General features: G+C 42.3%; 2 protein-coding genes across 3 annotated transcripts; one reads left to right on the top strand and one right to left on the bottom strand.

Moving 5' to 3' along the window:
- The first annotated feature begins 12,354 nt into the window (after positions 1 to 12,354).
- Positions 12,355 to 71,752, top strand: SLK (STE20 like kinase). Of its 2 annotated transcripts, XM_040254317.1 has the most exons (19): positions 12,355 to 13,036; positions 35,041 to 35,205; positions 36,800 to 36,848; positions 38,746 to 38,895; positions 42,698 to 42,770; positions 42,929 to 43,123; positions 43,646 to 43,727; positions 44,937 to 45,065; positions 45,668 to 47,035; positions 49,040 to 49,170; positions 49,394 to 49,517; positions 50,954 to 51,133; positions 53,578 to 53,670; positions 61,066 to 61,195; positions 62,029 to 62,153; positions 62,676 to 62,864; positions 63,401 to 63,526; positions 64,781 to 64,894; positions 68,058 to 71,752. In XM_040254317.1, exons 1-19 carry the CDS (start codon positions 12,887 to 12,889, stop codon positions 68,202 to 68,204), a joined length of 3,720 nt encoding a protein of 1,239 aa, XP_040110251.1. In that variant the 5' UTR covers positions 12,355 to 12,886; the 3' UTR covers positions 68,205 to 71,752. The 2 variants fall into 2 exon arrangements, with proteins under 2 accessions (XP_040110251.1, XP_040110253.1); XM_040254319.1 differs by lacking the exon at positions 53,578 to 53,670.
- An 840-nt stretch (positions 71,753 to 72,592) lies between these two features.
- Positions 72,593 to 119,923, bottom strand: COL17A1 (collagen type XVII alpha 1 chain). The gene is made up of 56 exons (XM_040254316.1): positions 119,609 to 119,923; positions 114,801 to 114,860; positions 112,860 to 112,904; positions 111,833 to 111,937; positions 110,229 to 110,360; positions 109,134 to 109,181; positions 108,272 to 108,307; positions 107,057 to 107,104; positions 105,610 to 105,753; positions 104,221 to 104,379; positions 103,581 to 103,652; positions 102,239 to 102,310; positions 101,208 to 101,276; positions 99,755 to 99,916; positions 99,303 to 99,380; positions 98,084 to 98,128; positions 96,832 to 97,050; positions 95,890 to 96,108; positions 95,526 to 95,555; positions 95,124 to 95,150; positions 93,856 to 93,882; positions 93,691 to 93,753; positions 92,881 to 92,985; positions 92,526 to 92,588; positions 91,861 to 91,896; positions 91,198 to 91,251; positions 90,921 to 90,956; positions 90,381 to 90,416; positions 89,708 to 89,770; positions 88,461 to 88,496; positions 88,127 to 88,198; positions 87,348 to 87,374; positions 86,379 to 86,414; positions 84,574 to 84,609; positions 84,255 to 84,335; positions 82,993 to 83,028; positions 82,397 to 82,474; positions 81,452 to 81,505; positions 81,082 to 81,135; positions 80,393 to 80,452; positions 80,026 to 80,052; positions 79,691 to 79,723; positions 79,540 to 79,614; positions 79,182 to 79,232; positions 78,595 to 78,720; positions 77,924 to 78,061; positions 77,527 to 77,595; positions 77,121 to 77,240; positions 76,514 to 76,603; positions 76,304 to 76,414; positions 75,805 to 75,951; positions 75,206 to 75,544; positions 74,575 to 74,712; positions 74,300 to 74,362; positions 74,067 to 74,147; positions 72,593 to 73,702 (listed from the first exon to the last, which is right to left on the bottom strand). The coding sequence occupies exons 2-56, from the start codon at positions 114,847 to 114,849 to the stop codon at positions 73,650 to 73,652; spliced, it is 4,473 nt and encodes a 1,490-aa protein (XP_040110250.1). The 5' UTR covers positions 114,850 to 114,860; positions 119,609 to 119,923; the 3' UTR covers positions 72,593 to 73,649.
- Between the last annotated feature and the right edge of the window lie 24,256 nt (positions 119,924 to 144,179).

A 144,179-nucleotide genomic window follows, 5' to 3' on the forward strand; every position in this document is an offset into this window, starting at 1 on the left:
AACACAAATAGTTTTATTGAAGCTGAAGAAGCATATCACCGTACAGTGCTTTTATATTAATAATCAAGCTAGCTTGTTTTGCCTGTTCAATAAAGGGGTGAGTAATTTGAAAGTAATTAAGTTGGCCTGGTTTACAGGAGTGTACCACCTTGTAAATGAGTTTATCTGGAGAATCTGGATGCAATCAAAACATAATGGAACACAACCTCCCTTTGGGAAAGTAAATCATGTGGCTTGAGAGGAAGACAAAGGAAAGCTCTCTTGAAGGGAGCTTGTGCTTCTGAGTTTGTGGGTTTAGCAAGATCGGTTCTGGGGTTGGATGGCAATAATACTGGCTTCAAAGCCGTCTTTATCCTTTAGTAATTCCTTAATCCTTGTTGTTATGTGAACCAGCAAACATCTGAAAGGCAAAGCTGTAGAATGGAATTAAGATGGTTTCCTGAGGCGGAGAGGTTCAGTGAGGGCAAAGAGCTTGCTGGGTTCTGCTGGAAGCCTACATTTTGAGAAATTTAGTGAATGTCAATTAGAAACAAAATGTTCAATGAATCTCAGGATAATTATTGGTGCTAATCACAGGTATGCAAACCACCGAAGTGGCTTCCACATTATAGAAAGAGTCACTAAAAGGGGGAGATCTCTCCCAGGGGTGACATAGAATTTTATGTGTTGGGAGCTTACTGGTTTGGAACTGGAGGCTGGAGGATTTACCTCCAACCATTTACAGAACACTGAGAAAAACCACGTCTAAAATATTGGTCCATTTCAAAGAATGGAACGTGTCATTGCCAATGGAGATGACGGGTGCATCGAAGCCCGCTCAGGTCACCCCTGAATGCTACCATTTTTCTTTTCTATGAAAATAAATATTCAATGAACAAAGTTATCAAAAGACCATCTCTTAATGTTTTGCTTAGGGACTCTGATTGTGAACTTAGTTGTATAGCCGTATATAAACCTGGGTTTATTATTACTACTGCTAAGGAGAAACCGAGGAGTTGCCTTTAAATAAGATACAAAGTCACAATAATTGACTAAAATTATTGATTGATTGGATAACATCATTAAAATGTAATTTTCAGTTTCACTGAGGTGTAAAAAGCACAACAAATAGCATATATTTAAAGTGTACAATCTGGTAAGTTTTGACATATATATTCACCTATGAATCCATCACCATAATCAAAATAATGAACACATTTATCACCCTCCACCCCCCCACCGCAAGCTTCCACGTGTCCCTGAGTAGTTCCTCTCTCTCCTCATTCTCAACAGCCATTGGCATGATTTTTATCACTATAGTTTAGTTTGCATTTTAGTTTCCATGTACTCTTTTTTTTTCCCTCGGTCTGGCTTCTTTCACACTGTTCAGTTTTTGAGATTCATTCATGTCATTGTGTGGATCTAATAGTTCATTCCTTTTTGTTGCTAATTAGTATTCCATTGTATGACACAATGGTTAATTTTAGTGTCAACTTGACTGGACTAAGGGACGCCCAGACAGCTGGTAAATCATCATTTCTGGGTATGTCTGTAGAGGTGTTTTGGAAGAGATTAGCATTTGAATTGGTAGATTGAGTAAAAAAGATCCACCCTCACCAGTGCAGGTGGGTATCATCCATCTTTAGAGGGTCTGAAAAGTGAAAATGAAAATCCCTCAGTTGTGTCCGACTCTTTGTGACCCCATGGACTATGCAGTCCGTGGGGGTGGGTAGCCTTTCCCTTCTCCAGGGGATCTTCCCAACCCAGGGATCGAACCCAGGTCTCCTGCGTTGTCTGGATAGAACTATAAGGCAGACCAAGGATGAACTTGCTCTCTGAGCAAGAACATGCAACATGTTAAAATTATTTTAAGTTTTCTCTTAAAAAAATTAACTAAAAAGTAATCATAGCTTTCCACTTTTTTAAAAGTTGTAATAGAAGTCATTAGGATTTATCTTTACAATTTAATTGAGTGTTTGCACATTATATGTGAGGCTGTTAGAAAAGGGGATAAGTTGGGGTGGGTTGGGAAGAACTGAAACTTCTGCTGCAGCGGGGAGTAGAGGACAGTAGAGAGTAGACTTCTCAGGTGGAGGGACAGGGCATTAAGTCCATAGAAGAGGGGAGACAGGAGAAATGGAATATAGAATCATAGAACTTGAGGCACAAAATTCTTTAGAGGTCACCCAGTCGAATGTCTCATATTTGAAAGACCTGTCTGAAATGCCATGGGATAGCACAGAGCCTAAGACAATAGAAAAGATGGACAGGGAATATTCTTGATGTTTCAATGATGACACCTGAGGTCTATTTTAGAGGCCAGTGATACCATTACTTTCTAAATCATCTTTGTTAAAACCAGAAATGCCTTTGGGCTGATAGACTCATAGGCACTCAGCCTGGTTAAAAAAATGTGTGCTGGATTTCAGCCTTCTCCTACCCCTTGGGCAGTGTGCTTTCATGAGGTACGCAAAAGCCACACAAGTGTCCTTCCCCAAGCCAAAGAGAAATCTAGGAAATCTAGAAATCCAGCATTTCTAACTTATCTGGTTTGAGAGGGAGTTGATTAGAGTCAGTGCGGTTTGAACTTGAAGGTTCAAACAAAAAATAACTTTTCCAGCAATCAGGCATAGATCGGAGTGGCTAAAACTTGAGAGTAAGGCCAGCGAATGGAAATCAAGGCACTGAGGATCTAGGGTAATAGTGGATTAAAGGCAGACTGGAGAACTCTTATTTGCAGAGGTCAGGTTCCAGCAGAGCATCTGAAAGGCTAAAGAAGGATGATCACAAGGGTACCTGGGAAACTGGTTAGTTCAGTTGTGTCTGAATATTTGTGACCCCATGGACAGCAGCACGCTAGGGCTTCCCTGTCCTTCACCATCTCCCAGAGCTTGCTCACACTCATGTCCATTGAATCAGTGATGCCATCCAACCTATTCATCCCCTGTCATTCCCTTCTCCTCCTGCCTTCAATCTTTCCCAGCATCAGGGTCTTTTCCAATAAATTGGCTCTTCACATTAGGTGGCCAAAGTATTGGGATTTCAGCTTCAGCGCCAGTCCTTCCAATGAATATTCAGGACTGATTTCCCTAAGGATTGATTAACCAATCAATCCTTGTAAGGAGATCAAGGAGATCTCTTGATCTCCTTGCAGTCCAAGGGACTCTCAAGGGTCTTCTCCAACACCATAGTTCAAAAACATCAATTCTTGGGCACTCAGCTTTCTTTATGGTCTAACTCTCACATCCATACTGCTACTGCTAAGTCACTTCAGTCGGGTCCGACTCTGTGTGACCCCATAGACGTCAGCCTACCAGGCTCTCCTGCCCCTGGGATTCTCCAGGCAAGAACACTGGAGTGGGTTGCCATTTCCTTCTCCAATGCATGAAAGTACAAAGTGAAAGTGAAGTCGCTCAGGCATGTCCGACTCTTAGCGTACCCATGGACTGCAGCCTACCAGGCTCCTCCATCCACGGGATTTTCCAGGCAAGAGTACTGGAGTGGGGTGTCATTGCCTTCTCTGCATATCCATACAGGACTACTGAAAAAAAAAAAAACATAGCTTTGACTATACAGATCTCTGTCAGCAAAGTTATGTCTCTGCTTTTTAATATGCCATAACTTTCCTTCCAAGGAGTAAATGTCTTTTAATTTCATGGCTGCAGTTATCATCCAGTGATTTTGGAGCCCAAGAAAATAGTCTGTCACTGTTTTCATGGTTTCCCCAACTATTTGCCATGAAGTGATGGGACTGAATGCCATGATCTTCGTTTTTTGAATGTTGAATTTTAAGCCAACTGACACTTTTAAGCCAACTCCCCCTCTTTCATCCTCAGCAAGAAGTTCTTTAGTTCCTCTTTGCTTTCTGTCATAAGGGTGGTGTCATCTGCATATCTGAGGTTATTGATATTTCTCCTGGAATCTTGATTCGATCTTGTGCTTTATCTAGCCCAGCATTTTGCATGACGTACTCTGCATATAAGTTAAATAAGCAAGGTGACAATGTACGGCCTTGATGTACTCCTTTCCCAATTTTGAACCAGTCCTTTGTTCCATGTCTGGTTCTAACTGTTGCTTCTTGACCTACATACAGGTTTCTGAGGAGGCAGGTAAGGTGATCTGGTATTCCTATGTCTTTAAGAATTTTCAGTTTGTTGTGATCCTCATAGTAAGCAGATGTTTTTCTGAAATTCCCTTGCTTTTTCTATGATCCAATGCAATTTGATCTCTGGTTCCTCTGCCTTTTCTAAATCCAGCTTGAACATCTGGAAATTCTCAGTTCATGTACTGTTAAAGACTAGCTTTGAGGATTTTGAGCATGACCTTGCTAGCGTGTGAAATGAGTGCAATTGTGTGGTAGTTTGAACATTCTTTGTCATTGGGATTGGAATGAAAACTGACCTTTTGCAGTCCTGTGGCCACTGCTGAATTTCCCAAATTTGCTGGCATATTGAGTGCAGCACTTTTAACAGCATCATCTTTTAGGATTTGAAATAGCTCAGCTGGAATTCCATCACCTCCACTAGCTTTGTTTACAGTGATGCTTCCTAAGCCCCACTTGACTTTGCACTCCAGGATGTCTGGCTCTAGGTGAGTGATCACACCATCGTGCTTATCTTGATCGTGAAGATCTTTCTTTGTATAGTTCTGTGCATTCTTGCCACCTCTTCCTAATATCTTCTGCTTCTGTCAGGTCTATAATGTTTCTGTCCTTTATTAGGCCCATCTTTGCATGAAAGGTTCCTTTGGAATCTCTCATTTTCTTGAAGAGATCTCTAGTCTTTCCCATCCTATTGTTTTCCTCTATTTTCTTTGCACTGATCACTGAGGAAGCCTTTCTTATCTCCCCTTGCTATTCTTTGGAACTCTGCATTCAGTTGGGTATATCTTTCCTTCTCTCTTTTGCCTTTTGCTTCTCTTCCTTTCTCAGCTATTTATAAGGCCTCCTCAGACAACTATTTTGCCTTTTTGCATTTCTTTTCCTTGGGGATGGTTTTGATCACCGCCTCCTGTACAATGTTATGAACCTCTGTCCATAGTTCTTCAGGCACTCTTTCTATCAGATCTAATCCCTTGAATCTATTTGTCACTTTCACTGTTTAATTGTAAAGGATTTGACTTAGGTCATACTTGAATGGCCTAGTGGTTTTCCCCCACTTTCTTCAATTTAATTCTGATCTGGAGTTCATAATTTGAGCCACAGTCAGCTCCCAGTTTTGTTTTTGCTGACTGTATAGAGCTTCTCCATCTTTGGCTATGGTACTCTTTATAGGGTTGTAGTACTCTTTTTTTTAAAGTAAAATTCTGAATTATTTAACATTGATTCAGTTATAGATTGCTGCTTAAGAAACTGTTCTGAAATGTAGTCACTTAAAGGAGTTGTTTATTTAGTTCATGAGTCTGCGATTTGGGCAGGGCTCAGTGGGGAAGGCTTGGTTCTTCTCCATTGGATGTCAGCTGGGGTAGTTTGAATAGCGGCAGGAGGATCTACTTTAAGATGCTTCACTAGCACGGCTGGCATGTTGATGCTGGCTGTCAGGTGGAGCTCAACAAGGACTGACAGCCTCTCTTTCCTTCTGTATAGTTCCCTCCACATGGGCGTCTCCATGGGTTGTTTTGGGCTTCCTCAGAGTATGGTGGCTGTGTTCCAAGAGTGAGCGTTCCAAATGGCAAGAAGTAGAAATTGCCAATTTCTTAAAGTCTGGGTCTGGAAATTTGCATAGTGTCACTTCTGCTGTATTATATTAGTTAAGCAGTCATAGATCTAAGATTCAAGGGGATGAAACGTTGATTCTTCACCTCTTGGTGGGAGGAGTTTCAAAAAATGTAGTGGGTGTATGTTAAAATTATACAGGTAGAAAAATGCACCAACCATAAGAGCAGAGTTAAGAGAAATTTTGCATAATAAGTGTATCCATGTAATCAGCAACCAGAAATCACCCTTTACTCACCCCCATACACTGACCTCTTCCACTCACTACTCTCTCAAAGGCAATCAATATCCAGGACTCTAATACTGAAGATTAGTTCAGTGTTTCTCAACCTTGGCTGGATAATTCCCTGTTAGGGGTGAGATGGGGAACTGTCCAGTTCATTGCAGAATGTTTAGCAACATCTTTGGCCTCTACCCACTAGATGCTAGGAACACCCCATCCCCTTATTGTGACAACTAAAATGTCTGTAAAAATTGCCAAATATCTGGGTGGGGGGCAAGCGAGATCACCCCTAGACCCTAGTTGAGAATCATTGGGTTAGAGGATATTATCTCTTCTTTATTATTTGTCTAAAGCCCACTTAATCATCGAGAACATAAGTTCCAAGAGGCTTCATATTTTTATTTTTTTATTATTATTATTTTTTAACTCTGTTTTGATTTCAACTGATTCCTCAGTCCCTAGGATACTGCTTGGAGTATAACAGAAAATTGAGACTATGTATTGGATGAAGGAGTGAATGAAAAATAGCAATTCTGAATAGGAATTTAAAGACTCAACTCTACATATGTTTATGCAGCTAAACCTTCAGTCACACATAATTTGTTCATTTTTGTTAGAGATGCCATTTTATGAAGTTTCCATGGATAAAAAGTCGAGAATATATATGCTTGTAATAAAAATCTATATTGGTTAATTTCTTCCTGTAGCAACAAAAAATATGGGTCATAAGAATAGAAAAAAATTATAATCACCCAGACAAACAGGCAGCATCTCATGAGAGTGTTAATGATTTACTGTAATGGGCCACAAAACGTGGTTTGTAATTGCTGTGATGGCTTTGTGAAACAGGAATTTGCAGTAACAAGGTATTCATTAGAACCTTGGGTGAGGCACTAGGTTCTAAAAGATAGAAGAGGAAGAGGAAGAAATATGAGATGGTAACAAGGGGTTGGTAAGTTATTTCTTTACAAGAAAAACCTAAAAATTTCTTTTGGAAGACAGCCACTGACATTATTCTGAAAACATACCTCCTTCCCTCCAGCATGTGACAGTGTGACGTCTTACTAGGTAAATTTCTTAAAGGTTATCCCAAGAAGAGTTTTCAGAGAAATTCTCAATGACTTTTGGCAGACATGCCCTTCTTTTTAAAATTCCTAACTGCATTGATTTACTCTTCAGTCAAAATTGTGTCAGAAAAATGGACACAGTTACTAGTATACAAGGCAACTGAAGTTAGGGGTTTCATGTAAACAGAATTTTATAGTTGAGAAGGCTCTTAAAGACCATATAATCATTCTGAAGAGGCAAACTATAATACTGCAAAATTTTGAATGCCTTGGGTGTTATCCTGCTTTCTGGGTCATTCTGAATTATTTTATCTCCTTGAAGCCACCTCTGTTAAAAGTGAAACTTGTATAATCCTCAGGGTGTAGAGTAGTGACTTGCCCAAAGAACTGGTTAATCACAGGAGAAGTATTTTTTTAAAATATATTTTATTTTTATTTATTTATTATTTATTTGGCTACACCGGGTCTTAGCTGGGACATGCAAAATCTTTAGTTGCGGCATGTGTGAACTGCCACTGAACCACCAGGGAATATTCCAGGACGAGTAATTTTGAGCCAGTCCTCAAAATAATCCCACCCAACATATTTCTTATGTAGCAAAGATAGAAGAAATGTAATACATAAAAGCACAAAGCAATAGATTAGCACAAATGCTTCTATAAACCTTACAGGCTTGATTGACTTCACAGGCTTTGTTGCCTGAATGATGTGGCTAGTTAACGTCTGAATGAAATAAATTTAATGTGGATCATTCAAATCCTTAAAGTTCAAAAGATATTACGGTGTCTTGATTTTTACATTGGAATTTGAATACCACTTGTAAAAGAAGTATGTCTGTATAGTGTTTTTTTTTTTTTAATTTCCTAAAGATCTGAATATGTTAGGACTTGTTACGCTGTGAAATGCTTATGATTCATTTCAGCAGAAGTGGCTAGGGATGAGGAAAGGGTGGGAGTGTAAGTGTAACAGTTCTGTATGACGCAGAAAGGGAGATGAAGGAGAAAGGAGGATATTTTTGGATTCCCTTTTTGAATAAAAAAATAGCTTAAATCAGGTAATTTGTTTACTTTTAAAACAGGAAAAAATGACCAAAAATCTGGTTTGGATTTTTGTGAATGACACACAAACTCTATTTCAGGAGAATAATTGTCATAACTGCAGTTTGCTTTCTTAAAATATCTGAAAAAATTCCTTCCTAAACTGTAACTCCACAAGGATAGAAAAACGTATTTATACCACAGGGTATTTGTACATGAAAGGTATTTGCTCCTTCCATGTAAATTCTACAGCAATATTTAAAGAACTTGGCAAATTTACCGTTAAATTAGAAAAAAGGAAGGGAAAAGGAATTGGCATGTAGTTTGCTTTCACTAGGTATAAAGTTCTTTTATTTTCATTCATTATTCAGCAAAAATATATAGAATATGACAGACACATTGGGCTAGATGCGGGGGTGTAAGGATGAGCAAGACACAGTCCCTGCCCTCCAAGTCTACTGGGAGAAACATACCCATCGCTTTAGAGATACATGCTCACACACACAAACACACATATCCCTACACACATATACACTCATACTCAAACATACCCAGCACCCATACACTTTCACACACTAATACACATTTATATGTAAAAATATTTATACACACACACACACACACACAGAGTTTGGGAGCTCACAAAGTGGAGACCATGAATAGAGGACGTTTTCAAGTTACAAAGGGAAGGAGAAAGAAATAGCAGAGACAACAATCCTGTGCGACAGCTGTTACAGAAGCTCAGTAAGGACGAGGACAGTCACAGTGGAGTTGTTAAACGCTAAGGAAGTGGTTTACTGAGATCTGCATTCAAGTTCGAGTCTTCCATTACTCCCTTTGAGGCCATGACCTTGCTATTTATATTTAATGCTGTCTCAGTTTTCCTCACTTTTACATGGGAGCTATCAGAGAACCTACCTCACAGGGTTGATACGAGGTTTAAATGAGATGATGCGCGTAAACCACACAGCACCGTGCCCAGCACGCAGTGAGCACTCCATTTATATTCAGTTTCTAATTTTCAGTGGTATCACTGCTGTTATCAGTGAAGATTAGTGATCTGGTAAATTGTGAAGATAGTTCTCCTCTTACCAATCTCTTACCAAGTGAGTGTTAGTGACAAAACATTGGGTATTAAATGAATATTATATATATATTTTTTTCCACGTGGTCACTGTTTAAGTTTAATTTTAAAAGGATTAAAAATTCAAGGGAGCCAAATTATTTTTCACAGATAACACAAACATCTAGATATTACGGGAATCCTAGTCATTACTGGGAAAATTGGAATCTGTCTAAATATCGTCTCACTTGGCATTATTAAATAATTTCTGTGGGTGTAGCTCCATGGAAAAGCTATAAAAGCTATTATTAACTCTCCATGATCATTTCACCAAAGTACGTTAGTGAGATTCTTGATCATCTCATTTATACCATAATGACAATGTCATTTGATATTATTCATTGATATGATAAAACAATTTATAAAATATGAGGTAAAAGTGGCCAGTATACATTTGCAAAGGTTACATCACCAAGAATCAGAGAAATGTCAATAAGAGATAATTTTGGACTACCTTGGCAAAGCTTAAAAAGATGGATTGGTGCTATTGAGAGTCTGGTGGAACTGACATTCTCATACATAGATTGTTAGTAGGAACAGAGAGCAGCACTCTACAATCTTTCTGGAGGCCAATTTGGCAACAGGTAAAAGCAATTTAAATTATGTTCTTTGAGTCAGCAGTTCCACTTCTTGAACTTTATCTTAAAGGAATATAATCAGACAAATACACAAAGATGCTTGTATATGCATGCTCACTGCAGTGCTGTTTATAATGACAAAAAACTGGAAACCACCTAAATGCCTGCCAGTGGAGAAATGCTTCAGTAAATGATGGTAGAGCTATATATACTGGGACTCTATGTCCCTATTAAAAAGGATTAGATATATCTATTTGTGCTGGCATAGAAAGATGTCCATGATCCATATCAGATGTCATTTTATATTAAAAATCATATGCACAGAAAAAAATTTGGTCATTTTTTTGGGTCATATATCTATAACTTTTTAAAAGTGGTTTTGTTTTGGTATAATTCCTTTCTCCAGGGGACCTTCCCAACCCAGGGATCAAACTTAGTTCTCCTGGATTGTAGGCAGATTCTTTACCATCTGAACCACCAGGGAACCCCCAAATTCATCCACTGTAAGTCTACAGTCCAATCATTCTTGGTAAATGCCTATAGTTTTGCAATCATTACCACAATCCAGTTTTAGAACCTTTTTATTACCACTCAAAGTTCCCTCCTGCTCATAAGGTTTTAACTCTTAACATGGTTAGGTTGGGGGTGAAGTTGGGTAGGGTGAAGGCAAGAGGGGAGAATTATAGACAGCTTCTTAGTTTATCATTTTTGCATCATTTGAATTATTTTACAAGAATATGCTATCTTTTAATTGAGAAAATGGTAAAGGTTTTTCTATTTTGAAAAGAACAAATAAAGGAAAGATATACCCTTGGACCCAAATCTACTTCTTATAATTTATCCTAAGGAAATAATCAACTATGTGGAAAAGAATCTGTGAACAAAGATATTTATCAATGTTTTATCTGAAACAGAGAAAAGTTGTTATGTAATCTATTAAATATCTCATGATGGAAGAAAACACTAATCACTGAAATATGAAGAGCACAAGTTTCAAATCTTTATAGGCAGTATAATTTTATCCATGTAAAAAAATTTAATGTGTGGCCAGAAAGTTCTGTTTGGAAATATGATGAAGTCTTGCCAATGGTTATCTCTAAATGGTAGAAGTATAACATTTTTTATTTTTTTGTGTATTTCTTCAATTCCCACAATGAGCACATACTATCTTTTCATGTAAGCCACCTACATAAATGATAGCAATTGAAAATAGATTAATTACGGCATTGTTTTCACAAGTGTTAATGCTTGTCAAAACACAAAAGTATATAGTTTAATTTTATTTATTCCTTATTACGACTTATTTTTTAGTTTTAATTTTTATTAAAATATAGTTGATTTACAATGTTATTTTCAGGTGTACAGTGAAGTGATTCAGGTATACGTATATATATTATGTATACATGTTCATTTTTATTCTTTTCCATTATAGGTGGTAAGACTATCAAAAAATACAGAGTCTTGAGAGACAAAATCACCATATCGCTCTTACTAGAAGCCGGGTTTTGTTATGTCACTTTGGGATTGGAAGGCAAAATGACTTGGTAGGGTTGCATAGCAATATGTCTTCTGCTCCAGAGAACGTTCGTTCATTCATTCATTCAAGAGATCGGCTTACCTATCATATGCCAGGAATGTTGGTACAGTACCTGGATATCGTGATGACTCATCAGCGACCGTCTTGAAAGCGCTCTCTTTCGAGGACGGGAAGGCACCATCTGACAGATCCTAGTCAGCGCCCACAGTAGGTGGCCTTCCACTAGTGCTGTAGAAGGGGGCAGGAGGCAGGTCAGGAAGTGCAGGCCTTAGCTAGCGGTTCAGATGGAGCCATGAAGGGTGACACCAGGATGACGGCTATGGAAGTGGCCAGAAGAAGACAGATGACCCTCAAAAGAAAGCCCTAGGCGTCACTTAAGAAGTGGGCTTAACTTTTACATATTTATGTCTATTTTACGTGCACATTTTTAACAACAGCAGGAATTGAAACTGAGCATTTACCAGCGCAGGCACAGTGCATAGGGATTTTTTCCATTGCCTTTAGTCCTCGCCACAATCCCCAGATCAGGACTTCAAGGACCTTGACTTCATCATGAAGAAACAGGCTCGGAGAGGTTACCCGCTCAACGTCAGACAGCTGATAAATTCTGGATCCAAAGCAAACAGTCATCGCATATTCTTCCCTCCCACTCTATTCTGGGGCTCGTTTGAGAGAGAAAAAGTCCAGATCGGGGCAGCCCAGCTTTCACTCTTTACACATTTTCCCAGATCCAGAATGGAGGCAATATCCACTAGCACAACCAAGAGGGTCGTGCGCAAAGGGCAACTCCGTCAAAGCCGTGGACTGACAAGGATTTGGGGCTTGGAGGGCAAACGCCGAGGAACCATCAACCCGCTAGCCGCTCTATAATCCACATCGCACCGGGAGCAGGGCGCCCGCAAGCCTCTTTGGGCAGCCAGCTTGCGGGACTCAACGCGCGTGCGCGGGGCCAGAGGTGCCGCCCCCGCGCGAGCGCGCGGAGAGCCGAGCGCGCGGCCGGGGGAGCTGGCGGGCGCGCTGCGGCGTCGGCGTCGGCGCGCGCTCCAAGCAGAGGCTGCGTGGGCTCGGGAGGGAGCGAGGCGGCGGCGGCTGCGCCCCAGAGCCCAGGGGACGCGCGGGCCTCGAGCCGCGGGAGCGGACTGCTGCAGAGGAGACCCGGGGTTTCCGGCCCGGGGCGGGAGAGCTCCGCCAGCCGACTGCTCGCCTCAGAGCCGCCAGCTGCGTCCCTAGCCCGGAGTAGCCGCCGCCCCTGGAGACTCGCTTTGACAAGGGCCTAACCGCCGCGGCTGCTGGCGTCCGGACCGCTCGGACCCGTCGGGCCGGGCCGGGTGGGGACGAGCGTCGGGGCAGGTGCCGCCCCACGAGGGCCGGCCAGGGGCCAGGCGTTTAGCCGTGCAGCTCGCGGGCCGGGCTCGGCGGCGGGGCCGCCCGCGCAGCGCCCCCACCCCGTGGGCCGGAGGGGGAGTCGCGCCCCGCCTTCCCCCGGGACCGCCTGGCCGGAGCGGCGGGAGCCCGAACTGCCGGCACCCGCCGCCGCCCGCCGGGCTCGCGCGGGAGAAGAGGGAGGAGAAACTTTGCCACTTATTGTTTTTGATCCTTAAGTGTGAGGAACTCTGTTGGGGAGGAAAAATGTCCTTCTTCAATTTCCGTAAGATCTTCAAGTTGGGGAGCGATAAGAAGAAGAAGCAGTACGAACATGTGAAGAGGGACCTGAACCCGGAGGAGTTTTGGGAAATTATAGGAGAACTGGGCGACGGAGCTTTTGGCAAAGTGTACAAGGTAAGAGGGAGAAAAGGGAAGTTACACTTGAGAGATCAAACAGCCAGTGGCCGGGAGTGGCACGAGGATTTCTTGCTCTCGCGTCCCGTTCCTGTCTTTGGGACCTTCTTTTGACTTCGTAAACGTACGTTGAAACTTTATTTAGGTTACCATCCGAGGAGTAGCTAAGACGTAGGGTTTAAGGTTGAACAAAATAGGGCCTGGATGTAGTTTAAAGAATGGTTGCCAAAGGGAGACAAGGGATACAGTCTACTCTGTTAAACGTTCAAGGAAATGAGGGTGTTCTTTCATTAAAAGGAGGGGTCTGGTTTGGCCCTGAAATGTTTTCATATTAGAAACTCATATTTTAAAGTGGATTTCTATTCTGTTAAGCTGTTTGCATTCATATATATGCTTATACTAAAATAGTTCCCTTTTGGGGTCCAGGGTATGTATGTGGTTGTATCTATAGCTTATACATAACCAGTCTCTTGGGATGAGAGCAAAGCAAATGCTACTTGCAGACTATTCTTGAGTTGGTTGCTTGACAGCATACTGTAAAATGGAATGTAATTTCTGATAGAATATTTCCAGAAGGAAACCTGCATTTGATACTAGTTTCTAAATATAATAAGCATTGACTAGAAATCCATTCCAGGGCCTAAGAAATTAAAAAACACACACCCCCCGATATATCTACACAAATATTTTTTATACCCAGATATTTGTTTCAGTAGAAGGAAGTTTGCTGTCTGAGGGCATTTGTGTTAAATGTTTACTATCCTGTAAGGAGTATATGAATGATGTCATTGGAATATTTTCATCTGAAGAGTGAGGTTTTTATGAGACAGTTTTTAAGGGGAAGGACCCACAGGGTTGCCTAGATGTGAAATATAAATAACTTATGTTTAACTTATTCGTAATTGGCCCCCGCAAAAGTCCTGGGAGACATGCAGGTCACCAGTATCTCCATTTCATAGATGAGGATGCTGAGACACAGAAAGTGTTCACATTCACACCAGTCACAGCCTAGATTTGAACTCAACCCTTCTGACCCTGTGTTTATGATTATTGCCTTTTTTTTTTTTTTTTTAACTTAAACCTCTGGTGGTAGAAGTGATAGCATTTTTCCTTCTTTCTAAGCACCATCCCACCCTGCCTTTGCGCTGGCTCCGACACATCTCAAAGTCCCGCCTGCTTAGTCTGAAATATCTACTCTTTTCTGTGTGCTTTCAAAACACATTGTTCACATTGCCCCTATGGCACTTGTCACATGTTAATGTGTTTATGTTATTATGATAAGACCAGGGGCCCAATTATGATATACATTTGGGTTAATTCTATTGCCTTAGCACATAGTGCATTTCTCTTTATATTTGTTGAAATGAAAGAATGTGTGTTACCTGCTTGTGAGTGCTGTTGATGCTCTTGTGTGCTGTGAAAGTTGACAGAGTAAACTTCAGTACCTAATGTGGAGGGTATGGATTTCAACAAGAGCTTACAGTATAGATGTGTGGTAGACAGGGCTTTTAGTGCAATGGGAAGATGCTTCTGGGAGTTAAGAATTGTGTTTTATTGCTGGTTGTCACAAATGAGCTTTGAGGTCTTAGACAGGACACTTAATGTCTCTGGACCTCCTTTTTCTTAGCTGGAAAATCATAGATTTCCCTAAATGTTTAGATTCCTTTACCCATTAATGTTGTGTCAGTGTACAGTTATCTAGGAAAGGCGTAATAAATCCTCAAGGCATCTGGGATCTGGAAGTTAGAAGGCAGTAGGTGATTATGGGCAGTTTTCATGGTATAAATGTTTTATTGAATAGAAACAGTGTAGCATTAAGATACTGGCTCTGGAGTTGGATTGTATCTTGGCTCCCTCCCTCAATAGCAACCTCTGACATTGGGTAAGTTACTTAATCATCCCATGTCTCGTTTTTCTCATCAGTAAAACCTACTCCTCAGTATGTGAGAATTAAAGGAAATAATAAATGTAAGACACGAAAAAGGGCTCAGGAAATGGCAGAAAATTACTGTTGTTATATTTAGAGCTTGAAAACGAAATATGGGATGGGACAGGAAAAGGGACCTAGGAAAATAGTAAAACCATTTTCTGGCACAGGCAGATTGTGTTGACATGCTAATACTCTGTGATTTAATTCTTTCATGACATTGCAAAGTGGATATGTCTTCCTATTGTGAGATACCTATTGAAAATTTTCTGAAAAATAAGAGCCTTACTCCATGTGGTTTAACACTGTAAGACTGTGTCAAGGATAATTTTTGTGGGCTTGGTATGTATTTTAGTGTGATATTTGAAGAATGGGAATTCTTTGCATCTTCTCTTTTTGTCTCACTATTTTATGCTTCCAAGGAGTAAGCTGTGAACTTTTTAAAACAGAAAATTTAAAATTTAAACTTATCTCACCTATTATGTCTTTTTCCTAACCTCTTTTCCTGTCCAAGATTCCCTAGAAAATTTAAATTTATAAACTTCCTTCCGTGTAGGAGGAAAAGCAATCAAACCTTAGAATAGTATGTATAGTGTGCAATAGAAAGCTGTTCCTGAAGTTGATTCCAACTATCATATGCTTATAACTGTTTACAAAGATTAATTTCTAAATAGGCAATTGTCTTGTATATTTAGTTTGTTTGAAACATTTTTTCATCATATAGTTGTATTCTTTCCACTTAGTCCTGCACCACATAGCTCTGTAACAGTTACTTTCTTGCTTGAAAGAGCTTCCTGATTTTAAATTTATTTTCTCTTTTTTTAATAGTATTATTTGACATATAAATGAAGATATGTAATATCCCTCACTTTTTTTTTTATGTTTGGATTTCTGTTGCTTTTAACAGAAAAAAAGGAATGCCTTAAAATGATCTGTTGAATTGAAGCGGGGTTACTGACTTGGGCTGGATGAAAAGTGATTCATTTTATGACCCTGATGGGCATGGGCCTTTTTAAAAAATAGTGAAACATATAATCAGTATATTGAAAAGTGCAACACATAGATGTACATTTAGCAAAGAATAATGAAGTGAACTCAATATTAACAACCATCAGAGTAAAGGAATTCTGCCAGTATTCTAGAATCCTTTTCACCTCCTTTCTGAATTGATTCTGCTCTCGCACTAAAGGAAGCCACTATCCTGTCTGTAAGTTATTCATTTCTTTGCTCTCCATAAGGAGTTTACTGTCTAGCAGTGTATAACTAAGCATCATAACTTTAGTTTTGTGTGTACTGAGTGCATTTTGTGTCTTACCTCTTTCAGCTTTAGGTTTGTGAGATTTGCCTTTGTTATCACTAGAGTTGTAGTTAATTTTAATTGTTCCATAGAAATCCAATATATGATTATATCACCAGTTATTTACCGTTGTCCTGTTGGATATATCAGTTGTTTTCAGTTTTGGGCTTTTAAACTGGTGCATGTATGCATGAATTTCCCTAAGACTTAACTTAGAAGTAGAATTGCTAGGTTATAGGGTAGTGTATCTTTAATTTTACTAGACTATACCAGTTTACACTCCCACCAGCATCCTATGAGAATTGTCCTTACTCTGCATTCTCTCCACCATTTGATATTGTTGGAATTTTTAAGTTTTGACAATCTGATGTTTTATTTTTCATTGTGGTTTTAATTCATCTTTTCTCTGACTGCTAATAAGTGTTTCTTTTCGTAGGATTGTTAGTAACTTGGATTTCTTTTGTGTTCAGTGTCTTGTTCATGTTCCTCTTGGATGTCTTTTTCTTGTTTATTTGTTGTGTGTTCTGGATTTTAGCCATTTGCTGGTTATGGCTATTGCAAATACATTCTTCTTCTGTGCCCATCTTTTCATTTTCTTTATGGTGTCTTTTTATGAACAAGAAATTCTTGATTTTAACATACTTCATTTTGTCTGTTTTTTTTCTTTTTCAGTTAATGCTTTCTGTATTGTATTTGAGAAATTCTTTCCTGGGGCACCCTTGCAGTTGTTGGATGAGATGCTGCCTGATTCATGAATCACTTAATAAAGCCAGTTTGATTTTTGATTTAAAAAAAAAGGCGAGAAAAGTTTTCCTAACCTTAGATCACGGAGATAAACCGCTATCTTATCTTCTAAGAGCTTTTATGATTTTGCCTTTAACATTTATGTCTACAACCCACTTGGTGAAGATTTTTGCAAATAGTATGAGGTCGGGGGTCCAATTTCCTGGTCTTCTATAGTGGGCACACAGTTGTCCCAACATGGCTCATCACTGGGGGAACTGTTCCTCACTGCTCTGCAGCTTGTGTCTGTTTCTGGGGTTTCTAGTCTCTTCATTGATCAGTGTGTCTATTCCTTTATCAGTTTTCCACTGTCTTAATTAGGAAAGCATCAAAACAGATCTCTGCTAGAGAAAGACTTCCTTTTCTTCTTCTTCAGCAACGTCTAGTGTATTCTTGGACGTTAGGGCTTTCATGTACATTTTAGAATTAGCCCCACTGAGTTACACAAAGGGCTTCCCATGTGGCTCAGTGGTAAAGAATCCTCCTGCCAGTGCAGGAGACACAGGAGATGTGAGTTTGATCCCTGGGTCGGGAAGACCCCCTGGAGAAGGAAATGGCAACCCACTCCAGCATTCTTGCCTGGGAAATCCTGTGGACAGATGAGCCTGATGAGCTACAGTCCGTGGGGTCGCAAAGAGTCAGACACGACTAAGTGACAGAGCCTGCACACACACATGCACGAGTTACACAGAAAACCTGTTGTGCTTTTTTGAAGGAGTTTTATTGAATTTATAGATTAACTTTGTAAAAAATAACATCTCCATAATACTTGGTCTTTCCATCTATGCATCTGTTTTATTTCTAGATCTTTTTAAAAAATGTCTGTCAATAATAAATCATAATTTTTCGCCTCTAGAATCTTAGGAGCTCAGACTACTTCGGGAGTGTCTTAAATGCTTTGTTTTTGCCATTGGAATTTCCTCCTTGTTTTGGTTATGTACATCCTTCAGTAGTCTTCTGAGAAAGGATACATGGAAGGTTTTTTTTTTTTTTAAGACTACGCCTATCTGAATATGTCTTTATTGTAACGTCACATTTGATGTATAGTTTGGTTGTAAGATTCTAGTTCAAAAGTACATTTTTGTTAGGATTTTAGACTTTTCCATTCATTGCTTTTTGTCTTCAAGTGTTGCTCTTGAAAGTCCGTTGCCATTTTGTTTTCTGGTCCCTTGTGATCTTTTTCTCTTGATAGCTATTAGAATTTACATTTTATCCTCTGTGCATGGTAATGTACTTTGATATAGGTTTTTTTTTTTTCTTCCTTTCATTTTGCTGGGCTCTTGGTTAGTCTTTTCAGTTCAGAGACTCATGTTCTTCAGCTCTGTGACATTTTCTTGTTCTTTTTATTTGACATCTCCCTGCTTACCTAGTTAAATGGCTCTTGTTGTGGTCTTAGGATTCAAGTAAAAGAGTTAAATGGACACTTAATTCTTTTACTTGACCTCTCTCTGGAGCATTTGAGACCCTTGACCATCATTTCCTTTAAAAAGCTGGCTTTTAGGTCACCATAGTCCTGATTTTTCTTGTACCTCTGTGTCTACTCTTCAGATGTTTTTGCTGGCTCTTCTTGCTCTTCCTGACTTTCAGTGTTGGGGTTCCACAGGGCTGGATATAGGCCCTCATCTTTTCTTTTGAGAGCCCATCTTCTCCCGTGGCTTCAGTTACCATCTACATGCAATTTTCGTCTCTATCCCGAGATCTCCTTTCTGAACTCTGGATCCACCCATCCAGCTATCTATTAGAGCTTTCCACTTGAATGTCTCACTGCTGCTGCTGCTGCTGAGTTGTGTCAGTCGTGTCCGACTCTGTGAGACCCCATAGACAGTAGCCCACCAGGCTCCCCTGTCCCTGGGATTCTCCAGGCAAGGACACTGGAGTGGGTTGCCATTTCCTTCTCCAATGCATTAAAGTGAAAAGTGAAAGCGAAGTCTCTCAGTTGTGTCCGACTCCTAGCGACCCCATGGACTGCAGCCTCCCAGGCTCCTCCGTCCATGGGATTCTCCAGGCAAGAGTACTGGAGTGGGTTGCCATTGCCTTCTCCGTGAATGTCTCACAGATTCCTTAAACAGCAAGTAAAAAACATGAATTAATCGAATTCCTGATGTCAGTCCCAAATTTGCTTCTCCTGTGTTCCTCATTCAGTAATTGATATCTCCATCTACCAGTTGCATAGACCAGGGACCTGGAAGTCATTCTTAACATCTTCTACTTCTTACCCACCAGACCCGATCAATCACCAAGCCTGTTAATTTTACCTATAAATATTTCTTGAATCTGTCTCCTCCTTTCTTTCTATATTGTTGAAATACTAGTCATAATTGCCATTAGCTCTTACCTAGACTACTGCAGCATTTTGGTGTATTTTGGGGCTTCATATAAATGTAATCATACGTGTGTTTTGTGTCTGGAATGTTTTATTCAACATTATGAGTAAGAATTTGTCTCTAGTTGTATGTAGTAGTCCTCTCATCTTTTTTGTTCATTTGTTCTCTAGTATTGCAATATATGAAATATTAAAATTTATCCATTCTACTTTTGGTGGACTTTTGGATTATTTCCACTTTTTGTATATTAAGAATAAGACTTGTGAATATTGTTATACATGTTGATGTACATTTACATTCATTTCTACTGTATATGTACCTGGGAATGGATTTTCTAGGTTATCGGCTACGTGTGTTTTAAGATTCAGAAGATACTGCCAGTCTTCTAAAGTGGTTGTACCAATTTACACCTCCCATCAGTAGGGGATGGCAGTTTTCTGAATTGTTCTATATCCTCAGCAACACTTGCTATTATTATTAATACTGTTATTAATATTGTTTGTTAGCCATTGTGGTGAGTGAGAAGTGGTTTTATTTACATTTTCCCGATGACTGAAAAAATTGAGTACCTTTTTATGCCTGTTGAGTATTTGAGTATTTTTTCCAGTGAATTTTCCTATTTGTTGCTGATTAAAAAAAAAACTTTATCAATGTATATAAAACACAGAATTCACCCATTCTATGTATATAATTTGGTGAGTTTTAATAAATTAGTACAGTTGTGCAACCATGACTGTAATCTAGCTTTAGAATCCTCTTATGACCACCTGAAGCTCTCTTGTGCCCATTTACAGGTAATTCCTGTTCCCACTGGGGTTTTGTTTCTATGATTACTAATGGGATTGAGTTTCTTTTATATACTTATTGGCCGTTTGGGTTTCTTCTTCTCTGAAGTGCTTATGTTAAAGTCTTTTGGGTTCCTTTTCTCGTTGGTTTATGGGAGCCTGTGTTTTCCTGATACTAATCCTCTCAAGGTATATGTGGTGCACCTTCTTTTCTCTTGCTTTATAGTGTGTCTTTTGTTTCTCCTTATGATGTCCTTCTTTATATAGATGTTTCAGATTTTAGCGTAGTTCAGTATATTAGCTTTTTATACATAGTTGGTGCTTTTGTCTTTAAAAATTTCCTTACCCAAAGTGATGAAGTTGTCCTTCTGTGTTACATTCTTAAAGTTTTATGGTGTTGTCTTCTGTATTAGGTCTATAATTAAACTGATGTTGGTTCTTATCTGTAGTATGAAATAGGGACTCCAGTTTCATTTTTTCTATGTAGATACCTAGTTGTCTCAACAACATTTACTGAAAAGATCACCCTTTCCATACTGCTTTTCAGTGCCTCCAGCATATGACAAATGTCCATATACTCATGATATATCTCTCTGACATTCCTTATTTCTTTAGGATAAATTCTTAGAATTGTTAGGGCAAAATACATGATCATTTATTAATGTTTACTGTGAAATTAACTCTAGAAATGTATAAACTTACCTTGAAATTAATTTTTATTTATGCAAAGAATTTCTATTGATAAGGAATATTAACTTATTAGGGATAAAGTTAGTCTCTTTGGCCATCACTCTGTTGTTTCTTCTCTTCTCTCTGTAAATGTAACTATTTGGTTTCTGTATCAACTATCATGGTTCTTTCTTTCTTTCTTTCTTTTTTCCTTCTGGCCCTGCTGCACAACTTGCAGGATCTGTTTCCTGACCAGGGACTGAATCCAGGCCATGGCAGTGAAAGTCACCACCAGGGAACTCCCCATCATCAGTTTCACGTATATGTTCCTTGATATTTTTCTGTATATTTAACATACATGTACATGGGTTATGCCTGTTTAAACAACCTAACAACGGTCTATTTCTGTGCCTTTTTGTTCCTTGACCTTTTTCAAGGTTAGTTTTTATCCTTTTAAAAAATATTGCTTTTTCGATAGACAAAAAGAGTATCTGTTTATTTCATTTTCCATATCTTTGATTTCTAAAGATAGCGCCATTTTAAAAATAATTGAATTATCCATATTCTGATGAGCTGTTTGTTTTCTTGTTGATCTGAAAGTACTTTTTATGTACTGTGAAAATGAGCACTTTATCGTAATGGTGTATTTATTTTAGTTAAATTAGTTTATGTTGCTTTTTTGATATAAAGACATAGTGTTCTTTATTTTACAAAATCTGTCAGTGTGTTTCTTTGCCTTTTTTCTTCTTCACTTTCATGCTTAGAAAAACTTTCCCTACCCAGGAATTAGATATGTATTTATCTATATTTTCTTCTTGACTTTTAATAATATATTAAGAATTTTAATTTTAATTCTTCTGGAATATAATTTTTTTCTGTGGATTGACATGAAGCTCTATTCTTGACAACAAGCTCAACCCTTGTTGTTTAGTCACTAAGTTGTGTATGATTCTTTTGCAACCCCGTGGATTGTAGCCCACCAGGTTCCTCTGTCCATTGCATTTTCCAGGCAAGAATATTGGAGTGGATGGCCATTCCCTTCTCCAGGTTGTCTTCCCAACCCAGGGTTCGAACTTGCGTCTCCTGCATTGGCAGGCGGATTCTTTACCACTGAACCACCAGGGAAGGCCCTGTTCGACCCAAAAGAAAAACCCCTAAAATATGTTTTATCTGTTTCTAAAAATTTAAATACTATTCTGAAAATATTGCAGAGTATAAAGAAGACTATATAAAAATAATACCTTTTAGGTTATATCTGTTAGTTAACCTGTTAACAAAAATTCAAGGGGATACTAATGTGGTTAGAAGCTTGAACAGTACAAAAATGATAAAATTGAAAAAACGTTTCCGACCAGTCCTTTTCCCCAAAGTCAGTCACTGTAACAATATCTGTGTGTCTTTTCGGATAAAATTTTATGCCTGTTTGAGCATATGGATGAATGCTTGTTTGTAAAACTGAAAATATATTTACACACACACACACACATGTATATACAGGTGAACTTAACTGCATATCAAACTGATAACATAGTCATACTGGAAAAGTGCTTGAAATAATTTTTGAGTAGAGTACTCTGACTAGTGGGATATATTTACTTATTTATTTTAAAATTTATTTTATTTGGAGGCTAATTACTTTACAGTATTGTGGTGGTTTTGTCATACATTGACATGAATCAGCTATGGGTGTACATGTTTTCCCCATCCTGAACCCCCCTCCCACCTCCCTCCCCATCCCGGCCCTCTGGGTCAAGACTAGTGGGATATATTTAAAGGATAAAAAGAATAGTAAAGAATGCTTGAACTTGATTAAATAGGTTTATTACTAGTAGTGATATTGATGCTATAATTCTGAAAATACTTTATGTATACTATAGGATAGAACAAATTAGTTAATATAGTTAATATAGTTTTGTTTTAAAAACTAGGGTTATAACTGAGAGAAAGGGGTTAAAAGCTTGAAATGTAAGGAAGAACCCTGTGATGATTTTTGAACTAGAGGTTTTAGTTTGAACTTATAACACATTCACTTGTATGCACATGTACACACACACAATCAGTTCAGTTCAGTTGCTCAGTCGTGTCCGACTCTTTGCAACCCCACGAACCGCAGCTCCCCAGGCCTTCCTTGTCCATCACCAGCTCCCGGAGTCCACCCAAACCCATGAACACCAGGACCCAGAACATCTTTTAGGATGGACTGGTTGGACTTCCTTGCAGTCCAAGGGACTCTCAAGAGTCTTCTCCAACACCACAGTTCAAAAGCATCAATTCTTCTGCACTCAGCTTTCTTTATAGTCCAACTCTCACATCCATACCTGACTACTGGAAAAACCATAGCCTTGACTAGGTGGACCTTTGTTGGCAAAATAATGTCTCTGCTTTATAATATGCTGTCTAGGTTGGTCATAACTTTCCTTCCAAGGAGCAAACGTCTTTTAATTTCATGGCTGCAGTACATATATACATATTCCTATTTTCTACCGACAAAGGCCTAGAAATGATGATAATTAATACTCCTACCTCTTGGTTTCTAAATACCATTCCCCATTAAAACTAACCAGGACTCATTGAAATGTCTGATCCAGGTCTAAACTAGAGAAGTACAGAAGTGATAAATTGAAAAGTAAAATCCTCTCCACTCCTTGTTTTTTCCCAGAGGAGCCTGGGATATATTGTACGAGAAAGCTCAAGGATATAAGCTTTATGCTCATATGCTCAAAAATCAAAGAATATGGTCAAAAATTAATGGGGACATGCCAAGGAATACAGGTTAGTTTGAACTACAAAAATATCAACCACAAAATAGTAACCTGCTAGAGGAATGCTAACTAGTTGATACATAAAGATTGACATAATTCAGAAAAACTCGTGCAACCATACAATAGTAATTCAGGCAAAAATTATTGATGGATATTAAAATCATTGTGTGAAAGAGTGTGGAGGAACAGGGTTTCACCCCATAAGTATCATAATACCACCCCATATAACGCACCTTTACAGCAGAGAGAGGTGATGGATACCATCTTAAGTGATCAAACCTAGGGTTAATCAACAGTAGTAAGATAAGCTGTGTTTTCTGGTGCTACTCATTGGGAACTGTATGATCACCTAATGTTGTGGTTTTTTTTTATCAAAGATATTTAACCTGAATCTAATAATGAAGAAACAGACAAATCCAAATAGTGGGACAGTCTACAAAAGAGTGACTTGAAAGCAAGGATGACAAAATGGTTAACAGTTGGTAACCCTGGGTGAGGGGTATACAGTTGGTCACTGTCTGTTCACTCAATTTCTTTGTAGGTTTGGATTTTTCAAATTAAAAAAGGAAAGGATCATATTTTAAAATACTGTTCTGCACATTGCTTTATTTCACTTAACAGTTCTTCTTTTCACATTTTTTTCTCCCTTTATATAGTCATCATTTTTCTCTTTCTATGAAAGGAAAAAGAAAGTCTCTTTTCAGAATGGGTAACTACTTCTGTATTATGCTACTGAAGTTACCTGGTGTTTATTAAATACTGCATTGTATTTTGAACTCAATACCACATGAAGTCCAAATTCCTAGCATATATACATTTATGTTTTAAAAAAGGTAACTGAAACTTTGAATTGTAAAAATGGCTTTAATGTGCTGGCTTATCTTTTTTCCTTATAAAAATCTTTTGTGTTTGAATTTCTTATCTTGACAGCAACTTGTTTTGGCCCTTTACTTTTATAATTTAACATTGAGAATGTTTTTGTGGTAATGATCTTCCTTACCATTTAAAAGCCTTTATTTTTCTTGAATTAATTTCCAGAAGTAGTATGTCTTTGTCCTATTTCTAAATATTTAAAAAAAATTCTTTTTGTGTTCTCATTTTTTCAGCCTTTCAACTATGTAACCCGTGCAAATTCCTAAAGCTTATCTATCACACAATTATCAAAAATGTTGCAGTTTATCAGAGTCAGCAAGTCCATGAAATAAATGGGAAAACTGTGTTATCTGAGAACTGGTAAAACATTTTAGAAACTGCTGATTTAACTAACATTAACTTATTATTGACACTTTGTTGTTGGTATCTTGACTGACCAATAACTAAATTTTCTGTAGATAACGAGAGCAATATAAATAAAGTAGTGTTTGGGAATATAAAGAGAATATAAAGTATATTCTTTTCTTTTTTGCAGAATTCAGGAAATGGCATGAAAATGTGTTCTTTTAAAAGCATTTAAGTTAATTAATTTGGCCATACCACGTGGTATGCAGGATCTTAGTTCCCTGACTAGGGATCAAACCCGTGCCCTCTGCGGTGGAGAATTCCCTTAAAAAAGGATATCTGTAATATTTTCCACCTGTTAATGGGAGAGTATATTGTATAGCTGATCCTCATTATTTGCAGATTCTTTATTTGCAAATTTATCTTCTTACTAAAATCTATTTGTAGCCCCCAAACCTGTGCCTGCAGTGCTTGCACAGTTATTTGTGTACACATGCAAAGCTGTGTAAGATGTGAGTGCCTAGATGCACTTGTTACGTGCTGAGATCGAACCTGGTAGTGCTCTGTCTTGCCTCACCTCATACAGAGAGGCCCAGAGGATGGAAGGAGAGGGGGCTGCGTGCTGTAGTGCAACTCTGGCACTTATTTTTGGAGCAGCCTCGAACAAATCACCTAACATTTCTGAACTTCATTTTCTCTTTTGTGAAAGAAATAGAATCTACCAGGATGAGTTGTTTGAGATCTAAGGTTATAGTCTGTGTGGGGGGAATGTGTGTGTGTATTTCTTCTAGGAGCAGTGGCTCAGTATTCACTAATTCAGAGTTTGTAGTGACTCTGTAGAACACATAAGAATAAATAGTTGAAATTAACTGTGTATCTTTGCTAAGTTATGTTGAGTAATTTTGTTCTTATCTGATATTCACTCTTATTCCTACCAAAATCTTATCTGGGTTCTGAGAAGATCACCAGGATTAGCATGTAATATAAAACAGTTAATAGTATCTAAACAGTCTAAAACTATCTTCTTTCTCTAGTGCTGTTTTTTTTCCCAGACTGCTCTTTGGAAATTTGAATATTTATTAACCAAATATTTAATATACTGTGTCTTAGTTCTCCCATCTGTCATCCTCAGCTCCACACACCCCTTTCTGTGGTTCTGCTTTGTGACATTGTTCTGAGATTTTTGCAGATCACCGTCTCTGTCTTGCCAGGTGCTCGCTTTTAGGTTTCCGAAGTGTTGAACACTGCAGGAAGGCTGCACGGAGGAGGCGAGAGGGCGCCTGCATCTTTCTGCTTCCTGTGGCTCCCTGTCTGCTTCGCTGTTACTTTGACCATCGTCCTAGGGGAACTTCTCACCCCAGCAATAGCGGTCCCAGATTCAGTCTGTAGTTTTTCTAACACTCACAGAGCTAGTCTTATCATAACCCTTACAAACACCAGCTCTGATTGGCTAGTCCTCTCTTCCTCAAAAGGTACCCTGGTCTCACAAGATCCCTCTTCCAAGTTGAGAGACTCCGCAGCAGCTGAGCGCCGCTCTCTCCTCAGGGACCTGAGTTTCAGCTCTGCAGGATCTTTTCCTCCAAGTTGCTGAGTTTGTGTCATTACCGTCTCTTTCCTTGGCTCCTGTGATTCGTGAAGATAAAACCATAGTGATTTTTAAGTGATGATGACTGATTTTTGAAAACTTTACCCACTGAAATTATAGCTCCTTTAAATTAACATCTGAGTGTTTGTTATTTCATTCTTGTTTTTATTAACATTTGTTTAGTTAAAATTTTGTCTAGAATTTTCATGCTTTTAGGTAGTAGATGCGATTGTTTCTTTTTAATGCCCTATTTGCATTATGTCTGTTTAAAGTATGGTTTTGCACACATCAATTTATTTCAGTTTTGAATTTCAGAGTCCTCTCAAACCATATCGTGATGAATATCTTCAAGCAGTATGTAAGAGGCACTATATTTTCTAATGTAAATTTTATTTATTTATATTAAACCAAATGGTACTATCGCTGACTTAACCAGTATATCCAGGGCAATAGAATAATGAAATTTGTTGCTACAAAGAACTTTAGAGATTATCTAGTATTAATTATTTTTGCTTTCATGCCATTCTATTAACAAGTAAAAGATACATCTTTAAAATCTCTCCTGCCATGAGTAGAGGCATGCAAAAGAAGGATGACTTTTTAACTCTACTCACAGTATCCTTGGTCTCTTTCCACTGCTTGTGTTTTATAGTGTTCCTTTTCAAGGACAGTTGCTCTGCTCTCTTTTCCCAAGTGTTACATTAAAATGGTGAGAGAAGGACATTTCTCACTGACTTATTTCCTGACTTGGGGGAGGGTGAGTTCTATGTATTGTTTTTTCAACTGAAGTGTCTTTCTTGGATAAACTTAATGCCATGTTTCACCCAGTTAAAACAGACCTTCAACTCTTTAACGTTTCTGAAACTGGGATAAGTCCCGATTCATTGTTTGATGCCTTAACATTGTTCGCCAGGTGGCAGCTGTGATATATATATCATTGTGCATTGTGAATGTAGCTGTATCTCAGGTATCATACAGTTGCAACCCGTTGATGTTTCAATCAGTAAACCATTTAAGAATGTTGTGAAGAAAGAATGTGAGGCCTGGTTGTCATCTAAAAGCTTCTTTTAGCAGCTGTTACAAGATCAAGAGAATATCAGCATTATGATTTCAAAATAGGAGGTAGTGGCTTCAAAGAAAATTTTCTAGACAGTAGTAGAGGAATACTTTTTAAAGAAATGCTGTATCACCAAAGCTTTTCATGACCAGAGGATAATATTGTGTGAAAACACAGACATTAGATAATTCTGAGTGAAAAAGTGACTCAGAAGAGTTAACTGTGAAGTGTTTTATTTTTCCTGTATTTACAAAGATAATATACAATAGCAATTTTTCTCTAGATCTATCCAAAAGAGCTCTTAAAAAGGAATAATGTGAAAATTCTAAATAACAAACTTCTGTCATAGTTTATTAGCAGTTTTTCTTTCTTTGCAGAACATAAGATAATGGGCTTCCCTGGTAGCTCAATCAGTAAAGAATCCGCGTGCAATGTGGGAGACCAGCTTTCGATCCCTGGGTGGGGAAGATCTCCTGGAGAAGGAAATGGCTGCTGCTGCTGCTAAGTCGCTTCAGTCGTATCTGACTCTGTGCGACCCTATAGACGGCAGCCCACCAGGCTCCCCTGTCCCTGGGATTCTCCAGGCAAGAACACTGGAGTGGGTTGCCATTTCCTTCTCCAATCCGTATTCTTGCTTGGAAAATCCATGGACAGAGGAGCCTGGTGGGCCACAGTCCCTGGGGTCACAGAGAATCTGACATGACTTAGTGACTATACCACCACTCTCTGAACCCTAAACATTAGGGTTACTTTATTAGTAATTAGCATTAATTTCTACCTCTGTTTTTACCTAAGGAGGTAAAATGAAGCAAAGTATACTAGGAGAATTCCCACATAGAGGCTTATGCCTAGTTTAATTGTTCTTCCATCATCATCTCCAAGATTAGGTAATAGATCCCTAAGAAATACCCTGTAGACTGATGCTTTAGTACCTTACTGCCGCTATAAAAGTAATACATGTCCATTAAAAAATGTAAACAGTGTGAAAACTAAAGAGAAAGTCAAAGGCACATGAAACGGCCATCCCCCGAGGATGTCTTTCCAAGTATTTCTTAAATAGCTATCCCTATGTAAGAGTGGATGTGTAGTTTTTATAAAATTGCCTACCTTTCCTGTTTAGTAAGTTGCTTTTCTTCCATTCAGACAAATATTGTGGTTTTTGTTCTATCTTAAGAAATATTAATTGATTAGTCAGTTAATTTTAATGGTTGCATAATTCTCCATTATAGAAGCATACTGAATGATTTAAGTAGGTTTTTGTTAATGGACATTTAGGCTGATTAAGTTTTCTTTATTATAAACAGTGCTTTGATGAATGTTTTCTGCATATATATATATTTATTTTATAAAATTTTCTCCTTATAAATTATTAAAATGGAATTGGGCATTTATTTATTAAGACACTTATTACTAGGTTTTGAAAGTTTGCTGTTTTTTCTTATAAAATGATAGATTTGCTGAAGTGATGGTAACATGCATAATGTTGAAAATCTCCTTTAAAGACCTTTGTATGTGTGCTCAGTCGTCTTGTCCAGCTCTGCAACTCCATGAACCGTGGCCCACCAGACTCCTCTGTCCATGTAATTTTTTAAAAAACCTAGTTAGTATTTTTGACTTCCCTGGTGGCTCAGACGGTAAAGCGTCTGCCTACAATGCGGGAGACCTGGGTTCAATCCCTGGGTAGGGAAGATCTCCTGGAGAAGGAAATGGCAAACCACTCCAGTATTCTTGCCTGGAGAATCCCATAGATGGAGAAGCCTGGTAGTCTACAGTCCATGGGGTTGCAGAGTCGGACACGACTGAGCGACTTCACTTCAGTTAGTATTTTATGATTTGATTCCTAACTTTAAAATAATGATCTTGACTTCTACTACACATTTGGAAACCTTCCCTTTGTAATAAATGGAAATGAGAAGTTATTAGTTAAAGAAAATGGAAAAGTTAAAGTACTAAAAACAATGAAAAATGATTAAACTGATGGAAATATAGGGAAACTAGGAAGGGTAATGATTAAGATAAAGAGTTTTGGAAACAGCCTGGATTTGAATCTCGATTCTGCCTCTTACTTCTTCCTGGCCTTGGGGAAGCATTTTAATCTCTCTAAGTTTATCCTTCTTTAAAGCAGGAATGCTAATATATCATGGTATCGTTTTGAGGCTTAACTAATAATAGTAATAATTCCAGGTAACATTTTCGAATTCTTTTTACTATGAATGGCAGGCAGTGTATTAAATGTTTATATGTATTTTTTCCCTTGGCAAATGTTATATTAATTCTCACAAACTTGTGAGTTGTAAGTACATTTTATTGATGAGGAAGCTAAGTCTAAGAGAGGGATTTTGTAAGTTGCCCAACGTAGTTATTAAGTGGCAGAATCATAATTTGAACCCTAACAGTCTGATCCAATAGAACCTGCAACTTGAAATTCTATCTGTATTAAGCACTTGGCATGTATCTGTTAATATTTATGTTTAGACTACCTTTAAAAAATAAGTATAACAGAGAATGAGAAGATAAGCCACTGACTGGGAGAAAATGTTTGCAAATGACATATCTGATAAAGCACTGTAATTCAAAATATATTAAGAATTCTTAAAACTCAACAGTTTGAAAACCTATGGTCTGATTAAAAAATAACCGAAAGATTTGGGCATCTCACCAAAGAAGAAATTCAGATGGCCAATATATTAGAATGACAGAAACCTCCACCAGCACAACCAAATGCTGGCAAGGGTGGGGAGCAGCAGTTCAGTGCATTCACTCAAGTCATGACCGACTCTCTGTGACCCCATGGACTGCAGCATGCCAGGCCTCCCTGTCCATCACCAGCTCCTGGAGCTTGCTGTAACTCATGTCCAGTGAGTTGGTGATGCCATCCAACCGCCTCATCCTCTGTCATCCCCTTCTCCTCCCACCTCCAATCTTTCCCAGCATCAGGGTCTTTTCCAGTGAGTCAGTTCTTTGCATCAGGTGGCCAAAGTATTGGAGTTTCAACTTCAGCATCAGTCCTTCCAATGAATATTCAGGACTGATTCACTTTAGGATGGACTGGTTGGATCTCCTTGCCATCCAAGGGACTCTCAAGAGTCTTCTCCAACACCACAGTTCAAAAGCATCAATTCTTCAGCACTCAGCTTTCTTAATAGTCCAACTCTCACATCCATACATGACTACTAGACTCTTGGAGCAACAGGAACTCTCAGTCATTGCTGTTTGGAATACAAAATAGTATAGCCACTTTGAGTTCAGTTCAGTTGCTCAGTCGTGTCTGACTCTTGAGACCCCATTGACTTCAGCACACCAGGCCTCCCTGTTCATCACCAACTACTGGAGTTTACTCAAACCCACGTCCATCCAGTCGATGATGCCATCCAACCATCTCATCCTCTGTCATCCCCTTCTCCTCCTGCCCTCAATCTTTCCCAGCATCAGGGGCTTTTCCATTGAGTCAGCTGTTCACATCAGGTGGCCAAAGTATTGGAGTTTCAGCCTCAACATCAGTCCTTCCAGTGAATACTCAGGACTGATTTCCTTTAGGATGGACTGGTTGTTGGATCTCCTTGCTGTCCAAGGGACTCTCAAGAGTCTTCTCCAACAGTATAGTTCAAAAGCATCAATTTTTTGGCATTCAAAAAAAAGTTGGACTTTATAGTCCAACTCTCATATCCATACATGACTACTGGAAAAACCATAGCTTTGACTAGATGGACCTTTGTTGGTAAAGTAATGTCTTTGTTTTTTAATATGCTGTCTAGGTTGGTCATAACTTTTCTTCCAAGGAGCAACCATCTTTTAATTTCATGGCTGTAGTCACCATCTGCAGTTATTTTGGAGCCCAAAAAATAAAGTCTCACTGTTTCCACTGTTTCCCATTTTAGAAGACACTTTGTCAGTATCTTGCAAAACTACACATACTTTTGAAGTAAAGTGAAGTAAAGTGAAGTTGCTCAGTTGTGTCCGACTCTTTGCGACCCCATGGACTGTAGCCTACCAGGCTCCTCAGTCCATGGGATTTTCCAGGCAAGAGTACTGGAGTGGGTTGCCATTTCCTTCTCCAGGGGTTCTTTCTGACCCAGGGATCGAACCTGGGTCTCCCGCATTGTAGGCAGACGCTTTACTGTCTGAGCTACCAGGGAAGGTGGTGTACTATACACATACTTTTACCATATGATCCTGTAATTCTGCTCCTTTGTACTTACTCAGAGAAGTTGAAAGCTTAAACCCACACAAAAAGTTGCATGCAGATGTTTATAGCAGCTTTATTCATCATTGCTAAAACTTGGAAACAACCAAGATGCCTTCAGTTGGTGAATGAATAAACATGCATACTACATCTGTGTATCCAAGTATTACTTAGCACTAAAAAGAAATTAGGTATCAAACCATGAAAAGATGTGGAGGAATCTTAAATGCATGTTACTCAGTGGAAGAAGCCAATCTGAAAAGGCTACATACTGTATGAAAAACAGAAAACTGTGGAGACAGTAAAAAGATCAGGGGAGGGGTTAGGAGAAAGAGTGGGGTGAATAGGCCGAGCATAGAGATCTTTAGGGCAGTGAAACTATTCTGTATGATATTAACATGGTGGATACATATCATGTATTTTGTCCAGACCCATAGAAGGCACACCAGGAGTTCATCCTGATGTAAACAGTGCCCTTCAGGTAATGATGATGTGTCAATATAGATTCCTCAGCTTTAGCAAATGTACCACTCTGGTGCAGAATGTTGGTAGTGAGGAAGGCTGTGCATGAATAGGGAAGGGATGTATATGGAAGCTCTTTGTACTTTCTGCTACATTATATCTACTTTCTGTACATTATATCTACTACTGTGGGCAAGAATCTGTTAGAAGAAATGTTGTAGCCGTCTTGGTCAACACAAGAGTCACAATGCAGTACTTGGATGCAGTCTCAAAAATGACAGAATGATCTCTGTTCATTTCCAAGGCAAACCATTCAATATCACAGCAATCCAAGTCTGTGCCCCAACCAGCAATGCTGAAGAAGCTGAGCGGTTCTGTGAAGACCTTCAAGACCTAGGACTAACACCCCCAAAAGATGTCCTTTTCATTAATAGGGGACTGGAATGCAAAGTAGGAAGTCAAGAAATACCTGGAGTAACAGGCAAATTTGGCCTTGGAGTACAGAATGAGGCAGGGCAAAGGCTAAAAGAGTTTTGCCAAGAGAATGCACTGGTCATAGCAAACACCCTTTTCCAACAACACAAGAGAAGACTGCACATGGACATCACAAGATGGTTGATACTGAAATTAGATTGATTATATTCTTTGCAGCCAAAGATGGAGAAGCTCTATACAGTCAGCAAAAACAAGACCGGGAGCTGACTGTGGCACAGACCATGAACTCTTTATTGTCAAATTCAGACTTAAATTGAAGAAAGTAGGGAAAACCACTAGGCCATTCAGGTATGACCTAAATGGAATCCCTTATGATTATACAGTGGAAGTGAGAAGTAGATTCAAGGGACTAGATCTGATAGAGTGCCTGAAGAACTGTGGACCAGAGGTTCGTGACATTGTACAGGAGGCAGGGATCAAGACCATCCCTAAGGAAAAGAAATGCAAAAAGGCAAAATGGTTGTCTGAGGAGGCCATAAATAGCTGTGAATAGAAGAGAAGCGAAAGGCAAAGGAGAAAGGAAAGATATACCCATGTGAACGCAGAGTTCCAAAGAATAGCAAGGAAAGATAAGAAAGCCTTCCTCAGCAATCAGTGCAAAGAAATAGAGGAAGACAATAGAATGGGATAGAGATCTCTACAGGAAAATCAGAGCTACCACGGGAACATTTCATGGAAAGATGGGCTCAATAAAGGGCAGAAATGGTATGGACCTAACAGAAGCAGAAGATATTAAGAAGAGGTGGCAAGAATACACAGAAGAACTGTACAAAACAGATCTTCATGACCCAGATAATCACGATGGTGTGATCACTCACCTAGAGCCAGACATCCTGGAATGCAAAGTCAAGTGGGCCTTAGGAAGCATCACTACGAGCAAAGCTTGTGGAGGTGATAGAATTTCAGTTGAGCTATTTCAAATCCTGAAAGATGATGCTGGGAAAGTGCTGCACTTAATATGCCAGCAAATTTGGAAAACTCAGCAGTGGCCACAGGACTGGAAAAGGTCAATTTTCATTCCAGTCCCAAAGAAAGGCAATGCCAAAGAATGCTCAAATTGCTGCACTCATCTCACATGCTAGTAAAGTAAGGTTCAAAATTCTCCAAGCCAGGCTTTAACACTATGAACCATGAACTTCCAGATATTCAGGCTGGATTTAGAAAAGGCAGAAGAACCAGAGATCAAATTGCCAACATCCGTTGGATCATCAGAAAAGCAAGAGAGTTCCAGGAAAACATATATTTCTGCTTTATTGACTACACCAAAGCCTTTGACTGTGTGGATCACAATAAACTGTGGAAAATTCTGAAAGAAATGGGAATACCAGACCACCTCACCTGCCTCTTGAGAAATCTGTATGCAGGTCAGGAAGCAACAGTTAGAGGTCGACATGGAACAACAGACTTGTTCCAAATAGGGCAAGTAGTACATCAAGGCTGTATATTGTCACCCTGCTTATTTAACTTGTATGCAGAGTACCTCACGAGAATCGCTGGGCTGGATGAAGTACAGGCTGGAATCAAGATTTCCAGGAGAAATAACAATAACCTCAGATATGCAGATAACACCACCCTTATGGCAGAAAGTGAAGAAGAACTAAGGAGCCTCTTGATAAAAGTGAAAGAGGAGAGTGGAAAAGTTGGCTTTAAAACTCAACATTCAAAAAACGAAGATCATGGCATCTGGTCCCATCACTTCATGGCAGTAGATGGGGGAACAGTGGAAACAGTGAGAGACTTTATTTTCTTGGGCTCCAAAATCACTGCAGGTGTGACTTCAGCCAGGAAATTAAAAGATTCTTGCTCCTTGGAAGGAAAGTTATGACCAACCTAGACAGCAGATTAAAAAGCAGAGGCATTACTTTACCAACAAAGGTCCGTCTAGTCAAGGCTATGGTTTTTCCAGTGGTCATGTATGGATGTGAGAGTTGGACTGTGAAGAATACTGAGCACCAAAGAATTGATGCTTTTGAATTGTGGTGTTGGAGAAGACTGTTGAGAGTCCCTTGGACAGCAAGAAGATCCAACCAGTCCATCCTAAAGAAAATCAGTCCTGAATATTCATTGGAAGGACTGATGCCGAAACTGAAGCTCCAATACTTTGGCCACCTGCTGTGAAAGAACTGAGTCATTTGAAAAGACCTTGATGTTGGGAGAGATTGAGGGCAGGAGAAGGGGATGACAGAGGATGATATGGTTGGATGGCATCACTGACTCAATGGACATGAGTTCAAGTGAACGCCAGGAGTTGGTAATGGACAGGGAGGGTTGCCATGCTGTAGTCCATGGGGTCACAAAGAGTCGGACATGAATGAGCGACTGAACTGAACTGCACTATACTTCCTGCTTAGATTTGCAGTGAACTGAAAACAAAAAATAAAGTTTATTAAAAAATAATAATATTTATAAAGCAAGTATGCATTGTAATCATGGACATAATGATACTTTTGTTTTTAGGCTCAGAATAAAGAGACCAATGTTTTAGCTGCTGCAAAGGTGATTGACACCAAATCTGAAGAAGAACTTGAAGACTACATGGTTGAAATTGACATATTAGCATCTTGTGATCACCCTAATATAGTGAAGCTCCTAGATGCCTTCTATTATGAGAATAATCTTTGGGTAAGTATTTTTGGTTAATCTGTAGGAATAGCCAAAATAAGTAATTGTCCTGAAGAGATTTATAAGTTGCATAGACCTTTTTTTGGACTACCTCTTCTGTTTAGTTACTTATGCTACTTGAACGAGAATTGATGAGAGGGTGATTAACAACACAGCAGCATATTCTTAGCTTCAGCGGATATTTAGATGTGTATTTCAGAATACTATATTTCATGATTGTTTGACATTGGACTGAAATGTAGAAACTTGGTGAAGAATCTTAAATTTTCTAAATAATGAAATTAGATTCCTTTTTTGTTTTGAATTAATATTTTTTCCCAGTTGGAACTTCTTTCTTTCTTTCAAGTCTTTTTTTTTTTCTCCCCAGTTCATTTATTTATTTATTTGTTTTTTAATGTTAGTTTGAAGTATCTTATATTAGTTTCTTAATTTAAATTTAAGTATTAAATTTTTTTTTAACGTTTCTTTTGTTGTGGCCAGGTCTGTATATAAAAATTTTATTCATTTTTAGAAAATGTTAGGCATAAATAAATATATAAATAAAATGTTAATATTTATAATAAGCAGTCAGTCACTTGCTCTGCACCAATACTAATTTAATCAAGAGGACTTTTTTCAATGGAGTTTTAATTTGTCTTCCTGAAGAAATAAGCAAAGTATTACAAAAGAAGAGTAGATAGTATAAGCTATACCTGGTTGCAAATCAAAAGAGCTTTCCTTTTTTATTTTGGTGATGCTAGGCAGGAGCTTGGATAAATCAGTTAATCTTTATCAGTCTGTTTACTCCACTATAGGATAATAATGATCTGTCTCCCAAATTATTTTTCATATCATATAATGAATTTGAAAAACAGCTTATTATAAAAAAATAAGCTCCTGTAAAAAATAAAGTGGTGTTCCATAGAGGAGAAAAAACTATGAATCTATACAATTTGTTAAGCTCTGTAATTAACAGAAACAGCTAGACAACTGTGAGGGACAATGGGAGGGAGAGATAGACATGAATTAATTGAAGAAACATAAAAATACAAAATGAAAACGGTGATGAGGATTAAGAAGGAAAAATGCATGGTGGTGTGTACCAGGGAGGTTTGGGAAGGCATCCGATGGGAAGTGATAAGTGAGCTAGTATCTGAAGCTCTTGTGTATGTTTTCCTCAAGTTTTCAGAAAAACTAAAAGCAACCTTTCAGGATGTATTCCTGTTAGTAAAGTTAAAAAATATGCTTGTTCATTTAACTCACAATAGTTACCTTAAAAAAGGAGATTGTAAAGTCTTTGAGTGGTGAGGAAATGGATGTATAATATGGCCCTTAATAAAAGTTCTGTATCTGGTATTTTTAGAGAACCTGGGGCACTACAGGCGGCGGTGAACAGAGATGCACATGCTTCCACAGTGTGCTCCCTTCGTGCTTTCTCACATGTATAGCAAGACTTGTAACTCTTTTTACAAAGAGAGTCTTTATGGTTGTTAGCATAATATTGTTTATGAAACTTAGGTTATTTGATAGCTATTTATTTATCTTTTGCTAGCTCGAAGGAAAAATACTCAGAATCAGTGTTGTGTTAGACGTGTGCTTTTTTATTTGCCTGCAGATCCTCATTGAATTTTGTGCTGGTGGAGCAGTGGATGCTGTGATGCTTGGTAAATGCCTTTTTGTTCCTTACATTTATATCTTAAATGATACTTTAAAAAAAGCCAGTGGATTTCAAACATTTTTACAGGTATATTTATCTTATTGTTGAGTAACATTCAGTAAGTTAAATTAGCCTAATTATTTTTGTATTCTTAGATAACCATAATAAAATTTTAAAATTAAATGTTGCTTCCTGACCTGCATATAGGTTTCTCAAGTGGCAGGTCAGGTGGTCTGGTATTTCCTTCTGTTTCAGAATTTTCCACAGTTTATTGTGATCCACACAGTCAAAGGCTTTGGCATAGTCAATAAAGCAGAAATAGATGTTTTCCTGAAACTCTCTTGCTTTTTCGATGATCCAGCGGATGTTGGCAATTTGATCTCTGGTTCTTCTGTCTTTTCTAAAACCAGCTTGAACATCTGGAAGTTCATGGTTCATATAGTGTTAAAGCCTGGCTTGGAGAATTTTGAGCATTACTTTACTAGCATGTGAGATGAGTGCAATTGTGCGGTGGTTTGAGCATTCTTTGGCATTGCCTTTCTTTGGGATTGTAATGAAAATTGACCTTTTCCAGTCCTGTGGCCACTGTTGAGTTTTCCAAATTTGCTGGCATATTGAGTGCAGCACTTTCACAGCATCATCTTTCAGGATTTAAAATAGCTCAACTGGAATTCCATCACCTCCACTAGCTTTGTTCATAGTGATGCTTTCTAAGGCCCCCTTGACTTCACATTCCAGGATGACCTGCCTCTTGAGAAACCTATATGCAGGTCAGGAAGCAACAGTTAGAACTGGACATGGAACAACAGACTGGTTCCAAATAGGAAAAGGAATATGTCAGGGCTGTATATTGTCACCCTGCTTATTTAAGTTATATGCAGAGTACATCACGAGAAACGCTGGGCTGGAAGAAGCACAAGCTGGAATCAAGATTGCTGGGAGAAATATCAATAACCTCAGATATGCAGATAACACCACCCTTATGGCAGAAAGTGAAGAGGAACTAAAGAGCCTCTTGATGAAAGTGAAAGAGGAGAGTGAAAAAGTTGGCTTAAAGCTCAACATTCAGAAAACGAAGATCATGGCATCTGGTCCCATCACTTCAAGGCAAAGAGATGGAGAAACAATGGAAACAGTGTCAGACTTTATTTTCTGGGGCTCCAAAATCACTGCAGATGGTGACTGCAGCCATGAAATTAAAAGAATCTTGCTCCTTGGAAGGAAAGTTATGACCAACCTAGACAGCATATTAAAAAGCAGAGACATTACTTTGCCAACAAAGGTCTGTCTAGTCAAGGCTATGATTTTTCCAGTAGTCATGTATGGATGTGAGAGTTGGACTGTGAAGAAAGCTGAGTGCTGAAGAATCAATGACTTTCAACTGTGGTGTTGGAGAAGACTCTTGAGAGTCTCTTGGACTGCAAGGAGATCCAACCAGTCCATCCTAAAGGAGATCAGTCCTGAGTGTTCATTGGAAGGACTGATGCTGAAGCTGAAACTCCAATACTTTGGCTACCTCATACGAAGAGTTGACTCATTGGAAAAGTCCCTGATGCTGGGAGGGATTGGGGGCAGGAGGAGAAGGGGATGACAGAGGATGAGATGGCTGGATGGCATCATCGACTTGATGGACATGAGTTTGGGTAAACTCTGGGAGTTGTTGATGGACAGGGAGGCCTGGCATGCTGTGATTCATGGGGTCGTAAAGAGTCCGACATGGCTGAGTAACTGAACTGAATTGAACTGATAATATGTGAAGACAGTAATATTTGTGTTACACTTTTTAAAAAGTCATTTCATTGTATATAATCTTCAATAGTGACAGTAAAGGTATTAAAGGTATATAGCCTGCTGATACACTTTCACTGTACAAAAATGCTTATTTGTTTACTTTTTCGTTGCAGAGCTTGAGAGACCATTAACTGAGTCCCAAATACAAGTAGTTTGTAAGCAGACTTTAGAGGCTTTGAACTACTTACATGATAATAAAATCATCCACAGAGATCTAAAGGCTGGCAACATTCTTTTTACCTTAGATGGAGATATTAAGTTGGGTAAGTTTATTCTTTTAGATAAAACATTTGACTTTATACTTTGAGATTTCTCCCTGTATGTCTGTTACTTAATATTGTTCTGTTCTGACTCAAATATTAATATGTGAAACAGAGAATTACGTTAAAATATGTAAAGCATGGAGAATTACTTCATGTTAATTTTTTAAATTGAGGCTTCCCAGGTGGTGCAGTGGAAAAGAATCTGCCTGCCAAACAGGAGATGTGGATTTGATCCCCGAGTTGGGAAGATCCCCTGGAGAAGCAAATGGCAACCCACTCCAATATTCTTGCCTGGGAAGTCCCATGGACAGAAGGGCCTGGTGGGCTGCAGTCCATGGGGTTGCAAAGAATCAGATACGACTTAGTGACTAAACAGCAGCAGCAATTTTTAAAATACTTCCTTGGCGGGAATTCCCTTGCAGTCCAGTGGGTAAGACTTGGTGCTTTCGCCAGTGGCCTGGGACTAAGATCCTGCAAGACCTCCTGGCCTGAACTAAGATCTTCCTGGCCTCATGACGTAAGGCCAAAAAAAAAACTTGGGTAAATAATTATTCATTAACTCCCAGAATTTCTAAGTATAGGCACCTAATATAAAGACTCTTTAAACAATGAGAAAGGGTGGATTGTTATTTTTAAAAAGACACACTTTTAAAAGACTGCCTAATAATTTTTCCCTTAAATTTTTATATGTAGAATTAATATTTATAAACACAATACATTTAGAAAATGACACATTATGTAAAACCACTTAGTTTTGTCTTCATTTCCAGAACTCATATCTAGTTGTTTTCTTTTTCCATCTTTAGTTTTATATTCTATTTTGTAGATACGGTATCTTGGCTAAACTCACAAAGTAACTAAGTGTAAAAAAGATGCTAAATATATAAAGTTGAAAATAGTTTTTTTTTTTTTGCACTGAGGGAATAAATGATAATTTCATAAGGAGGAATAGATATAGACTTTAGATAGGAAATTAATGAATTTCATATATACACATACAGATAGAAGATATAGTCCTTTTTAAGTATCCCCAAGATATGAATTATAAAAAATCTCTGGTGATGAAGCCTAAATTTGAGTATTTTGGACAGATATTAAAAGGACAAAATATATCCAAAGGCCATGCTGATACCAGTGATCATAGTTCACTTTACTTTGTCATGACCTCTAAGCAGGTATACTTTGATATACTACTAAATTTTAAATATTTTTTTGAGAAATAAATACAGGTAACCATGTTAAGAGGTGTGTAGCTTATTGACTTGTAGCTCTGTACACAATAGCTTTGTAATCACCACTTAGATAAAGAAATAGAAGTATATCAGGCACCGGCCACCCACTCCAGTACTCTTGCCTGGAAAATCCCATGGACGGAGGAGCCTGGTGGGCTGCAGTCCATGGGGTCGCGAACAGTTGGACACGACTGAGCGACTTCACTTTCACTTTCATGAATTGGAGAAGGACATGGCAACCCACTCCAGTGTTCTTGCCCGGAGAACCCCGGGGACAGGGGAGCCTGGCGGGCTGCCATCTACGGGGTCGCAGAGAGTCAGCCACGACTGACGCGACTTAGCAGCAGCAGCACGGGCACCTTAGGAGCTGCTTCACGTGCCTCATCTGAAGTCACTGTCCTCCTCTTCTCCACAGGTGACCTGTATGCTAGCCACTTCCCTGTGTTTCTTTAAGGCTCTGCACCCCGTGCTCCTCTCCTGACTTGAGACTTTAGGCTTGTCCATGTTTAAAACCTGCTTTTTCTCTTAAGTCTCTTTCAACGCATGGCTCTTACCCCCCACCCCCCTCCTCACCATTCCTTTCTTCTCTTCATGTTTTATCTGTGGCATGCATTTTCATGGCATGCATTCTCAAAGAAAGAGAATTTCAGTATTAGCATGGTTGTGACCCTCCAAAGGCCCACTGATAGTACATGAACAGATATGCAGTAGATCTGTGACATTAAAATTTCATGAGAGAGAGGATTGGGGAAAAATGTCTAAAAAGGCTCTTTAGGAGAGGTTAAAAAAGAAGTCGAGAAACACTTATCTATGGGACCTGAGCTGTTGGACCTGTAGTTTTTCTTATCTTGCATTTTGCTGGCTGCATACTCCTGATGACTTCAGTAAGTTCCTCTCTGTATTTCCCTCAATTTGCAGATAAATCCAAAGACTTTTTGGCAAGGGTCTGCATGGTTTTGTATTCTTTCATTTATTAGGACATGGTATTTTAAGACCACAGTCTGAGTGTTAGGTATGCTTATAGTTTCTGGACTGGCCTTCCTTCTAGGCCTTTCCAAAGGACAGAGCAAGGCTCTCCTGAATTTCTACATATGTCCTATTCAAATTCATGTGTTAATTTTCTGCCTTTTTAAGGCTGAATAGTATTCTGTTATCAGCATATGTATACACCATGTATACATATGCTGATTCATCCATTGATGGACACTTTGGTTGCTTCCACCTTTGGGCTTCTATGAATAATGCTATTATGAACATGGGTGTACAATATCTGTCTTGAGTTCCTGCCTTCATTTCTTCTGGGCAGATACCCAGATTGCATGGTAATTCTATGTTTAATTTTTTGAAGAACCATTGTACCATTTTCCACAGTAGTTGCACAAATTTACATTTCCATAGCAATGCACAGGGGTTCTAATTTTTCTGCCTCCTTACCTGCATTTGTTATTTTCTGTATTTTTGATGATAACCATCCTAATGGGTGTGAAGTGATAGTGGGTGTGAATTCATTGTGTTTATTTGCTCTTGCATTCCTCCTAGTTTAGTCTTTGTTTATAAAGTGATTTTTTATTTCTGATTTCTCTTGTGTTCTGTCACCTCATTCATGAGTTTTAAAATGCTGATATATGTTACTTTTTATGTCTTATATCATATTTTAAAGTCTTGTAGCTTGTTTGGAAATAGTATAATTTTGATCTATTTTTGGTACATGTTTTCTGTAAGTGTTCTAAAATCTTATTTGAATATAAGAATATACTTTTGTGTAAAATAATACATGCCATTAAAAATTACTATATTTTTGAAGATTTAGGATGCTGAAATAGTTTTGCATTGGTTGACATTTAAAATAATTGCACTTTATTTCATTAATTCATGCATACAGATGTCTTCCATTTCTGTGACACTGTATTAAGTATACACAGATATTATTGAACCGTAGTATCCTCAGGAGCCGTATATATATTACAATAACCAAATTTTTATTATCAGATCACATTCTTGCAAATGGAAATAAATATATAAATGCTATTTTAACAGACCAACATGTATCTGCCACATTATTGTAAGTGGAACTGTAAAGTACTTAATAATGACCTTAATTTTCCCCTTGCGCAAGAATGAGGGTGGCTTCTTGTCCCTTCTTAGTTTATCGCCTGCTCATAAGAGTACTTAGGGAGGTATGACTGTTGGCAGTGGACATTTGTGGTTTAGGTCTGGTTTTGGGCCTTTCCCAGTCATGTTCTGAGGGGAAAAAAAAAGTTAAAAAGACTGTTAATGGGTTCTCAAAAAACACTGAAATGGAGTAAATACTGAGTTGATTGTGTGCTTAGTCGCTCAGCTGTGTGCAACTCTTTGTGACCCCATGGACTGTAGCCTGCTCCTCTGTCCATGGGGATTCTCCAGGCAAGAGTACTGGAGTGGGTTGCCACTCCAGTTCTATTTTGCTTACCCTTTAATATTATTAAATTAAAGACTTATTAAAGACTTGATATGCTTTTCCCTTAAGTTGAATATAGCAAACTTTGCTTAAAAACTATCAGTAATACTTTTGTATGGTTATTTGTTTCAAGCGGATTTTGGAGTATCAGCTAAAAACACAAGGACAATTCAAAGGAGAGATTCCTTTATTGGCACACCCTATTGGTATGTATCCAGTTTTATGGATTTGCTGCATTAGTTATGTCAGCAGTTATTATGTGTTAATTTTGTCCACATGTTTGATTATACCGTCTGTCTTTTATGTGGTTTGTGATCACCATTTTAAGTTAAACATCTTCATTTTCAATTCTCTGTCTTCATAGGATGGCTCCTGAGGTAGTCATGTGTGAAACATCAAAGGACAGACCCTATGACTACAAAGCTGACGTTTGGTCCCTGGGTATCACTTTAATAGAAATGGCTGAGATAGAACCACCTCATCATGAATTAAATCCAATGAGAGTGCTGCTAAAAATAGCAAAATCTGAGCCCCCTACATTAGCACAGCCATCAAAATGGTAAAATATTCCTAAACAAAACTTTTTAAGAAGCAAAACTTGAAGATTTATTCTTCCAGCTTTCCAAGGGTATTTAAACTTAGGTACATGGTACAAAGGTTGTATGAAATAGAAAACTGATACTGGTATATTTCCAAGACTTAAGGATCATATAAACTCTTATAATTAACTTTCCCCATCAGTTTGAAAATAGCAGTGATTGGAGTTCTACATGAAAAAGTATTTTCTGTGAGAAGCTGAGGCATGTATGTGATCTGTATTTGTGGAGTTTAATAGAAGAATTTTTGTGATTTTTAGCTTTCTTATGAACATTTGACTGTATCTCAGTGACTTAAAACTATAAGCCTACATACATGTGACTTGTATTTATAAATGAATAACTTATGAATATTAATACTCTCATGAACTAGTTTTATGTTGAGTTAATACTATTACATACATGATAGAACTTAACCATGGTTTCTGTTTTGATTTTAATAACAAAATAAAATAGAATGTCATTATTAAAATTTTATCTTGAAGGTCTTCAAATTTTAAGGACTTTCTCAAGAAATGCTTGGAAAAGAATGTGGATTCCAGGTGGACTACATCTCAGCTACTACAGGTAAAATAAGAGTAGGATGACAGTGGCAAACTAGATAAGTGTTGGAACGTCTCTTTAGGATGAATACAGAGTCAGATTCTTCAGTTTTCCTGTGGAAACACAGGCTACATTGTAGTAGTTAACATTTACTTTACAAACATGTGCTCCCCTTACTAAGGCATTTATTTAGCTTTTAAGTAATTTCTCCTATGCTTTTCTGATTCAGTTTGTGTTCTTTTCATTTTGTTTAGTTATTTCCACTTTGTCAATCACTTCCATTCCGTTTCTCCATTACTAGAAAACAAGTACCTTGCTGGCAGGGGCCGTGAGCTAATTAATTTTTTTTTAGTGTCTCTTACAGTGAGGGTAAATGTTCAGTAAATATTGCTAACTTTAAGAAAAAATGGTGTTGAAGTGATTGAATAATTTTGTTTTATAGCAGGACTTGTTTGTAATATTTGAAATAACATTTTGTCAAACAATAGTAGAGGTAGACAAGTAGAATGACAAGTCTAGAAGCAGTTACTGTTAGGTTGAGTTATTGTACAGCTCCTCCATTATAGTTTTTTAGGTTGCTATTTATCTGGAGAGAGAAACAAGAAAAATTGCCTTTCTGTCTGTACAATAAGTATAACCTTGAAATGCATTTTCTCTTGTTTCACTTCCTCCACACTGGAAGGCCTTAGTCTGTGCCAAACACTAAGTGCACAGTACAGAGATGAATAAAATATCTTCTTACTCTTAAAAACATTAGAACTATGTAAAAAAAAACAAACAGGTATTTATAGACACTTTTAACAGAACTCTAAAGCTTTTTGTAATTATTTTATTGAGGTGTTATATGAGATGTAAGCATACTATTATTTTTAAAGAACTAGTAATGTATTTGAAACTTGGTTTAATTTTAATTTAGATTTTAGATTATGAAATTTTCAGACATACAGCAGAGTACATGAAGCTATTACCCAGAAGTAATGTGCTATCATTTTTGACATATTTCTTTAAGATTCTTAAAGACCATGTGGAGATAGAGTTGCAGGCAGCCCCTGTTCCTGTTCAGTTCCCTTCCCTGCCGTCTTATCCCAGATGTAGTATCATCTGAAGTTGTTTGTATTTTTCCTATTTACATGTCAGTGTTTTTACCACGTAATAATGTGTTTTATATATATGAAACTCACTCCACAGACATTTCAGTTGTTACTGAGTGTGCTCTTTTTAATGATCAAACAGCATCCTTTTGTGACTGTTGATTCCAACAAACCAATTCGGGAGTTGATCGCAGAGGCAAAGGCTGAAGTTACAGAAGAAGTTGAAGATGGCAAAGAGGAGGATGATGATGAGGAAACAGAAAATTCTCTGGTCAGTATTTAAAAAGGAAATTGTGTTTTGGTAATTTTTAGAGTTGAGTTTTGAGTTACAATTCCACGTATGTCTAAGAATTAATTGATTGGGTTGTTGTTGTTTAGTTGTTAAGTCGTGTCCAACTCTTTGGCAGCCCCGTGGACTGTAACCCAGGAGGCCTCTCTTTCTGGGATTTCCCAGGCAAGAATCCTGGAGTGGTTGCCATCTCCTCCTCCAAGGGTCTTCCCAACCCACGGATCAAACCTGTGTCTCCTGCATTGGCAGGTGGATTCTTTACTATGGAACTACCAAGGAAGCCCGATGTATTGGGTAGCAATACAAAAACCTTTAATTTAGAGGTGAAGATTTATTAAGTTTGCTCCTTGCTTTCAAGTTTGCCCCTTGCTGTCCATTTTTGTCATATTTATTATGTGAAGATTTGTCAGTTCTTTAAATTATTTTTATAATTTTATCAAATTTTACTGAATAAAAATATTAAATCACTATATATATGAATTCATCCTATATATATACACACACACATATATATGAAATATTGTTTTGGTCACCATCTTGAAATTAACATTTTTAACACTAAAACTGTATAAAATCTTTTTTAGCCAATACCTGCCAGTAAGCGTGCCTCCTCTGACCTGAGTATTGCCAGCTCTGAAGAAGATAAGCTTTCACAAAATGCTTGTATTTTGGAATCTGTCTCAGAAAAAACAGAACGTAATACTTCTGAAGATAAATTTAACAGTAAAATTCTTACTGAAAAACCCACCAGTGATGAACCTGAAAAGGTTGTGTTGGGTACTGATGAACATGTTAATGATACTCATTTAGAAGCTATGGCTGAATTTCATAGTAAAGCACCAGTAATTGAGGAAAATGGAAGAGAAGAGAAGAGCCCCAAGCTTGAAAATCTTCCTGATACAGAAGACCAGGAGGCAGTGGACATTAATTCAGTCAGTGAAGGAAAGGAAAATAACGTAATGATAACTTCAGAAACAAATACTGAACAGAATCTGAAACCTGAAGAAGAAACAGATCAGGAAAAGCAGCAGATATTTGAAAATAAGTTTATAAAATCTGAAGAAATTGAAGATACTACTGTCCAAGCAATGGATTTAGTTTCTGAAGAGACTGGAGAAAGAGAGGCAGATATTCAGGCAACTGAAAATGAAGTTGAGTTTACAAAGGAAGACACCCAAGAGAAATTGGGAAAAGATGACAAAACTGAAAAAGACATGATCAGTGATACAAGCAAAGTGATAGGAACAAATGAGGCAGAAGACGTTGCTCACAGGGCAACTGAGAGCAGTGCTGAGGGTGCTCAGCATAATGATGGGAAAGAAGTGGGTGACGTAGGCCAGACATTAGCGATCAGGTCCACAGAGGGTCCTGAGGCTGGTGGTACGGGGGAAGTTTCTGTTGAAGAAGGAGTTGAAACTAATGAGACAGACAAAAAATCTGTAGACGGTAAAGGTGAGGAACAACTAATCAGCAGTTCAGAGACCCGACTGGAGACCAGTGAGGAAGTTGGGACCAATGGAGTTGAGATGACTGAATCAAGTGGCACTGAAGGAACAGAGGTCAGCAGTGTAGTGACTGATACTGACCAGAAAGCTTCAGAAAGTGAGACTCCGGATGTTCATAAAGCCACTGCTCAGATGGACACAGAGCAAAAAGAAATTCCATGTGAAGTGCCAGTTAAAGCAGGACCTCAAGTTATTGCTGCTTCACAGCCCAGTGAACCTCAGCCTGTTCCAATACCCAGTATTAATATCAATCCTGAGGATGCAGAAAATAAAGAAGTAGGTGCTTTATCAAAAACTGAAACCATGTTACCAGAATCTGAGAATCAAAAGGAAAATGATACTGATTCAGGCACTGGTTCCACCGCTGATAATAGCAGCATTGACTTGAATCTATCCATCTCTAGCTTCCTAAGCAAAACTAAAGACAGTGGATCAATATCTTTACAAGTAAGTGTATATGGGTCCATGTTTGGATTTTTCTTTGTCGTTTTGGCAGTTGAGAGTTTATGTAAAACTGATGACTTTCAAACTAACCAACACTAAATCAGTGTAGTATTAACCCTATAAAATTCTTCAGGGCTATGAGAGCAATCAATTAAAAATAAAACTAGAGAGATTCTGGATGTAATCGTTAAATTTTTTGGTAGTACCTACCTATTTTTGCCAACTCAATATAAATAGTATAATGAATTGCTTACTGGTATTTGGATTTTCCTACTGCACATCTCTTGGTATAAATTTAGCAAGAATCAGAAAATTTGAAAGAATAGAGGGCTTATAAGAATGATCTCTTTTAAAGAATGTTTAGGATTTAAACATCCCTTGATTTACTACTGGCCATGCAGATGACCACTCTTAACTCCTCAGTCATAGCCATTTCTACTGCTGTGTAAATCATTATGGGAAAACCAAACACTAAAACCCAGAATGCCTGGAGCTGTTAGAGCATGATTCTCCAATCTGAGTGTGCTTAAAAAGGTAATCATTAGGGAGAGCTATGTAGAAGTATGGAGTGAGGCCAGAGAATCAGTATTTGTAACAAAAGATCCCATGGAATTCTGACACAAGTGAGCCACAGACTGCTTAGAGACTCTGGATTGACAGGTGGCAGAAAAGCAGGAACTTAGAACTGACCTTAGGGATAGGACTCTAGGGCATGACTGATCCGCCTGCCTATGTGCCCCAGATTATTTCTACATGTATTGCTTAGATTTCAGTTTTCAGTTTATTTTGTTTCAGTGCCTGAAATTCCATTTTTCTGAAGTTCATTTACAGACTTAATAGTTATAGTTAGCCTTTCCAAAAAAAAAAAAAAAAAGGCAAATATTTCTGTGAGAATTAAGGTGACATTAATTGTGGATGCTTTAGTAGGAACTGAAGAAATGGAAAATTTGGAGGTTACAGGGAGGTAGGTTAATTTTGGAGCATGCCCACTTTAGGTTTTAGAAGATGTCTGGATAGGGTGGCCATAGTCCAGGGCTTAGGGGAGAGCAGCTTGAGGATACTGGAAACCTAGAGAGTAGAACAGTAAGAGGGTGAAGACTGCAAAGTGCCAAAGACCAACTTAAAAATTCTAATGCCTTTTAAATGTAGTATTTTCACATTCTCCTTTTGATCCCTCTGCTTTCTAACCATTTCCACCTGTCACAATTAAATGATTATCTGTTCTCAGTATTTACATGTTTACCAAGATGTGTTTATAGCAGTGTTACATACTTCTGTTATTTCTGTTTGCCTTTAAAAAACATTTGGATACCAGTTGAGGAATGAAGAGTTTGGTCTTGATAAAGAATTTCAGGCAGTAGCTAGCTGGCAGATCTGGTATGTTGGATGGTGTGGTGGAGGTGCTGTCTTTCTAGTAACTCTAAAATCACTCCTCCATCTCTGACCCTGAAATGAAGGAGGGCTGGTGATATTGTTGATTAAATGAATTTTGAATCTCAGTTGTGGCAGTGTTTTAAAGTTATCTGAGAGCCTTTTCAAAGTAAAAGCCTCAGCCTTTTCAGACTTGCTGATTTAAATTCTTTTGCGGGATGTGCCCAGGAATTCATTTTTAATGGCGTTGTGTTTCTGAAACAGAAAAACAGGTGTCTGAGAACCTACAAGGTAAAAAGAGGAAGAAAGGATGGTTAACATGTAAAGATTGTACTAATTACTCATTTTGTGAATTGATCATTACCACTTGTGCCTAATTGTGATGTAGTATCATAAAAATTATACATGCATACCATCGAAATGCATAATTTCACTTGAAAAGCTTGGTTTCATCTGTAAAGTCGTGTGACAATCAAATGAGGTGGATTTGGTATAATTGGTTTCTGTTCAGCTTTGTGTGTGTAGTCTTCATAGCAGTTAGTTCCGTTTCTTGTTTTTGTTTTTTTTTTTTAAGAATATGTTTTCCTTCTCTAGTATTCCCCATATAACACCTAACTAAAATAAAATCTTCCTCAGGAAACAAGAAGACAAAAGAAAACATTGAAGAAAACACGCAAATTTGTTGTTGATGGTGTAGAAGTAAGTGTAACAACGTCAAAGATAGTTACTGATAGTGACTCCAAAACTGAAGAGTTGAGGTTTCTTAGGTGAGTAGAGAAACAACGTGATTTCAGCTGGTTTTGTGACTTCTCAGGTCTCTGCAGAGTCTGAAGAATAGAAAAATGAGTAGTCTTGGCTAGTTTTGAGTTATGTTTTATTACTTTTCCATTGGAAGAAAATGTTAGTTTTCAAGTGTTTTCTTGTAAAGCATTACTTCAGTGGTGTAATTTTTGCTCCTCTTTTTCTGTTGTCACCGTTAAATTTTATCAGACGTCAGGAACTTCGGGAATTAAGATTTCTTCAAAAAGAAGAACAAAGAGCCCAACAGCAGCTCAATGGCAAACTGCAGCAACAGCGAGAGCAAATTTTCCGACGTTTTGAACAGGAGATGATGGTAAAGTCTTGGAATTTTGTACCATTTTGTTCATAAAGAAATTTACTGCTTAAAAAAATCACTGCTGGAAGGTTTTAGAACTTTTTCTCTGTTTATTAGATTTCTCTGGCTTTGTGATATGTGTTTGGCCTTTTCTCTTGGGTGGTCTGGATGTTTTCTTTTTCTTTTCTTCCTGTTTTTGGCCATTTGCCTGACTTACAGTGTGTTGGGTGTCTTCATTTTTCTTTGATTAAAATCTGTCATGAAAACCTGGAATCATGAAGCTAATAGGTGGTTTGCAAATTTCTATTGCTGGACAACTTTTTATTGCTAAAACTTTACCTCTCAGAATCCAAGATTTTAAGGTACTCTAGAGCAGTTGTTTTCAAAATTGGTTGAGTATTAGAACTTCTTGGGGGATTTTTCAGAATATGCTTACTTCTCTGGCTACTGGTTAAGCTTCCACATCCATTTTCACAGCTGCTAGAGTAGTTAGTGCTAACTTGTCAAGGGTAATTGTCACTGAGTCTTTAAATTTTTACTTTGTGTCCAAAGTTGGAAAAGGAATTGTTAACGTGATATAAAATTTCAATAACCTATGTTGAACATCTAGCTTAATGTACGTTAGAAAAAAGGATCATTTGAAATGTTATAGGATTCATGGTTGATTATAGTTCTTATGTTTTATAATTTTAAGTGGTAGGATTTTTTTGTGTGAAGTTTGGCATTGCTGATTTCATTTGTTGGGTCCTAACTGAGAATTCCTAAGGAAATAATGAGCTTTTGTTTTCATTGAGTATTTTTGCAGTATATTCTGTTTTTTCAGAACCTTACAAAAACTGTGTTTCTCCTCTCCCCATATTTTCCAAATATTTTGCTTTTTAATTTTTTAAAAGAAAACACTCTTTACAAATAAGTACCTATGTCTAAAATTGCAGTGTTATTCAAGTATTATATAAACAGGAATCTTTTGTTGAGAGAATAGCTTTATAATTCTAAAAGGTTTGTTTCAATGAAATAGGATGTTTATTTTAAGCATCTTGATGAGGAAGAGTAATTCTGAAAATGACAAGTAATGGTATGTTTTTAAAATAGACTTCAAATATGACCTTTGATTTATCAAAAATCGTATAGGAAAAATATTGAAATTTTTCTTACTTTAGTATTTCATAGCAATTGGATATTCTTCTGGATTGTCTATAATTTCTGAATATTCTATACTTATATAATAGAAAAAAGTATTTTCCTTATTAGAAAAAAGTGAAAATGCTCATCTTTTTGAAAAATTTTAAAAACATATTTTAGTGAATTTGACTTGTTCAGTATTGCAGAGGGTACGGATTTTATCACTAAGTTTAAATGCCAGCTATCAGTATGTGCTTTTAGTAAACATTTTCAGTATAATAAGTTGATATGAGCATTCATGTTAAATGATCTTGAGCTACATCATTTTACAGAGCAAGAAACGACAATATGATCAGGAGATTGAAAATCTAGAAAAACAGCAGAAACAGACTATTGAACGTCTAGAACAGGAACACACAAATCGCTTGCGAGATGAAGCCAAACGCATTAAAGGTGAACAAGAAAAAGAGTTGTCCAAATTTCAGAATATGTTAAAGAACCGAAAGAAGGAGGTAAGTGTAACTACCCTTTTCAGTGTACACGTGTTTAAGGAATAAAGAATAATACTTGTTAGTTAAGTGGCACTCATTCTTTTTTTTTTTTTTTTTTCAGTCTTCCCAGCAGTCATGTAGGGTAGCAGTAAGGCCAGATGTTACCTAGTTTTACTGCCAAGAAAACTGGAGTAGAAAAGGTTTTAATGACCTTTTCAAGTTCACAAACACACATTAAATATCCAGCTAACCTTTGAAACAAGACTTCCAATTGAGTCTAATCCGTTTTCCTTTTAACCTATCATTCCTCCTTTATTAATGCAACGTTTAAGTCCTGACATAGTGATGTTTTTTCCAAGAAAACATGCTATGATCTATTAGCACGTGGCAACAATATTTTAATTTAGTATTTATTTGCAAATTTAATTCATGCTTAAAAATTATTTTTTCTTGATTATCTTGAGTACCTTTCTCAGATACTGTGTCCAAACAAAAGCTGAATAACCTGAAATTTGAAATAATATCTCCAAGTTTATCAAAGTGTGAGATACTTTGAAGAATCACAGGTGGAAAATATCTGTAAAGTCATTTGACAAGAATAAATTTTTTCATTTTTCCTGAAACTGTTCCATATTGTCATAGAATCTGTTGTGTGGTATTATTTACTATGAAAGATTGTCATTGTTTCAGAAAGTAGATTTACATATTGTATTAATGTGTCTTTTTCTTCCCCAATTAAAATAAAATTAAGAGAAATTTTATATATTAGCAGTTTTGAGAGATAATTTTATAATTTATTCTGTTCCTTTAGTGTAGGAGGAGAATTTATCTTTTAATGATATAAAAGACCCCTTGGACAATATTATGATCAGATTTATTAGTTTTGGAGCAAACTAACATCAACCAAACTAGTGAATACATTTTCACTTTTGTTGCATGTCCCCAATACTCAGATTCATTGATTTTAACAGTGAAATGCAGAAAATGGAATATCATATTGCTGAACTTCAGGATCTGGGTTTAAAAGGATAGAAACAAATATTAATCGTACATTCTTTAATTTCTCTAGGTAAAGATGAGTAAAATGGTATATAGCCATTTGATGTGGCTTCCATTTCTAAAAATTACTGTTTTGTTACTGTTTATTTTATTTCATATAGAATTGCTTTATATACCATGATGTATGACTTTATTGAGACCAAATGTTAATTTTTCTTAAAACCATGGATAGATGGATAGTTTTTATTAAAAGGTTGTTTTCTAATATCAGATTAAATTTTTAAAATTTTGTAGGTAAATAGATGATTTAATTTTAGAGATAAAAATGTTTCTAGTTATTGTTACTGTTTTGGAGTAGGAGAGATTTAGCCATCGAACGAGTTTGAGATTGTGATATGCGTATTTTAAATAATTATGTATTTTTTTCCTTATTGCTAAACTTCTTGCATTTGGGGAGTCTCTTCTTTTTAATGGTGATTTGGTTTCATGAGAGATTACTGATGGGAAATTTTAAATACACTGGTTAAATCAAAATCAGTCTCTTTCACAGACCATAAATGGCATGTGGTGATTTGGAATCTGGTTGCTTTTGGTGCTTCTACTTATAAACACATGATCGTCTTTCATAGTTGGGTTACAGATTTGTTCTTAGGTGGAATACACATCTCGGATTTTGAAGTGATTAAAAGAAGGAGCTCTAAAATATACTTTATTTTATAATGTACTTTATCTGGTGTAATAAATCATAGCATACTAAACTTATTTTTTGAGGGATTTATATTACAGGTTTTAAAGTTGACAATTGATTTTGGCTTAATTTATCAGCAAAGGAGAATGTTATTCTAATTTAACCCCAAAGTTTTCAAATATGTTCATTTTTATCACACCATGTATAAAATGGTGTTTTATAAAAAAAGAAAGTGTGCATTTATTTCTCCTTTGTGTTATTCTAAGGCTTACTATTGTTTTTCTTTTGATCTCATTAAGTGGATTTCATTTAGAATTATTTCATTGGTTTTATCAAGCCAATCATGAAATGTTGCAGTTTTATAAATGAATGGCGTTAGTTTTCCTTATATCCAGGATACCAAACAGTGTCAATAGACAACGTCAATAGATACATTTATAATTTTATGATCTTTCAAGGTCACTTAGGTTTATCACCTTTAGTTCAGCATCAGTGCTGCAAGTAATTGTTTACCGATCACCTTCAAATTTAAGAGAGAATGATATGTAGGGATAATTAAGCAGCTAATTAACCTTTATATGGTGTAATGTCCCTTTCTGCACTATGATTAAGCATGTTCTATCCTTTCATTCTTTTTCTTCTAACTAACACCTGTGCTAATGCATGCTGAAAGGAACTTTTTAACAGCTTTATCTGACTTTGTAGCTTGTCTGCTCACATAAATGCTTGCTGTGGAGAAAGTATTTTTCCCCACCTCCTGCATGCTTATACACTGTAGGTTATAAATGAAGTGGAGAGAGCACCCAAAGAGCTGAGAAAAGAGCTCATGAAACGCAGGAAAGAGGAGCTTGCACAAAGCCAGCATGCTCAGGTAACAGCAGCAGCTTAATGCTACTAAAAACAGAAAGCGGCATTATTCTCACAGCTCAATAAACCATGGTTAAAAGGGTAAATTCTGTACTTATTATATGATGTTGACATCTCCTCAGAGAAAGGGTCCCAGGGCATCCTTTATGTAGTACTAAATTCGCACTAATGGTGACATTTAAGTTGCTAATATGAAATTAAGTGAAATGTTTGGAAAGCTGACTGCAGATGAAATAAATGTGTATGTTAATGTGTAATCCACTGTACTCTTATTTTAATCTTGATGGAAGCTTACATTTTTAAGTGGTAATGTCAATGTTTGATAGAAGACTTTTAGGACAGAAAAATATAGAGGGTGAGTATATAAGCTTTGTGCGTACAAAAAGAATGCATATTAAAAGGCCATTAATTTGGGAAATCCCTTGTTTGCCTAGTGGTTAGGATTCTGGGCTTTCACTACTGTGGCCTGGGTTCAATCCCTGGTTAGGGAAATAAGACTCCACAAGCTGGTAAATGATAATGTTAAATGGTAGATCATACATTTATTACTGTTAAACTCAACAATATAAGCTACTTAAAACCATATTTTAAATATTAAGTATGTTCTTTTTGATTCAGAATCTAGCAGTTACAAAAATAGACAGTTGTTACCTAAGTAAACTTGATTTTAGGTTATGATAAGGCTGAACCTGTTAATGGGTAAATTCTTTACAAAACTAGATAAATTGGTATTTTCAACAGAATTTTCTAGCGAGGTCTTTTATACTTGGGATCATCTTTCTTTTAATTAAGTTTGTACTCAGCCTGGAGGCAAAGAGAGAAATGAGCTCAGTTTGTAGTTACAAATGTTAATGAAAGGGAGAAGAGACATGGAATATTTATTATTTGTTGCTTTAAATTGCCTTTTTAATGTGGGTTTTTATATAATTTTAAAAGTTGGTTCCCAGCCTTTTGAATTTTATAGATTCATGAAAAGGAATATAGAAACCAACAGAAAGCTTTGGGGACCATGACCAGTGCATTGTCATTAAAATTTTTTTTGTTGTTTTTTGTCAAGGCAGGATATTTGAAACTGTCATTTACTTGTCACCATCATTTCAAACTAGGAATTATTTTAACATCATGAAAAATAAGAAAAATATCTTGGAATTTTAAAATTTTAATAAAACTAGGCTATTTAAATAAATTTAGTTTTTTTTTTTTTCTTCCTGTGAGTCAAAATTTTGTCTTGGCCTAGTATGGGAATTCCTACAGGCACACCTCTTTTTATTGTTCTTCGCTTCTTTGTGTTTTTGCAGTACTGTGGGTTTCCCCCCCACCAAATTGAAGGTTAATGCAACCCTGCATCAGGCAAGTGTGTCAGCACCATTTTTCCAACACTATTTGCTCCCTTCGTGTCTCTCTGTTACCTCACAGTATTGCTCACAGTATTTCAAACTTTTTTATTATTATTATATTTGTTATGGTGATCTCTGATCTAAAATCTTTGATGTTACTACTACAACTTACTGAAGGGTCAGGTAATGGTCAGCATTTCCAGCAATAAACTACTTTTTAATTAAGGTATGTATGTTGTTTTTTTCAGACAGTGCTATTGCATTCTTTATTTAATAGAATACATATAGCATAAACATAACTTATGTACTTGGGAAACCGAATAATTCACGTTTTGCTTTATTGCGTGGACTAGAGCTGAACCTACAATATCTCCAAGGCATGCCTGTCATCAGGTGGTAATAGCAGACACAGTGTTTACTGTGTGTCATACTGATTGCACCCGTATGACCTTGTGTAACCTCACAACATAGGAGGTAGTTGCTCGTATGACCCACATTCTACAGGTGAGGGAATGAAAGCGCAGGAGGTTGAATGACTCACCAAGTTCACACATTTGGTTAATGGTGGAGCTGGAATTCTCATCTAGGCACATTTGCCTCCCTGTCTCACACACTGAGCCATGTCATCCTGCCTCGTATGTAAGCTGCCTGTTCTGTGCCTAGTCTGAACTCTTACTGGCTGGGCCAGTGGTCGTTAGCCATGTCTTACTGACAGCTGAAGAGGAGGTCCTTGTTGGCCCCACATCTGTTGTTGGATAATTCGGATTTCACTCCAGATAACGACAATTTGGTTTTGCCTTGTGAAGGGATATGGAGTTTAATTCCAAAAGGCAGTGTGTCAGACTCTATTATAGTGTCGAAAGTAAGAATTTAGTGTTGACTGAATCAGGTAATCCAGTGCTTTAATAGTGCTTTCAATAAAACTTTGTAGGTGATTTTTCATATAGTTCACGATGCCAGCCTGTATTTTCCAACTAAAGCTAAAATCAATAGTAAGTTTCTTTCTGTAAATTTAATGACAAATTTAGTAATTAACTGATTTCAAAAGTATTTATATTTAGCTACTGCTTTTGATGAAGTTGCTGGATAACTTTACAGAGTCTAATATTGTAAACTTTTAAAAGACTATGAATAATAACCATACAGACATGAAACAAGAATTTATTTGATAATCTAGTCCAGTGGTCTTCAGACTGTACTCCTAGGAGCTGTTGAGTTTGGAAGAAGCACATTGAGAATTCTTCAGAAATGAGAACAATAGAGCTCTGTACCCCTACGTCCAGAGCAGTACCACTTTTCATCTGTTTTATAAACTGAGATTTTTTTTTTGGCAAATTTTTAAAAAAGAGAGTTCAGCTGGCTTAAAAAACAACAGCCGCAAACTAGAGGTTGGAAACCACTGATCTAGTTAAAATCCTTCATTGTACAGGCCCTTTTGTTAACTGACTTGTTCCAGGCCTCAGGAAACTCAGCGTTTGTATAATTACTCTTTCCATTTACAAAAAGTCACTCCGCTCTGTTCTCACCTGGGAGGCGCGTTGTATTCCGATCCACAGGGCGTTGCTCAGGCCATGATTCACTCTTTTCAACTGTCGTCCTGTGCAGTCTTCAACGCCCAAATGCAGGACGTAAGTCCCCCGTGCCTTCCAGGAGGATGCCATCTGTTCTACCTGCTTTTCTTTGGCTCACATGTGCCTTTTCACTGTTAGTTTCACTTGTTATAAATCTAGAAGATTGATAAATGACAATGTCAGTAGTAATAATCCGACATGAACTTTATAGTACAGTATTCTTTGAAGAGTGTTCACATTTAATTCTCACTGCCAACCCCCTACTATGGAGGTGGAGTGTACCCATTTTACAGATGAATAAATCGAAGCACAGAAGACTAAGTGATTTGCCTAAAGTTACAAAAGAGATTAGTGGTAGAGCTGGAACTAGAACACTTCTACTATAGTGTTCTTTTTTCTGTCTACTCCACCACAGATTTTAATCTGAGATTTTCATCTTTTTTCAAGAAGTGTCTTCCCAATAGTTTTTTCTGTGTTTTTGCACATGTGAGAAATTGAATGAATGCTGTGATTAGATTTTTATCTTCGTGTGAAGTGACGTTTTGATTGCATATATGTTTCTGTAGATATTTTAATTATGGTTATGGTCAGAAAAGCCATGCTAAAAGTGGTGATTTCAGTTCCATTTAGTTTTCACTATTCAGATTGTCCCATTATGCATAGTGGGTTGCTATTCTCCATGTTGTAGTTTTAAATTAAGTGTGGAATTCCAGGCTGTATTCTTTCTCACAGTTTCTATAGGGAAACGAGTAGCTTATTTAACACTATAATTTTGTTTGTGATGTTTGATATACACAACTGGAGTAGATAGAATACAGCTTGATTTCAACCCCTTCTTCCCCCTCTCTTGAAATTGCTTATTTATCTTTATTATTGACAGCCATTGGACTCTCTCGTTTTCTAAAAGAGTAAGCAAAATGTTATTTTATGATGAGAGGGAGGAATTAATGAATTACAAACACTTTTCTGATCATTACCATTTTACACTTTTCTTTTAAGTTAAAATGATCAAATTCTGTATTCAAATAGCCCCACATATCATAATTCTTCCTTATAGTTTCCTAGAACCCAAAGCTGTATTTTTAATGTTTACCGTTATTGGACTAATAAAATTCCATTATCAGAATTAAAACTTGTACATTTAAAGGGCACTCATTTTACAGTTTATATGTCCATTTTGAAATTGTTACTCCTAGTGACAGAATTGATCTGTTGTTATTTTATTAAAGTGAATGTAAAAAAAAAAAATAAAGTGAATGTAGTTTGTGCAGTTTTTTTGGAATGTAAGATCACTTTTCTTTTAGATCCTAAATAATTTCTAATTACAGATTCCCCTGTGAATGTATTATACTCGGCTTTTGAAGTTAGGAACTTTAATGAAAGCTCGGTGATACTAAATCTTCATTTCTTTTATGATAATAAAATATATTAATTAGCATGTAAGGAACCCTTTGATCTTCCCTGTAACTCAGATGGCAAAGAATCTGCCTGCAATGCAGGAGACCTGGGTTCGATCCCTGGGTCAGGAAGATCCTCTGGAGAAGGGAATGGCAGTCCACTCCAGAATTCTTGCCTGGAGAATCCCATGGACAGAGGAGCCAGGCGGGCTACAGTTTGTGGGGTCGCAAAGAGTCGGACACAGTGGAATGACTAACACTGCCGCTACTGCTAAGGGCTCAGTAAATAGGAGTTAACTATGTTGGTGTTGAGAAAGAGGACAGATAACTGTGATGGAAGTCAAATCTTAACCATATTTAAAATCAATATAAAGAATACCTAATGAATAAGGGACCCTTTTAGGTACTTTTAAGGTTTAATATAAAAAATCAGTTGCAAATATTTTGGCCGTGTAATCATCCACACTCTGCTTAATTATTCAAGCTCATAGCTCAGTAAGGCAGTTGGTGTCTTTGCAAACTCGGAAGATGAGGAAACATTTCCGTAGTTTATGTGCCTTGATTCTTACCTGTTGATCTTTGTTTTGTCTTCTGGAGGAGCATAGTGCTAGTTCTGCCAGCTTCTGGGTAACAGTCTTCACTCTTTTTTCCGGGCTTGCTTCTGCAGTTCTTTGTCATTCACTTTGAATCTTCATTTCGGGATCCTTTTATTCCTTGCGTTGCATTCTCTGTGGTTTACTTTGGAACTTTTGAAAGTATGTTACTGAGGGAAGGGGCCCACTGTGCTTTATAGGGACTGACAGATAAAACCAATTTGGGACCAATAGAGTGGAAGCTCCTTGAAGGGAATGCTGTCTTTTATTGATTTTAGTAACCATGTAAGTAGTACAGATCCCAGCATTTATTAAGTGCTTGAAAAAGGTTTTTGAACGAACTCTTACTTAATTTCGACAAATACAATAAAAATTGCATTGACAAGAAATCACGTTCACTTTTTTAATGGCACTGGTTTATACAGTTGACCCTTCAACAATTTGGGTTTTGGGGTGCTGACCCTCTATGCAATTGAACATTCACCTAAAACTTTACAGTCGGTCCTCCACATCACAGTTCCACATCTGCACAGTCAGCCAACCACATGACGTTTAGGACATACTTAGTGAAAAAATCCACCTTTATTTGGACCCATGCAACTCAAACCTGTGTTGTTGAAGGGTTCATTGTGTTCACCGTTTTATTTTCACATAGGTACTTATTCATCCAATCTTTTATACTTGATTTCTTTGTCTAAATGTAATATTTATATTTATGATAATTTGGAACAATTATTTTTGTCCACACATATCTTTTTAAGTTATATATGCAAACTAATGATAAAAATACTGAACAAAATAAAATTTTTGATGTATCTGCAGGTTATATTGTTTATTAAACAAGTTTACGTATAGAAATTTTACAGTGAAATTAGAGAATCAGTTTAATTTTTATTATAAACGATATTTACTTTAAGAAAAGAGAAGCTTGAACAACTTACTTTGTTATAACTGCTTATAAGATAGGATGGAGATTTTGCAATCTTATTAAATCTAATTAGCTTTGTAATAGTCATTGAGTTCTTTTCTTTTTTGCTATGATAAAGTTATGTGACTGTTGGCATTTGTAATTTTTTTGTGTAAATACTCAGCGTTAATCTTACCTACAAAACTGACAATGTTTTTTAATGACACATAAATACATTTCTTGTCCCCAGTACAAAAGATCATAATTGATACAAAACTCTACTGGTAGTTGTACTCCTTAGAAACAGTTCACTAGTCTTTCTGCTGCTGTACATTTGTATTCATGCTAAAATACAAATCACAGTGCAGATGAGACAGCAGCATTGTGACAACAAATTAACAGGATGTCATGGATGGTGAGACCAGATTCTCATTTCCAGAGAATCAGTAGTAAGAGAAGCATCTTGAGGAACACTGCTAGGCTCACTCTGCATTGAAGACCAGGCTGGTAGTGATCCAGATGCTGCCAGACTCTGTCCAAGGCCTGAAAAATGGTTCCAAAATGAATCCTGAGGTTTTATCATCTCTTAGATATGCAAGAGAAGGGATTATAGGTGAAGTGCTGCTTTAACCCTAAATCTCTAAATCCATACTCAAATTGATAAGAATATCCCTTGAATTAATCACAAGCTACCATAACGGCCAAATGAGGGATAGAGATCCAACTGGTTACTTGAAAATTTTGCATTTCTTCAATATGGGTATTGTTACTATTCCATCCACAAATGTATAATCTAGCATAGCAACCATAAGTCACTTTAACTTTTCCTTTCCTTATACAATAATTGAGAGATTTTTAAAAAAGCATAAATTTGGCATTTGAGCAGATAGTATGTATTCAGTAAATATTTGTTGAATGAGTGACTCCCAAACATGTTGGTGGAATTCTCTGATTATAAGGAATTTTGTTTGTAGAGTTATATAATATAGCTCTCTTTCCTGTTTCTAGTTCCTGCTTCTCTAGCAAAGCATTATTTCTCACTAAGTCCTTAAAGTGTGGCTCTTTTTATGCACAGGTTGGAGACACAGAAACTGTCTTTCTCTGTTAGGATAGCCATGGTGTTGCTTCCTAACTCTGTTAATAGAAAAATACAGACTTCAAAATTCCCAACTCCTGTTTTACTTGTTTGTTCTTTATTGCCTCTCTTCCTAAAAGGCATTCTTTTTCATTTTTATTGTAGCCACACTCTAGTGGATTGAATAGTCAGTTTTAGAAGGTATAAATTTATTTTTTTCTCAAAGATGTCAGCATAATTGGGCATTTTAATCATGAGTAGTTTATATAGACTTCTCTTGTATGTATTACTCTTAGTAGTGAGTTCACAATATTAAATATTCTAGTACTTTCTGGTCTTGAGTTGGGTGACAAATATATGTTATGCCTATACTGTATAATTTTGGTGATTTTTAAATCTAGTTAACTTTAGAAACTTGGTTCAGAAATCTTGTTAATCACTGATACATACAGCCACATAGATAAATGGATGTTTTGCTCCATAGATACTTACTAACTGATGGTTAACCATGTCTATTAGGAACAAGAGTTTGTTCAGAAGCAACAACAAGAGTTAGACGGCTCTCTGAAAAAGATCATCCAACAGCAGAAGGCAGAGTTAGCCAATATTGAAAGAGAGTGCCTGAATAACAAGCAGCAGCACCTGAGAGGTACATGAACTATGTGGCATATGTATGTACATGATATGTCTGGAAACATTGCAGAGATGTACCTGGGAATTATTTGAATGCTTTCTTTTGCTAGAGTGGTAGAGGGAAAGATAAAAAGGTAAATAAGAGGAAAATACTTTATACAATTCAGAACTACTGCAAGACATAGAATTCCCTTATGGCAATAGAAGTGAACAATAGAAGTGAAGTAAACATATAATCCCTAAAAAATCTTTTCGTCCAGGTGATGCTAGAAATACACCTAAGTAATGTTAGGTGCTCCTAGTAAGGACTTCCCTGGTGGCTCAGACGGTAAAGTGTCTGTCTACAATGCAGGAGACCCGGTTTGATCCCTGGGTCGGGAAGATCCCCTGGAGAAGGAATGGCAATCCACTCCAGGACTATTGCCTGGAAAATCCCATGGACAGAGGAGCCTGGTAGTCTACAGCCCATGGGGTCACAGAGTCGGACACGACTGAGCGACTTCACTTATACCCTGTAATGGGATACTTAATTGGCTACATGATAGGATGGACTTTTAAGCACTTATTTCCTGGAACAAATACCTTGGGTATTTTTTCTTTCTCACTGAGATGATTAAATGGAATTTTAGTGTTGGGAGTGGGGCATTCTTTGTTTACAGGACATTAGAACAGAATGGAAAGTGGTAATGGATATTATCTTTACATTGGTAATATTTCTTTTATAGCTCAGAACGTCTGTGTGTATTAATTAGTTTATTAGAACACTTTTATGTAAATATTAAAACAAGGACCAGAGTACATTCATGAAAAGAGCAAAGTGACATTTTGAAAATTACCTTCTTCTTCCAGCTCGAGAAGCTGCGATTTGGGAGCTTGAAGAACGACACTTACAAGAAAAACACCAGCTGCTCAAACAGCAACTTAAAGATCAGTATTTTATGCAAAGACACCAGCTACTTAAGCGCCATGAGAAGGTTAATGAAAGGAAATTTGTTCACTTTTTTGTTCATTTTAAAGTTTGCAGAGCTGTTTATTTTTGAAACTTACATATTTTACAGAATAAGTTTTAAGTATCTTTTCTTTCTTTTGTCCTAAAATTTCTTTGATGAAATCTGGAGTAATTAATTATATGTTGATCATTATTGCAAACTTCTTTTCTACAAATTCCAAGAAAGGTAACTAATAAACAGTGCTTCAAGACCTGTTACACATTATAGTCTTCATCTTGTCTCTCAAAGGTAGCTATTTTGGCTCCTTTTTAATTCAGATATCTTAAAAATGTGGACTGTATTTAGTATAAGAGAGTTAACATAAGACTCTTATTACTATTAGCTTTATTTTTCTTATTTTTTTTTTTGGCCTAATGCTTTATTGATCAGTATGTAACAAGGGAGAGCATAATTTGGGGAACGATAGCAAAACGACGTGTTTGAGCATACTTGTGGGTACTGGGTATTCAGTTGTGTCTGTATCACTGGATTCCGAAACTCTCTCAGGAAACAGAACAAATGCAGCGCTACAATCACCGGCTTATCGAGGAGCTAAAAGCCAGACAGGCTCAAGAAAGAGCGAGACTGCCCAAGATCCAGCGTAGCGAAGCCAAGACGCGGATGGCCATGTTCAAGAAGAGCCTGAGAATTAACTCAACAGCAACACCAGACCAGGACCGTGACAAAATTAAACAAGTAAGTAAGCAGATTAGTCTCTTCTTTTTTTAGGTGTAGAAGTTTCGGATGGTCTTTAGAAGTACCACATAATTGTGCTGTAAACATTGGAGCCACTTTGGGCTCTGCAAACACACGGCGCGTCCTAGCTCCCTCTCCTCCAGTGCTGGCCACTGAGAGCTGCTGTGTCCCATGCCCCACACAAGATCCAGGGCTAGATTGATCCCAAGACCGGCCCTGGGACTCAGGTGATTTGACCAGCTTTACAGTCAAACATACAGCCTCACTGTACTTCTGTAGTCACAGTTCCCACACACAGATTAACTGAGGTCACTAAGCAGATAGGAGAAATAAGGATTGAATCAGCAATCTCTGCCCGCCTCCCTACCCCCACCAAAGCCATGATGTAGACTCCAGCTTTGAGTCCTAGCATATTATTACTTGTAGCTTTAGTTTATTGTACTTTAAGCTTTGTTAAATTCCTTAATTACACTTTTGGAAGATGCAGAAATTACATTGCCTATTAACCATATTTATCTTGTTTTTCTTTTTTATAGTTTGCTTCTCAAGAAGAAAAGAGGCAGAAAAATGAGAGAATGGCTCAGCATCAAAAACATGAAAATCAAATGCGGGATCTTCAGCTGCAGTGTGAAGCCAACGTCCGTGAGCTGCATCAGCTGCAGGTCAGCTCCAGAAGCCAGACAGCAGAGCTGGCAGTAGAGGTGCAGCGCCGGTGGCTGGTGTTGAGGAAGCGATAGGTACTCACAGTAAGCCGCACATGGCTTGAGAAGATCCCAGAACTTAAAGGTTTTCTTTCCTCTGTAGACCCAAAGGAAGATCAGTTTAGTATCACAGGCACCTGTTGAGATTTTCTACAGCCATGATTAGTATAAACATGAAGCTAATTTATGATATAAGAAGTTGCATCTTTCAAAAGTACTGTTGAGAATTTGCAGTATATTTTGCAAAGAAGATGAACAAAGTTTTGAAAATGATGTAGGCTGTTTTGTTATGTTCTGAATTTTAAAATTCTTTTTATCTCAGGATAAATAGTTCATTTTCTTCAAGGTTTTTGAAAAAAGTGATCAATATATGAGAAATTTTCTCCTAATAATTTCTAAAATGTTTACAATTTCAAAGTAGTGTATATACATTGTGGATATTGTATATACTTAATTTTCTAGAGCAGAAAATAGTTTCTAATCCCGTGCTCTGGTACCATTGGATAAAATGCTTGCAAGGTGCCCTCTGAAGTGTCAGTTTTGTGAGTAAACCTTAGAATGGGAAATCAGGATCAAACTAGTTCGTTCTTTCTTTTTATTTTATTTTATTTTTTCTAGTTTAGTTTTTTTTTTTCTTTTTTTAAATTTTTATTTTTACTTTATTTTACTTTACAATACTGTATTGGTTTTGCCATACATTGACATGATTCCACCACGGGTGTACATGAGTTCCCAAACATGAACCCCCCTCCCACCTCCCGCCCCATGTCATCTCTCTGGATCATCCCCGTGCACCAGCCCCAACCATCCTGTATCCTGCATTGAACCTAGACTGGCGATTCGTTTCTTACATGATAGTATACATGTTCAGTGCCATTCTCCCAAATCATCCCACCCTCTCCCTCTCCCTCAGTCCAAAAGTCCGCTCTACACATCTGTGTCTCTTTTGCTATCTTGCTTACAGGGTCACAAACTAGTTCTTTCTAGTCAAGTTCTTTTTATATGGTAAGTAACAGATCTAGCCTCTAAACTTGCAAAAGTGAAACTATGACTCATTTCATAATTCTTGGTCCTTGGTTGTTAGAAGAGAATTTCAACCTCAGTAATAGCTTTATGTTTGATGAATATATATATTTTTTATTTTGGAAGATAATTGTATTTGTGAAAAATTGCTAATGTGATCTGAAATTTTTTTAATTCAAACTTTCTTTTCAGAATGAAAAATGTCACCTCTTGGTTGAACATGAGACTCAGAAACTAAAGGAGTTAGATGAGGAACACAGCCAAGAATTAAAGGAATGGAGAGAGAAATTGAGACCTAGGAAAAAGGTAATTTTAAAAGCTTTGATTTAAATACACTTGCATTCGTCCTCCTAGCTGTTGGCCCTTTACCTAATATGTGTCAGGGATGGGAGACACAGAGATGAGGAGTCTAAGTCCCAGAGGTTCACAGTCTAGTTGACAAGCAGCTGCAGATCAGCAGGGGCGTTTCTCTGAAGGAGGTAAGTACCCAGTGCAGAGCAGAGTAGCACAGTGTGCCAGCAACAGAGGAGGAATGCTCCAGTCTGCCCGGGGAAGGCAGGAGGCGTGTGAGAGGAGACGCTCTGTGAGCCAAATGAGGCTTGATGGATGAGCAAGAGCTTGCTGAGAGGACAGACAGATTGGAGTGGGATGGGGCAATGTAAGTACAGAGAAGAGAAGGAGTGAAAAGGATGTGTACAGGAATCACGTGTAGCTCCCTGTCATGGTAGGGTGAGAGGGAGTGTGTGCCTGTGTGTAGGCATTAGGGAGGGAGAGAAGGAAGGGAGGACAGCTTAGTCTGGATGGGTGAACTGGAGCCCGATTATAAGGCCCTTACGTGCTGTGTTCATTGACAGTCTAGTAAAGTAAGAAAGGCTTCCTACCCCACAGCCACCCAGCCGTCTTCCTTGTGTACACTTGACTCCCTGCTAGCCTGGCCCAGCTGGTCAACCATTTTTGAACTCTGTCTTTTCTGTTCCTTATATGATTCTCTTTCTTAGCTTTCAGACTTTAGACCTTCATTTTCTCTTGGGCTTCCTGCCTGCTATACATTCCAGCCATCCCTTCCTTCCATTCATTCAGTCAGTTAATCAAGGAAAGAATATCTAGCTCCTACCACGTGCTAATAAAACTTTCTAGAACTGACCAAGTCAGCTGATAGGGCGGCTTTTTAACTTGAATTTTGTTTATTGTTACGTTTTTGAATAGGTGGTACATTCATGTGTTTCTGAATTCAAAGGGTACACACAGGGATGAAAGTAAGAAGTCCCTTCTCCAGTTCCTCCTTTCACCCTTTGAAGTCTAGCTTTTGCTTTAAATTCCTCCCCAGCTGAGCTGGTTGACCGTGGTCACAGTCCAGTGGCATTAGCCACCTGTTATTCTTAAAAGTCTCTTCTCACCTGGCGTTTGTGACATAGTCTCTTTTCTCTGTGCTTTTTTTTAAAAAATCACTTTTCTTTGTCATCCAGTCACCTGAAAGGTAGACATTTCCCATTTTGCATTCTAACCTCTGCTCTTTGCATGGTGCTCTTATAGACTGTCCTGGCTTCAGCTGTAGAAGCTGAAGGACATATTTAAGGACAATTCCAAAACTTATATAGAATACAAATTCTAAAGTGATGCAAGTCTGGGTTCGAGTCTCAATGCTGACACTGATTAATTTTTTCCTCTTAACACTTCTGAGCCCCGTTTTCCTCATGTGTAAAATGAGGATGTTACTGCTTCCCTAATTGGCCTTGTTAAGACAGTAAACAGAAGCTGTGTGTGGACAGTACTTGTCAGGTCTTGTACAGTACTTAAGATTTGGTCAGGATCCAGTGAATGTTTGTTATTGCTGTAATTTTATTGTTTTGGTGGTTGGTCCATGCTCTCACTTCCCATGTCCCCTCTGAATGTTCCATTCCTCATCATTTTATTCCTTCTGTTCCATTATCATCTCATCAGAGGTTTCTTTTTTTGATGACTGGGTATAAAATAGCTTCGGTGCCCACCTTGAACACTCCTCTTTCCCCTCACCTTTGTTTGTCTCTCTTCATGATATTTATCTCCACCAGCCACATTTCTTTACTGTTTGTCTTCTCTCACCAGAATGCAGGCTCCTTGAGGGCAGGGGCATCATATCTTTGTTCACTCTTCCATACCCAGTTTCTGGAACAGTTCCTGCACTTTGCAAATGATCAGTACATGCCTGTTGAATGTTATTCAGTGTTGACTAAAGATTGTAAACTCAGTGGAGGTAAAACTAAACTCAGTAACCCTTTTAATTCATCTCCATCTCACCTTTCCCCTCTCTCCAGGCCTACCCACCATCGGGTGTTCTTCCCAATATTCCTGTCCTCTGAACTGACATCTAGGCTAGAAAGCTGAATTATCTTTCATTTCCATCAGACCCCACATTCAGGCAAATAACAAATAACTTGGACTCTCATTTCATAATCTTTCTCTCCCTTTGCTGTCTTCCTTCTTAAAATTGTTGGTAATGTCCTGATGGGCCGTCTGGGATCTTGTTCCCTTTCCTCTCTTCCTCCTTGGCTGCCGTCACCAGTGTTTATCCTCAGGAGCATCTCTGATGCTGTCGTCGTGGTATTGGTAAATCTTTAGTTTCATCAGAACAGAATGTAAACACCTCACTTGGACTTTGAAGCCTTCACGGTGCCACACTTTGGCCATGTCAGCTCTCCTGACTTGCCTCCTGCTCGCCACCTTGTTCCCAGTTCCTGGTCCAGTGCTGGGTATGATCACCGTTACTCACAGCAGCTCCAGCTTCCTGCCTCTGCACTGTGTCAGCTCACTCTCCCTGGGGTGTCTTCCCCATCCTGTCTGTCAAATTCGTCTCTTTCCACTGAAACCAAGCTCACGGTCTTCCTCTGAGAAACTTTCCTGTGTCCTTCCGTCTTTTCCTGTACTTTGTTTTCTGCAGCAGGACTTCTCCTGAGTCACTTGTCCACAAAGTAACTGATTACCTCAGATACTTAGCAAGTACTTAATATAGTTGTCCCACACTGTGTGTAAAGATGAATCTGCCTTAGGTCTTACTTTTAATCTGTGGTTCAGTGTGGAAGAGAAGACATGCGTATCAGCAATCAAAATAAAAAATAGAAAATGCTGAAGTTCCATGTGGAAGAGACAGACAGTAGTTAATAATAAGTGCCATCTGTTGAGTGCCTAATATGGGTTAAGTGCATTATTAACACATTTAATCCTCACATAACAACCCAGTGAGGTAGATGGTGTTATCGCTGTTTCACAGCAGAAGAATGAAATAGTTCTGTAATATAGAGAAGTAATTGAAGTTTCATGTGGCTGAGCCAAGACCTGAACCCAGAGCTGCGCAGCCTGTGGTCCTAGCTGTTGAACAGTGTCTTCTTAATTAGGATAACATACTTTGGGGCAAATAATTTTATCTTGACTGTTTGAGAGTAAATTCTATTTGTAATACTAGTGCATTATTTCTTTTTCCTTCCTTTTTAAGACACTGGAAGAAGAGTTTGCTAGGAAACTACAGGAACAGGAAGTGTTCTTTAAAATGACCGGGGAGTCTGAATGCCTTAACCCATCGACACAGAGCCGGATTTCCAAGTTCTACCCTGTTCCCAGCTTGCATTCCACTGGATCATAACAGTGGGAAGCATGCTGTGGCTGGGTTTGGCTTTTAAGTACGTCATTCTGTTCTCTTCATCTTTAGCCATAGTCTATCAGAGAGCTCACGAAGACAATCTCCTGCCTCACCTTCTGGGTGTTTTTTGTTTGTTTTACTTGTTTAGTAACGATGAAGGGAAAGGAACTAAGACAGATGCTGGGCCACGTTGGCAAAGTAGCATCTTGCAGTAATTCCCTAAGGTGATTTTTGTATATACTCTTAAAAATTGTGTTATTTAGATACTGTTACCTGAAAGTTATTTAAAGAAAACTGTTACGTCATTTAAGTATTAGTAAATATCTTTTTACATGACTTAACTTCTCAGTGATGTCTAAAATCTATAATTGAAGCTCTCTACACTGTGGAGAATTGGAATAATTTTGGGGGGAAGTAGCTCTCATGAAAAAATTTTGAGTTGCTCAAAATATGATATTGATTCAGTAAATAAATCCATTATCTTTAAATGTTAGCATCGGACTCTTTTAAAAGAGAAAAATTATTTCAGTAATTTGTCTAAAGTAATTACTTGTTTAGACATAAACTAATAACTAAGGTGCTAGCTTTATTATATAAAATAGTGCCTAAAACACTAAATTTAAATTCAGTCTAAAATAGCATTTCCTCCTTTTGATTCAACAGGGACAAAACACCCTTAGCATTAAGCATTACTGTTTTTTAAATTTTGCTCGTATTACCATTTGATAGAAATTTTCATCATAAAGTATAAGTTGGACAGATGAAAACATAAAAGGTAGCTGCTAGACGTCCAAATTGAAAATATAAAACTCACCAAATTAAAAAAATATAGATTTAGCTAATTAAAAAAATATAGATTTAGCTATCTCAGCTTATTTCCTGAAGTAATACATGAGCTGGTTAAATGGCTTCTACCATCTTAGCAAATTCTGTTTAAAATTCTCTCATAGGCTGGCAGGCTCTGAGTTATATTTATGAATATATTTTTCTGAAATTAATCTCAAAAGAGGCATTTGTTCAGAGTAATTTTGAAGGAAGAATTTAAATAAAATATTTAGGCAAATACCAGAAATGACTTTTTATTGTTTTAAGATAAAGTCAAAATATGAAAAGTCAAAAGATAAAGTCGTATTTTGGTTTTGTTTTTTCCATGTTTAAATTATTTACATGATCTGAGTGGGAAAGTCCTGAAACCTTTATCCTGTAGTTGCTTGATATGTGTAATTATTAATGAAATGTTCACTCTAGTCCCTCTTGAGGGTTAGATTTTCAAGCACGTGTCAGGTCAAACAGTATTACAAACCATATTTTGAGGTTGTGAGACAGCACATTTGTAGATGAAGCTTGCTGCCTGCCGTTTGCAGCTTATTAATGAGTGCTAGGTACCAAATTGTAGAAATGTCAGTTTTTAGTTATGTTACAGTTGAGGCTGGTGAAAAATGCAAATGAAACTTTGTGGGAACACTGATTCATGTTAAGAAAATGTAAATATCTGTAGCACTTTCTTACAGTTAATTTGAAAACTTTGAATGCTGAACCTTATTTTGTCAGTGGTTTGTAGATGATTTAAAAATGCATGTGATTTTAATTTTGTAATTGTTTTGACAAGCATAATTTACTTGGACAACTTTGTAGGTAGCCTTAACTTCTGCCCAAGTTTGTTTTTTATATAAATATATATACATATATATATTATGTATGGTTGTAAATTCATACACTTATCACATGAATGTGTTACTGTATACAAAACTTTTAATGCTTTATTCTCAAATGCTGGACTGAAAAATGTTTTGAAAGCCTTTTAAAATATATATATATATCTTTATAATGTTCAGGATGATGGAAATTGTTTATATTGTTATGATAGAAATGACAGTATAATGTTACCCAGTGTATTTAATGATTTATTTGAAGGAGAGGAAGAAGGTTCTCATACCACTTCCTCCTTTGAGATTTTCAGTATATTGACTTTTTAAAAATGAATACTTCAGGCAGTACAGTAGACATTTTTTCAGTATCATTTAAGTGATATCCTATGTGCTGAATAGCTTATGGCCCATAGTTAATTTGGTCTGAATATTTGGTTCTTTTTATTCCTTTCAACTTGACATTCAGAGAATTGAATAAAGGAAAGAGGCTCGGAGTAGAAGGATTGACCCTCTGGTAAGTTTGTTAGCAGCTCTTGCGTCTCTGTGAAGTTACCCTTTGGATTCCTTGTTCACACCCGAGTTCTCTTTCCAACATGACCAGACCATATTCATGTGGTAGCAGGACTACAAAATGACACATATGTAGAGGCAGAAGCTTCATTTTAATGCTGAGAGTTACCTAAGTCTTTCCCAGAAGTGTTTTGTTATAGACCGTGCTGTTTGTGCCCATCCCTGCCCCCTTCCTGCTGGGACCTGTATTCAAATACAGAAGAGTGGTCTTTCTCTCTTCCATGAAGTGTACATAGGTTGGGGAGGGGCAAAGACGCCTTTGAAATTGAAGAGTACAGTCAAGTCCATCCCTGATTTGGTGGCTTTGTTGCTGTGCCAGAATGCGCTAGGAAATGCGTGAGAGCAGTTCTCCGTGCGTGCCCCGTGGTTGCTCAGCCTCGCCCCCAGCCCTGCGTGCTGTGGACGTGCTGGCCACCACACTTCTACAGGTCTAGCTCATGCAGCTCGTTGCACCAGGTTGCCTTTCCTAGTCCTGTCAATCCATGGTTAGGTGTGAATTGCTGAATTAGCTGCTATAACTCTATGGAGTCAGTTAAGCTTTTTCTTACCCTTTTCTGTGGGGAAGCTATAGGGTGGGTAAAGAGGAAATTTGGAGTGCTTATACCTTGCTGAAAATGTTAAAACTTCCCTGTGACAGGATACAGCAAATTGTAATTAAATATAAACTAGAACCAGAGCTACCTCTAAGGAGTGTTTCCTTAAGCACAAAGCTCTCAGGCATATGAGACTCACTGTCACAGAGGGCCTCTGATTTCTTGAGCATCAGTGAGTTTCAGAAGTGACTGTCCTTTTGTACTCTCCTAGTTCTCTTGTAACTACAGTTTTCCCCATTCCACACTGTGCTGAAATGACAAAGACTCTTCTGAGAAGCCAAATTCTGTCAAACGATTAGCTCGAGATACTGTTGACTAAAGGAAAATGTAAAACTGAGGCGGAGGAGGAGAGCTCTTTAGTTCCAGTTCTAATAGGCTTCTGATTGAATAAATCCATTCTTTTCTGGGAAATGATCTTTTATAGGAAATGGGTTGTTTTCAATGCTTTTCTTAAGTTGAAGGCACAATTAATGCCACTCTTGTTGCTACCCTATGGCTGACATGGTTTTGATATAGCTTTAAAACTTCTGCGACTCAGCTTGGGGTAGAGTGTTATACCAGTGTTAAATGTTGGCTGTAGCTTTTTGTGATCCTTCTCTGATTTGCAGTGTAATAACTCCACAAGCTACATTTTTCAGAAAGAATTTGTTTTAGAAAATGCCTCTTGTCTGTTTGGGAGCAACATGTCTTTTCAATCATGGGATTGACAAATGAAAAATAAAGTTATTTCTTAATCTACTTTGGGAAGCAGTCTTTTATTGAGACTCTTTGAAACTAGATTGTCCTGCGTGAGAATGTTTTGTAGCAATTTTAAAAATCCCAGCTGTATTTTAAAGCTTGCAGTTCTCCAGATCGTCTGACTGGGACAATCAGAGGTACCATTGTTCCAGACTGTCTACTCACCACACACGAGTGTCCTTTTCACTGCTAACTTGGAGGGAGTGTCTTTTGTCAAGCAAACCCCTCCTTTGAGTGATGCTTAAAATATTTCCATCAACATATGTGTATATATATACCTCTCTTTTAATGTCCTTTTTTCCCCTTGAAATAGATTATTTTTCTCAAACATTTCACAAACCGTATGACTCATTCCTGCTAGAAAATAACCTGTTTTTTTCATCACTAATATGTTATATGAGATTCAGTAGACATTAGGCAGCAGCATCTGGCGAGTGGTCAGCTTGGCCGGAGGGAGGCACCGTGTGTCATTTTCTAATCCAGGAGTATTGCATACTGCAGAGCTCATGCTTGACTTTTTTTTTGTTTTTTAAATGAAACAAAAGAGGCTAAGACCCACTGCCATCCAGCTGAGGACATAACTCATATCTGGGTTCTGTTCAGAGAAATTAGCAGTTTAGGGCTTTTACCCTATTTTCTCTTGGGTGTCAGATTCTGTGAAGACTTTTGGATAGCTTGGATGGGTAAGTCTCAACTAGGACAAAACTCAAAAGTTTGGTTAATTAAGAATCATTAATGGGGATATGAATACTTGAGCTTCTAAGGCTACTATTACAAAAACAAATTGAGTCAAGCCTCTAGGTAAAACTAAAAGATGAAAAAGGCACAATGCAGTCATTCATTATGCATAGTAAGTTTTCATTAGTAAAACGTCAAAATAAACCAAAAACTATTTTCTTTGCCTTCTTTTCCTCCTTTCCTTTCTTCCTTCTCTCCCCCCCCCCTTTTATTTAGTTTTTGGTTAGATAGATCACATTAAAACATAATGTTAAAAAAGAAAAAAGCCCTTTAATTGGAGATTTTGCAGTTGAAATGACTCTTCATCTAACAGACCACATAAATGTTTATAGACATTGAAAAGTGCTTTCAAACCAACTGCACCCAGTCCCCCACGCGCTTCCTAGGTGCAGAGCAGGGGTGCTGGCTTCCCGGCAGGCAGTCTGCTCTCCCTCCCCTCCCCTTCTCTCCTCTTTGCCCCTTGCCCTTCTCTTCCTGTCTGCCACAGCCTAGTTCAGTGTAACATACTATCAGCTCTAGTGTGGGCCTACGGGACAGCATAGCTGCGATCAAACTTCCTAAGTGAGTGGAAACGTGACGCACAGTGAGAATTAACTAGTAGAGACCCTGTCACCATCTTCAAGGGAAGTAGATTTCTTAATGTTTTCAGTTGCAAGAGTTTCTTCTCAACCAGCTGATTTTTGTTACGACTAGAGAATGCAGGGTACAGAGGAGAGAGAGGAGCTGGGAGCACAGCCCTGAAGCGTTAACCAAACAGCCCCCTCGAGTGGTACCCCAATCCCATCTTCCAGTTTCTGGGCTTGTTTTTAAGGAAAAGCTCAGGGGCTCCTGAAACAGCTTTTATGTATCTGGCTTTTCTAGGCTGGTGTTAAAAGAAGCCAAGGCGCTCGGGCCTGGACAGCAGGGAGACCGGCCTCATCCTGCAACACTGCACGTGGCCACTCCCGCGTCCACCCTGTGAAGCTGTCTCAGACTGTGTATTTTGGACTGAATTCTGCAGACATACACATTGTCCCAGACTAAGATAAGGGTTCTAGCTGACTATTTGCTGTGTCGGTAAGACAGTGAGACTCCAGCTTTTATCCTCTGGAGAGGTCTTGACATAAGTGCCATAAGCCACTGCAAGAACTGGTCCAGGGGGCTGTTCCACCATGGGTTGCTTATGGCTTGACGGCAATGCTCCTCCTCCTCCGCCCAGTGTAGATTTGGTCACCTAGAAGCGGGACGGTGAACAGGAAGTTAGAAAATGTCTTGCAGTCTGTGGGGACTTTCTCTTGGGTAATCACAGCAACTGTGACCACTGCGAAACTGGCTTGAAAGATGAACTCTTCTGTAAGACTATCAATTGATTTAAATGGATTACCCCATTTCATTACCAGCCTGGTTTTCCTCTCCTCCTTGCACTGACGCTCTCCTTCCTTTCCCCCTGGTGGTTTACTTGATTGTTACACAATTGACATTGTTGGCAGTGTCTTCTTTTAATAACTGGCATTTGCCTAAGATTTTCAGGCTTGTTGTGGAACATGCGGCCTGTCTCCCAGGCCTCCAGAAACCCAAACCATAGCTGTGAGCCTTACCTTTGTCTCCTTTTTCTCCCTTGTGCCCTCGAGGGCCGGGTGGCCCAGACCGACCTGGTGGCCCAGCAGGGCCCCTCTCACCTAGGAGGACAGGGGGGCACGGCTAAGTGGGGGCACAGTAGTACAGGGCTCCTCCCCCAGGAGGAGCTGCACGCACTCCCCCATGGCCCTGGCAAGGGAGCTGCTTCCCATGGGTGGTCGTTCCACAGGTGGCTGTTTCAGCCACCACTTACCTTTGGGTCCAGGGATGCCCATCTCTCCCTTCTGCCCAGGGGGTCCTGGGATGGCTCCATAAGCTGCAAGGGGGAGAAACAGGCCTTAGACTAGAGATCACCCTGGTGCTTGGCAAGTAAAGTGATTTGTTGATAGTGGTAGAGTTTGGACTTGTAAGAGGAAAGCAAAGTTTAGAATTTATCAGCTTTTTAGCATCTCAAGTGTTCTCAGTGACTCTGGTTCGTGAAACTGCAGCAAGGTAAGTCTGGGGAAGGTAAATGGGGACTACCCTTACTTCGGAAAAAGTCCATGAGGTCCTCAGTCACATTGCTGTAGGCAGAGAAGATCTTGCTGATGCCAGGGGGCCCCTGGGGCCCAGGCCGGCCTGGGGGTCCCTGCACTGCGTAGGCCATCCCTTGCAGCAGACCCTGACCTGTGAAACACAAGAGTGTGGTGGGCACAGGGAGTAGGGGTCACCGGCCCCCTCTTCAAGGTGGGAGCACAGGGCCCTCTGACTAACTCCCAATGCAGTTTTGACTCTAATGCAGCAGCGAGGAAAGAGCCCTGCAACTGCTTTTGTCTCCCGTGTTGATGGGCAGGTCTCCACCTCCAAGGGCTTTATTGCAGGCCTTTTACTACTACATAGTTGTATTGGTAAGCCACAAGGGGAAAGGGCTTAGCCACCAACCTTCCCTCAGCCCCGCTCCATAGTCGGACACTTCTGAGAAGCACAAGTAAGAAGGGGAAACAAACGACCCCCAGCTTCTCTGCTCCCTGAAGCACAGGTTGCAGTGCTGACTGGGCCGCTTGAACCAAGCTCGTCTTCAGTCCCCGCCCATCTGATGCCAGGACTGCTGTCCTCCTCAGTGTGGAGATGCTCTCATGCTCCCAACCCCACAGCGCTGAGGCTTTGTGTCCCCACTTACGCTGCAAGCTCTCTGACACCCGAACAGCCAGCTCATTGTAATCCAGACCTCCAGCAAAGCCAGCCCCGAATCTGCCATCGACAGCATACATGCCACCCTCAGGCACTGCCCCGTAGCCTCGGCCCATGTCCATGCCAAAGGCTCCCCCTTCGCCCAGGGACCCTCCACTGGCTCCTCCTATGCCCATGGAGGAGCTATAGGAGGTGTCCCGACTGAAAGAGGAGGAGCTGCCACTCCGGCTGTAGGAGCTGTCCGTGGACACCAGGCGGCTGTCCCCGGGGGGGCCCTGGGGCCCGGGGGGGCCTGGGGGGCCAACGATGAAGCTGCGCACATCAGGACCTGTGGGGAGGAAGCGGCATTACTGGGAGCTGAGTCTGGGGGGGAGGAAGAAGTGGGAGCTGGGGGCGGTTCTTGACACCCTTTAGCAGGATGTGAACTCGCACCGAGTGGAGTGTGTGCTGGGAAGAAGCCAGACTTCCCCTGCTGGGGTGACTAAGGTGTTCAGCCTCCAGGCCCTTCAAACCCTGGCCACTCTCTCACAGAGAGAAGCCCAGAGTGGGAGGGGACAGAGGAGGGACAGGGACGTCAGGGGCACCTACTTGTGAGATAGCTGATCAGCTCACTCCGGAAGCTGTCACTGTTTTCAGCTGCATATGTCGCCAGAGCTCCTGAGACGCCCGGGGGCCCTCTAGGGCCTGGGGGGCCTGGGGGACCAGGAGGGCCTGGGATGGATGACAAGCCAGCAGCTGAGCAGGAAGCAAGATACAGAGAAGGATCAGGGATCCATCGCTAGGACCACTGAATTCCCAGCCTGGGCCCCGCTAGAAGGAGGCAGGAGACCCACACACCCGGGTCCTGGCTTCCTCCAGAGTGAGTGTTCCCCACTGCCCTCCACCCCCAGCCCCAAGCCTCATTCAGCCCACATCACATCCCCTCCCCCAGCTCTTCTGGGCCTCGGAGCTCCCGGCTGGGCACTGGGCACTGGGCACCTGCTAGACCCAGTGCTCTCGTGACTTTGGAGCACAGTCTTCCCTCACCCCCACCCCGCCACATCTCCCCCTGCAGGGCTGAGAGCACCTCGCCTGCCTCACTCCTTACTCTGCAGGTAGGATGAGAGGTCCTCCATGCTGATGCTGGACCATGAACTGCCTGGGAGCCCTGGGGGCCCAGGGGGACCTGGGGGCCCAACGATACCTCTGAATTCAGACCCTGAAACACCGAGGAAGAGCAAGGATCAGTTATGCCTGGGCCGAGGGGCTCTGCCCTCCGCCCTGAAGCACTTGATCGGATGGCCCTGATCAGCCCTACCTTGGAGCAAGGAAACGAGCTCCTCATAGGATGTGCCCGGCAAGCCTGGGGGCCCTGGGGGGCCAGGAAGCCCGATGCTGACTCCAGTGCCTGAGGAACAAAACCCCAAGTTGTGATGGATGCAGGTCAGGCAGGGAAAGAAGGGTGGAAACACCATGTCAGAGAGGAAGCCAGATGGAAGCAACTTGAATGGAAGTAGGGGCCAGGAAGGGTCAGAGGGGCAGTAGGGAGAGACTGGCGGAGACGCAGGCGTGAGATCCTGGGTAAGGACACTGCGGAGGCGGGACTCTGAGGCTGGGGAAGAGTGCAGGTCAGCTCTCTCCTGCTGGGCATGTGCATGTGTGTGTGCATGTAAAGGTGGGCGTGTGTCTAGAGAAGTGTGCATGTGAGTCGTGTGCACAGTCCTTGCAGAACAGTGCCCGGGGCACTCGCCCTGGCTTCCCGCCCCAGGCTCTGTGACCAGCTCTGGGGCACAGGTTTGAACCGCTCTGAATACCACCCCTCCTCTGGGGTGGGTGCAGCCTAGTGGGAGAGGGTCAGGGATGTCTAGCCCCTGCATGCCCACCCAGGCCCTCCTGCCCCCCTTGCCAGGGAGGCAGACACTCACTGGACATGTAGCTGAGGATGCGGTTGCTCAGCTCTGCATAATCCAGAGACTGGAGGAACCAATCTCCACTGGCTCCTTGTGGCATCAGGTACTGCCGTAGATACTGACGCACGTCATCGCCTGAAAGGAGAGGAGGTGCCATGGACCACCAGCCAGCTTGGCCTCCTTGCAGACCGGCCCGAGTGACGTGTGAGCTAGGACACTGGCAAGCTGCCAGTAGCTGAAGGGGTACCTGCTACACTCATCCCTCAGGGGAGATCTGACCCCCTCTGTCCAGCTGACTGCTGGGAGCGAAGCGAGAGTGGCTCCTTGTCCCAAGGGACCACCAAGTGTGCCTGGTAAGTCAGCCAGGAGAGAAGGGTGCCCTCCAGCCCCCCGACCCCTGCTGCCTGCCCAGGCAACTCACGCCGGAGCGCAGCCAGGATGTCTTCAGAAGAGATGGAGGTGGAGGATGTGCCGATGCTGTACCCGGAAGCTGTGGGGAAGGAAACCGGGTCACCTGCTTCACTGGTATTGAAGCAGTGCCCTCATAACTCCAGAATCAAAGGCCTGGTCACCCAGCTGCTTCCCTTGGGGGGAAATGAATGAATGGGGCATTGGCGGGATATTTATAATTTCTGTTTTTCTTAATCTGAACAAACCTTTTTGGAAGCTAGATCCAGCAGCCTGATTACTATGAATTCAACATTGAATATCACATTCACAAAAAGGGCAAAGCAAACAGTAAATTAAGAGACGAGGCTCCAGGAATGACCGTGGACCCGGGAGGAGACTTGTCATCACAGGGGTGGCAAGAGGCTTACTCTGTAAGTAGCTCACGACGAGGCTGGCCAGCTGTGAGTAGTCGAAAGTCTCACCGGTGATGGTGGTGACAGGCCCAGGGGGACCAGGTGGGCCTGGGGGACCCTGAACTCCAGACAGATAAGACCTGATACTGTCACCTGCCAACAAAGAAATCAAGTCAAGCCTGTCCCCAAGAGGGCGTGTCTCCCCCACAGAGGTGACCTGAGCACTTAACCCACATGTGGGCCAAGGCAGGTCCAGCAGGGAGCCTGGACTCCCCGTGTTACAGATGGAGAAACTGAGGCAGAGTCTGTGCTTGGCCAGGTGGATCTTGCGGGCTGTGGCCCAGCAAGACCCCAGTCGGTGACACATCTGACCAAGCTGTGGTGTGGAAATCTGTGGAAGTCACGCCCTCACCTCCATGGAGCGTGCAGGGATGCGGTCTGGGGCACGCACACAGGGGTGAATGTGTGTGTGTGTGTGTGTGTGTGTGTGTGTGCACACGTGGAAAAGTGTGTGGGTATATGAGTCTCTACTGGGGCTCTATGTCCATATACAAGTCTATGTGTGTGGGCAGGTATGAGAAGGTGGGAGTTAGGGAACTCATGGACCTGCACTCCTAGCACACACCTGTGCACACAGGCACACACATACACACGCATGCTGCCCCACTCAGACGTGGGACACTCACTCTGCATGTAGTCAGAGATGTATTGCTGAATCTCCAGGCCAGAGCTGCTGAGGGAGCCTGGAGGCCCGGGGGGCCCTGGTGGGCCTGGCGGACCCTGCATGAACATGGTGCTTGACGATGATCCCCCTGCAGGAGAGAAGGCCACTGAGTTGGTCTGTCCTCTCTGGGGTCAAACCAAGGAGCTCAGGCAATGCTTTCACAGTCTGAGGAGAGTCTTAGGAGAACTAGGACAGTGGCAAAGAGCTCCTAGGAGCTCTTCCAGGCTGAGTACTCCCTTTCCTTCGACAACCTGTGCCCTGCCCACACACCCCTCCTCGCCCCTGAACCCCTAGCTGTTCCCGATCCCTGTTCTCGCCATCACTGTCATCGGCATTGTTAGTCATCTTTATCATGCAGGCATCCTTGTCTCCTACCCCTGCTAACTTGTAACCTCCTCAGGGACAGTTCAGAATCTAGCATGTAGAGAAAGTACCTCATTAACACTGAATCATGGATTAGTGAATGAATTAGTTAATTAATATCCTTATTTGCACAACCAACCTCACTTGAAGACAGGGAGAAGAATTTTGGGCACCTTGGGTTCTTACCTAGAGAGGGCCCACCGGGAATGCCAGGAGCCCCTGGGACTCCGGGATCACCTGGAATCCAAAACAAGAAGCTGTTTGCATCACCTCCTCCAGGAAGCCTCCCCTGGTTAAGCTCAACTACACTATATCAGCTTGTGACTCAACAACTGTCCCATGTTTCTCAGTCTCATTTCTGGAATGATACCACAGCTTCCTTGGGTAGAGACTGTATCCCTCCAACTCTGTCCCTTTCTCCCTCCAGGCTCTCCTTTCTTCAGCCTCTTCTTCCTCCCACGGCTGGAGCACCAGCAAGTACTCTTTGCCCTCTCTTCAGGCTCTGGGAGCCAGCTTGTTCCCACTCTCCACTGCCTGCACTGACCTTTGTCACCCTTGGGTCCCTGAGGGCCAGGTGGGCCTGGTGGTCCCTGCAAGTTGAGTCCAAGAGAACTGGCACCTGGAGGCCAACAACACAGTGCAGTCAGCGGGTGGAAGAGGCTCCACTGGGGGGGACGGTAGCGCTCAGCACTTACCTGAGCCTGACAGCCCTGGGGGGCCTCGCTCGCCTGAGGGACACAGCAAAGAGGGGACAGTCAGCTGGGCCTGCCTCCTTCTCCCCACGCCCCAGCCGAAGACACCACCTCCCTCCCGAGGCTCCCTAAGACTCGTGACATGGCTGGGGCAGCACCAGCCCTCGGGCAGTACCTAGAGCTGCCACACAGACACGTGCACACATGCACACGCAGGCGCACAATTCTCAACTACAGACACCCTCTAATCACTCATTTGGACCAAACCCTAGAAGCTCAGGGATCTCGGAAGGTCAGCCCCCATCCCCTAGGATTGTTTGAGGCCAGTTCCCCTGTACCTTGGTGTCCTCGGGGGCCTGGGGGGCCTGGGGGAGAAAGCAGACAGTTGTGAGACATGTCCCAACCAGATGCTGCGACTTTAAGGGGCCCGAGGAGGAGGGTGGGACAGGGCTCTGGGCCCAGAGCAGACTCAGGGCTTGGGGCTCTCCACACCTCTCCTCCAACAGGACAAGGCAGAGGCGGATATGCTTTGCAGAGCTTCTGACCAACCCCCGGCCCCTGCTCCAAGCTGCTGAGCTCCTAATGGGATGTGGCAGGAGAATGAAGACCTGCCCCAACTCGCCCAGTCTTGTCCAAATTCCTCTGGCCACCAGCAGGGAAAGAGGGGCACACTGACTCCCGGGTCCCCTAAGACACTGCTCTCACCTTGGTCTCCCTTGGGGCCTGGGGGGCCAGGTGGGCCTGGAGGGCCAGAGAAGAAGGTCTCTGTTGAGGGAAGAAATAGTTTTGAGTGTGGATGTAATGATGTTTGTGAGGGAGCAGCATCTAGAACAGCACCAGTCGTTCTGTAGATGATCAATATTTGTCGAATGGATGGATGGATGGATGGATGGTTGGTCGGGAAGTTGGATAGAAAAATATGTAAGAGTAAAGAAGGAATGAACAAACTGCTGCGTGGATGGATGGATTGTCTGCTAGGGACAAGTTCTGGGCTAAAGTTTGCTCTAAACTTATTTCCATATGTTTCTGTGTTTTCCTGTCAGCATTTTTCTCATTTCAGGAGCATGTGTCCTGCCCACTTCATCAGAACTGGACTCCCTGAGGACAGGCACTAGGTCTCTCCAGTCAGCCCAGAAGCTCCCCAAGGGCAGAATCAGCTGCCTCCCCCAGGCTAGGCCACCAGGGGCTCTCAGGGTGGCTGGATTGACATCAGCACCCTCTTTCCAGGCAGCAGGTAGCATGGCGTTTATGCAAACACATCCATGGTGGCAGGTCAGAAGGAGGGAGCACGGAGAGTAGGTCAGGAAGACTGCATGCCCGTGACCACAGCATGTGTTGGGGTTGGGGCTGGAGCTAAGGTGGGGAACAGGAGTCCTTTGATTCCCCAGCATTACCTGAGCTGGTCAGGAGAGATCCCGGTGGGCCCGGTGGGCCTGGCAAGCCTTCCCCTAGATAAGAGAACCACCCAAGACTTATTAATTCCAAGAGGTGGCCAGGAACCCTCTGCCCAGGAGAAGCAGCAGAGAAGCTCTTTTCTAAGAACCAGCTGGGAAGCAACCCAGGCTCTGGTCCCATCATCTCCTACCTACCCCACTCTCAGCTGCTGGGCCTTGGGGTCCTGGGGGGCCTGGAATGGACAGTCTTGTAGAAAAGGGTAAGGAAGAGGCAATGCTGAGCCCAGGGTCTTGCTTCCTCACTAAGTGCCTTAAGCCTCTGCCCCATCCCCAAGGTTTCCCACTTTCCAAAGATCCCTGAGGTGCTCACCTGGTGGCCCAGGTGGTCCAGGTGGGCCTGGGGGGCCTCGTAAATCAATACCTTCTGTGGAAAGAAGAAACCAGAAATGAGTAAAAGCTGTCATGAGACTGCTCTCTCTGCCAGCCTTAGCCCTCACCAGGATCATCAGCAACTCTACTTACACCCCCACACCAGGTCATGGGTCATGGCCTGGGACCCTCCAAGACACCCTTGGCTACAGGTGCCTTTGGCTCTGAGTAGGGTGGGGCTGAGTGGAGCTCCCTGGTGGCTGTTGCCAGTGTGGCAGTGATGAGTAGGAACGTGGCTTCAGCGTCAGATAGCCTGAGTTCAAGACCTGCCTCACCACTGCTGGCTTGTGACTTTGGGCAAGATCTTGAGCTCTTTCAGCGTCACTTCCCTCTGCTGTAAACCAGAGGCCCAAGACCTGTATCACCAGGGCATTGCAGAGACTCAGTGTGCCACAGCGGCAGGCACATGGCGACTGCCGGACCAGGGCAGGCGTTGTCTTTGTTGTTAAGGTGTCCAGGAGGGCGGCCCACAACATCTCTGCCTGGGCTCTTTAAAGGATGGGGAACAGGAGGACCCAGGAGTCAGCCCTGCCAGGCCGAGTCTAGGGCTGAGAACCCAGGGACCTCTGTGGCTGTTTTGGGTGAGGAGGTCCAGGACTCCTCTCATCACACCCACAGGGCTCGGTGCAGACACCCCATGTGGCCCTGGTCCTCCTGGAATTGGAAGAACCTCTCTGACAGCTGCGCCATCGCCTGTGACTCATCTCCATGGCTGATAAAGCCCCTCTGTTCTCTTCTCTCTTGGCTAACACTGCGTCTCGGAGGAAACGGCCATCCTTACACTGGGGCTCACGATGACTCACTCGTGCAGCTGCCGCAGGCCCCCATGCACGGCTGCCTCCCCCACCCCCGCGTCACCTGTCCCAGAGAAAACGGTGGTACTCACGGGTGGACAGGACCTCAGAGATGGAGCTGCTGCTGCCCATGAATGATTCGCCAGCCAGGCCCGGCTCCCCTCGTGGGCCTATGGGGAGGACACAGAATTGGGGGTCACCGCTGTCAACAATCTGTCAGTGTACGGCTGAGCTGAGGATGGGCGGGGCTGAGCCAAGTTTGGTTGGGCCAGAGTGTTGGCTGGGAACCAGAAACACTTTAGGAAGAAATGGAGGATCTGGAGCCAGATGGTATTTTGGATACAGTTTGGATATTTGGCTAAGTTGCTGGACAGTGACCGATTCTCAGGATCCGGTCACAAGAAGCCTGAGGCCTGTGAAAATTGCTAAGCTTGATCCTGATCCAGGAGCCTCAATCTCCCTTTCTAGGGGACCCCTACCTCCTCAGAAACATGGAAGGGGGTGGGAAGAGGTGTCTCCTCTGGCTGCTGAGGCCTCACAAGGGCCTTGTGATGGGCTGGGGGGCCCCCTTGCCTCCCTTCCCAGGATGCACCTCTCTCACTTCATTTAAAGATGGGCACATTTCCACCCTGGGAAGGAAGCTCTCTCCACAGCCTATGGTCATGCATTCTTTCAGAGCGATACATACCTTGCTGTCCTGGGAGACCAGCTGGACCAACAGGGCCTGGAAATGGGGTTGGGGAAGAATAGGTTTTACCACACCTTGATGGTCAGAGTTCTAGAAGAACTGAAGAAAAGGCAGGTGCCTAGGTACATAAGTAGCTTCCTCACAAGGCATGGAACAGTGGCCCAAAGTGGTCAGCTTGCTTATTTGAAAACAATAAGCAATTTGAGACCAGTTCTGTGGTCTGTTTCTCTGCCAGGCACTGGGGCCCCTGGGATGGGCAGGACTCTGACACTGTCCTCTGATGATTAGAGATTTCTAAACACCCACAGTGTCCCCTCTGTCACTAGAGTTTATCAGGAGAGAAGGCTGGTCCATACTTGCACTGGTCATGTTAAATAATGTATTTCATTTACACACAAACATTTTAAATAATTGAAAAAGATATTAAAAAACAGGCATTTTAGATAAATAGAAAAAATATCACCCATAATTCTTTAACTTGCAGGCATTTTGTTTTATTTCCTTCCAACAATTTTTTCTTATAAAAATGTAGTTGCAACCACTGAGCACACATTGAGTGTGCTGTGCTAAGTTGCTTAGTCATGTCTGACGCTTTGTGACCCCATGGACTATAGCCTACAAGACTCCTCTGTCCATAGGGATTTTCCAGGCAAGAATCCTGGAGTGGGTTGCCATTTCCTTCTCCAAGGGATCTTCCCAATCCAGGGATAGAATCCAGGTCTCCCACATTGCAGGCGGATTCTTTATTGACTGGGGGAAGCCCGTTTTTGAGTATTCTCCTCTTTAAACATCTTTCTTTTAAGTCTCCATATTTTTGTAGCCATCTCATTATTGTTGGACAATTTAAGGGATGTTTGCTTCAAATAGACTCCTAGCATTTTTGTTGCCCTTGATGCATATTATCAAGTTGTTTTCCAAGAGGAAACAATTTGAGAACAGACTCTTGACAGGTCCAGAGGCAGAGGAACCTGGGCCAAACCCTGACTCAGCTACTTCTTAGCTGCGTGGCCTTAAGCACATCATTTACCTGCTGGAGCTTGCAGTGGTGCCGTGGGGCCCTACAGAAGCAAAGCACACACAGGGCTTGGGATGCTTGCTGGGGAGTAATCAGGGCTCATCAGGCAGTTGGGGAGGGGCTTTCTCAGCCTCTTCCTATTCTTCCCTGGGTTCCAATCCAGGTTTCAGATTTGACTGAATGCTACTGTAGTCAAATGTCAGCAAGCCTGATGCTGACCTGGGGCAAAGCAAGAAAACAGACTGACCTGGGGCTCCCGGGGGTCCCGGAGGTCCCATGGCTCCAGGAGGTCCCGGGGGACCTGGGACAGTGATAGTCGATGATCCCTCTGTAAACAGAAGGCACGTTCAATACTGAGCCCCACTCTTCTCATTCAGAGGCACAGGGACCAGGCCGGGCTGTGGGCCAGGCTGGGCCAGTACAACCTCTAAAATTCCCCCACCCTCCTCCCTCTGACTGGCAGAGCTCAGCACTGCATTCCACCCAAAGCACCGAGCCTGCAGATGTGGAGGGTGTGGATACAGAGCCAGGACAGATGCCCAGTACCCTCTGCAGGGCCTGCCTACCTGAAGTCACGATCTTGCCTGGAGCTCCTGGTTCACCTGGGAGGGGAGGAAGAGGAGAGTGGTCAGTCCCAGGATCAGTTAGTGGTTCAATAAATCATTTTCAAGGCTTCTGATTGCATCTGAGACCCACTCCTGGGCTTCTAACCCTCAGGCTAAAGGCATTTGAATGAACTGAAGGGGAACAGGCAGGATGCATTAAGCACCAGTCTGTGCCCTGGAGGCCAGAGTGTCAATCTTCTTGGCTCACAATAGCGTTTGGACGAAGCTGGGTCTCTGCGAAGGGGCTTCACTGGTGGGTGTTGGAGAGTGTGCCTTTTGATGAGGCCAGAATATGCCAACTCAGGAGTCATTCCCACTCCCATAGTCTATCTTCTTCCACTATGGGCATCGAAGGCTCTTACTGGGAATTTCTTGAGGTGGAAAGAGTACTGAGAGGTCAAAGAGCAGAGGTAGTAAGCCTGCAGGGTCAAGTCTAGTTCCCATGCTCCTCAGGTGTTAATTCCCTGTGGCAGGATAGGGACTGTGCAGAGTTAAGGGGTGGGAGATCTGTGGTCTGAGGAATCCCGAGTTATGTAAAGGTTAACAGATGTCTTCTCTGCCTTGTGTTTCAGAGGGTTGAAAGGGCAAATGTGCATGGAAGACTTCCAAAAAGGGGATGGCAGATCCACACTTTCTCAAGGCCATCTCAGTGAGGAATCTCTGTGGACTGGAGACCCACAGATTCTAGAGAACCAAGAGAGTGAAGTAGAGGAGGGAAAAGTCCTTGACTGGAACTGTCTTGTCATTTCCCAAGGCCTGTGGGTATTCAGTCATCCACTCACTGAGGGGTGATGATACTGATTTCCCCCTTTGGGGGAGCAGAGGGGTGGTCTCTACTTGTGTCCTGCCAGCCCCTGGGGGGTCAAATCTAAGAGAAAGTGCTTGAGTTATTTTTGTTGGAACACGATCTAGTATCAGGGACAATGTCCACCTCTTGTGCACACTGGGCAGAAAGCCACAGCCCCTGGAGAAGGGAAGGGGGGCTCTCCTGGAGAATCCCAGCCTCTCCCTGAGCAGATCTGTGGACCCGGAGATGTGTCTGGCCGGGATGTGCCCAAAAGAACTCCTTGGCCCCAACCAGTTGTTGGAAATAGTTTCTGGAAAGTAGGTCTCCACAAGGTGACAGTGACAGAGGGCAGCTCTATGGAATGTCAGGGTTCAGGATGGTAGGCTCACAGGGACGGAAGGCAAGGACCGTCCCTGAGCAATGCCTGTCCTGGACTGGCTCAGGGCCGGGGGCGGATGCTAGTGTTGCCCTTTGAGGAAGGGTCCAGTCCTGAGGATGCTCCCCCCAGAACTCTGACTTTGCCCTCTCAGTAGCATCTGAGACCCTCCTGAATGAAAGCCCCCTCTCAGAAAGGGGGTGGCAGTGTCCCAGTTACACTGAGGTCTATGTGGATTATAAAACCTGTCCCAGGGAAGAGTCACACTACGGGAGGACCAGCCTAAGTGAGGGGATGGAGCACTCTGGGGGTGTTTTAGAGGTGGGATGGAAAGGCCTTCAGGGGTGGGGACAGCATCCTTCCAGATCCTCTTTCATCAAAGGCTGGGAGAAACCCAGGCCCCAAAGTGAGGTTCTAGACTGTGGGGAACAGAGTGGGGCTTGAAGATTCAGGGCTTAATTGATCGGAAGAATCCTTGGCTCCTCAACCTCACAGCCTTCCTCTGAAGCCACTAGATGCCACTGTTGATCCAGGCTCTTGCCAGAGAGGGGCCTTCTGCAAAAATGACTAGTGACTGTCTAGTTTGTTTGCAAAACCACTTACCTTTAACTCCTGGTCGGCCGGGGGTACCAGGAACTCCTGATGTGATGGAAAACAAGCGAGTCAGGATGATGAAGGGCCAGCAGTCTCCCTGTGGTGGCACCTAGCACTTGGTCACCCAGCAAGGCCACAATCAGGCCCAGCAGGCCTGCAGGCCCAGCTGACTCTGACTTTCACCTGGGCCCAGCGCCCCCAACGGGCAGCTTCTTGCTCCGAGCCCTTCTCCATCTCTAGGAAATGGGGCAACAGCTGGGCTGGAGGGAGGCAGAGGTTCATGGACCCTGCTGTGGGGGATCCCAGCCCCTGCAGCCTCGGGGAGTAGGGGCTGGGCTATATATCTGATATATCAGATGTATTCCTGTATCTGATAACATTGCCTCTTGCTTTCATTCCACCAGGAAGCATTAGAAACAAGTCCCTGTGTGCTGAACTGTTGGGGGAGATGTTGTTTGATTTTATTTTACATCCCTGCCTAATTTCCTTTAGGGGTTGGGGCTGGTATGGTGACAGTTTCTCAGATCCAGGTGGGTGCACACTCTCCAGCTATTGGACAGAATGGACACTGGGGCTGTCCCAGAGAGGCTTGGCCCTTCTGCGTGACACGACACCCACTCCCTGGTAAGCCATGGAGGATGTGGTCTCTGTGGGACCAACAGAACTTCTGAGCCTGGAGCCTCCTCACAAGGTCGGGGGGAGTGTGTGTGTTGCGGGTGGGGTGGGGGTGGGGGTGTCCCTGCACCACAGGGAGCCAGGCTCAGGCAGACAGAATTTGCTTGTGATCTAACCTCATCTCTTCCAGAATGCCTTTCTAGATTGTTCTGTGAATCTTTTACCTGCCTAGGGTGTTTCTTCAGACTCAGTAAAATGACCTGAACCCATTCTTGCTGGAGGGTGAGGGGAGGAGTGGAAACACTCTGGTGACTGGAGAAGCTTCTGCAGAATGCCAGGGTTGGGAGTGACCCAATAACTCACCCTGAGGTCCTTGGGGTCCAGTGAGACCTATGCAAAAAAAACACATGAGAGGAGAGGTGAAGGGCTGAGGAGCTCGCGCCTCAGCCCAGGAGCGGTGCAGGGAGACAGACCCTGTGTGTGGGGCAGCCAGACTCCAGGGTCCTCGTCACCCTCTGGGTGATGTGCAGTTCTCTGACCTACTGCTCCACTGGGGGATGGTCCTTAGCCTTTTGGGGTCTCAGACCCTTTGGTGTCTGAGAGCTACAAACCAGAAAGTTCACACACTCATTGACTCTCATGCTGCCCCTAGGCTATCTCCTTGGTGCTCCCCATCTGTGCACCCTCCAGAGGAGCCAGGGGGCCCCCTGCTCCTCGCAGGCCCCGGAGGACTGCCGTCTGCCCTCATGGCTTTCTTGTTTTGATTTAGTCCTCCTGCAGCCCTGGGGACCTTGCTCCTGTTGGGCCTTTGGTGGTGACCCTAACAGCTGCTTCTTTTCCCAGACTGGCAGCCACTGGTGACTGTTCCAGCTATGGCCTGAGGAGGTCTGGAGGGCTCAGGGGAACCAGGAACTGAGTTGCGATAAACTGCCATTTTTAAGAGACTCCTTGATGCTTTCTAGAACTCCTTGCTTTTGGTGTTGATCTTTTTTCCTGAGTTGCGAGACTGGGCTGTCAGGACCCACAGTCATTATGCCCGGCTCAAGCTAGCATTTTCCTGATGAGCTTCTGGAGGAAAATGCACTCAGAAAGGTATACACACACACGCACAGCACGGCCAGCTCCCTCTTCCCGCTCTTTACCTGGCTTCCCTGGGTCCCCAGAAGGTCCTGGTAAGCCCCGGGTTCCCGGCATTCCTGGAAGACCTTGTTCTCCTAGAGAGAGCAATGCCGCATGGAGAGTTTTCCCTCTAGGCAAGCTGGCTGGCCTGCACATGGGAGCTGGGGGCTCTTGGGGTTCTACTGAATAACTTGCCAGCAGATGGAAGGGAGGAATTGGGTGAGACTCGGGCCTTGCACACCTCCCTGTGATATACACCCCCTGGCATTGTGATTGGAGGGCTGGGGGCTGCCTGCTGGGACGTGGACGGGGCTCGGAGGGGTAGGCAGGGGAGGTGTGAGCAGCTCCGTGACCAACCTCTTGGGCCTTGATGTCCGTCGGGGCCAGCGGGTCCTGGGAAAGCAGATCAAAGCTCTTCAGTGACTCTGGGAGCTTCCCTGGGACTCCTCCTTCAACCACCCTATAGCCTCGCAAGCTGTCTCCTAGGTGGGGGAGGGGGAGCCCATGCAGCCCCTCCTGCAGCCATGAGACATGGAAGAAGCCCCATCCTTGTCACACTGCTGGGCCCAGCTTTCCCCCACCCTCTCTTCCTAATGCATCTTTTCCTGCCGAGAGCCCTTCCACGGTCCCCACTGCACGTTCCCCACAAGATGCTCAATGGGTGTTGGCCTGGAGGTCAGTGTCCTCTAAGATCTTGTCTTCTCTGCTGTAGGCATCATTCTAACCTCTGTCCAAAGTCATGTCCATCTGGGACCAGCCCTTGCTTTTTGCCACCTCTCCGTCTTTCCTCACTCGTATGGCTGCCTCTGGGGTTAAAATCTTTACTTTTTCAAACCATCTGAAGATCCCCTTCCTTCCTCCTTCTGGTTGAAAGAAGCCTCTCTCTCTGCTGTTTCCTCAGAGCACCCTGTACCTCTCATGACCCTCGTCACCCCACACAAGCTTTATCTCCCCTCGAGGGAGGTAAAGCATCTTATTGCCCAGCACAGCATCCTGAACTCCGTCAGCACTTCCTAATAGTTTGTTAAATGAATGAGATCATCAAGGCACCACATCCCCATCAGTGGGGCTTAAACCCTTCTGGGACATGTTGCCAAATGCCTGGCCACATGGGGGTGTCTTTAGCCAGCTTCCTTGTCCTGGCTGACAGGCCCCTCAGGAAAGGTCAGCTGAAGGGCTGAACCCTGCGATCTGGCTGTGAGACCAGCCCTGGAGTATCAGGGCTGGAATTTTGCGGGTGCCTAGAATTTTGCGGGTTCTGAAGAACCTCAGCTCTTGCCTGTCCTCCCCAGGGACCTGAGTACCTTGGAGGCAGGAACTGGTGGGTGGAGGGGGTGCAGAGGAGGGTGGCAGGGAAGGGGGATGGACGATGTCTTGCCAAGGCCCCCCACCCTCAAAGCAGTAAGAAGCTGTCAGAGACAGTGGCAGCTCTGTGAGCCCCAAGAGGATGCCCAGATCCAGGAAGAGCCTGTAAATGGAGTCTCTGCCAGGCATGGACAGATTAGAGAATGGGAGACACAGCTCTAGATGGATCTCAGCTCTAGGGCCATGATGATGATGGCAGCGGCGCAGACCCATGGTGCGTGCTGCTTTGAGACACTCACCCATTGCTCCTTTAGCCCCGGGTTCACCCACGGCACCAGGTAAACCTTTCAAGCCAGGCTCGCCTGCAAAGGAAGTGGACTAGGTGATGGAGGAGCTTGACCATGGTAGAGCATGCCACCCTGCCAGGCACCCTGAAGCCTGCCACCTCTCCGACCAGAGGAACCTGGCATGCCAACCAGAGGCTGGGGACAGTGTTTGCTTTCATTCTAAAGTCAGGCCTCCCACCCCTGGCAGCAGGCCTGGACTGGCCCAGAGGCCACGCCTGGTCTGGAGAGGCCTGTGTATGAGTCTCATTTCCTTGGCAACAAAAAGCTACCTCTTGTGGGCAAAGCACTAGTACTATTTCCTTTCAGTCATGCAAGTTGGCAGGAGGTAAGTGAGGAAAGGGATATGAGTAGTGTAAAGGGTCTGCCACTTTGGGAAAAATTAGTTTTCCAAGTAAATTCTTCAAAAGAATCAGAGACAATCATAAACTATCTTTTCTGTCCCAAACATATATTGCTGATGCTGGCTTATACTCCTCTCTAGATAGCAAGTCCTCTGAAGGTTTTTAGACAGAGATTCTATCTGATGCTTCTGTATTTCACCCCCCCCTCCCACCCCGCACTTACAGTATCCAATGGATTTATAAAAAGTCTTTAAAGTAACAGTAGATTCCTGTGTGGGACTGACCTGTGAGGCCTCGGGGTCCTTTCTCACCCTGGTCACCTGAAATAAACATGGGGTGGGGGGCAGGGGTAGAGAAAGCAAGCATCAGTCAGGAGCAAGGAAAAGAATCTCACTCAGCAAGAGGGACCCTGGCTGCAGAACAGGTCCCATAGTATCTGGAAGCTACTGTCAGCTGAATGTTGGTGAGAACTCAGCATTAACAAAGACCCAGAAAGCAAGCTAGATAGATTTCTCCTGGGTCAGGGCCCAGCTGCAAACTGACCCAGGCCTTTCTGTCTCACCAGTGGGTGCTGGGGGTAACAGGGGGTCCAGTCTAGTGGGGAGAGCCCTCAGGGCCGTGTCCTCGCCCCTCCGGGGGCCACCCGACGGCAGCACTGTGATGCTGGTGCTGCCTCCTCTCTCTGAGCCTCAGCAGCACTGAGAGGCTGGACTGGAGGCTTGGGTCCCTCCCAGCCTAGGGTCTGGCCGTCAAGGCCTGGGGGCAGGGTTCACATCTGGGTCCCCAGCTGTGGTGGTGTCCGCGCAGCAGCAGGGGCAGCACACCTTTGGGTCCCGGTGGCCCCATGGGTCCTTTGTCACCTGAAAAGGAAACGGTCACCTCAGCGTGAAGAGCCTGGTGAGACGAACAAGAAGGGGCAGAATCTGTGTCTGAAGTCAGGCTCCCCCGCCGTCCTGATTGCCCCTTCCCCTCACATACCTGTCGGCCTGCGCAGGCAGTTGGTGTGTCCACCAGACCCTCCCTGTGCCCCAGACCTCCTTCTTGAGTGAGTTGCATCTCTAAGGTAATGTCCCCTCCCTCCAGCCCCTGTCCCCAGCTCACCTTTGATACCAGGGAGTCCCACTTCACCTCGGAGTCCTTGGGGACCTATAGAGCCTGCACACAGAGGAAACCACATGGGTGGATGAGTGTCCCCAGCTTTGGAAGGGATGGATGTGCACACGCGTACATGCCTACATCCACACACACATACCTGCTGGACACACACATGCACAGACAAACAGACTCCCTGGCGTAACAGTCAGGCGCTGCTGCTCACGGTCTCCTCCCACGGCCCCGTTCCTTCATCCTGGACTAGGTTCCCGGCCCCTGCGATTCCCAGGCCCAGGCATGAGAACTTGTGGGGACCCTGGCAGGGACACTGGACTGCAGGACAGTGTGGGCTGCAGCTCGAGACACCGGGCACGAGCTCTGGCCCACAGGGATGAGGGGAGGCAGGTGCTTCGCTCAGAGCAAGGCAGGATGGGAGCTGCCTGCTGGAAGTGCTGGAGGGTCTGGTCCCCCAAGTCGGGTAAGAACAGAGTCACATGGGACCCACTGTACCTGACCTTAGCCACAGGGGACACACAGGCAGAAGTGAGCTTTGTGTCTCCGGGAGGCTCTTTAGAATTGCTTCTTTGGCTTCAAAAATGTTTGTTTCTCCATTTTAACCTCCCTCTCTTTGCCTCAGAAATAGCATTTATTTTTGAGAAGAAGGCCACTGACCTGGGGGACCCTGTGGGCCAGGAGAACCGCTGGAACCTGAGGAGGATAACACAACAGTAATGATCAGATGGGTCGGGTACAGGCCGGGACACTGACCCCATGCAGAGTGGCATGTGGAGAGGGTGGGGCGTACACCCCAGGTGAGGGCTGCGTGCGTGTACCAGGACCCCAGAGTTGGCAGGTCCAGGAGTGACCCCAGTGTGAAGTCCTCCTTAGGGAGGAAGCTGTGGCTGCCAGGATCAAGAGAACCCTTGCTCCTTCCCAGTCGAACACTTGGGCTGAGGCAGGGGCAGAAAGGAGAGGGGACCAGTTGGACATCGCACTGTCAGAAGGCCCTATCCCTTAGCGTGTCCAGACAGATAGCTCTCGAATGTTTGCCTCTGGGCCCTGTTTGGCAAGGAAATTGTCTGACTTCTGATTTCCAGATCCATCCGCCCACTTAGGGGCCACATAACAGGGTCATTTATCAGAGATGGAGGCATAACCCCCAAATTCATCACAGAGCCAAAAATACAGCTCCAATCCTGACACCCAGGGACTCTTTTCTGGGGAGGGGGACCCTCTCTGGGCTTGTGGATTCGGGCTGTCTGGGATCCCAGGGTCTGGACCTCTGAGATGCCTCCTGGACATGGCAGACCTGGGCACTGTGTGGGCACTTGACTTACCTTTGGGACCGACAGAGCCTGGGACACCAGGTGGGCCCGGAATACCCGGTTTACCAGCATCCCCTGGGGAGAAATAAGCACTCTGAGAGAGTCCCCCCACTTCGGTTGCCCACTCAGCCCATGTGGTATCATTTGCAGGGTGGAAAACACTTCCCATCCTGCTGGTGGTCTCGGATCCATTGGGCCTGAACCCACATACCAGCCCATGCCCCCTGCTTAGACCACAGGATCCAGCACAGACCCTGGCTCAAAGCAGGTGCTCAGCTAATGCAAGTGAAAGAGAGGGGGAGGGAGAACCGCATGAGGAGGAAGTGTGGATGCAGCCAGTCCTCCCAGTGAAGGAATCGCCTCTTACCTCGGTCTCCTTTCTCTCCGAACCCAGGGGGCCCTGGTTCACCACGAGGTCCCATGGGGCCTTCTCGCCCTCTCTGGCCCATGGGTCCCTCCATGCCAGGCTCACCTAAAGACAGAAATGCCCACCTCAGCTAGTCACCAGCTAGGCAGCAGCTTGCTGGCAGGACACCTGCCTGGAGTCTTCACACCCACCTCCCTACTTCTCTCCCTCTGCAGCCCAGACTCAGTGCAGAAGCCAGAGAGTTTGAAAATGCAAGTGGATCATGTCCCATTTCTGCCCCAACCTGCAAAACAGCCTCTCAGCTCACTGAGAATAAAAGCCATATCCTTGCAAGGTCTCCAAGGCCCCTCCCTCTTGACTCTTGGCCTCCTTTGAGGGCTCCAGACACCCTCCTCCTCCTCCTCCTCCCCAAGCTCCTAGACCCTTGCCCCAGGCCTGTAGCTGCTCCCTCTGCCTGGAAGGTCCCGCTGGATCATCTTAGGCCTGGCTCCCTCTCCCACTTCACATCTCTGCTCAAATGGCACCTTGTCAGCAAGGCCTCCCCTGCCAGCTTCATTTTCAATTATCCCTCAGCCCTTCCAGGCACCCTGGGCTCTATGTTCCTATTTTACCAGTCACTTCCTCCCTCTGTATACTTCACTTATCATGTCTATTGTTTATCTGCACCCAAAAGTAGGCAGGGGTTCTCTGTTTTGTTCACCACTCTCTCCCCAGCACCTAAAAGAGGGCCTGGCACACAGCAAGTACCTAACAAAAACATTTACTGAATGAATGAATGAGGGAATAAGTGAACAGAGAAGTGATTCTTACCCATGTTGCCTTTCTGTCCCTTTGGTCCCTCTGGACCTTGGTGGCCCAAGGGCCCAGGGATACCTGCGGATACACAAGAATAGCTCAGTCTTGCTTTCCTCCCAGACCCCAGGAGCCAGGACCCACCGGTCCACAACCCTAGCAGCACCCTCAGAGGCTACACACCTGGAGTTCCAGGGAACCCGCGGTCTCCTGTGGGAACGGAGAAAGAAAAGTCAAGCAGAGGAGTCTGATCACCTGAGGGAGCCTCCAGTGGAATTCAGGTAGGATGGCCAAGCTACAATACGGGACGCTCAGTGAAGTCTGAATTGCAGATAAACACTGAACAAATTTGTAGTGTTTGGGACATACTTATAGTGAAGAATGAGTTATTGTTTATCTGTGATTCAGATTTGACTGCATGACGGTGTGAAATGAAAATGTCTCCTGTATTAATGAACAAGAAATTTCACAGCCATCAGCGATTTCTGGCCTCCAAATGTGAATGAGGACTCCCCAAACTGCGATCCAGCAGATGCTGCCGCCCCCACGGTGATTGCTGAGGAGCTGGGGGAATGCAAGAAGCAAGGTGAACAAGGAAACAGTATTGAGGCCAGACAGCTGGGTGCACATGAAAGAAATGAATTCCGCGAGCCCAGAGGCTTGCCTCCTTCCATACATAGAGTGCTCACTTCCTTACCTGGATACCTGATCTTTGATGATGTTCAGACTGCCTGCTCCCTTTGTTGCAAACTTCTATATAGCCTGACCCCCACTGCCCTCTCAGAGCAGTTCTCTCAGAGATCCTGACATGCTGTTTTCCAGGCTCAGAGTCCTAAACATTCCCACCAAACAAAATAACTCTCTACTTTCAGGTTGTGACTGTATTTTTTAGTCCACAATGGTCAGGATGTGTTCACAGCCTGCAAGCTGGAGCCTTGGGGAATGGAATACAGAGGTGATGACGCACAGTGTGTGTGTGTGTGGGGGGGGGCAGGGAATCCTGAAGTTGGGAGGCCACCAAGTAGAGGAACACCAGTTCCTGCACTGGGATCTCTTGAGAAGGGCGGTGAAGCTGAGAAGAGAGGGGGTGACCCTGCCATCTCCAGTAGTGATTCTCAGAATGGTCTGTGTACCCCTGGCCTTGGAACCACCTGGGCTGATCCAGACCACAGGCCTCCTCAGGGTCCTTGCTGTGGGAACCTCTGAGATCGGGCCAGTGACAGTACTGCCTCAGAGGTGCCGCTCTGTTCTGTTGGGAAGCCCCCACCTCTCCCACTCCCTGCCCCTTCCCAAAAGCCTGAGGGTCTGCATGCTGCTCTGCAATTCACGGTCCTGTCACAAGTGGGGGATGGCCAGGGAGGGTGAGAAGTGTCTTATCTGGCACTTGCTGATTGCTTGAAACTGTCAACCCTCACTAATATTTAAGGTAAAAATGTACGTGTTCTATTTACCTTTAGGGCCTTGAACTCCCATGTCACCTAAAATAAGAGAGACATGAAAACTGTGAGATGTGGTGAGAAGCCAAGGGCCATTCCCTCCTAAAGGTCAGTGGACAGCATGTAAATGACATGTCCTAGTGAGCTGGCTTGTGGTGTGGCTTCCTCTCCATCGCCATCGGTGTCTCTTGGGCTCGTCACTTGCCTCTCTTAGACGACACTTTAGCTCCCTTCCCATTCTAAGATATTCTGACGGTAGAGCCAGTTCTCAGCCCTCCCAACAGATTCTGTAAGATCTTTCCATTGCTCATCCTTCAATTTGAAAAAAACAAAAAAGTTTTCCACCCCCACCCCCACTCCCCACCCCCAGAAAACTTGGCTCCAAGTGCAGGAAAAGGGCTCTATCCACTGCGATACCTTTAGGCCCAGGGCTTCCTCGGAGATTTCCTACAAGAGACAGCAGAGCCGGAGTTAGCTGCACATCTTCTGTGTCACACACACACAAGCACAACACACACATACCTGAAAGGGATCAGTGGTATGGTGGGACGAAACAGGCTAGGGCTAGCTACCTGATTCTAAAGTATGCAGGTTGGACAATGCTCCCTAGCTCTCAGTTTTTCTAACCATAAAATGGGATACCAGTATGGGTCCTCCCTCCCTCCCAGAGCTGTCAAGAGAGCTGAGTGAGGGGCGCTGGGGATTGCCCTAAACAGACACCACTCCACATACAGGAGCCAGGACTGGGAGCTGCTGGCCTTTTCCCCTGTGATGTGCTCACCGTTTTCCTGTTCTGTCTTCAGCCTGACACTCACGAATTGCCAGATGTCCTCCAGATTGTAGCCGTCAAGCCCAGATTTTCCTAGACCTTCCCCCAGCCTGGGTGCAACCCCCTGCACAGAGTCCTGGCTGCTCCTCTCCATCTTCTCGTTGTAAGACAAGCGGCCCCTCATTTTCTCCAGCTCCTCCACACGTGCCTTCAGTTTCCTCACCTCCTCGGCTGGAACAGACACACAGAGAGCATCAGCACAGGAGCCTGCCAGCCAGTGCCTTCCTAGTGCTCCAGGGGAGGTGAAATGGGGGCTCTGGAGTCCGTGCTGGCTTCTTCATGCTGCGGAGACGTTTTACTGGAATATTCTGGGGGAGATAGTCTGCCGTGGCTATCAGCAGGTTGAGCTACTCAAAACTGGAACTGAGCCTTGAAGAAGCCTGGCCACGGTGACAGAGTTGGCCCTCAAGTCTCCCAAGGGAGCTGGTGTGAGAGTCAATGGAACGTGGAAAGTAGAAAGGCTATGAAAGGTCTGGCCTGACTATTAAGGGCAGCCAGGTGCTTGGAGCAAGGAAATGGCAACCCACTCCAGTGTTCTTGCCTGGAGAATCCTAGGGACGGGGGAGCCTGGTGGGCTGCTGTCTATGGAGTCGCATAGAGTCGGACACGACTGAAGCGACTTAGCAGCAGCAGCAGCAGGTGCTTGGAGCAGGATGCCACTGGCATGGGGCCCTGGGCCCCTGGGCCCCTGAGAACCAGGAGCTGCCTTAGAGACCCAGCTCCACCACGGAGCAGCCACAAGACCTCGACTAGGGGCCTCTTGGAGCCCCAGCCTCCTCATCTGCAGGAACAAGGGGTCTGCACCCATGATCTTGGGCCCCTTGGCACCTGACACTTGGGATACTTGCTGGTTCCTGCCCTTCTGAACAGGCAGTGGGGAGCTGCCACACGTACCCAGAGCGATGAGGCCAAAGAGCAGTCCCAGGAGCAGTAGCCAGGTGAGCAGCAGGCCCAGCAGCCACTTCCACCAGCTGCACCAGGAGCCACAGGGGCACCAGGCAGGCGCCGCCCCCCACGAGCCCTTGCCCCCTCCACCAGCAGCCCCACTGCCAAGGGCACCGCCGCTGCCGCCGCCGCCCCCACCACCATGGCGGTGGTTGTAGCCGTGGATGTCTGTGGAAGAGAGGGCAAGGGTAAGGTGAACGCCGGCGGCTCGTGCCCCCTTCCCTCCAAATTCTCTAACTTGTGATGATTTCCTGCAGGCCTGAGTGAATATGAGTGGGCTTGTGTGTAGGGCCCTGTGGCTCCTGGAATAAACATGGAGCTGTGGTGGCTGGTGATGAGCAGAGGTCTGACAATCCTGGGCTTGAGCTGTGTGAGCCTGAGAAGTTCCCTTAACCTCTCTGATTACTCTTTTTATAAAATGGAGTTCAAAGTTGACCTTTCTTCATGAAATGGATGTTAAGTGAGATAAGGCATGCAGCGTAATTAGCAGAGGATGTAGCAGAGAGCATCAGGGTTAAAATTCTTGATTATGAACATGGATCTGCCACAAGCTCCTGCATTTTATGAAGCCCAAATCTGAATAATCCCCATCTCCACATCTCGGCTCACAAGGCTCTTTCTTTGTAATCCCCACAGTGCCTAGAACTATACTCAGCACTTAAAGGGTGGCCAGGAGACTTTTTATTTCTTTTTAGTGAAAGTGTATTCTGTTTTTAATATCTAAAGTGGGCCGATACTCCTTGATTTCCTTCTCTCACAAGATTATGGGAGCAGGTGAGGAAGGTGTAAGGGCCTGGAGATATGTGTGATCTTAGGGTCACCTTGAAGGCGTGTGGGCAGGGGGAGGAGAGTGGTTTGTAAGACCCACCAGTAGCCCTGCTGTTTTGCTCCTGCCATGTTGACAGATCCTGGACAGATAGTTGGCACCCAGGCAGTAGGCACCCAGACAGTGGGCGTCCCGCAGGTACACTGTGACTGTGAGCATGTCTCCTGAGCTGAGCTCCTTCTGCAGCCCTGCTTTGGCCCCCAGCCAACCCCTCCACCGCCCTCCACCCCACTCCCTTTGAAGGCTTTTGGGGAAACTCTGGAGCTGGGGTGTTCATGTGTACACTGGCTCCATGCTAGGGGGCTGTTATCTGGTCCATTCACCATCAACAGCTCCTCCACTCCTGTTGCTGTGGGACCTGCCACTCTTACTCACCTGCAGAGGAGCCCTTGCCCTTTGTAGACACAGTCTTCACATCTCCTGAAAGAAACACCAAGATCACTGTTTTGGCTGTGCCCTTAAACTGCAGGAGCCGACAGGATGGTCCAGCCTGTGAGTGGACCTGCTGTGGGGCTTGAAGTAGGTGTGCCCCAGGGACCTCGTGGAACAGTCATGTGCAGGAACACCATTAACTCAGTCCTCACGGATCTCATACTGCAATAATTATGTTGATGAAGACTTGGCTTGGCAAACAATTCACAGTGGGCAAAAATACACTGTAATAAACTTTTGTGGCCTTAAAGCCCAAGACATTTTTTGGAGGACATACTAGGGGTGACCATGGCGTTCACACAATAAATGTGCTTGTGAGAAATTACTCTTGATTTCTTGGTTAAAAGGCTTTGCACACAGGCTCCTAACCTGAACTGGAAGGAAAAGAAAGGCAAAGATGGGCCGGCAGGAGGGCTGAGAGTGAGTCCCAGATGCTACACGATCACTGAATTTGTGGGCGTGTGTGAGATTTTCTGGAAAAATTGTTTACAGCTTTTACCAGGTTCTGAAAAGGGTCCTTTGGCTTCACAACCCCACCTCCACCCCTAAAATGTAAGGAACTGCTATTTTAGAAGACCTAGCTTCAGATAATCAAAGAAGAAACACTTAAGTATCTAGGGGAAAAAAAAAAGTAGAAGACTTAGTGTTAGACCTTGAGAGGATTGTAACTGATTTCATTTGCATTAAAAAAAATGTTCTGTGGCTTAACTTTTCTCTTCCTTTATTGAGCTCCCTGAAATCCATGATTTGGAGAGATTCACAGGAACCACCATGTGAGGAAATATGGTAATCCAGGACAGAATCCAGGTATTTGGGAAGAAAAAAAAAGCTAGCAAGTGGTTTGCAAACCTTTTTTTCAAGAGTTCTGAAAGTCATGGGAGGACTAGTAAGGTGAGAAAAAAAATGCCACTGTGGACTTTAGATGTGCCACAGAAAGTCTTTGCTTCCATGATAAACACACACGAATCAATAGGGGAGTTTGGGAAAATGCAGTCTCTGACACAGCAGGTCTGGGTTAGGGCCCAGGACTCTGCATTTCTAACATGCTCCTGAGTCTTATGATGCTACTGGTTAGGACCACACACTGAGGTCTGAGGTCTCGGAAGACAGATCAATGACAGACGGAACGGCCAAAGTGGACAGCGATCAGATTTGCTCTTACCGTTAGCTTCTGACACTAGGTAGGTGTCGGTGTATGCAGCTTGTTTTTCCTTTTTTAGGGTGTCCTCTGAAAAAGAAGCTGTGCACACAACCGTGATGATCCCGGATCTTCTTTCCCCGCTCCCCCACCCCCACATCCTTTCCCACTTGCAGAGGCAGAGGTTGGCCTGGTAGGAAGAGGGCCCTGCTTGCCTGGGGTTAACCCCCCTGCCCCAGTCTGGGCCTGTGGTTAGGTAACTTATTATTGCCCAAATACCCTGTTAGGAGCTCTTTGCTGGAATTTTCCTAGCTTGTCTGCATTCAAGGCAGACCCTGGGACATTACTCAACAGACAGTTTTCATTTGAATGGAATGACTATGGTTTCATCATTCAAACATCTCATACCACCTTGCTAGGACATTTGCCTACACTGTCTTTCTTCCAAAACCTGAGTCTCATGGGCTCCCACGTACTTGCAGTGACGCTGGCTGGGGAGGCTGTAAAGACCTTCCCGCTGTCCTTGGTCATGATCAGCAGCTCCATCTCCTTCTTGGCGGGCGTGTTGTCCTTCTCCAGGATCAGGAATTTACAGTCCTTGTGCAAGAGGTCATCATTCTGGACATTTGTGGTGCTGGCTGGAGAGGAAAGAAGTGGGTGATGAGGATGGAAAAGGTGGACGGAAAGGAAAAGAGAAGAAGTAATCAGGAGAAGAAGAAAAGGAGGGTGGAGAAAAAGAAAGGGATAAGTGGGTGTGTCTGAGGGACTCCTGCTCTCGCTGACGCTGACAGCCATTACTAAGAAGCATCTTGGGGACCAGAGACATCTCCCACCGCGTGGCTGGGCCTGGCCATCAGGAGGTTGGGTCAACATCAGAAGCACTGGGGGCTGGCCTGAGGGGCTGCCTCCCGCCTGAACTCTATAGGATCTTCAGTGAATGGGCTAAAGTTGCTATGCCAGGCAGGCCCTTCTTTAGTTAAGTGGGTAAGTTCATTTCTAATGGCAAGTCTTAAGTGTTTGCATGCTGGGGGAGCTTTTCCGGACCACCGCATCCAGCATGCACACATCCCTGTCTCCCACCTCACTATGTCTGTCCTTCCACTGCGTGTCATTTTCTGTAATGATGTTGTATACTTTGTCCACTTGTCTGTTATCTGCTTCCTCCATTGGACCTGTCAGCCTGGTGAGAATGGGAATCTAGCCTCTTCATCTGTGTCTGCATAGTGCGCGCCTGTTCAGTTGCTAAGTTGTATCAGAGTCTTTGCAACCACAGTGACTGTAGCCCACCAGGCTCCTCAGTCCATGAAATTTTCCAGGCAAGAATACTGAGGCGGGTTGCCATTTCCTCCTTCAGGGATCTTCTCAACCCAGGGATAGAACCCTCATCCCCTGCGTTAGCAGGTGGATTCTTTACCACTGAATCACCTGGCAAGCCCCTGTGTCTACGCTGGGCACTCAGAACACTGTCTCACACAAAGCAGGTGCTTGGTAAACAGGTTTTGGATGGATAACTTGTTGAATAGAGGGAAACACACCAGGAACAGAGCAGTGGAGAAAACAGGCTACTATGTGTCATGTGTCCGAGTTGATAAAAATGCCACAGAAAGTAGGAAGGGTGTAGCAGCTTCCAGGGGGCACCCTGGCTCTTGTGATGGGGCTTCCAACAGGGGTGGGGGCTGGGCTGTGTGGGCCTGACCTTGGGCAGGTGTGGAGGGTGGAGCTTCATGGCCCCCTTGGACGGGAAGGCCAAGGTAAGGTGAGAGGCACACCCAGCCGCTCACTCCTGGAAACAACCAAGAGGACCTCAGGGTGAGTCCCATTTGTAGACCTCAGACCACCCATGAGTTATGTCCCCTCCTGCCACATGTGGCTAAGGGACAGACCTTCCGGTGTGCTGGCCTGCCTCCGGTAGCTGGCGGCAGCACTTACCTGCAGAAGTGGACACCCCAGTGCTCACAGCAGTGGGGCTCTGGGGCATGTTTTTCTTCACACCGTATGCTGCGAGGCAAGAACCACTAGATGAGTGGGGCACAGGAGACAGCTCCACACTGTGCAGAAGCAGCTGACCTGCCCTGGCAGACAGGCGGCCTCCCCAGGGGAGAGGAAGATAATACTGAACAATAGTAATGAACAGAATAATAATGAATCATGAACTCAACTCTCTCCAGCCATGGGGACAACAGCAACTTAGATGAAACTTTGTATGATATAATCCTCATCCTTGGAGGATTGTTCCAAAGGCCACCTCCTCCACGAAGTCCTCTTAGACTCCCCTACCCCCCGACATCTACTTCCCTTCTGAACTCCTACAGTACCAACACCTGCTCGGCACAGCTTAATTCATGCTCTCTTACAGGATCTCCCAGATGTTTCATATGTGTGAGACATTCACTCTTTGCGACCCCCTGGACTGTAACCTGCCAGGCTCCTCTGCCCATGAGACTTTCCAGGCAAGAATACTGGAGTGGATAGCCATTCCCTTCTCCAGGAGATCTTCCTGACCCAGGGATTGAACCCGGGTCTCCCACACTGCAGGCAAATTCTTTACCATCTGAGCCACCAGAAAAGCCCTCCAACTGAACAGTAAGCAAGTTGAGGGCAAAGGCTGAGGCTCGTGCCTCTTCTGTCCTGCCTCCCCCAGGTCTGCACAGAGGGGTGCACTATAAAGTCAGCCAAATGATTGATATGCAGTGACAGTGGGCAGTTAAGGACAGTGGTGAGACATGGGGACACAGAGGGCACACCCCCAGCAAGGCTCTCACTCATGTCTGAGCCAGCACTTGACTGAGATTGGCATCTCTGGTCAGTGTATGGAGGGTTGTTTCTTTGATGGGAAAGGTCAGTTGACTTTTAGGGACATTTTGGTCCCTCTAATTCCATTGCTGAAAAGGCTATTGTGAGAAATAGCTGCAAAGAGGCATTGCTTCCCAGCTCCTAGACTCCAAACCCCAGTTACAGACCTGTGGAGGTGGCAGCCATGCCGTGGGACAGGGTGGATGAGCTGGGGGCCAGATTGTTCTGCATGCCGAACACTGAGAGGAATTGAGGACAGGTGAGAGCAGGTACATAGGTGAGGCCCTCTAAGTAAGGCAGCCAGCCCCAGGAGCCCCCTAAACCATTTTCACGATGAATGCCCTTGCATATGACAGAGATTCTGAACCTTCTCAGTTCCCACACTCTTACTGACGTAGTAATTTTTTAAACACTGCTCTTCCCCCCACCGCCCCACCCAGAAAATTCCTAAGCTCCATTTATTGAGTAACTTAGGTCCACACAACTTAATAGTAGCAGTTTGCGTAGGGTCTGACAGATGTTACTGTATGCCTCAAAAATTTCAAATATCCCAGGGGTTCCCTTCTCTGCAGGACCCTAGGGTGCCTTGGTACACAGCATGGGAACTGCAGATCCAGACACAATGGCTGAGGCACTAACAGCACAGGACCCTATTTTTCCTTCTGACTCAAGCACCTAGAAGTCCTCTCACCCCCAGAAGTATTTCAAAGGCTGGTTTGGTTGTCTGTTTTTAACAGTGTAGAAGCTCATTCCTCCCTAGCTAACAGCTTCTTGTATTCCATCCTATCTGGAGTTTGGGGCACAAAATCCAACATCAGCCTATCCTCCTCAGTCAGGATTTTGCAGAGTAAACTAGCAAAGGCAAGAGGAAAAAAGCTTGAATCTGGTATCTGCTGGGTTTGTGGGACACTAGTTAATTGGAGGTGTTGAAATCAGAAGTTAAGAAGGCCAAGGAAAATAAAAACGGCCTACATCACTATGTGATATTAGTCATGATAACACAGAAAGAAGACAAATTCCTTTAACAAAAGAAATGGGCTGATAACTTATTTACATATAGGCTATGATGATGTATGTGGAAATAGAGTGAATAAATACTTTAAAAAGATTATACATCTGCATTGGAAGCAAAGCAGTAACATTGTTTGAGACCCCCAAGGAACTACAACATTTAAGATGCGGTTAAGTTCTTTGTAAATTAACAATGCTTTCCACCTAAAAATGTTGTTACTTCCATCTCTCCGCCTCTCCTATTAGATAAAGGTACAGGCACAGAATAAGCACTTAAGTGTAGCCTCTGGCCCCCTTTTCCTTGGGGACTGAGCTGTGTCTATGATGGAGGGCCGGCTCTGAGTCTTCTAATGCAGCTCCTTGGTTACTGCTTCTGTGCTGCCATGTGTATGGAGAAGTCCTCATGCTCTTGGTCAGGAAGAACATCTTCCCTACAAATCATTCCATTTCCCTCACTAGGCAAGAGCAACCATTTTTTACAAGCTTGCAAGCACTGACCTGAGGAGCTGGTGCTGATTCCGGGCTGCAGAGTTGGGGAGCAGGAGGCCATGTTATTTGGAACTCCAAAGACTGAGGGGGAGGGAAGAAGGCTGGTGAGAGTACATCCACACAGAAGAGGGGCAGAGAAGCGCTGGAAGAAAGGCCAGCATTGCACTGTGTAACACTATCGTTTTTAGGAAAACCTTGGGCTCCTGCTTTGCAGCATGGAACCAATCATTACTGCATGGTGTGCCTTCGGTCATAATAGCCAATGGGCAGTTGCAGGTTGGTGGGGGCTTTGAATGGACATCGATTCCAGCCAAGCCCTTCTCGTTCGTGACTGCTTCATAGAGAGGGCACTTAAAACCCAGAGAAGTTAAATGATCTCTCAAGTTCACACAGTTAATCCTTATATTTGTTTTCATGTTCTTTCTCATCCTATATAGATACATATGTGCGTGTGTGTGTGTGCATTCCACCAAAGGAATCAGCATAGAAATTGAACTGAAGTTCCAGTGGAAAAATCTTGGGCTGCTTGGCCACAGGAAGTCCTTCTAGGAAGCCATGGGGATGGCATATGCTGGTGGGGCTGTTCAGCTCCAGCGTGAAATGTGGAGGGGTCAGGACAGGGAGGGGCTGTGAGCCGTGAGCCACATACCTGATCCTGCAGAATAGGCATTTGTGTTGAGCAGGGATGAGCTCTGGGTTGTGATGTTGTTGTGATAGGTGCCCATGGAGGACCCCGCTGGCAACGTGGAGGACCACACATGGGAGGGAAGGTTGGTATCCAGGATGGTTGTATCATAGGTGCCAGACACTGAAAGCATACACACACCCCAGTGAGACAAACCCATTCTCTGTGCTGAGGAACCCAGTGGGCTTGGTTTGCCAGGACTTTTCCAGTTATAGCCTGGAAGGTCCTAGTCCTGGCAACTCCCTCAGTCTAAGGAAACTGCAGGAGTTGGTCATCCCACTTCTGTCTGAAATCTTGTTGCTGGTGAAAACCTGATCTCTTGGGTCAGAAATTCTTGTTGGCTCTTGATGAAATTTGAAGTAGGTAAATTTTGCCCTAGGGTCCACCCATTTCTCCTTCTAAGCCCCCCTCACCATCTCCCAGTGCACTGTCCCTGCTAATGTTCTCTCTCTCTGTTGCTGACTCCCCTTCACAGATGCCACGGAGCTACAACTCCTTTACAGTAGAATTCCAGACAGCAGCGCGGAAAGGGAAGTCCTCAGTTCCAAGGCCACTCTCTACCGGTGGCAGCCTTCTCCTGTTGAACGCTCCTTAAACATTTCTTTGTGCCAACCAGGCCCAAGGGGCATGCTGTTACCCTGAGTGGCATTGGGTGCATCTCAAATCTGAAACCAATTCTGCTTATTAACAAACTGAGTGGGAGTTAGTCACACAGGTCACAAACTACTCTGAGGTTTTGGTTTTATATTGAAAAACAAAAGATTGCTAACTCAAGGTTTTTTTTTTTTTTTTTTTTTCAGTAGTGAGAGGAAAGCGTCATCTCATATATAGCAGAACTGGCTTCTCTCCTCACCTCCCCCCAGGGACCTGCTGATTCATCTCTCTGCCTCCCACAGAACCCGCCTTGCACTTGGCAGGCACATGATGTATGAGTCTGGAACTACACTCAGTCTGCTTGTCTTCCCCTCAGTCTACCCTGCTCACTGTCTTTCCACAGTGCCCAGTGCTTGGAATAGAGGCAGTACATAATAAATGTTTATCGGATGAGTGAATGAATGACAGAAAACACTACAACTTTCCCCAATATTCTTCCTTCGGGGAACCTGGCCAACACATTCCCAGCACAAGTCAAGAATTTCCTGGAAGAATCTCTAGGCTCTAGAGCCAGACGATGGCCTGCACATGGGAAGGTTGGCCAGATGGAGGTGAGAAGATGCAGTCCACATTTTCACGCTGCAGGAAGAGCAGTGCTCAGCGTTTTGCGAAGTCTCCGCTGCATCCTGAAAAGCCTGCCTGGGCACACCTGTCACCTTACTCCCTTCCTTCCACAGCAGCCTGGGGCAGGGGGCTTACCTGACTGGGAGCTCGCTGTCACCACCTTGGTCTCCACGGTGCCTTTCTTGGGGATGGGGAGTGTGTTAGAGGAACTCCGGGTGGGGCTCACGCTTGCTGAGCGGCTCCCCTTGAGCAAACGTTTGACGTCATCCAATTCTGTCCCTGAAAGGAATCCCCTAGTTTTTCATTCGGCTTGGGATTCCTTCCCAAGTCCAGTTGCAGTGGTGAATATTCACGGCACCCTGAACACTGGGGAGGATGAAGCCTGCTGGGACATTTCTGGATAGCCTTGTCATTTCTGTGTTTTGTCAATTTATAGCACTGATTAACCTGGCACTTCATAATGTTAATAGCCTCATAAATCTAGTGGCTCTACAAAGAGGTCAAAGTCCTCAGTAGGTATTTCCTAATTAGACATCACAGAGAAGATTCTGTGGCTGGAAGACCCTGTCGTCCTGGATCGGGGGGAGCATTCACACCTGGGATAGCCAGAGAACAAGACCCCTTGAAACAAATGGTTCAGCGGTACTCTCATCTGGGCAGAGGCTGCCTCAGGTGTGGGGTCTCTGACCTTGTATGCTCTGAAGTGTCAAAAGGAATGTGTGGCCCATAACTCTTAAACATTATGCTGCTTTTCTGTGAGTTAATTTCCAGACCCTCTGGCAATGAGGATTTGCAATGAGGTGATTCAGTGGAGTAAAACATGCTGTGCCTCCCAAGGTTGCAAACAGAAGAGGAGGGCAGCATGGCGCAAGGGCAACGTGTGAGAGGAGACATTTGCTGACAACATGTGCCAGAGGACCGCCCAGGCGCCCCCACCCCTGAGAGCTCCCGACTCTGTGCTCCACAACCCCCTTCCCAAGCCTGGAAAGACTCAGGTGAGACCGTGTCAGGCCTGGCGTTGGATCCCACAGCCCAGGCCCTGAGCTCCTGGGACAAGTCCCAGTCTCTGATTCCTGAGCCACCCGAGCCAGCTCTTTCTCTTCCTGGTCTGTTCTTGGCTCCCACCTACCCAACAACAGGAGTGCCACATGGTCAACAGACAAGGGAATCCCTGACATCTGAGATAACCAGGTTCGAACTCTCACACGTCTGCCTTCTCTGGTCTTAACCACCTCCTTGAGTCCCCTCCTGCTCCTTTTCCTTCGGGTGTACTGAAACTTCTTCCCGTGTCTCTGCCCACTCCTCTCTCTGAGACCCTCCTTCAGTCTCCCTTCCAGGGACTGACTGACTCGGGAAGACTCCTCTGGCCCCGGCTCCCTCCGTCCCGGAGCGGTCATGGCTGGCGCTTTATTGCCTGTGAACTACAGAGCAGCAGGGCCCAGGATTTGCTCAGCTCCTCACCGCTGCACGCAGCCCTGGGTCCCCGTCACAACCTTAGACCTGTCATTTATGGCACGAGTGGCTGTGCACACACAACAGGAGCCCTGGACTCTTGGGTCCCTCCCAGGACGGAGGCACTTACAGCGGGTGGACGGGGACGCGCTCTGCAGTCGGACTCGGATCTCGCTCTCTGTACAGGGGAGAGACGGAACAGCTGTGAGAGAAGGGGCTGGGCCCACAGTGCCTGACTGAGCTCTGAGCTGCAGATTCATCTTTGGGCTGCTCTGTGATCCGGGGACAGAAAACCTAGGTGTGCCCAGGATGAGTGCTGCTTAGAAAGAGGTGTCCTCTCCTTACCCCGGACCACAGTGCCCTCCCCCCTGCCCCCCGCCCCACCAGCCGCTGAGAGCAGAAACCTCAGGCTGAGCCTGGAGGAGCCATCACAATCGGCAATAACCAACCCCTTTCCTAGGGCCCTGGAGGAGGAAATGGCAACCCACTCCAGTATTCCTGCCTGGAGAATCCCATGGACAGAGGAACCTGGCAGGCTGCAGTCCATGAGGTCGCAGAGAGTTGAACACGACTGAGCGACTCAGAACAGCTTCCTAGGGCCCACTCCCCTTTACCAGAACCAAGCTGCTCTCCTGTCTCCAGGGTTTCTTAGCCAATAGCAAGAGAATTATAGTATTTCCTTAGTCATCTTGGCCTCTTTAGGGCAGCAAGTGGGTGATTTAACATTCTAAGTTTCAGGAGGAGCATCAGGGTCAATCAACTATCAAGTTGTGTGTGGTTGGTATGTGCCTAACTTTCCAGGGCCCTGGGAGGCTTAGACTGACCCTTGTGAATGCCCAGGGCCTAGGAATCCTGCCTTCAGCACTGCCCTGACACACTCCTTGCCACCCTCACCGGATAAATCAAGGGCAACTTTCTCCAGGACCACATTCCCTCCTAGGGCCTTATCCACAAGCAGTTGCGGAGAGTGCAAAACTCTCACAGAGAACTTCGTCCCCTGCAACAGTGAAAAAGAGGGGCTTGTGCTCATTTTTTTTTTTTCAGTGTAAATGCAATTACAGCACAACTTGAAGTCACCCAGGAGACTGGACGTGAAATGAAATGTGATGCTAGCACCTTCAGACAATCCACAGTAGAGCGAACCACTCCACACGCTTACTAGACTGCTGTCAATAATCCACCCTTCCCAAAGGAGACCCCCAGGTGCTATAGGCTCCTTGAGGTCAGAAACCATGGCTTATTCATTCTTTACTCCTCACTTTTCCTGGCTCATGTCTGGACACACGTTAGATGTTCAGAAAATACTAGTTGGATGAACTGAACTGAACCCAGTGACAGAGATTACCTCGTGTTTGGCTACGTCCTCTGGTTGAAGAAGATGCTGAGAAACAAAGAAAAGTAATATTAGGCATATATAAGAGGTGGCATGCTAAATATCTGTGATATGGAGGCAGACCTATTTGGGTGGGGGAGGTTGTTTTCATAGTGCATTTATATCCAGATAGAAACCTTTACAGATGGTGGATGTTTAATAAATGATGCCCACATGGCCAAAGGGCAGCAAAAGTTATGTAAGCCCCAGTGTGTTTAGGGTGTTAAGTTAGCAAATGAATGTTAAATTGGCTCATACTTAGAATGTTAACTAAGGCAATCATGATCCATTTGGACTGGTTGATCACATTGATTAAATATATTAAAAGACTGCCAGGTCTTTCCTTTAGTTTTTTGTTAGAGACTGTCTTGGTTTTTGCACTGTAAGCAAGTAAACAAATGAAATTATAATCACTCATATCATCAATTCTTATGCACAGTGGGAACCCAAGACTATGGACTCAAGATTTAAGATCCCACCTCGGGTTTCATTTGGTTAAAAAGTGCCCCTTTGAGGCTGCTGTGGTAGAGGTGCTGGGTTGTTTGATATTTGTGCATTCTCACCCCTGCTCCCCTTTGTAGGAAGGTCTCTGTGGGTCCTGTGGAAGGGAAAACTCTATGATTGTTGCCTGGCCTTAGGGCTTATCTGCCCAAGCCTGAGCCTTGTATGAGAAGCTTGCCATTTCATGAGCAAAGACTTTTGACAGCAAACTGATGCGTCTGACCATTTGTCCCCTTAAGATGCTTCAGGAAAAGAGCCGAGAAAAAGAGGTCAGCAGAGGTCAGACTCTTCTAGAAGAACCCACCATTTCTTTAGAAAATAGGATAGGACATACCAAATTCCTTCCGAGGATACTCAGGGGAAGAGTTGCCGCTGGAGCTCCCTGGAGAAAAGACAAACACTTAGTACAAATGGCCACTTAAACCCAAATAGCTTCTGAGAGAGTGGTTCCTTTCTGCACCTCTGCAGCCTGGGTGTTCAGCCCAGGATTTAAACATATTATGCCCAAGGGCCTTGCTTGTGGCACTTCCTTCTGGTCACTGATTTACTTTGGTGGGACAAGGTTTGAACAAAGGACAACTGAAGTTGTTCAAACAAGTTGTTTGAACTGTTTCATTTCCTTTTTGTTTTCACTTCCTCAACTCTGCCCTAAGCAGTGCTGATGCCGCTGACCCATCTCTGATCAATTGAACCTGCTGTCAGCACCAGCAGTTCTCTGACCTCGTGCGGCTTGTTCCAGAGTGGGCCTTGTTAAATGAAGAGACCGGTGCTGGCAGAGAAGCAGGATGCACTTGTGGTGATCCTCTCCTTCTGGCCTGGATTTAGGATTCTCCCTATCCTTGGCAGCCCTGGGTCAAAATCATTTACTGGGATATCCAGAAGCAAGATACCCTGCTTTTCCGTCACTAGTACCCATCTCATTCACTATTAGACCCATTTGCACCTGGCTTGTCTGTTTTCCACTAAAACTGTAGATTTATGTAGATCACCAGGAATTGCAGTAACCTTAGGGACCCCAGATGTCTTCCTCTCACCTCCTCCTTATTGATCATAAGCTTGCCCCCTCTCTCTCTGACTTAAATGGCATTGCCATTGACTCCTCCTTTCTGTGATCTGGCTCTTCTTTCTCCATTTTCCCCCAAACTTTATCTTTCTGTGTTCCCTTCTGCTTTTGAACTCTCTTCCCTGACAAACTCCTTCAGTTTCCAACTTCTGCTAACAACCCTTTGTGGATAACCCCACGCTGGGTGTCTTGCCTTGACTTCTTCCCTGAGCTCAAGTCCTATGTGTCCTGTTGCCTGTGAAGTAGCCCCACCAGAAAGTCATGCCAGAGGCTCTACTTTAGGACAATAACTGAATTCATTCAAAGGATGAGAGAAGCTACTGAGGGGAGAAAGTAGTTCTTTCTTAAAGTCTGTGGGGCCCATACCTTCATATGTTCCATGGCGGGTGACATGAGTCTTCCTCTCGAAAGTCGAGCCTGGTGAGTTGGGCAGAGTGGAGGCAGGTGAATGGGCCCTCCTGTAACTGGAGGTGGAGGCATTGCCTCGCATGCTCCCACCTACAAGTGGGGAAAGACATAAACCCTCAGAGCACTTCACAGGGTGACATACAGTTATACTAGGTACACGCAGTCAGTCCTAATGAAGGAGGGCCCAATGGAGGGGCCAGAGGCCTTCAGCAGAGCGTGACCAAAAGGGTGCTCAGAAACGGAGGTGGAATTACTGCTGCTGCCCTTTCCCAGAACCCTGAAAGGCGGGGAGGTCCTTTCTGTCTGTAGCCAAAGTGCATGGAAGTGGAGAAGCAGGATGTTTCCTAAAGACCTGGCCTGTAATTGTAGACCACTGCTGGGTGCACCGGAATGCAAGCTCACATGCAACTGTCTCTCCACAGGTAAGGACATGTGCAGGTAAGGAAATCGGCGACACACAACCCCAGACTGTGTGAGTCGGGCAGCTCAGCTGTTTGCATATCTTGGGTCTTCTCTTCAGTGTCATTCCAAGACTTAAAAAATGACTCTGGACTCACAGACTTAGAGAATGAACTTCCAGTTGCAGATTGGGGTCGGGGGTGGGCAGGGGGAGAGAATGGGGAATGGATGTAAAGGATTGTTAGGGAGTTTGGGATGGGCTTCCCTTGTGGCTCAGTTGGTAAAGAATCCGCCTGCAGTGCTGGAGACCTGAGTTCGATCCCTTGCTTGGGAAGATCCGCTGGAGAAGGAAAGGCAACCCACTCTAGTATTCTAGCCTAGAGAATCCCATGGACTATACAGATCTCAAAGAGTTGGGCGCGACTAAGCAACTTTCACCCCATTTCACTTTGGGATGGACATGTACACACTGTGGTATCTTAAATGGATAACCAACAAGATCCTACTATATAGCACAGGGAACTCTGTTCAATGTTATCTGGCAGCCTGGGTGGGAGGGGAGTTTGGGGGAGGATGGATACATTTATACATACAGCTGAGTCCCTTTGCCATCCACCTGAAACTACCACAACATTGTTAATTGGCTATGCTCCAATATAAAGTAAAAAGTTTAAAACTATAGCTTTAGAGGCAATGTGTGTATATATGTGTTTTCCCTGCTTTGTTTGTTGTGTTTCAGTTGAAAGTTACCAGGAAATATTATTTCTTTGGGATCTATTGGGTCTGTGTTGGATGCTTGCCCAGTAGAAACTCACACAGTCTGGGATTGTATGTCACCGGATTTCCTTAGCACAGTAACCTAATCATTAAGTTTCTTTTGTTGATTTGTTGTTGTTAATTCAAATTGTAAACCCTCAGACATGCATACCCTTTTCTAAAAGAAATGACTTAAAGAGAGTAAGTAGTTCAGTGGGAAAGGAGTCACCTCTCTAGGAAGGCTTCTTAATCATGTTACTTATATTGGGGACATAATGACAACTGATCCCATTTGAAATAGGCCTCACAACTCTTTGGGGCATTTGGAACGAGTGACAGACAGTGGTGGTGATCCCTCTCCCTGCCCAGCTGCCCTTCCCCAACCCCTCCCCCCAGCAGGCACTTACTTGAGTTTATGTAACCGCTGCTGCCATGCGTCAGGCTCTGTTTCTCCAGCCGGCTCCCTCCACCCAGAGACCCTGTTTTAGCATAGCCATTGCTGGTCCCCCCTTCTGCAGAAATGAGGAGCAGGTGACAATTTACAAGTGGACTCAGCAGCCCCTCTCACGCACCTTCCCTGGCCTCTCACCCACGACCCTCTTGGTTTGGGGCCCCTTTCCCACCGGCACCACATGGATCTTATTTTGTTTGTTTTTGATACAAATGTCAAGAGCAAATGTTCTACTGAATTTAAAAAGAAAGTTCCCAGGGTGGTTGCTGATTAGGGTCATTTAAGTATTAGAAAAGTCAGCAAGTGATGAAAACTCCTTGAGGCCAGGGCCCGGGTTGGACTTTTATGAATGCCTGGCCAGTGCCCTGGACCTGGCGGCCCCTGGAAGTGTCAGAGGGCCGAGTGACAGCTCTATGAGGATGGTGTTTGACCTGGCAGCCCATCATGCTCCAACCTATGTGTGGATGCGGGGGCTTCCCACCCCCTCCTGAACCAGGATTCCCAGGAGGTGCAGGGCTAGCTCGGGGGCTTGGATTTCCATTATAGAATCCACTAACCCCAGCGACCTCCTGAGAGAAGAGCAGATTGAAACAGAAGCCTGACCATGGTTCCCTCTTCCTAACCCAGGCCCAGGCCGGAGAAGATTTCTGATATTTTAGTGTCCAATCAAATCTAGAGAGACAGAAACCAGATTTGTGTATTTTAGGGGCCAGGGAGAGGGGAGAGAGGATGGAAATGTTCTAAAATTAGATTGTTGCAAAGGGGCCACATGACTCTATGGATGCACTAATGACCATTGAATTACACACTTCAAACTGGTGCAGTCTGTGGGATATAAGTTAAAGTCAACACAGCTGTTAAAAAAAAGATTTCCGATATTCTGGATTTGCTGGACTGACGAGTGAGAGCCCATGAAAAAGTTACACGTGGAGCCCTTCACATGAGCCTTAGTGAGAAGCAAGTTCTCAAAATAAGTCACTTACTTGGTGGTAAGGATGTAAGTCTTGTAGTTACTGTTTCTGTGATGACTAGAAAAACAGAAAGAAAAGAGATCTTACATAATGCACTGCAATTCCTCCACTTTGGCAAGGCCTCACATCTTTCATAAGCTCAGCACATTAAATTAGGTTCAAGGTAGATTTTTATATGCTTGTGCTTCAAGGGATTTGATCTGACCTTCTGTAAAAGCAAAAGCAAATAGGTGCAATAACAATGGGACTTAATGTACCTAGAAAATAGGTTTATATTTCTTTGGGACCAAAAGTAGTTAGTTACCCACTGATTTGAAAAATGAGTTACCATGCATTAATGTCTCTCATCTAACAATTAGATCTAGCCCAGGCTTGGATTCACCTTTGAAGGAGGATCAGAACCTCAACCCACTTTTCTCTGCACTGTCCCTTCTGAAGAGTCACCCAGTCCAGCTGAGGCCAGGACATCTTCCTGGCTGATTCCACTATGATGTGGATAATGACCTTGAACTTCTTTGTGAATCTGGGGGTATCTCAAGGACGCATAATTCATTCTAAAATCTTCAGGGCCATGCCTGAGTGTGAGGAGATGTACGAAGGAAGGGGGTTGATAAGTCACATTTGGTGCTTGGTGAAATCATGGACAGGTGAATATCAAGACAGACTTGAGAGTCAGTCCCTTTGCCTCCTGAAATGGAGAAGGTGCCAAGTGGTGGTGAGGCTATGGAGGTCATAAATGTTTTTTGTGTTTTTTAAAAACACCAGTTAGAATAAAGAACTCTTGCCTTCCTGAATCACTCTCTCCTCTACAGCAGCATGGGGGGTGGGTAGATTCTGAAACCATCACTGGGCCAATTTTGTGCTCTGACTGTGACCATCACCAACCACTCCCTCCCCCTGGGTTAGACAGGGGGGAGCCTCGTTTTCTGAAATCACACTTCTCCCCCATATGTGTGTGCACAGGCCCAAGTATATGCATATATGCGGTATGTATGCAGGTGTGGCTCATGAAAGAAGAAAAGGATGAAGAAGGTGGTGGGGCGTCACTTTGTGTGCTGGCAACTGCTTCTTCCCACCCGGGTGTTACTGCTCCCACTCGTCACCCTTTCTTTCTTCACTCTGCGTGTTCCTATTAGTTTGGTTGTCTTAGCAGCAACGCGGGGTTATTAAAGGAGCAGAAGCAGCATCGCATGCATAAAAGGAAATGGTGTAGAGACAAAAATGGCAGCCTGATTTGAATAATAGTCCCTGAGCTTTCACTAAACCTCTTGTTGTGTGGACTTTTGGGATTCTATGACACATAAAAATAAATTATTTCTTAAGAGTCCCAAGTCTGTGGACGCAGAGATTTTTTTTTTTAATTGGAGATATATGAAAGTCACAGGATAGATGAAAGAGTTAGAGCTGCTAAGGGGACAGTTTAAATGTCTCTGAATTTATCATTTGGGCAGTTTCACAAAAGAAATGTGCCTGTTTTCAGTTTTCAGTGTAGATTGCAACTACGACACCAGTGTGACTCCAGCTTTGTCCCTGCAGTAATGGGGATATTATTCTTTTGGATTTCCATCACGCTGTATCCCTAAATAAGAACACGATTGAATAAACTCTAGTAAATTCATTCAACAGGATATTATGAAATCATTAAAAGTGTTGGTTATAAAAACTGTAACATTGAAATGGCAATTCTGGTCTTTGAAGAAAAAAACAGAACACATTTCGATTACAAGTGTATATAAAAAATCAACAAAAGCCTTCTTAAAGGAAAAAATAAAGCCTATTTAGGAATACATTTAAAATTGTACAGTGAAAAAAAGAGCAAAAAACTAAGAAAAAACTAAAAACAGCATAAGAAATAGAAAAAAAGATACAGTAGTTGTGGTAGAATTAGGGACGAATTATTTACTTTTTCCAAATTTTTTATCACTTTTATAATGACAATTATCACACTCTTACTTCTTTCAGTGACTTCAGTGCCATCTCGTTTGTTCTTGGTTACATCCATATCATCGCCACCTACAGAAAAAGCCAAAACCAGGAATAGCCATGTCCATTACCACCCCTTTTCATAAACGTAGGTCCCTACTATTCAAGCTGAGAACTAAAACTGGATTCCCAGGATTCAAAGCATAATTCTTTCGTGTGCATATATTTTAATAAGAGTCATTCCCATTTCTCGTATTAGTTAGGGAGTAATTTAATAGTTCCAGCTTGGATCCTATTCTTTTGTACTGAGATCTTTTTTTTTTTTCAGGGTCTAGTTGACCAGGTTGCACCCTGCTGAGCATTAAAGGTCTTACATAGATCTGGCACCCTGACATTTGACTATAAAACTTCCACTTTTTGCCAAGTAGTACAATATCTCTCAAAGCATGTGGTGCTTTCAGCTAATTCATTTTGATGTATACCACAGTGTTCAGTGTTCTATACAATGCTCTGTGAATAGAAGACATTCATGCTTCATTATTTGAAGTTCAGATGTGAGAATGATGTTTGATGGGTTGAAATCAGGATAAAAACCATTATGATGGTCATACTTGTGTGGAACTTTATACTTCACAACATGAAATTTCCTCTTTAAAACAACAGCCCTACTATGCTTCTTTACAGACTTATGTAGGAAAAAAAACAACAGGAAAGTCAATGTAAAATCTATTGAAATATATAGGAAAAGATTTGTACAAGTCATCTACGTTCTCTCTTCACTCTTACTCTGGGCAGAAAAATCACTGAGATCTTGTACACTGTGTCCTGAAGTGTGGATGGGATGAGGCAAGGCTGACTTCAGGGGTGGGGCTGGGCTGGGCTGGGGAGGATCACGGTTCAGGAGACCAAGGCAAGGATCCCTGTTCCAACTGGGTGCTTTTTGGCTGTAGTTACCAGTTTCAGGCTCTGCAAGGACTTGAAACCTGGCTTTCCCTGGGGTTCTCTCTGCCCAACCTTCCTTTCCTCCTACTTGATCTTTTGGGTGCAGTTCAAATCGGGATTTTAGAATTCTGGAGCAAGCTACTCCCACCCAGGACACCCCTTTCTTGAAGATCTCTCCTTTCAGTCTTTTTCTCCTGCCTGGTGACTTTATGGTCTACTTATCCACTAGGTGCAATGGGCACAGGGCCTAGTCCCATCATACTTTCAGGGGCCCACAAAAATTGTTTAACTTCTTTTTAAAATCAAACGGAAAAATGAACACACTCTAACTTGGATTATATTCTTTTATGCAGTTTTTTGTCTTTTTTTTTTTTTTAATAGAGGAAGGACATCCACAAAGGCAAAATTATCTAGGTCGACAAAAGTCCTAATGCAGCCTGGGGTGAGTTCCCCACTGAAAATCAAGACCACACAAGACCAACTGGTCAACTACTTGGTGGAATCCACCAAGATCTGCACAGTTAGCGTCAGAGCCTGATCGAATGTGCCAACTCTTTGCTCACCGGGGTTTTTTAAATGCAGCTCTAGGCAAGGAATGAGGCATCATGGAAAAATTCCTGGCTGCATCTAAGAAGACACAGAAGTTATTTGCAGGTATGTTTCCCAGAGTTGAAGAGCAGAGGCTCCATGAGCAATTTAACAGTGGAGTCCTTCTTTATCAGAGGGCCAAACCTAACTTGTGACTCTGTCTGTACTCCTGTAGGACTATGTCCCACCAATCTACGTACAGCCTGACACCCTCTTTGAAATCCACCGTTAAAGCATTAATTGCCTTTGGCATCTCTGAAGCTCCCTCCACCTCTTTTTTTTTTTTTTTTTTTTTAATTCATCATCAGCTCTGAACCAGGAGGCATTTTGGAGATTAAATGTTCACATGCCTCTGGCTGCCAGTGGGGAGCCACCTAGCATGGCAGCACCTGAATTGTTATAAACAGTTCTTTTCAGGATAATATTTCATAACAACCTATGGAAACTTTAACTTTCCACAAGTTGTCACTTATTACCATCCTTAAATGAAAGTTGCTGCTGGCAGCTATAAATTTGGATTGGCTGGGTTGTTTCCACTTATAGCCATCAAGGCAGACTGATGATAGCTCCAGTCCATTTGGTAAGAATCTCAGCATCTAGGCAGCCAACCTGGCAAGTGTTTTCTTGTTCTTTCTGTACCTAAAAATATAACAAACATTTCTAGGTAGCCCCTATCTTTTTCTTAGGTCCCAATGATGAAGCCTTAAGATCTGCAACAAAAAAGCCAAGAGTTCCCTAACTTCCAGAGGGCACAAGGAGATAGCCTGCTAAGAAATCAGATGCCCCCCTCCAGAATGGGAGGGAGGGGAGCCCTCACTGGCCAGTGCTCTAGAGATAGAAGGGCCCCTGGGTGGGTGAAGGTAGATGCAAGCTCTGTCTCAGCCTGGAGTTCTTACATGGCTGCATCCCATGGCCTTACACAATGATTTCTTGGGCCTGAAATAAGGAAGGAGCTCTGCTGGCTTTACCCAGACTGATAGTCAGAAATGGCAGGGATGTATCAGGAGACAAATGCCTTTCAACCAGAGCTGAGAGGAAATTTTCTGTGAGTTATCAAAGCGAAAATGATGGATTGAGGCACAAACCTGGATGGGGATCATCCCATGGGGCTACAGTTTTCCCACAGGATTTCCTTCTTAAATATTTTAAGTGCCGAGAGTTTTTAAAAAGTGTAACATAAGGGAAAGGAAAGTACATGCCCAGACTCGTGGCTGAGCCTGCCTCTCCCAGCAGTGCTTATCTGAACGCTTTGCCCCAAAAGTAATACTTAACGAAAGCACAGTCAAGTAGCATAATTTTAAACTTCTGGGATGTTTGGGCCACTTTACTAGAACTGAGGATAAGCAGGTCATTCAACTCCTCAGTTCCAAAATTATGTTAATTTCCATTCATAGTTCTAAGGGGCTGCTTCGTGGTTATTTCATAATGTTCTTTTGAAGACATAAAAATGATCCTGTGCCATTTTCTTATGTAAGAAAACACAATTCAGAATCATTTTTCTACTTTTATGAGTTTTTTCCCTTTCCGCTTCATTTAAATGATGTCACATCCACCTAAAACTATTCCTATTGATGATGGGGTGTAACCCAGGCACAAACAAGGCCAAATTGCTGATACCAAGAGAAAACCATCTCAACTGACCTTCTTATAACAATTCATGAAACCCTTTGTCTTTAGCACAAAGAAGGGAATAGAGAAGAAAATGTTTTTCTATTTTAGGAATAAATGTCCCTATACTCTGCAAAGGAATCATAGGTATCCTTACAGCTCTTGTTACTCCAATCTCTGTACACTTTACATTTTAAAACAACAAAATAACCAAAGTGTGGGAAAACCACCCACTAGCTATTGCTCTGTTAACACAGAAGGGCCAAGCAGTTTGCAGGGGGTATGAATACCCATGCCCTAGGGTTGATAGTCTCAGAGGCTTCTGTCTCTACACCCCTCTGGCAAGCAATGGGTGCCCTCACCTCTGCATTGAGCATCCTCCATTTTCATAACCAGGGCTGGGGGAGCTTGGGCCCTAGCTTGGTGATTAAGCTGCTTGTTTATAGCCATGTTTGGTTAAATCCTGCTACCACTAACAATGGCAAATGAGCCAAACCAGGCAGATACAAACTTCTTTTGGTCAGGCATAATTTAAAAATGTGGTTAGTTCTTAGGTCAGAGCGGTTTCAGCAATCTGGGTTTCTATCCAAGCTTGAAGCAAGACTCCTTGCTTTAAGTGCCCTCCTGTTAACTCTGATCAGATTCGTGGGAGGGTTTTGAAGGGGCTGAGAGTAAAGCAAGCCTTCTCTGATTTTCAAAAGGGCTCCACTGGGGGCTGTACATTTGCTTTAGTTTAGTTTCGACTTAGATTTGTGCCTTAGCTGTAAGAGAAAGCACATGGGGGTAAGAGGAATGATTCTGCTTTTCAAACAGATTTCTTTAAAAAATCTCCCTACATTTTATGGAAAGAACAAATCCAACCATTAAGCTACTGATTAGCTGCTTCTCAAAGAAATGAGGTGCTAGAGGATTTGCCAACACTTCAAAAAAGTAAAGTGGTAAATTGTCAGTTAGTAGTTAATGTGGTCTGTGAGATACCTAAACTGGTAGTTCTCATCCCAAAATGAATTTCTTTTGGTCTACATTGGCCTGTAAAATGTGACAGATTTTTTTTTTTTTCTTGTTCCAAGTTTGACTCCAGGAAGTTCCTGGATTAACTATATCATTTCAGATATTTCACTTTCCTTTAGATTAGGGGTAATAAGTGTAGAGTGTGATATACAGCCAGCCCCTTGAGCTTCGTCAGAACGTGCCAGCACAGACTCTGGGGGAGCACAGTGGTGCTCAGGGGTTACTTCTAGAAACCCCCACTCAGCTACACTTTGATTTCTGAGCTGTTCTCTGCTATCAAGGGGAGAGAGGGGAAGTAAAGAAGGGTAGGGAGAGAGAAGGAGAGAGAAACCGAGATTGAGAGAGAAGGAATTTTAAACTCTTTATATTCTATAAAACAGTTTAACACAAGTCATTTTACAATACTGAAAACAATACCAAAGAAATCTTGTCATCAGAGTTCACTTTATCTTCACTGGCTTTTTTATTCTCTTTCCCACTGTCAAAACTTTCTTGTCCCTCTAAAAGACCTACCCTAAGTAGAACACATAAGTCAAACTAATCATTTATGATCAATTAATCACATCAACAGAACACTGGAAATTAAAGAATGTCATCTTAGATTCTCTGACAAACATTCAAGTTCTCAGCGGCAAACCTCAAATTAAAGTCTTACAAGAAGTGAGAACCACCAAATTCCTATGACTTACCTAGTTTGAGATGCCGAAGGAATCGGAAACAACTTTGAGTAAATGCCCCTTCTTTCTTCCCCTGACGTTTTCTTCTAGACTGTTTGCTGTTCCCACTTTTTTTTTATCCAGACCCAGCCAAGGTGTGTTAGAGCTGAGTGATCTTTCAAAAATGTTCACTTCTCTCCCCCTTGTTTCTTTCAGTTCTTTGCTTCCAAACAAGTCCTGACAAAGGTGTGTTGTGGTTTAAAGCATGACTCCACCCTTCCAATTATCTGACACTTGCAGGAATAAAAAAAAAAATCTGCCTCCAGGAATCAAACTTTACAGAAGGCAGAAAGCTTCTCCAATTTAGAGTTATGGGATTAACCATTTATGGGCCATGGGTAAAGGGAACAAAGGTTCAGCATAAAGGAAATGACATTTTATTACTCCTCCTTACCTTTCACAGCCAGAGAACTGCCACAGCTTGGTATTCCCCTCCCTCGCTGCCATCAGTTGGGCTCAGTTTAGTCACTCAGTCATGTCCAGCTCTTTATGACCCCGTGGACTGCAGCATGCCAGGCCTCCCTGTCCATCATCAACTCCTGGAGTTTACTCAAACTCATGTCCATTGAGTCAGTGATGCCATCCAACCATCTCATCCTCTGTTGTCCCCTTCTCCTCCCACCTTCAATCTTTCCCAGCATCAACGTCTTTTCAAATAAGTTAGTTCTTTGCACCAGTGGCCAAAGTATTGGAGTTTCAGCTTCAGCATCAGTCCTTCCGATGAACATTCAGGACTGATCTCCTTTAGGATGGACTGGTTGGATCTCCTTGCAGTCCAAGGGACTCTCAAGAGTCTTCTCCAACACCACAGTTTAAAAGCATCAATTCTTTGGCACTCAGCTTTCTTTATAGTCCACCTCTCACATCCATACCTGACTCCTGGAAAAGCCATAGCCTTGACTAGATGGACCTTTGTTGACAAAGTAATGTTTCTAACTTTTGAATATGCTGTCTAGGTTGGTCATAACTTTCCTTCCAAGGAATAAGCGTCTTTTAATTTCATGGCTGCAATCACCATCTGCAGTGATTTTGGAGCCTCCCAAAATAAAGTCTTTCACTGTTTCCATTGTTTCTCCATCTATTTGCCAAGAAGTGATGGGACCAGATGCCATGATCTTCATTTTCTGAAGGTTGAGTTTTAAGCCAATTTTTTCCTTCTCTTCTTTCACTTTCATCAAGCTCTTTAGATCTTCACTTTCTGCCATAAGGGTGGTGTCATCTGCATATCCGAGGTTATTGATACTTCTCCCAGCAATCTTGATTCCAGCTTGTGCTTCATCCAGCCTGGAATTTTGCATGATGTACTCTGCATATAAGTTAAATAAGCAGGTTGACAATATACAACCTTGATATACTCCTTTCCTGATTTGGAACCAGTCTGTTGTTCCATGTCTGGTTCTAACTGCTACTTCTTGACCTACATACAGATTTCTCAAGAGGCAAGTAAGGTGGTCTGGTATTCCCATCTCTTTAAGAATTTTCCACAGTTTGTTGTGATCCATACAGTCAAAGGCTTTGGCATAGCAAATAAAGCAGAAGTAGATGCTTTTCTGGAACTCTCTCACTTTTTCAATGATCCAACAGATGTTGGCAATTTGATCTCTGGTTCCTCTGCCTTTTCTAAATCCAGCTGCCATGGGAATAGTCAAAATCCCGATGTGTGCGACTCGTAGTGTATCCAGGCCTGTGGGGGACCTGTGGTCAGGGTCTGAGCCTAAGCCCTAGAAAAACTATGAAGTTGACAGGATTTATTTCTGAGATCTGTTTCCCCTATATATCACGGACAAATGCTGGTGGCTTAAACAGTAAAGAATCTGCCTGCCATGCAGGAGACCCAGTTCTATCCCTGGGTCAGGAAGATTCCCTGGAGAAGCAAATGGCAACCCACTCCAGTATTCTTGCCTGGAAAATCCCATGGACAGATAAGCCTAGCAGGCTATAGTCCATGGGGTCACAAAAAGTCGGACATGACTGAGCAACTAACACTAACTAACTAACTCCCCTATATATACCTTTTCCTTCTTTCTCTGATTCTGACTCAACCCAGGTCAAGCTTACCTGAAGGAAACAGTGGTGAACTAATTCAAAGTAAAATGTTAATGACTGAAAATACAGAGTAATTTGGTGGCTAGGGTTCACTTTTTTAAAGTAACCAGATAAAGTAATGCTGACTCCAAAGAGTGAAGTGAGAAACAGGATTTTAGGCATTTAGCAAGCTAATAATGGAAAGAGATACTGTTGGGGAGGGTTAAGGACCTTCTTGGCCCTCAAATCAGCACCCATGTAGACTCTATACAAGCAAAGACACATGTGAACTCCCAGAGGCCCTGTAACTCCAGGTATAACTCATAGGACCCTTAGACTTTTCTGAAGGGCCAATTTGCACCAACCTAGAAAGTTCTCATGAACACTGGATGGCATCTGGTTTTCTGGGATGCCCTAAAGACTACTTGGGACCCTTGGTATTGGTAATATGGGAAATCTGACCCTGGAACTCACTCAGGCAGTTCTTTGGAGCCATAACACCTTCTTGGGACCCAATGCCAGGTCTGAATTCCTTGTTCTGAGGCATCATTCCTGGATCCTAGAGGGGAGTTGTGGGATTCTGGTAGCACAGTATCCATGCATGTCTGCACCATACTATTGTGGGTACCCATACTGAGTGGACGAGTAGCAGACCACTGAGCACCCTCTATGGGGTTCTCACTCCTAAGCTCCCAATATTTCTGCACTGAAGTTGCTCATTTCAGAATACTTTCAATGGTCTAGAATGTGACACTATTGGGTTCTTGTCTCCTGGAATGTTCCTGACTTCCTTAAATAGTTACTCATCATGTCTGCTGTTCATCTCACAGAAGAGTATTGAAGAATCTGGAAGATGGAAAGCTTTCAGCATGAAATTAACATAACACTGTCTCATTCACTTATTCATTAATTCATTAATTAAACAAAGATATACTGGCTTTTTGGCTCCTACTTGAAGTCAGACATTGAACTGAGAATTTGGTGGTGAAATATAGATATATTTTAAGTTATTATGGAGTTCAGGGTCCAATGGAGGCGGACAGGCCTTAAATGTATTAGTCTGCTGGGGCTGCTGTAACAAAATACTGCTGGCCTTGCTAAAGAGAAATAGCAAGCCCCAGATGGAGTCATTTGCCCCAACAACACAGTAAAACAAGACTTAATTGCAGTTTTCACTTTTCCTAGGAATGGAATCTTTAAGTAGACAATCCTAAATTTCCTGATCAGCACTTAGTGAGGTAATTTGCATAATAAGAACCCTGACATTCCCTTTACCCCCAAATAATGATCTGGCCTGAAACAATTCTTTCTTATCTTTTGCTAATAACATCCTCACCCACCCTCCTCTGTCTATAAAAACCTTTCATTTTGTACAGAGCTTCTTGCTCCTTGATTCTTGAATCTTTGAACAAAGCCAATTAGACCTTCAAATCTACTCTGTCAACTTTTTCTTTTTTAACAGATTGGTGGCAGCAGTGGGATCCAGGTGAACTTCTGAAGGCATTCAGTACATTCAAGGGTGGTGCCACATAACCCATTTTGAGTTCACTCCTTTCTCACTGTTTCCAAGGGATGTTGGTGAGTTCCTCTCTGCTAAGCTATGCTTTTTTGCATTCAAGCTCCCAATCTAATCGGCTTTCCTCCTCAGGACAAGTTAGCCTGAGCACGTAGATGATTCTGCTCAGAACCCAACTGAACTGGCAGATGGTTCTGCCTGCAGCCCAGTCTCTAACCTTTCAGACCACAGTTGTCCAGGTGGAAAATCCAGCCCTTGGCTCTGTCCCTGGATTCCACATTGAACACTGCTGAAAGTTTGGTCTGCAGTTCTACTGTCAATCCCTGCTCAGGTTTCATGTTGGTAGCTGCTGCTGGTACCTGGAGCTTTCCATTTATGTGGAAGCAGATCACAGGCCCCAGTCCTTGGGTTTGCTGGTCCAATCCTTTCCCCAGTCCAAGATTCCATGGGAACTGATGGTGGTGCACACAGGGCTGTCTTCTGGCCAGGACATGTGAACATCTCTTAGTTGCTGCCAATGCATAAAGGTGTTTGTCTTGTTTTGTGCAGATAAAGGCTATTGCTCAGTTGGTACCTGGAAAACCAAAAGAAACTCCTGTTTTGTCACCAGATTCCAGATCCCATGTTAGGAACTACTGGTGGCAGTGGTAGTCCCCCATTTATTTGGAATCATTCCACAGTCCCAATTTTGGGGGACCTGTGGATACAGTTCTTTCTCCATGCCCCAGATTATTGGTGTGGCTCCAAGAAACCCAAAGGCCTAGTTAAGAGCAATGGGATACTTTATATCTAAAGAGTTGTGTGAGCCACCTTATGGCACACTCATTTGCTTTATGTTTAACATCAATAGTCCCGGAATGGAAGTTGAAGGTGGCAAGATTTTACTAAAAACAGTCTAGAATTACAATGGTCATTATGAAGAAAATTTCAAACAGACAAGATCATTATAAAAGTGACCCAGCAATCCCACTGCTGGGCATACACACTGAGGAAACCAGAATTGAAAGAGACATGTGTACTCCAATGTTCATCGCAGCACTGTTTATAATAGCCAGGACATGGAAGTAACCTAGATGTCCATCAGCAGATGAATGGATAAGAAAGCTGTGGTACATATACACAATGGAGTATTACTCAGCCATTAAAAAGAATACATTTGAATCAGTTCTAATGAGGTGGATGAAACTGGAACCTATTATACAGAGTGAAGTAAGCCAGAAAGAAAAACACCAGTACAGTATACTAACACATATATATGGAATTTAGAAAGATGGTAATGATAACCCTGTATGTGAGACAGCAAAAGAGACACAGATGTATGGAACAGTCTCTTGGACTCTGTGGGAGAGGGAGAGGGTGGGATGATTTGGGAGAATGGCATTGAAACCTGTATAATATCATATAAGAAACAAATCGCCAGTCCAGGTTCAATGCAAGATACAGGATGCTTGGGGCTGGTGCACTGGGACGACCCAGAGGGATGGTAGGGGAGGGAGGTGGGAGGAGGGTTCAGGATGGGGAACATGTGGTGGATTCATGTTGATGTATGGCAAAACCAATACAATATTGTAAAGTAATTAGCCTCCAATTAAAAAAAAAAAGTGCCCTTAAAAGCAAGAGTTCCCAAGTCAAACAGGACGGAATACCTATTTTAAGTAGTATGATGAAGGCTCTAAAATTTTTTGAAATTTCAAAACAGTTTCATTAAGTTTTGTTGTAAAAGACTAATGAAAAATGAAAGACACAGCCAGTATTTAAAACAATACCTAGGCCTCCCCCATTACACTCTTCTAGGAGTTCATCAAAACACTGGCCCAGAAATTGATGCTTCAATTATAAACAACGGAAAGAGACACTGGAAAAAAGATTGTCCTCAAAGGCCCTAGGCAGATTCTTCATCAACTTGGGTGCCCTGATACAGAACCCTCCCAAAGTTGACAAAACTTAGGGATTTTCTGGTAAACTGCTGCATTATTCCCTTAAACAGCCAAGGGGGAACTAAAGTTAAAATTTATTGGGTTGTTCAATACTGCCAGAAATATTCAGTTTGTCCCAACTGAAACCTGACAAGATGTTTGAAAGGATTTAATAACTTTATGATTAGAAATGAGGCCAGATTGGAAGCTGTTTTTCAGGGCCTGCTAGGAATTTATTTTCAAAGGGCTTCTCCCCTAAGCTAAATATATTGAGAGAGACACTCCAACCATAGGCGGATGGGTGCCCCAATCCTTTTTTGTCAATTCTCAAACCTCCTTTATTCATTTCAAAACAGTTGTAGATATCAGGACATTAGAAACAGAATTGTCCGGTAAATATGCCCCCAAACTCCATCTTGGAGAAAATTTGGATGCCTTCTCTATGAATCTTCTACCCTCATCCTCTCTAGAACCTAAGAGCCGTTCTTTGAAATACGCATGTTTCTCATCAGAAAAAAAATGGGGAAGAAGTATTTGGAAATTGGGAAGATTGAAAAAAAAAAGCAAAAACTCAAGTGTCTTCTCCACAAATATGAGTTGTTATAAGATCTCTGCTGGCATGTCTATGTGTGTCTATATGTACATGTTATGGATGTGAGATACTTTGTACCTATGGCTTCTATTGCCAAAAATAATTTTGCAAAAGAGCTGTATTTAATTTGGTTTAAATTCAAGTACTTATATAAACTAAGAGCTGGGTATTCCACAACTCTCAGAATATAGAGACTAACCCAAATGTTCAAGTCCATGTGATCTAAGATTAATCTTTCATAAATAAAATCTAGTTAAAGTTTATTGGTTTAATTAAAACAGACATGTCTTTAGAGTTATCAGCTTTAAATATTAACACTTTTTATTCTACATTTGTTTACAAATTTATCAGTAAGAAAAATAGATATGATGAAATTCAGATAGTACAAACCACTTTTGGGACCAAACGATTTAGTTTGGGAAAAGAGTTTGTAAACATTTTAACAATTATATTTTCTGGCATATGTGCTTAAAACTAACTTCTAAAATATTTTAGTAAATTGGAACCTTAGAGTTTTGGTAAATTAAGGTTAATGATAGAAATTCACTGAATAGAGTGTTTCAAAAAAACTAAAATATTATTTATTGAACATAGGTTTATCTATTTTTGGCTTCTTTTTAGAGGAACTTAAGGTATACTTGGTTCTGTTAGAAAACATGTCCTTTTATCACAATGAAAGATTACATTGTGAAGAAGGACGTTTCTAGAAATAATGAAATGTATTCACAAATTTGTCAATCTAAAGAATGCTGGTATAAGAGACAGTGTACAACTGTTTACATCCTAAATTTTCACTAGAAATTAAGGGTTTAGAATACTAATGTTATTAAAGCTACTGAAAAGAAAAAGCAAAGCATCTCCATATGCCAGGAAAGTAGATTGTGTTTTTGGCTAAGAAAAGGAATGAGGATTGAAGATCCATTTTTGTTAAGAGGAAGTGAGAGTAATTTTGTCTAAACTAGAATATCTGTTTATTTCAAAGAAATGGAAGAAAATGAAGGACAGAGTAAATGTATACAGAAAGAAAGAGAAAAAAAGTATTGCACCTCATGTAATCAAACTGGTTAAAATCCAATTTTTACTATAAGGGTTTTAAAATTTAAAGTTTAACATCATAGTGTATTTATGTTAAAGTAGAACTTAAATTTTCTTTCATCTGCAAACTAAATAATTAAGAATTGTTTTATATTGATCCATAATCCTATTTAGTCAAGTGTCCAACCCTTTGGATATTTCTGACAAACTTTCCAAAATCAAGTTCTAAAAATGAAGTCTTTCTGATCTAGAAAAAACTTTGGGATTTTTCCAGAGGGCCTCTGGAACATCCCAAATATTTGTTAAACTAGTTAGGCTTTCTTCATATATTAAATTACATGAGAAGCATTGCCAAATAAGAACTAACATTAAGATTTTTTTCCTTAATGTTGTGTCTTCAGAGGTAGATGTAAGTGTTCCAGAAATTATGTAAAATGCCTGGAAGTCTAACGCACCCTAGTATAGTGTCATCTGTCATCAAAATTGAGGCTCGCACCAAAAGGACTGAACATGATATCAGGGAAATTCCCTGGCTGATTTTCATGCAAGAGCAGCAGCAATAGAATCTATAGCGATTGTGGCACTTGTGGGTGAAGCCCATTCTGCTTCTGCAGAAAATGACCCCTCGTTGCCTAACCTCTGACATTCTGATGTCCTTGTAACATGGCAACAGTCTGCTCCTGAATCGGAGACATTAAAATGGGTAAACAATGGCTGTAAGTGAAATGAACAGAAAGGGCTATGGGGGCAAAAAAGGCAGTGGCTTGGTTCTTCCTGGTTCCCTGTTAAAATCCATTTTGTTTTCAACTTTCTTAATCCACAATAGGGAAAACTTTTATTTGTCCCCAGAGGCCTCAGAACTCCTCCTTCTGGGTCCTTTGAGTGTATCTACCTGGACTTTGTTCAGTTGTCATTTAGTATAGGTGATCAATATGTTTTTGTTGTTCCATGTATGTTTTCTGGATGGGTTGTAGCCTTCCCTTCTTGCACTTACATCAACAACCAGGCCAAATTTAATATAAACAAGTTAGTTTCACTGAGATTATGCTTGGGAAAAAATGTAAAGAGAAATATGTTTGTACCTTTATAGACATTAGATTCTAGTCCTGTTAATTATTTTTGAGGTTTTGTTATATAAATGTAAACTAGACTGAATCCTGAATTCTTCTAGTTTCCTCAAATATCTGGCTAGGATAAATGTTTTTAAATTTCTCCCACCCTTCTGTTTTGGAATCACAAGAACAAAGATGGCCCTTCAATCACCTTGAAAGGGGCTGTGACTGGTCCTCCTCACTACCCAGATGGCAGTGAGACTACAGGACTTGAGCCTTGGATACACATCTCACAACTACAAGGACTATACCTGACCTGTGGTTCTGTACAGATTCTAGAGATCTCCAAATCTAACTGACAAGGAAGAGCTGCCATCAAGTTAGGCTGCTTCCAAAGTGATAGATTAAGCTGCTGCTGAGTCGCTTCAGTCTTGTCCAACTCTGTGCGGCCCCATAGACGGCAGCCCACCAGGCTCTCCCATCCCGGGGATTCTCCAGGCCAGAACACTGGAGTGGGTTGCCATTTCCTTCTCCAATGCTGGAAAGTGAAAAGTGAAAGTGAAATCGCTCAGTCCTGTCCAACTCTTCGCGGCTCCTCCGTCCATGGGATTTTCCAGGCAAGAGTACTGGAGTGGGGTGCCATTGCCTTCTCCGGCAGACAGGACTAAGAATCACCAATTTGGGAGATTCTCCTCACCTGAGACCTTCTAGCTTCAGGCTGAGACATCTTCGTGGCACCTCTGCTCAGGCTGTTTGATGGGGGTGGACCCAGTCCTTTCTGTTGCTTCGACAAAGACCCACCCAGGACCTGAATGGGCTCACACTCTGCACTGTGATACCTTCCCAGATGCTGCAGCAGTGAGAACCCACCCTGGCCCAGGAACAAGTCCTGGAAGCCCCAGTGAGGCCTAAGCACCTCCCTTGGTGACATGTCCTGGGGCTCCAGTGTTTTGCCCATGCTCTCCACTGTCCCTGGCCCTGATTTGGAGATGATGGACAGTGCTGGGCAAACAAGACATGCCCTGGGAGACAATAAAGACCTGCTCTCATTCAGACATCCTCTTCCCTTCCCCATCCAGAATTCCATGGTGACGGATGGCAGGAGGCCCCAGCCTCGGGCTGATGGCTCACAGAGAGGGCTGACAGCCAAAGACTGGCCAAAAACAAAGGGCTTTTTGACTTTCCAATCCCAATGAGAAGCCTGGATGACTCCAGCAAGTTTGTTTCCCTAAAACTCACTCTCCTTGGGAACAATTAAAAATCTCAGAACAGCCAAAGGGAGGCATGGTCTTGGGGCAATTAATGACCCCCACAACAAGCTAAGGCCATTTCTATTATGTGTAAGCTTGTTAGTGAGAAAGAGACCACTGGTTGTTGCTGGCTCCTGCTGGTGCTCAGTTACTGTGGTGGCAAGAGTACTGCCGCCAGAGTATTTGTGGTGGGAAGGGGCTTGGGCTGTGCCAACTGCTCCTAATTAAGCCTGTTAAAACATTGTCAGATTGCAGAATACCCAGGTCAGTACAGCTCAACTGGAAGACAAATTAGGGTTCGGCTCTTAGCACCTCAGTTCTGCCCCATAGTTAGAGGAGCTTCCTGTGGCCTTGCCCGCTCTAGCCACTTGCCTGAAATAATAGCAGAGGCCTGCTTTGATCCCAGCCTTGTGAGCAATGGTCCAAAGCCCCTTCCCACCACAGATAGATTAAGACCTCCTACTTAAACATGAAACCTTTTCTTGTCTTTCCTTTACTCTAACATTGACCTAGAAAGATAACACCCTCATCTGTATCTCCCAAGACACTGATAAAGGGAGTAACCTCTGAAATTTAGAGCAATTTTTATTTCGGGCTAAGAGAAAAATCTCACCAACTCCTGACTTGAAGGGGCTCACACAATAGTTCTTACAAATGAATCCATTAACAGTGCCACCTTCATGGAAGTAAGTTTGTGCCCCAACAGGATTTGCTTTTGTCTGTGGTTGTAACCTTTGAGTGGACCTATGGGTACCTGAATGGCTGAAGCGCAGCTGAGCAGGGCCTCCTAGGCTATCTAACCATATCCCTAACTATTCCGGAAAGGACTGACCAGGAGTTTTTTCCTGATTCACAGTTTCTGTTTTTAGCAGTGAACACGGCCTAGTTTTCTGATTAGAAGTAGACATAAGTGAGACTATGATCAGTAACCTCTCTGAAACTCTTTTTTTCTTATTTCAGTTTTATTGAGATATAATCTACATATAGCACTGGAAAGGTTCAAGATGCACAGATTAGAGACTTGATCTTCACACATCATGAAATGATTATCACACTGAATTTAGTGAATATCCATCATTTCACATAAATGTGAAAATAAAGAAATAGAAAGAATATTTATTCCTTGTGATGACAACTCCTAAGATTTACTCTCATAATGATTTTCATATATAACATATGGCAGGGTTAATTACATTTATTTTGTTGTACATTGAAACCCTATTACTTATATATCTTATAACTGGAAGTTTGTATCTTTTGACTGCCTTCATCCATTTCCCCCTCCTCCTGCTCCTCACCTCTAGTAACCACAGATCTGATCTCTTTTTCTGAGTGAGTTTGCTTTTGAAATATAGTTGGCCAACACTGTGTCAGTTCTTGGTGCCCAAGACAGTTATTTGATATTTCTACACATTTAAAAATGACCACCATAAGTCTATTTATGTTACTGTATGAAGGTATGATGTAGTTCTTGACTGTATTTCCCACACTGTACCTTTCATGTTTGTGAGTCATTTATTTTGTACTTCTTAATCTCCCTCACCTATTTCTCTCCTCCCTCTCTTCCTGAGACCTCTCCTTAACCCTTGATGATAAAGCAGATTCTCTTGCTAAGCAATTAGCTTTCCAGCAAAAATCATTGGAATCTCTAGCCAAGTTTGTTCTTGATAAAAGGATAGTCCTTGATTTTCTTTTAGCTAAGTAAGGAGGTGTCTATGCTGTAGCCAACACTACCTGATGCACCTGGATTAGCACTCTGTGAGGAGTTGAAACTTGGTTACAAATGATTACTGAGTAAATAGATAACTAATGAGAACATACTCTATAGCTCAGGGAACTCTGAGTGAGTGAAAGTCGCTCAGTCATATTCAACTCTTTGCAACCCCATGGACTATACAGTCCATGGAATTCTCCAGGCCAGAACACTGGAGTGCGAAGCCTTTCCCTTCTCCAGGGGATCTTCCCAACTCAGGGATCGAGCCCAGGCCTCCCGCATTACAGGTGGATTCTTTACTAACTGGGCTATCAGGGAAACCTGTGGTGACCTAAATGGGAAGGAAATTAAAAAAGAGAGGATACACACACACACACACACACACACACACACACACACGTATATAGCTGATTCACTTCACTGTACAGTAGAAACTAACACATTGTAAAGCAACTATACTCCAATAAAAATTAATTGAAATAAAATTTAAAAAATCACTGACCAAGCCACTTGGCTTAGAAATAACTCCTTTGATGGTGTCTTAAATAAAAAGAATGACATCTGAATGACAACATCATCTTTCTGTCTTTGCATGGCCCTCTCTGCATGTGCATCTCTGGTCTGTGTGTCCAATCTCCTGTCACTATAGGGACACCAGTCAGATTGGATTAGGGTTCACCTAACTGCCTTTTTTTAAAAATTTATTTTAATTGGAGGCTAATTACTTTAGAATATTGTGGTGGTTTTGGCCATATATTCACATGAATCAGCCATGAGTGTACATGTGTTCCCCATCCTGAACCTCCCTTCCCATCCCATCCCTCAGGGTCATCCCAGTGCACCAGCCCTGAGCACCCTGTCTCATGCATCGAACCTGGACTAGTGATCTATTTCACATATGATAATATACATATTTCAATGCTATTCTCTCAAATCATCCTACCCTTGCCTTCTGCCACAGACTCCAAAAGTCTGTTCTTTACATCTGTGTCTCTTTTGCTGTCTCGCATATAGGGTCATCATTACCATCTTTGTAAATTCCATATATGCGCATTAATATACTGTATTGGTGTTTTCCTTTCTGACTTCACTCTGTATAATAGACTCCTTTCATCCACCTTAGTAGAACTGATTCAAATGAATTCTTTTTTAATAGCTGAGTAATATTCCATTGTGTATATGTACCACAGGTTTCTTATCCATTTGTCTGCAGATGGATATCTAGGTTGCTTCCATGTTCTGGTTATTGTAAACAGTGCTGTGACGAACATTGGGGTACACGTGTCTCTTTCAATTTTGGTTTCCTTGGTGTGTATGCCCAGCAGTGGGATTGCTGGGTTGTGTGACAGTTCTATTTCCAGTTTTCTAAGGAATCTCCATACTGTTCTCCATAGTGGTAACAGCCTTTTTTAAACCTAATTGCTTATTATAAGGTCATATCTCCAAATATTATCACATTCTCAGGTATTGGGGGCTAGGCTTCAACATCTGAATTTTAAGAGGAGACAGTTCATAACAAATTATCTACATAACAAACACATATGTACCAACGTACAATTAAGAATGTGATAACTACTATACAGAAGAATTTTGGATACTGTAAGAGAGCAAAAGAAGAGACATAATCTTAAAGGATACACAAGAAAGTGCTGCTAAAAACGTGAAACTAAACTGCTGAAGGTGGAAAAGAGATTACACAGGTGAAAGGAGAGATGGAGAGTTCTAGAATCTAGAAAAAGGAGAGAAGGCTCTTAAGTGAAAGACACATGGTGAGTTTGAGGAAGCGTGATGGAGCAATATATTTAAGTACACCAATTGAAGGGAGGGTGGCAGTGAAAGAGAAGCTGGAGAGATAAGCAGGGGCTAGCTTACACAAGGTCTCATGAGCTGTGGTAGGGAGGTGTTCTTAAATTGACATTAGGGAATAACTCTATGCAGCCACTGACTGTTTGTTTATACCATTATGAAAAAAGAGAGAGTGGAACTAATCTTTCTAATATCTATTTTGTGCCAAATATTTTACATCCTTATTTTAACCTCTATAGTAACTCTTAACCTCTACAGTAACTCTAAGAGGTATATACTGTTATTATCTTATTTTATAGCTGGGAAGGATGAAATTCAGAGAGGTTGAGTCACCAGGTCAAAGATCTTACATCTGATAAGTGGCTCCAGAGATAGGTAAGGAGATGGAAAAGAAGTTAATGATTGATCATGCCTACATGATGAGGCCTCCATAAAATCCCAATAGTATGTGATTTAATGAGTCTCCAGGTTGGTGAACACATCTATGTACTGGGAGGCTGGCACGCCTCATCCTCCCCCAACTCCATGGGGACAGAAGGCTTTGCTCTCAGGATCCTCCCAGACCTCATCCTATCTATGCATCTCTTTATCTGGCTGGCTGTTCATCTGTATCTTTTATCATATCTTTAAATGATTGGTAAACAAAAATGTTTCCCTGAATTCTGTGAGCTCTTCTAGCAAATAATCAAATCCGAGGGGAAGAGGATAATGGAAGCCTCCAGTCTGTAGCCAAGTTGGACAGAAGCTGTGAGCAACCTGGGGGCCTATGACTTGCCGTGGGCATCTGAAGTTGGGGAACCATCTTGTGGGACTGAGCCCTTGATCTGTGGGATCTGATCCTGTCTTCAGATAGAGAGCATCTTTACTGATTGAATTGTTGGATATCTGACTGTAGCAGCACTGACTAGTGTGGGGCGAAAAATGCATCTGTTGTCAGGAGTGTTGAATATGGTAGTGGTGTGAGAGTAATGACAAACAGGAGGAGGACGGGAGATTTCTATACAGTGGCAGAGCCTGTATTCCACTTGACTTTTGAACCCTTGCATACTGTATCTTAAAATATAAGTATGCCCATAGCTTTGAATTGAAATAGGCAGTATCGGAACAGGTCAGGCTGAGGGCAAGTGAAATAAGTTCTTAAATAAGAACTAAAATCATTGGAATAGTGGGGATATTTTCAGTCAACACCATTATGGTGCTGGTATAATTTATTGATGACTTTAGATAAAAATCCATCTATTAGGACTTGACACCCACAAAATCTATTATTCAGCTATAACTACTATATAAAACCAAACATGCTAACCAACCATAGGAATCAGCATGACAGGTTTTTTCCTTCCCTTGGGTTTCTGTAATAATACAGGTATTCTCCAGGGACAATGAAAAAGTCAGATCTAAAACAGATAAATCACAAAGTAATTCATCCAGGATCCTCTGAGCTTACTCAATAGCTGTGCGTAGGAGGTATGTGTGTTTGTGGTGTGTATGGATGCTCCCATCTATTCATATGTGCATGTGTGGATACTGTTTACAGAGTCTTGTACTAGGCACTTTGAGGAGAAGAAAATTAGAATTAAGTCCTTATATTCTAGTTACTCTAGGCTCATAGTTTATTGCACTTGGCAAAATCATTTGCAGTAAGACATTATCTTGGTACATAGAGTAAAAGAAACCTTATGTTCACCCAACATTCATATAACATGTTCCTACCATATTCTCGGTACTGAAATAATGGTCTTCTAAATACTTTAAGTTAAACCAAGAAGCAACAAAATTCTTGCTAAAATGAAGAATGAGATTTAGGAGATAGCAGTGACTAAGACACCGGAAAGGTGTTTCTTGTTCCTGCTCCATTTGCAGCTATGTTGATGAGTCATATTTAATCAATTTTTTGATGCGTCAGAAAGAAAATTTCCTTAGGAGGCAACTGAAAAAATATTCACCCTGCCCAGATTACCTACAGACTTTTAAATAGATTGGGGAGGAAAAAATATCCATTCACATGTAGCCCAGACTGGCACCTGGTGACCACTTTCATCCCTCGCTGAGGGAACAAGAGTGTAGGTGGCCCCCATTTTTCATGGTTGACGAGTTTCTGAAAAGTGATGTGTAAATCCGATTTTTGTCATCAGGGTGGTGTTTTTGTCAAATGGATAGTTACTACCTCACCAATCGTAGATTTCCCTTGATTTGTTTGGTTAAAAGGAGTGAACCCTATAGATGGATTTCCACCTAATCTATGACCCTCTACCCATAAAGCAGAAGCACAAGAAAGTGACATGGTATTCTTATGATACTTTCATCTGGGGATCCTGACGCTTTGGGACACACTCGCCTTGCATTTCTAAGAAACAACATGAAGTGAAGTTCACTGAGAAGGAGGTGAAGTTCATGAGAAGGAGGTGAGAGAAGAAAGTTTTCTATTTAGCGGGACAATTTCAGTATCTATAATCATTGATTCAGTTCTTTTGTGGACAGTAAATCCACTGAATTAAAAAAATGAATTCCTACACATTAAAATAAAAATGATACAATAAGTATTTGCCACTGTTTGAGACTACCTTTCTAAGGCTAGAAGACCATATTTCCTACTAGCTTTCTCTTTGGTTAGCAAGTGCTCCTGGATAATAAGACTTCCCTGTAAACAATTATGATAGCAGCATATGTCAGAGTCTATGGAGAGGTTTGGCTTTTGGAATGATGCAGCTAAAAAGTAGTACCAACTCCTGCCCGTCACTATTAGCTTAATGTCTCCATCTGCTCTTTTTCTATAATGGTTCTTGAATTGTTCCCAAATTTTGTTCCTTGCTGCCTTTATTATAATAACAAAGCAACCTGGTTTCCTTTCTTCTAATTTCAGATCTATTGATTCTTTTATCCATTCAAAACTCACACTTATTTGTAGAATGAATAAAGAAACATCTATTGAGGATCTACCATGAACAAGGTATTAGGTATATAGATACAATTGAGAATGAGCTATAAAACCTGCCCTCGAGGCACTGACAAAGTAAAGGAAAGATACATGGCTAAATTCACCACATGGACAAATAATTACAATATAGGGAAGAATAATTCACAAGAGAATGAAGAACTATGGAAATTCACTTCCAGCTGGGGGCAAAAGCTTCATGGAAGTGGTGTTATTTGAGCTGAACTTTGAAGGCTGAATGGTACTAAGAAAATGGGGGTGAGGATGGAATTTCAAGTACAGAGTCCTTCATGAGAGGCACAGACCCAGGAGAGAGTAGAGGAGAGGAGGAAGGTGAAACATATTATGAAAAAGGAGTAGGTGGGGAGAGGTCTGAAGTATGGGAGTGGCCGTCAGATCCTGGGGAATCTGAAATGCCAGTCTACGAGGGTCTATGTTGTTCCGTGGGTGAAGGACAGTTGTGGGAAGTAAAAAAATAAAATGATGAGAACTGGGCCAAAGATGGATTTGGTGATAGTGTAGAGTAAATAAAATAAGAAAGAGATGGGATAGTGGGCTGATCAGAAGACTATGGCAGAAATAGTTTAGGTGAAAGACAATAAGGGCCTCAAGTTTAGCAAGGCAAAGGTGAGAAAGGAACGGAACCCAGGTGTATCAGTGAGGGTAGGACAAACATCTAGCAATTCCTGTTGAATGAGAGAGAGGGCAGGGCCTAGGAAGACGCTGAGAGTTTTCCAAACCAAACACACACCACAGCACCTTCCCTCCCCTTTTCTACTAAGTTACCTTCCTCAAAAGTCTACCTGTTAGAGCTTACATTTCAATGAAGGATACAGGGAAAAAAAGTCACTCTCTTTGATTTGGATTCTTCTCTGTCTCCATTTTGTCTACGTTCATGACCTAACACATTACAAATAGAAGGTTTTAAAAAATGATTTACTTTTCTGTCTTGAAAGAATGTAGATATTAAGACAATAGGATAATATCAGAATTTATCAACAATAGGTAATACATTTAATAAGTGAAAAACCACCATATGTTATGGCTAACACACACCCTACTAAGTTATCTGCAGTTTTTTTCTAATAATTCAACATTTACAGATAGTTTTACCAAAAGTCAGCAATGGACCAAAGAAAAATAAGTGATGTGTGGGCCTTAGCAGATGCTATTCTTTCATAATCAGAGAAAAATATGCTTGTAATCCAAAAGCTTCCTGCATTCATGGAAGAAATGAAAATCCTCTTGTCTGAATGAGAAGTGATTTCTAGCCTTACATTTGGCAGTGTTGACCTGCCCACCCTGGTGGTGTAAAGCCTTTTTAAGAACTGCGGAAACCAAGATATTTGCACTTTATTTGCTCAGAAGTGACATGGGAGATATGTCAGAAGCATCAAGGGGATGAAAAGTTCAATGCTGCTCAGACAAAGATGTGTACTCAAAAGTGCATATAAGTAAGCCAGTTATTTAAAATTTGTATTAGGTTTGATCTTTATTGAGAAGCAAGAGAAAAGAATTTAACAAAACAGCAGGAAACCCTGACAGAGGGCTTTATTACTGTGTTTTGCTGGCTTTTAGCCCAAAGGTTTGCCAGGTCTGTGTCAGGAGATGAGCTTTACTTTGTACTGTAGGCCATGATTCAGAAATGGGTTTGGTTCTCACAAAACATGTCCCCACAAGGACTATCTTTGTTAAGATGAAGACCACACCCTATTATCTGGTTTGTGATTACCACTGTTTTCCTCATGGGTATTAACTCCTGTACATAGACTCACACTGAAAATCAGATGTCATTGTCTCACATTCCTATTGACTTATATTCCACTGATTATAACATGCATCTGAAAGTTTCTGAATTATTGTTACACCAGTGGTTCCCATCTTGTGTTTTGGAGGATCTGCCAGAATCAGTTGTAAGTCACATAACTTACATTCAGTAGAATTTGCCTTAAGTGTCCTGTACTGTTACTGCTACTGCTAAGTCACTTCAGTCATGTCCAAATCTGTGCGACCCCATAGATGGCAGCCCACCAGGCTACCCCATCCCTGGGATTCTCCAGGCAAGAACACTGGAGTGGGTTGCCATTTCCTTCTCCAATGCATGAAAGTGAAAAGTGAAAGTGAAGTTGCTCAGTCGTGTCCGATGCCTCGAGACCCCATGAACTGCAGCCTACCAGGCTCCTCCGTCCATGGAATTTTCCAGGCAAGAGTACTGGAGTGGGGTGCCATTGCCTTCTCTGAAGTATCCTGTGAGTTTTGTCAAATCCATATAGATGTTTAACCACCGCCACATTCAAGATACAGGGCAGCTCTGTCACGCCCCCGAATCCCCTGTGCTCCGTTGTAGCCCCACTTTCCAGTCCCTGGTGACTGTTCATCTATTCTCTGTTCCCATAGTTCTGCCTTTTCCAAAATGTCCTGGCTTCTTTGACTTAACAATTGAGATTCATCCATATCATTATGCACATGATTCCTTTGTATTTTTATAACTAACTAATACTCCATTATTTGGATATGCAATTTTTATACATTCACATATTGATGGTCATTTGGATTGTGTCCAATTTTTGTTTAATTATGAATAAAGTTGCTATAATCTCATGTACAGATTTTATATGAATGTAAGTTTCCATCTCTCTTGAGTAAGTATCTAGGAGTGGAATACTGACCTAGATAAATACAGATAATGGATAAGAAACTGGCAAATTGCTTTAAAAAAATGTTTGTACCATTTTGCATGTATTCCAATAACATGTGAGAATTCATTGTTCTGCATTCTTATTAGCTCTTAGTATTGTCCATTTCTTTGAGTTTTGCCGTTCTATTAAGTGTGGAGTGGAATTTTATTATGGTTTTACTTTGCATTTCTCTGGTGACTGATGATGTGGACGGGTTTATTTGCTACTCATATATCTTCTTGGTGAAATGTCTGTTCAAATCTTTGCCCATTTTCAAATTGGGTTGTTTTCTTATTATTGAATTTGAGAATTCTTCATATATTCTGGATACCAGTCTTTATCAGACAGTTCAGTTCAGTCGCTCAGTCGTGTCCGACTCTTTGTGACCCCCGGAATCACAACACACCAGGCCTCCCTGTCCATCACCATCTCCCAGAGCTCACTCAGACTCATGTCCATCGAGTCCGTGATGCCATCCAGCCATCTCATCCTCAGTCGTCCCCTTCTCCTCAATCCCTCCCAGCATCAGAGTCTTTTCCATTGAGTCAACTCTTCTCATGAGGTGGCCAAAGTACTGGAGTTTCAGCTTTAGCATCATTCCTTCCAAAGAAATCCCAGGGTTGATCTCCTTTAGAATGGACTGGTTGGATCTCCTTGCAGTCCAAGGGACTCTCAAGAGTCTTCTCCAACACCAGTTCAAACGCATCAATTCTTCGGCGCTCAGCCTTCTTCACAGTCCAACTCTCACATCCATACATGACCACAGGAAAAACCATAGCCTTGACTAGACGGACCTTAGTCGGCAAAGTAATGTCTCTGCTTTTGAATATACTATCTAGGTTGGTCATAACTTTTCTTCCAAGGAGTAAGCGTCTTTTAATTTCATGGCTGCAATCACCATCTGCAGTGATTTTGGAGCCCCCCTAAATAAAGTCTGACACTGTTTCCACTGTTTCCCCATCTATTTCCCATGAAGTGATGGGACCGGATGCCATGATCTTTGTTTTCTGAATGTTGAGCTTTAAGCCAACTTTTTCACTCTCCACTTTCACTTTCATCAAGAGGCTTTTTAGCTCCTCTTCACTTTCTGCCATAAGGGTGGTGTCATCTGCATATCTGAGGTTATTGATATTTCTCCCAGCAATCTTGATTCCAGCTTGTGTTTCTTCCAATCCAGCGTTTCTCATGATGTACTCTGCATAGAAGTTAAATAAGCAGGGTGACAATATACAGCTTTGATGTACTCCTTTTCCTATTTGGAACCAGTCTGTTGTTCCATGTCCAGTTCTAACTGTTGCTTCCTGACCTGCATACAGATTTCTCAAGAGGCAGGTTAGGTGGTCTGGTATTCCCATCTCTTTCAGAATTTTCCACAGTTTATTGTGATCCACACATACACATTAAGAACTTGGAATAGCTACCCACTCCAGTATTCTTGCTTGGAGAATTCCATGGACAGAGGAGCCTGTCAGCCTACAGTCCATGGGGTCCAAAGAGTTGGACATGACTGAGCAACTTTCATTTTCACCTTTTTATAGAATTGACCTCTTTATCATGATGAAATGCTTTTCTTTACCCCTAATAATTTCCCTTGGTTTGTCTGCCAAATGAATGAATATTCTGGCTTTCTTTAAGTTGTTAGCATGTTATGTTGTGTTTCCCTGGTAGTCCAGTGCTTAAAACTCTGTCCGTCTAATGCGTCAATTCTTGGTTGGGAATTTTCACATACAGTGTGGCCAAAAATAAAACAAAGCAAAGTCTCAGTTGTTTTATTTTTCATCCATACTTTTAATCTATATGCATCTTTATATTGAGAGTGGGTTTCTTGTAAACAACAGAGAGTTGGTCTTGTGTTTGGTCCACTCTGACAATCTATTTTAATTGGTGCATTTATTTATTTATTAAGATTTCTTTATGGACTATTTTTAAAGTCTTTATTGAATTTGTTACGATATTGCTTCTGCTCTATGTTTTGGTGTTTTGGCCATGACGTATGTGGGATCCTAGCTCCCCAGCCAGGGATCCAGCTCATACTCCCTGCATTGGAAGGTGAAGTCCTAATCACTGGACCACCAGGGATCACTGACATTCAAAGTTTAATTATTGATATAGCTGTATTAATATCTATAATATTTTGTCACTGTTTCCTATCTGTTATCTGTTTCTATTTTTTGTTTTCCATTTTTTTCCTGCTGTGTGATTTGTGATTTTGAGTATTTGATTTCAGTTTCTCTCCTTTCTTAGCATATTGGCTGTATTTTTGTTTCTGCTTTTTTAAACTTTATTTAGTGGTTGCCCTAGAGTTTGCCATGTACACTTACAACAAAAGTCCACTTTCAAATAGTGCTATAGCACCTCATGGGAAATAAGAGTACCTTATAATAAAATAATTCTAACTCCTCCCTCCTGTCTCTTATGTCATTGCTGTTTTTCATTTAACTTACAAAAGCATACAGAAATGTGAATACACACACACAATGCACAAGCATCCATAATTGAATACATTGTTGGTATTATTTTGAACAAACTGTTATTATTAAATCAACTAAGAATAAGAGAAACAACGGGATTTTGTTGTAAGAAAACTGCATTTTTTTAGTATCTCAAAGTATACTTCCAGACCATGAGACATGCTAGATATAAAGCAGGTTACATCAGAATAAAAAAAAAACTAGTCAACTACTTAAGAAGTTATGAAAAACTAAGTATTTATGCAATTAATAGCTTCTAAATAAATAAAAATTAGGATTAAGGAGACATAAACCCATAACCATAGTCGTTTAAACACTATTTTAATAATTGATAGAAGAAAATAGTCTCTCAGGATATTTATATTTGAAAAACTTGTCAAGTTTACCAATATGACTTAAAGGACGTTTATAGAACACTATACCAAACAGTATAGAAGAAGGAAATGGCAACTCACTCCAGTATTCTTGCCTGGAGAATCCCAGGGACAGAGGAGCCTAGTGGGCTGCCGTCTATGGGGTCACACAGAGTCAGACACGACTGACGCGACTTAGCAGCAGCAGCACACCAAACAGTAACAGAAAACGTGTTCAGTTTAAGTATACAAAGAGCTTTCATCAAAAGAAAACCATAAGCTAAGCCATAAAACAAATCTCAGCAAATTTCAAACCGTACTGAAATACAGAACTTATAAAATATACTCTCTGACTATAGAAGTGTTAAATTAATCAGTATAGAGAACAAACTAGTGGTTACCAGCAGGGAAAGAGAAGGATGGAGGGGAAAATAGATGTATGGGATTAAAAGGTATAAACCACTATGTATAAAATAAGCTACAAGGATATATTGTACAACACAGGGAATATAGCTAAAATTTTATAATAACAATAAGTATAATCTTTAAAAATTGTGAAATGGCAATCCACTCCAGCACTCTTGCCTGGAAAATCTCATGGACGGAGGAGCCTGATAGGCTACAGTCCACAGGGTTGCAAAGAGTCGGACACGACTAAGCGACTTCACTTTCGCTTTCATGTTGAACATCAGTAACATGTTATACATCAAGAACACTCTAAAAAAATCAGTATCTAAAAGGTATCTAGAAAATTCCTAAGTGTTTGGAAATCATATCATACAGTTTTAGTTTTATTTTCTTAAACTTTTAATTTTGTATTGGGGTATAGCTGATTAATAAACAATGTTGAGATAGTTTCAGATGAACAGGGAAGGGACGTAGCCATAAGTATACATGTGTCAATTCTCCCCCAAACTCCCCTCCCCTCCAGGCTGCCTCCACATAACACTGAGCAGAGTTTCATGTGCTATACAGTAGGTTCTTGTTGTATACAATTTTTGACCACTATCATTTTCCTTCTCTCTACAGAACTTCTAACATTGCTTTGAAGGCAGGTCTATTGGCAACTCAGTCCCTCAATTTTTGTTTGTATCAGAAATCTTTATTTCTCTTTCTCTTTTGAAGGATAATTTCACAGGGCACAGAACTTTAGGCTCAGTTCAGTCACTTAGTCATGTCTGACTCTTTGCGACCCCATGGACTGCAGCATACCAGGCCTCCCTGTCCATCAACAGCTCTTGGAGTTTACTCTAACTCATGTCCATTGAGTCGGTGATGCCATCAACTAGCTCATCCTCTGTCGTTCCCTTCTCCTCCCACCTTCAATCTTTCCCAGCATCAAGGTCTTTTCAAATGAGTCAGTTCTTTGCATCAGGTGGCCAAAGTATTGGAGTTTCAGCTTCAGCATCAGTCCTTCCAGTGAATATTCAGGACTGATTTCCTTCAGGAGTGATTGGTTGAATCTCCTTGCAGTCCAAGGGACTTTCAAGAGTCTTCTCCAACACCACAGTTCAAAAGCATCAATTCTTTGGCGCTCAGCTTCCTTTAGTCCAACTCTCACATCCATACATGACTACTGGAAAAACCATAACCTTGACTAGATGGACCTTTGTTGGCAAAGTAATGTCTCTCCTTCTTAATATGCTGTCTAGATTGGTCATAGCTTTTCTTCCAAGGAGTGACTTTTAATTTCATGGCTGCAATCATCATCTGCAGTGATTTTGGAGTCCCCCAAAATAAAAGTCTGCCACTGTTTCCACTGTTTCCCCATCTATTTCCCATGAAGTGATGGGACCAGATGCCATGATCTTAGTTTTCTGAATGTTGAGCTTTAAGCCAACTTTTTCACTCTCCTCTTTCACTTTCATCAAGAGGTTCTTTAGTTCTTCTTCACTTTCTGCCATAAGGGTGGTATCATCTACATATCTGAGGTTATTGATATTTCTCCTGGCAATCTTGATTCCAGCTTGTGCTTCATCCAGTCCAGCGTTTCTCATGATGTACTCTGCATATAAGTTCAATAAGCAGGGTGACAATATCCAGCCTTGACGTACTCCTTTTCCTATTTGGAACCAGTCTGTAGTGAGTTTTTTTTCTCTCAACACTTTAAAATTTTCAATCCACTAATTGTATGGTTTCTGAGAAGTCAGATATAATTCTTATCTTTGTTCTTCCATAGGTAAGGTATTCTTCTGACTTTTTGGCATTTTTAAAAAATCTTTTATTTTCTGTAGCTTGAAAATGATATGCCTGAGGGTAGTTTTTTACCATTTATCCTGTTTGGTGTTCTCTAAGCCTCCTGTCTGGGGTTTGGTGTATGACATGAATTTGGGGAAATTCTCAGCCATTGTTATTGCTTTAGATAGTTCTGCTTCTTTCTCCCTTTATTATCCTTCTCGTATCCATGTCAGATGTATTGCACTTTTTGTAATAGTTTCACAGACCTATATTTTGCAGTCATTTGTTCTTTTTGCTTTTCTGTTTTTGTGAAGTCTATTGATATATCCTCTAGCCCATAGACACTTTCCTCAGCTGCGTCTAGTCTATTAACAAGCCTGTCGAAGGCATTTTAAAATTTCCTTTATGATTTTTTTTTCTATTTCTAGGATTTCTTTTTGGTTCTTTCTTAATATTTCCATCTCTCTGCCTACATTGCCCATCTGTTCTTGCATCCTGTCTGCTTCATCTATTAGAACCAATGGCATATTAATTGTAGTAGTTTTAAATTCCCAGTCTGATAATTCCAAAATCTCTGCTGTATCTGGTTCTAATGCATATCTGATTCTTCATATTGTGTTTTTGTGGCTTTTAGTGTGCCTTCTAATTTTTTATTGATAAGCTGGACATGACGTACCAGGTAAAAGGAATAGCTGTAAACAGACATCTAGGTATGTGGTGGTGAGGTGTGGGAAAGGGGAGCATTCTTTAGTCCTATGATTAGGTCTCAGTCTTAAAGTTTATGCCTTTGAACTGCGACCTTTACAACTATTTGGATTTTTTTTCTACCCATGTAAGTGGGACAGAATAGCTAGAGTTGGCTGGAGCTCAGTATTCCCTTCTCCAGGTCAGTTAGGCTCATGAAAATACTCCAGCAGGTTAGGCTCTAGTTTACTAGTTTTCCCTGATGGTGAGCCTTGTTAAGAATGAGTTCTCTGGTATATTTCAACATGATTCCTTTTTTCTTCCTGCCAGAAGCAAAAG

Source organism: Oryx dammah, unplaced genomic scaffold (genome assembly GCF_014754425.2).
Source record: "Oryx dammah isolate SB20612 unplaced genomic scaffold, SCBI_Odam_1.1 HiC_scaffold_14, whole genome shotgun sequence".
NCBI classification, from domain to species: Eukaryota; Metazoa; Chordata; class Mammalia; order Artiodactyla; family Bovidae; genus Oryx; species Oryx dammah.

Excerpts from the sequence above, each read along its gene's own strand:
- COL17A1 (XM_040254316.1), bottom strand. The coding sequence starts at position 114,849 with ATGGATGTAACCAAGAACAAACGAGATGGCACTGAAGTCACTGAAAGA. Across the intron at positions 86,415-87,347 it reads TGGACCCCAAGGACCTCAGG|GAGTTCCTGGTACCCCCGGC; the intron begins GTGAGTTATTGG and ends CCATCACATCAG. Across the intron at positions 73,703-74,066 it reads GGGAGAAAAAGGAGACAAAG|GTGACCAAATCTACACTGGG; the intron begins GTAAGGCTCACA and ends TCCCGCTTCTAG.
- SLK (XM_040254317.1), top strand. The coding sequence starts at position 12,887 with ATGTCCTTCTTCAATTTCCGTAAGATCTTCAAGTTGGGGAGCGATAAG. Across the intron at positions 13,037-35,040 it reads CTTTTGGCAAAGTGTACAAG|GCTCAGAATAAAGAGACCAA; the intron begins GTAAGAGGGAGA and ends TTTTGTTTTTAG. Across the intron at positions 45,066-45,667 it reads AGGAAACAGAAAATTCTCTG|CCAATACCTGCCAGTAAGCG; the intron begins GTCAGTATTTAA and ends AATCTTTTTTAG.